The 144,179-nt window shown below is 34.2% G+C and overlaps 4 protein-coding genes and 1 pseudogene across 6 annotated transcripts; 1 reads left to right on the top strand and 4 right to left on the bottom strand.

Moving 5' to 3' along the window:
* Nucleotides 1–52,575: 52,575 nt before the first annotated feature.
* Nucleotides 52,576–60,977, bottom strand: MNS3 (alpha-mannosidase 3). Of its 3 annotated transcripts, XR_005480817.2 has the most exons (8): nucleotides 60,562–60,973; nucleotides 58,574–59,532; nucleotides 57,376–57,637; nucleotides 55,617–55,814; nucleotides 55,358–55,506; nucleotides 54,967–55,250; nucleotides 54,456–54,555; nucleotides 52,576–52,843 (listed from the first exon to the last, which is right to left on the bottom strand). XR_005480817.2 is itself a non-coding variant. In XM_039026680.2 (7 exons), exons 1-6 carry the CDS (start codon nucleotides 60,637–60,639, stop codon nucleotides 54,992–54,994), a joined length of 1,905 nt encoding a protein of 634 aa, XP_038882608.1. In that variant the 5' UTR covers nucleotides 60,640–60,977; the 3' UTR covers nucleotides 54,243–54,555; nucleotides 54,967–54,991. The 3 variants fall into 3 exon arrangements, 2 of the variants coding, with proteins under 2 accessions (XP_038882608.1, XP_038882609.1); XM_039026680.2 differs by lacking the exon at nucleotides 52,576–52,843 and having other exon boundaries at nucleotides 54,243–54,555; nucleotides 60,562–60,977; XM_039026681.2 differs by lacking the exon at nucleotides 52,576–52,843 and having other exon boundaries at nucleotides 54,243–54,555; nucleotides 59,945–60,943.
* A 5,062-nt stretch (nucleotides 60,978–66,039) lies between these two features.
* Nucleotides 66,040–66,937, bottom strand: LOC120073921 (uncharacterized). Its single transcript, XM_039026840.2, has one exon. It carries the CDS (start codon nucleotides 66,786–66,788, stop codon nucleotides 66,345–66,347), a length of 444 nt encoding a protein of 147 aa, XP_038882768.1. The 5' UTR covers nucleotides 66,789–66,937; the 3' UTR covers nucleotides 66,040–66,344.
* Nucleotides 66,938–70,719: 3,782 nt separating this feature from the next.
* On the top strand, nucleotides 70,720–71,779 carry LOC150036976 (uncharacterized; annotated as a pseudogene).
* A 7,140-nt stretch (nucleotides 71,780–78,919) lies between these two features.
* LOC120072816 (transmembrane protein (DUF616)) lies at nucleotides 78,920–83,800 on the bottom strand. Its single transcript, XM_039025328.2, has 4 exons — nucleotides 83,436–83,800; nucleotides 83,151–83,363; nucleotides 82,508–83,071; nucleotides 78,920–79,577 (listed from the first exon to the last, which is right to left on the bottom strand). The coding sequence occupies exons 1-4, from the start codon at nucleotides 83,683–83,685 to the stop codon at nucleotides 79,210–79,212; spliced, it is 1,395 nt and encodes a 464-aa protein (XP_038881256.1). The 5' UTR covers nucleotides 83,686–83,800; the 3' UTR covers nucleotides 78,920–79,209.
* A 22,026-nt stretch (nucleotides 83,801–105,826) lies between these two features.
* Nucleotides 105,827–108,383, bottom strand: LOC120074072 (uncharacterized). The gene is made up of 4 exons (XM_039027057.2): nucleotides 107,926–108,383; nucleotides 107,505–107,651; nucleotides 106,918–106,995; nucleotides 105,827–106,272 (listed from the first exon to the last, which is right to left on the bottom strand). The coding sequence occupies exons 1-4, from the start codon at nucleotides 108,289–108,291 to the stop codon at nucleotides 106,072–106,074; spliced, it is 792 nt and encodes a 263-aa protein (XP_038882985.1). The 5' UTR covers nucleotides 108,292–108,383; the 3' UTR covers nucleotides 105,827–106,071.
* Between the last annotated feature and the right edge of the window lie 35,796 nt (nucleotides 108,384–144,179).

Genomic DNA, 144,179 nt, shown 5'->3' with positions numbered 1-144,179 from the left:
ATCTCCGTTCCATTCTTGAAAATAAACACTTTATTCTCATAAAAGGAAACGGTATAGCCTTGTTTAATGAGACAAGAAACTGAGATTAAGTTCCTCTTAATATGAGGAACTACAAAAACATTATCCAGTAACAGATAACGTTTCTTGTCAACAAATAACTTCAGCCTGCCTATAGCAACAGCTGAAACAACCTCACTAGTGCTGACTCGTAGAGTCATCTCTCCCTTTGACAATGTTTGCCAGGAACTGAATCCTTGGTAAAAGGAACTGACATGATTGGTAGCACCTGAATCAAGGATCCAGACAGAATCATCATTCTCTACCAAACACGTCTTTAAGTCCAATAAATCAGATTTACTGTCTTGTCCTCTTCTTTTGGAGAGTAGTGGGATCAGTGTTAGAACAACTGACACTACTGGTTTTGTCATCGATCCCTTTATGCTCGAAAAGTAAGAACTGACGTTCAAACAAATCTTGCAACGAGTCCATGATCTCGAGTGCAATGACCATATGCTAAACCCTTTTGGCCAAAACATCAGATATGTTAGCTAAAATGTGAAGTCTAGCTAACGAATTAGTCTTTATCCACACCTCATATGCATTGTGAACACTTCGCAGTGCGTCAAGGGTCGAGACTTGAGGACACTCCTCAACCATGACAAATACGAGGTCATTTGTCACGAAATACGTTTCACACGATTCTTTCCACTGTATGTAGTCGATCATTTTAAAAGCACTAAACGAAAAGACTAACGAATTGTTGAAAAGAAAAACACATTGACCTACATTAGGTTTTAAGCAAATACTCATTTTAAAACAAAACAACATCCAATAAGGTTTTAGCAAAATTAATATGAACCCCGTGTGACATCTAGTTTCGCAATGACGCTTCAAAGGTTTAGGACAAAAGCCATCGAAGGGAGGTCAATTATCCCTCCTCTGAATTGAGAAGTTCTCAATCATTCATTAATACCAGAATAACTCTTGCTCCTAGAACAACTAGCCATCATTGATTTGGCCAAGAGATCATTAATTTACTTAGCAATCTTCCGTAAGTGTGACTCGCCATTTTAGGCCCTAAAGATCCACTCCAAAAAGCCAATCCGAAGGGAAAAATCTGATTTGGGCAAAACCTAAAGCGACCTTATCCATTTCTGGAGTTCACGTTGATCTTGACCAACTGCAAAAAACCCATCCGAAGGGGGACGCTTACAGGGCGCTATAAGGGAGTACAGAATGATCTCACGGTGTGAACCAATGACAGAGACCATAGGACATGTTGACATACACCCTTCACCCACTTATTATAAACACTCTCTCCATCCATCTTGATATTGACTCATGCTAACACCATCCAAAGGGGGATGCTCTCAGGGCACCACGGGGCCAAACATGAATCTCATGGTGTAAACATACAGGGAGAAACGTGAGTGGAATCATAGATATATCAGATACATCTCTTCTTCCTACTATGTATTTTATAACCTAGGGTTTATTTTACATAGAAAAACACGGCTAAGGATTTTAACTAAGTGACTTTTAGGTTTTCCCAAGAGTAACATTTACCTTGGATAGTTAAACAGCTTTTGACCATCATCCTTTTAACTCTTTAACGGAATCTTTGACCAAATTGTTGCATGCTTGTTGAAAATCTATCTAATTCACCTTTCCAGGTAGATTCCCAGGTAGGGGTGTTACGTTTTCGTCAACTTAAGAACCTCAGCCTAACCAGAACCCGCCTTAGAGAAAAGGTTCTTTATAGATAGATTTAAAACAAATTTAGTCTTTTATACCAACCAATTTAATCCTATTAAACCAATTTTAAAAGATTAATCAAGGTTACTAAACTCTTTAGAACCAATTGAACTTAGGTCTATTTCAATCTAATTTTAAAACCCTTTCAGAAAACTTGAGTTCACCCTAAGTCCGCATGCAACTCTTTCTTATTGATTTTAGGTCTAATTTCCTTTATAACACTTATAAACAGAAACCATCACCACAATGCAAAGTTAACACATGCAAGGCATTCATAACGATTATAAATAGCCTAAGTATGATGCTCAATGGATTGTCCATTCATTGCTACTTCTTTTATATAACACTTATACAAAATAGCAATGAAACAAGCACAACATGCTTCCATTCACCCTTAGCCTACTTATAATAAAAGGATGATGCATGATAATGCTCATTGCATGCAAAATATAACTCTTATATTTCATGATGCATGCACATGCTTTCAAGTAATTTCTTCATATTAGATTATAACAATTATAATACATGATGCATGAATAATTGCACAACCTAAGGTGGGTTTTAAACTATATGCCAAACACTTTGGCATATAAGCACTATACATCACATGTATAATAAATAAATATTGATGAATTGGGTAAAATTGCCTTAAAAACAAAAAATTAAAGCTAACTATTACAAAAACAAGGAGTTTCTAGTTCAAACAGGTGAACCGGGTCTTGAATCGCTCGGGCAAAGCATCGCGTCTCCAACCATCATGTGCTAAACTCCCCGCAATCGTCTAGACAATAAAACAAACGCTTTGCTCTATCGCTTACCAACGCTCCCAGAGATAAACGATCATTTAGCAAATACTACACGATCGTGTACCTTTTACTAAGTGATAAAGCCTGAGGTACGCGATCTCTTAGTGCGCTCCGCATAACACACACCTTCCGCGATTGTCTAAATGGCTACGATGCGACAAAGCACCATCGCCTAAGAGATCGTTTAGCTAGATCGTATACGCGCGATTGTGTAGGTAGTAACTAAGCAATGAGGCTTGCTAAGTACATGATCGTCTAGCGCATGCCTTTTACTAAACGATGAGCATCACATGCTCCCACTACGGTCGTCTACCTCCAACGCCTACGCGATCGGACAACCAACGCTACGCGATAGAGTAAACGATTTACCTCATCGCTTAGCATTAGTTAAATGATCGTTTAGTAAATACTATACAATCGTATAGAAAAATATACACGATCGCTTAGATAAATCCCAATGATCGTTTACCTTAGGCTACACGATACGACCAATTCTTGGTTTTCTTCCTCGTTGAGAACCGCATCTCCATGCTTTGAAACTTCATCACGAATGACTTGACTAACTCAAACTCTTTGAATTACAGACTCGATTGCAAGTTAATTACGCCCAAAAAATACAGGGGCCCTTACAAATTAACACTTTGTAATTGAAGAAAGCTTTAGAAAAAGGAAATTAAACCTGAAACATTCATCAACACCATCCACAAATACACTTAACAATTAAGCACAAATGCAGAAACCCACCAAGACTGTAAAATGAAGTTCAAAATAGACTTTTAATTTGGAATATCAGAATAACCTGGCTCTGATACCAATTGAAGGAAATCGTGCATGAGGATTTCCATGAGCAGCAGAAAGAAACATTCGGTTGTGCATTCATTACGAAAATTACAGCATGAAAATACAAATAATCAAGGAGAACGCTACACATATTTGTAGACTCATTGCCAAGCTCCTTGATCACGAACCCTCGAACACAGCATCCTCAAACGCTCGTCCAACATGACCGCTACACTGCACGAACACCATTCACTCGAACTCAGTGATCGCCTCGATCATGAACACCCCAACAGCACAAACGACCTCCACAGAACCTCGATGGTGTCGATTTGTATATTACACACCAAGAAGGCTACCTTAGTATTCTTGATGTGAGAATCCAGAGGGTTGGCTCTTTGTGGACTTGGTTTGAGACAGAAGACGGAGGAAACAACAATCGTGTAAATGATTAAACAAGTGGGAGATGGCTGAACCTATCATATAGGTCGATGCCCAATCGTTTAGCAAAAGCTAAGCAATCGTTTAACTCATTACTTAGCTGCATGTCTGTCGCCTACAAACACTACACGATCGTTTAGCTCGCTCCAAGTTTTCGCTTAGTAAATGGATTTACATAACAAATTCCGTGAGATTATTTTCTGAGAGAGAAAATCTCAAAACACAATTTTTCAACATTGACATTACTAAAGTTAGGAAAATAATTTTTCTTTTATCTCACTGTTACCATGAAACCACCAATAACCTCCCACTCAATTGGTTATTAGAGAAAAAGATTTAATTATCCAATAATTAATATTATTATAAATATAAATGATAACCAACTTATCATACTATATTTAAAACCTATAGTTTTAATATATCATCTTATGAAAAATATAAACCATAGTTCTTTTTCTATTCCATGGTACTTAATGTAAATCTCATTCACATTAATCCTCCACTAGATGCATCTCATACATCATACCGATCGTATCATATATAATCGAATTAACTCTTGTCAATTTGAACATTTCAAATCAACACCAAGAACTGATCCTCAACTGAATCCATTGAGCTACCAATGGGACCTTATGGACCTGTAACTCGAAGCTCCAATGGTACGTGAATAATTGACTAAACTTTTTAGTCACGGGATTCACCATCCGTTAACTGCCAGGCACTTCACTAAAGATCGACAGCTGAACTATCCTTACTACAGATATCCCTGGTTGTCTTGATGTAACTTAAGCATGTATGTAGTGACATACAAATGGATCATGTCTTAAGTGACAACCAAAATGGTATGTAGTATATGGATATAGGAGGGAAACCTTATCCTGGTAACACTACGAACGCGACCCGTTTTTTGGAATTGTTACAAGTGTTGTGACTTGTCATAAATGGTCTGATCTTGATCATTCGTGTAGAGGACATGCGAGCAGGGGTTTCCTATACAAAGAGTTTGTATAAGACCTGACCTCAAAGTTTTAACGTCTCATCATATAACTTCGTTCATGACTGAGACTTCACTTCACTAAAATGACCATAGGTAACATGACCTCAATCCTGAGTGAGTTGGAAACTCCTGCCATTGAGGGTGGTTTTTTGACTTACATGGATGCGAGTGGCCAGAGCGCTGACTCAAACCTAGCACTTTGGGGATTCGTCTGATTTGGGAGCTGGGAACTCAGCTTCACAAGATGGAGTTCACTTCTTCCCGGAAGCAGAGGTAAGTAGATAGATTGCTCTCTTAAAGGTTGATCCCAAGGCTTAAACGATGTGGTGCCATACACCTTCTCATGGCTCGAGAGATGTTCACACGTAATAGAACTATGTTGTATTGTTCATTAGAGGGATCAGTGGTACTTAAGAAGTAAGATGTAACTGCAAGGAAAAATGGTAAATTAGCCTGCTGTAATTACGAGCATTTGTGGAGGGTCATCGTACCGATGATTAGTTATATCCAATGGACATAGAGATGTTTAAATATTCCGTAACTCAATCTAAATGCCATTGAGTTTCTCCAAAAGAAAATGCCTAACTTTGGCACTTCGGCTAGGCACATCAATCTCAATAGGATTGAGAGATTGGTGAAGAATGGCCTTATAAGCGAGTTATAAGAAAATTCTTTACCAATGTGCAAATCTTGCCTTGAGGGTAAGAAGACTAAAAGACATTTTATTGGAAAAGGTTATCGAGCCAAAGAGCCTCTAGAATTAGTACACTCTGACCTTTGCGGTCCTATGAATGTGCGAGCTCGAGGAGGCTATGAGTACTTTATTAGTTTTACTGATGATTACTTGAGATATGGGTATGTCTATCTGATGCAACGAAAGTCTGAATCTTTTGAAAAGCTCAAATTATTTAAGGCTGAAGTTGAGAATGCTTTGGATAGACAAATTAAAACACTTCGATCAGATCGAGGTGCAGAGTTTTTGAATTATGAGTTTCAGGACTATTTATTAGCATATGGAATCGTTTCCCAACTCTTGGCACCGGGTACACCTCAGGAAAATGGTGTAGCGGAAAGGAGAAACAGAACCTTATTGGACATGGTTCGTTCGATGATGAGTTACACTTCCTTACCAGACTCATTTTGGGGTTTCGTAGTGGAGAATACGGTATATATTCTCAACTGTGTTCCTTCTAAGAGTGTTGCGAGAATACCTATGAAGTTGCAGAACGAGCGTAAAGCTAGTTTACGTCACTTCCGCATATGGGGTTGTCCAGCACATGTGCTTGAGGAAAATCCCAAGAAGTTGGAATTACGATCGAGGTTGTGCCTCTTTGTAGGCTACCCCATGAGGGGGTTACTTTTATGATCCGTCCAAAAACAAGGTGTTTGTTTCCATGAACACTACTTTCCTGGAGGAGGATCATATCAAGGAGCATAGTCCACGTAGTAAAGTCGTGTTAAGTGAACTTTCCAAAGAAACTACTAAAACTTCAAGAAGAGTTGTTGAAGAACATGCTTCATTAACCAAAGTTGTTGATGATAGTTCATCTGGTAGGTCGGTTTCACCTCGAGAGTTGAGGGAACCCCGACACAGTGGGGGGTTATGAACCCATCTGATCGCTATCTGGGTTTCACGATAATTCTAGCTATGGTGGCAGATGGCGACGTTGAGGATCCGTTGTCCTATCAAAAGGCAATGGAGAATGTTGACCGAGATGAATGGGTCAAAACCATGATTATCGAGATGAAGTCAATGTACTTCAACTCGGTATGGGATCTTGTAGATCAGCCTGATGGGGTAAGACCTATAGGTTTAAATGGATCTACAAGCGCAAACGGGGTGCTGATGGGAAGGTGCAAACCTTCAAGGCTCGACTTGTGTCAAAGGGTTATACCCAGGTGGATGAGTTGACTACGAGGAGACTTTCTCACCTGTTGCCATGTTAAAGTCGATCCGCATCCTTCTGTCCATTGCCACTTATTATAATTATGAGATCTGGCAAATGGACGTCAAAACAACTTTTCTGAATGACAATCTTGAGGAGACCATTTACATGGTGCAACTCGAAGGATTCATTGCCCAAGGTCAAGAGCAAAAAGTTTGCAAACTGAATCGGTCCATTTATGGGTTGTAGCAGGCATCTCGATCTTGGAATATTTGGTTTGATGCTGCGATCAAATTGTATGGTTTTGACCAAAACGTTGATGAACCTTGTGTTTACAAGAAGATAGTCAACAGTTCAATAGCTTTCTTACTGTTGTATGTAGACGATATATTTCTCATTGGGAATGATGTAGATCTACTGACTGCAATTAAGAACTGGCTAGCGACCCAATTCTAGATGAAATATTTGGGCGAGGCTCTGTTTGTTCTGGGTATACAGATCTTTTGAGATCGTAAGAACAAAGTGCTAGTGCTGTCTCAGGAATTGTATATTGACAAAATCTTGTTTAAGTACTTGATGCAGAACTCCAAAAGTGGCCTATTACAATTCAGGCATGAAGTCACTTTGTCTAAGGACATGTGTCCTAAGACGCCTCAAGAGGTTGAGGACATGAGATGGGTCCCATATGCATCTATCGTTGGCAGTTTAATAGATGCGATGCTCTGCACTAGGCCAGACATTTGCTATTCTGTGAATAGTCAGTAGGTATCAGTCTAACCCAGACCAGGGTCACTGGACCGCAGTTAAAAATATCCTCAAGTATCTTTAGAGAACGAGGGACTACATGCTTGTATTTTCATAATGGATGAGTAATAGGACGACGTCTCTTCTATTTTCATAATGGATGAGTAAGTTGAAAGATCACTTTGAGACGCTTAAATAGCTCACGGTGTGTTAAGCATGGGATGTGCGAATATTGTGTTGAAGAGTGTCATCGCTTAGAAAATCTGTGCCTATACGATAGTGCCTAAATGATTGCTTACCTATATGATAATGCTGAACGATCGCTTAACGATTACATCCGCACGCGCTATTTACTAAACGATCGTTTATCTTTCCTAAACGATTGTTTAATGTCCAATATTTACTAAACGATCGTTTACCTTTTCCTAAGCGATCGTTTAGCACCCGATATTTACTAAGCGATTGTATAGACGATCATTTAGTTTTTCCTATATGATCGTTTAGACGATTGCTTACCTTTTTTCTACACGATACTGTACTTCATCTAAACGATCAAGCATTTTGTCTATATGATAGATGAGCCTATCTCCCACTTTCTTGATCGTTGTATACGATCTCCCTTCCTCCTTCCCTCTACCAAATCCGAACAAAGCCCACTTTTTGGATTCTTACTCCAAGAATACTGATGGCTCTGAGTGGTGATGTCATCCCCGTTTTCTTCTATTCGTGTGGAGACTGCTTTAGGTAGAGGATTGGGTTTTGCTGAGCAATAGCTTACCGTTTCAGCAAAAGCGAGATTTGCTGTGAAGAATAAGTCTTCAACTGGTATGATCTCTCGATCTCTTATTTATTGTTCTTTTGAGCATGTCAATAATTTAGCATTATGAATGCATTTTAGTTTATTTGAATATATATGTGGAAATTCTGTCACAAAGAATTGGAAAGATCCGCTTTTGCTCGTAGGTACTCTTGAATAAGAGTTCCTTCAAATTCTATTTTACCGTTAACTAATTCATAAGCGAGTATTCTAGAAGAATTCGACATGCTGAAAATTTCAAACAAATTTTAATTAGCAAATTGCAACTAAATCCAAAATCAAATTTTAGCAAAACAAGTAATAATGTACCCATAACCATTATTTATTTGCAACGATACCATAGTGAGTCAGAATACGTGCTACCAAGGGGCAATCAAATACTCATTCCCTAAAACAAACAATTTTGACTAAACACTATCTCCAGAATAACTCTTATTCCTATAGGCGTTTAGTTACCGTTTTCGGGCTGATATTATAGTAATTCTATAAGTGTAACCCTCCATATTTAGACATCAGAGGTCAGCCCCAACTATTCTACCGAAATGGAGAGACAAGGTTGGGAATGGACCTAAGAAATCCTATCCATTTTTGGAGTTTTAGTTGTTCTGAATCCTATGTTACAACCCTCCGAGGGGATAGCTGTCGTTAAGCGACTAGCAAGGGCCGCCTAAAGCAAACCAGCAAGCGCAAAATAGGAATCTCACGGTCCAAACTGATGGAAGAGACTGCGCCCACTTACTATGAACTACTTCTCCCATTCACTTTGCTCTTGAGCCATACAAACACTTTCCAAATGGAACAGTCGAGGTATAATCGACACGAAGCACTATATGGATCTCACGGTGTGAATTTTTAGCGAACGTGAAAGTTTGAAATCAAATTTATTGTATACTTTATTCTTATATTTGTACGACTTCCCCTTATTCACCGGAATCCAGATTTATGCAAATACTTTCCGAATAGAGCAGTCAAAGTATAATCGACATGAAGTACCGCTTAAATCTTGATTGTGAACTCTTAGGGATGTAAGAGCTAAAAATAACATATCGTATATGTTATTAATCTCCCACTGAAGTGTTCTAATAACTTTATCATATAAGTTATTAAACTCCCACAGAAGTGTTCTACTATTTGGGTAAAATTATACTTAGGTTCTTTTCAGCTAGTTGTAACAACCTTAAGTCTAAGTAGTTTATCAAAATATAACGCTTATAATTGGATTTAAACCAACAATGTCTAGGTGATAAACCATTTTATTACCTTACACCACTCACGTACGCTTATAAAACCGGTTAATAACACTCAATCATTCGATCATAATCCCCAGGTAAGAGGTGTTTCGTAGACCATCAACTTAAGTATCCCCAGCCTTAGACAGGATTATATACCGGTTGTGTTTGTAACCGTGATTTATAAGATAGCGACCTATTTTAACTATTAAAGTAAGTGCTTAACCTATGTGAGTTTGTAACTTATCTTCATTATGGATTTTAATGTCTAATTCAATTTTATAACAACTTATAAAAATTAGACATGCTTATACATCCACAACACGATCAAAGGCATTCAATTTAATATAACAATTATATTAAAAGCAGAAACCCTAAACATGCATTCTATACATTATAACAATTTATAACATATACTCAATGCATGTAACATGCTTCCTATGGTGGAATTTTATATCTAAATGGCATACTATATGCACAAACATGTTTAAATTTATATACAACAAACATCACATGCATAATTATTTAAATAAACAATGATATAGTTCAACTTACTAAATTATTACAAAGAGGTCCAAGACAACTTCAATTTGGTGTAGAACGCCCTGAACCGGCCCAAACTGCTTGAATCGGACCTCCAAAGCATCAAAATGTGTTGAACCAGTCCAAATAGGGTTGAACCGAATCAGATTTCGTCGAACAGGAAAAACCCCGCACGAATCGGCTCGAGCGCGCTTCTTGAATCTGGGCTGGGGTGAGCAGTGTTGCAACACTCTCACCCTAGTGTTGTGAAGCTGTGGGAAGAATACCACAAATCTGGGCTAGCGCGAAGAATAGCGTTGCAACGCTCAAGGGCAGCGTTGCAACACTACCTGAACAGAAGTTGAAATCCAAATTTTTCTCCTCGACCTTGCTTGCTTCAATCTCCAAATTACAACCTAGTTTGGACTCTAATGACTCCAAATAAATTACAGACTCTAGAGCACACATATAAGCTCATCAAACAAGAGCCAATTACAAATTTAACTTGGAAACCAAAGAGAAATCTAATGCCAAAACTGAAAAACATCCATATCAGTCCATAAACATGCAAACTTAGAAATTCACCCACCAAACTCAAATTAACGCTAATTTAGTGCTTAAATCACGCTCTGATACCAATTGAAGGGATACACAAGCATGCAACGGAAGCAAACAGAATCAATAAGCACTCTAATTACATTTAATTTGAGTTCTAAAATATGCTAAAACATATTTTCAGAAGTGGGTTTCAAGATAAATACCTTTTGATGAATCCTTCCGATTCCAAGCTGCTCTTCACTCCAATTCAGCTCCAAATAAACCTTGAATCACCAAGAGATCTTCTCTACTATTCTCAGCCTTTAATTTGAGTGGTGGAACTCAGATTTGAGTGAATTTGTTGAGGGAGTTTTATGGGTTTCAAGAGGAAGAAGAAGAAGACAACTGAAACCAGTTTTCTAAAACTATATCTATCTCAATTCATAAAATCCGGGAGTTTTATTCACTTCCATCATGCAAGCACTGGTGAATTTCATTCATGTCAGCTCCAAGTTGCAAATTCAAGTGGCTAGGTGGATTAAATTTGAAGGAAACACTTCCTACTTGGCAAAATTAATAAAACCAATTTGATTAATTCTCAAATAATCAAATTCAACATTTCAAAATTCAATTTCTCAAATTGAATTTAAAATTGAAAATTAATTTGATTTTTAATTAATTAAATAATTTAATATCAAATATTAAATTAATCTTACACCTAATTTTAAACATGAATCTTATTCATGTAATTAATATTTAAATCAACATTTAAATATTATTAACTCTCCAATTTCGTTTAATTTTAACAAATTAAATATTAATTATATCGAATATAGTTAAGCAAACCCTAATTTGATTTTGAACTAATTCAAACTCAAAACCCTAATTTCAAATTTGAACAATTTAAATTGTTATCATTCCAAATTCACTCAATTTAATAATTCAAGGTGTTCATATTTTACGAGCTAGTAAAGAGACCTTATGGACCTATAGATCTTAAGCTCCAACGACTAAGATTCATTGGCTAAACTCTTTAGACCGAATTAATCAGTATTCATTAACTATGGAGTCACACCACTATAGCTTGATAGTTGCATTTTCCTCACTGTAGATATATTTCTGCCCACATGATTTAATCATGACCAGTAAGTCGACCATTCAAAGGTTGTTTGTAATTCCAACTGGGTCAATGTGCTGTTTTACCCTCAATATTATGTCTTGTTCCTTACTTTCCAACTGATCCTCTAATGAACAATTGGTTTATGATCCAATCACTAAACTGTATCTCTCTCAAGCCAGGGAGAGGGTGGGGACCCTTGTTCAAGACCTGGATTCAGTACCTAAGAGAACAACTTTTTTTCTATCCCTAAATCGGGTAGGCGTGAATTCCGTCTTGCACCATATGTTCCCAGCTATCTACTCGGTCTTACCCCTGAAATGGGAGGCTTATTGAGCCAGCGCTGTTGAGTCAACCCTCACCTATGCAAATCTAAGAATAATCCCGAATAAACAGGAGTTCATAGTTAGCTCAGGATTAAGATCGAGTTACCTAGGTCATCTAAGTGAAAGTAAACAATGTTAAAAAGTAAGAGTGACTTATTTCTTGATCCAATCTTATGCAAACTCATTCCATAGGACGCTTTCATTCCTCGTGTCAATACATGAACGAATCTGGATCACTTTATTTATAGTATATTTACAACAACTTGTAACAGCTACAGAGTAGGCCGCATCAAATAGTGTTACCAGAATAAGGTACCCAACCTTAATCATGTACTATAAACCTTCTTGGCTATTTACTTGAACCTAATCCATCTTTATGTCTATACATAAAGTTCAAGTATTCATGTGGTAGCCATGAATCTTAGTTTATTGGATTTAGACTCTATGAATGCAATTAATAGATTCAATACCTTTATTGAAGATGAAATGTTGAATAAAATCTTTTACTAATAATCGAATATGTTTAATTTTACAAACAGCGAGTTTTAGGACATAAAATCCAACAGTCTCTACTTTAACTATCTAGATTTTAAAGTATTCAAAAGTTTGTCTTTAGATCTTAGAGCATAAGTCCATACCTTCCTAGAGAAGTCATCTATTAAGGATAGGAAATATTTGGAACCTCCACATGATGGAATTCTTGTTGGTCTCCAAAGATTTCCATGTATTAGTCAAGAATAGCTCTTGAGGAGTGTCCTCCTTTAGAGAACTTTACCCGTTTTGACTTGTCATAAATGCAATGTTCACAGAAGCCGAGCCTTTTTACTCCTTTAGCTTGAATCAACTTGCTTTTGCTGCTCATTTAGACCTTTCACTGATATGTGAGGGCCTTCAATGCCATAATTCCAACTCATTATCTTTCTCAGATTCAGAAATTAGGGCATACTTTGGTCTATTCACCTTTCTTACAATATAGAACCTTTTTTTTTTCTTTCCAGTGAGAATAACTCTATCTTGTTTCATTATTTCCAAGCACCCATTCTCAGCATAAATAGAAGAACCTATGTCATCAAGCATACCTAAAGAAATAAGATTTCTTTTTAGTTTAGGAACATGTCTAACTCCCTTAAGGAGTACCTCCCTATTGTTTGGAAGCTTCAACAACACTGGGCCTACACCAATAATCTCACACTATTTGATTATTACCCATGTAAACTAAGTCTCCCTCTTCTGATTTGTATTTAACAAACCAGTCTTTCTTAGAGGTCATGAGATAGGTAGACCTTAAGTGTAGGACCCATTCTTCTTCCCCAATTTCAATTTCCATTGCATTTTGGTTGGTTGTTGCTAAAACCTCAGTGTATTCAAAGGTTCATCACCAACATGCCCATTGTTTCTACCATGGTCCCTTCCTTTTCTATAATCAACTCTTCTGAAGTCTTTGTTTTGATTGGTGTCTTTTTTGCCATAGGGCCTATATCTTCTATTCTTATCTTTCCTAGAAGATTTGCCCCCCCAGGACAATTTCTTTTAAATGTCCTTGTGGCATATGAAGCATTTCAGCATTGGTTTATCTCTATTCATTCTTTGGCCTTTATTATTGTCATTCCTCTTAAAGTGATTTTTACCTTTAGAGAAAAGAGATTCTGCCACACTTGTAGTTTTGTTTGTTAGCATAATTACTTAAAATCTATATTGAATAGATTAACCCTAGGATCATTCATGCCAAATTGTCAAGAATAAATAACATACTGGATTCTATTGACATTGATGATAGCTTCAAGATGACGCGATGGCTTTAAGATGACTATAGTCTTCAACTCCGAATGCCCTTAGTGGGATCTCTCTTTAGATGGGATTCAAGCAAGATGGAGTGCTTATTGTTTTGGTATATTGGGGACCATAGCCCTAAGGTCTCTTTATATACTAGTTCAATTAGGGTTCCCATTAAACCCTAATTAACTAGGAATGGGTAGAATGAGCTTCTACCCATTAAGTCTATACTCAATTAGGAATCCAGGGCTCACATGATAAGACCCGATCTAATAAAATAACTCAATGTGATAAAATATTAATTCACATACATCCAGGCAGTGTGATTTGGGGATCTTTTGTTTGCTCCGCAAGGTAGCCAGAGCCTGCCAGTTTTTCACTAAATAGGCATAAGAGTACTTTATAATAGCGGAAAAGTAGTGCGGAGAACTAGTCAGAATTGGGCCAGCCATCCAATTCGTGACGTGGATGATCCGCCGAATCCATTGCTGACTTCACCACGATCGATTAGGTGAAATGGTAGCCCATACTTTAAATATACGTATTATTATTTAAAATACGTCTAACAATCTCCCACTTGGACTATGTCCGTGTATCTGATGTATTTAAAACACATCAACTTTAAGCACGCATAAACATGTTATTTCAATAATAGAATTCTCGTTTAGTTCCATCTGGTCCATCTCCTGTATTAGCAAGGAATCAAGGTAGCTTTTGTCACTACCCTTGTAACTAAACTCTCCTTGATCACTAATTTCAGTACATTCAATGACATAGATCAAGTATGGATGGATAACATGGAAACTACATGCAAAGTGATCTAGATCATGCCTGTTTCCAATTGGTCCAAGTTTCTTAGTGAGATCATTCTTAAAAACTTTTGCATACATGATAAACAAGTTCAGATAATAAAACATAAGCCATTAACTTTACTCTATATAGGAAATTAATTAAGTTCAAAGAATATCCTCAAAACATGGAATTAGAAAAATGACTAACACCCATGTGAGCAACATGCTCATGAAAAACTTGAGGAGGTAAAACTTTGGTCAATGGATCTGCCACGGTAGAGTTTGTTCCTATGTGTTCTATCAAAATTTGATTATTCTGAACTCTTTCTTTAACAACTAGAAACTTCACGTCTACATACTTTGACTTCGTATTATTTCTTCGTTGTTGGAATATATCACTGCCAACTTATTGTCACAAAATAATTTTAGTGGTCTTTCTATGCCAACCACTATCTGCAGCCTAGTGAAAAAATTTTGCAATCATATTCCATGATTGGACGCCTTATAACATGCTATAAACTCCGCAGCCATGGTAGAAGAAGTCATCAGTGTTTGTTTAAAACTTTTCCAAGATATGACTCCTCCAGCCAACATAAAGATATAGCCTGAAGTGGATCACAAAGTATCTTGGCATCCAGCATAATTGGAATCAGAATATCCAATGATCCCCAAAAATTCTAATATTCGATAAGTGAGCATATAATCTATTATTCTCGATAAATACCTTACGATCCATTTGGCTACTTTCCATTAGAGTTGTTCAAATATCTGCTTAACATTCCAACTATGAACGCAATATTTGGATGCACACATACTTGAGCGTACGTTAGACTTTCAGTAGTCGATGCATAGGGAACCTTTTGCATCTCCTTAGTCTCGAGTGTGGTCTAGGGACATTGACCTACACCTTTAGCGACTGAGTTATCTGTTGGTGCACAATCTTTCATGTCAAATCAACTCAAAATCTTTTCAATATAGTTTTTTTGTGACAATATCAAAATACCTTGAGAATGATCTCGTAGCATTTCAATTCCTAATACAAAAGAAGCATCACTAAGATCCTTCATATCAAAATTCTTTTTGAGAAACCTCTAAGTGTCATGCAATAAACCTACATCATTACTTGTTATGAATATGTCATCGACATACAATACCAGAAATATTGATTTACTCCCACTGAACTTGTGATGTACACAATTTTCCACTATATTCACCTCAAAACCAAATGAGGTTATCACTTCATGGAATTTTTTATACCATTGACGAGAAGCTTGCTTGAAACTATAGATGAATTTCTTCAATTTGCACACCATAGACTTTGAATTGCCAGACAAAAATTTTTCTGGTTGCACCATATAGATCATCTGATCAATGTTTTCATTGAGAAATGCAATTTTTACATCCATCTGGTATAGCTCTAAATCAAAGTGAGCTATTGGTGTCATGATTGTCCTAATAGCGTCTTTCAATGAAACTGAAGAGAAAGTCTCTTTGTAATTAATGCCTTACTTTTGAGTAAAGGCCTTTGCAATGAGACGAGCCTTATATCTTTCAATATTATCATGCTAATCCATTTTGGTTTTAAATATCTATTTACAACCTATAGTTTCACTCCTGATGGTAATTCGACAAGTTCCCAAATGTCATTGTCTTTTATGGATTTTATTTCCTCTTCCGTAACATTTATCCATTTTTTAGAGTTAGAACTTTATAAAGCTTGTTGGAACTTGATTGGATCATCTTCCATTACGCTCACATCATCTTGATGTTCTTGAAGAAATAAAATATAATCATCTGGAATTGCACTTCTTTTTTCCCTAGTGGATCTCTTTAGTGGCACTTCTTGAAGTTGTTGAGTTTAAACTTCAGGTTCAACAATGGGGACTTCAATGTTGTCTTGTTCTATAACTAATTCAATAGTGCAGTCAGGAATTAGAGCCTAAACATCATTTATAACCACATTAGGAAAAGAAACTAATTCCACTTCAAAGATAACCTTATATTATCTTCCCCCCCAAACTTAACATCTTCAAGAAATCCAGCATTCCCCGTCTTAAACAATGATCTAGAAATGGGGTCATAAAACTTGAAGCCCCGAGAGCACTTAGAATACCCAACAAAATAATAGCTAATAGTTTATGAATCCAATTTTCTTTCGTTAGGCCTATAATGCCTAGCATCAGCTAGACAACCCCAGATGTGAAGATGCCTAGTACTAGGCTTCTTTCTTGTCCACATCTCATAAGGAATTTTAGCTACTACTTTACTACATACCCTATTAAGGATATATGCTGTAGTCTTTAGTACCTCACCCCAGAGGGATTTTGGTAAAAATGAATGACTAATCATACTTCTTATCATATCCTTAAGTGTTCTATTTTGTCTTTTCGTTACACCATTCATGCTGAGTTTGCCCGATATAGTGTATTGTGGGACGATTCCACATTCCTCTAGGTATTTGGTAAAGGGCTCTGGACGTTGTTCACCTGATCCATCATATCTACCATAGTATTCACCATCACGGTCTGATTTGACAAACTTATTTTTCATTTCAAGTGGAAGTTTAACTTCAGTTTTGAAAGACTTGAAAACGTCCAAAGATTGAGACTTCTCATGAATTAAATATAGGCACCCATAACTTGAATAGTTGTCTATGAACGTAATAAAAAATTGTTGTTCATTCCAAGAAGCCGTAGGGAATGGACCACAAATGTTTGTATGTATTAGTTCTAAGACGTCTGAGTATCTGTTGGCACCTAATTTTCTTATGTTTGTTTGTTTTCCATTAATACATTCCACATAAACGTTAAAATTACGTAAATCAAGGGAATCAAGAATTCCATCTGATACAAGTCTTTGAATTCTCTGTTTAGAGATGTGACCAAGATGCTTATACCATAACATAGCAGAATTCTCATTTAATTTATGCTTTTGTTTTACATGAATTAGAATATAAGATCTTGTTAAAAGAAGCAAAAGAATGAAGCATATATAGATTATCAATTAAAGAACCAGTACCAATAAGATTGAAATCTTGAAAAAAACTAACTTTAATATTTCCAAAAGAATATGAAAAACTAAATTTGTCCAAACTGAAAATAGAAACTAAATTTCATCTAAATGACGGTACAATAAAAGTCTCATTCAGATCCAAATAACAACCCGTTTTTAAATGTAATATAAAATTCTCAATAGCTTGAACTAGAACTACTTTGCCATCGCCCATATAGATAAATCTTTCAGATCACTTGGTGACCGACTTCACAGGTAACCCTACATTGATATACTTATGTGAGTAGTAGCACTAGAATCTACCCACCAAGTATCTGTAGGTACAGAAGCTAAATTAACTTCAGAACAAATCAAAGTAAGAAGTTTACCCCTTTTTTACACGTCATGTTGCATATTTGGGACAATCTTTCTTGAAGTGACATTCTTTCTTGCAGAATAAATAAGGATTTTCAATAACCTGTTTCTTTCTTTTATTCTACTGACATGTTTCTTTTGTTCTGCAACACTCGTAGATTTCCTTTTCTTCTTATCACGAGGGTCAGTTGCCAAATGAGCACTTTCTGTCATTTCTCTCTTAATCATATCTTCTTCTTGCACACATTATGAGATAAGCTCATTAATACTCCATTTATTCTTCTGAGTATTATAACTTATCTTAAACTAAGTAAATTGTACAGGAAGAGAGATAAGTACCAGTTGCACAAGTAAATTTTCATTTATCTCGATATCAAGTGCCTTTAATTTACCTTCGAGATTCGACAAGTTCCCAAATGTCATTATCTTTTATGGATTGTAATTTACCTTCGGAACGTTACATGTGTTTAACAGAAACTCAAATCATCATTCCTAATGATGGCATTGAGGATCCATTGACCTTTAAAAGGGTAATGAATGATGTGGACAGAGACCAATGGATCAAAGCCATAGACCTCGAAATGGAGTCTATGTGCTTCATTTCGATCTGAAAACTTGTAGATCAGCCAGATGGGGTAAAACCTATTGGTTGTTAATGGATCTACAAGAGAAAATGAGACCAAGTCGATGAGGTACAAACCTTTAAGGCTCGACTAGTGGCAAAAAGTTATACCCAAAGAAAGGAGGTCGACTATGAAAAGACCTTCTCTCTTGTCGCCATGATAAAGTCATTTAGAGTACTCTTCTCCATAGTCGCTTTTTATGACTATGATATTTTGCAAATGAATGTCAAGACAACCTTTCTGAATGACAATATTGAAGTGAGTATCTATATGAATTAGCCATGAGGGTTCATTGAACAGGGTCAAGAGCAAAAGGTTTGCAAGCTAAAACAATCTATTTATGGGTTGGAAAAAGCATCTAGATCCTGGAATATAAGGTTTGACATTGCGATCAAATCTTATGGCTTTGAACAGAATGTTGATGAACCTTGTGTCTATAAGAAAATTGTCAACAAAACTGTAGCATTCTTGGTGTTGTAATTGTTGGGGTTGATGTCGTAAACTCTCATTGGGTCCTATAGTTTGTAAACTTCTGTATTGAACATCACTATTGTCTATGAAACATGAGATGTTTTATTTTCTTTACCACAAATCAATAAACTAAGATCCCTGATTGTCATTGTAACTTAAGCATGTATGTGAAGACATACAAGTGGATCATGCCTTAAGTGATAACCAAAATGGTCTGTAGTATATGGATATAGGAGGGAAACCTTATCCTGGTGACATAACGGATGCGACCCGCTTTGTAGATAGTTACAAGTGTTGTGACATACTACAAATGGTCTGATCTTGATCATTCATGTGGAGACATGCGAGTGGGGGTGTCCTATATAAAGGAGTTTGTATAAGATTGGACCACGAAATGTTTAGTCTCGTTATATAACGTTGTTCATGACATAGACTTCACTTCACTAGGATAACCATAGGTAACATGACCTTAATCCTGAGTGAGTTGGAAACTCCTGCCTTTGAGGGTGATCCTTTGATTTGCATGGGTGCGAGTGGCCAGATTGCCGACTTAAACCTACCAATTTGGGGATTCATCTGATTTGGGAGCTGAAAACTCAGATACACAAGATGGAATTCACTCCTTCCCCGAAGCAGGGGTAAGTCGATGGATTGCTCCCTTAAAGACTGATTCTGAGGCTTGAACGATGTGGCACCACACACCTTCTCATGGCCCAAGAGGTGTCCACTCATAGTAGGACTATGAGATGTTGTTCATTAGAGGGATCAGCGGTACTTAAGGAATTAAATGTAACTACAATGGCAAAACAGTAAATTGGCCCAACTGTACTTACGAGCATCTGTGAAGGGTTATCATATTGTTGGCTGGTTATATCCAATGGATACAAAAATATATCTATGGTGAGAGGAGTGCAGTTGTTGGTCTTTAATGGAGTGCCCAACAGTTAATGGATGGTGGATCTCGTGGCTAAAGAGTTTAGTCAGCTATTCACATACCGTTAGAGCTTCAAGCTATAGGTTCATAAGGTCCCCTTAGTAGCTCAATGGATTCAAGTTGAGAATCAGTTTTTGGGTAAGTTTGAAGTGTTCAAATTGACAAAAGGGAGTTTAATTATATATGATATTATTAAATTTGTTCAATTATATATGATATAGTTGACATGATGTATGAGATACATTAATTAGAGGAAATTGATATAAATATGATTTATATCAAATAAAGGAGAAAAGAACTATGGTTTAAATGTTGCATATGATGTGGTATTAAAACTATAGGTTATAAATATAATATGATAAGTTAGTTATAATATTTATTTATAATTAATAACAATTATAAGATAATTGTTGGTGGTTTTCCCCATAACCATGCGTGAAAGTGGGAGGTTGCATTCAGTTTTCATAATTGAAAGGATAAAACGAAAAATGTTTTCATTTGGGAAACAAATTGTAGTATCGCTTCATTGGTTGTACACTGTCTATCGTTTAGTTCACGAGAGGCATTTTATGCAAAGGATGTTTGCATGAAATCAGACCTCGAAATAGTCACTTTTCTTTATAATGACCCTTTACTGTTAAAACTGAATATTTCAAATTTGATGACCTAGGGTTACTCGATCTTAATCCTGAGCTAACTATGAACTCCTGTTTATTCAGAATTATCCTTTGATCTACATAGTGAGAGTAGTCCAACAACACTGTTCAATAAACCTCCCATTTTGGAGATTAGACCAGATAGATAGTTCGGGACATGATCCTGCAAGATGATATTCATCCTACCCAAATTAGGGTTAGCAGATAGGTTGTTCTCTTGAGTACCGATTTCTAATCTTGAAGGGCCCTCTCATGATTGAGAGAGTCATGGTTTATTAGTTGAACTATAAACCAATGGTTCAATATTGGTTCAGTGGGAGCTTAAGGAGCAAGATGTGTTTAAAATGGTGTAAAACAGTAATTTTAACCTAGCTGTAAATACGAACAACCTGTGAAGGATCAATTTACTGGTTATGGTTAAAGTGGACATAAATATATCTATAGTGAAGAGAGTGTAACTATCGAGCTATAATAATGTGCCTTGGTAGTTAATGAATATTGATTAATTCAGGTTTAAAGAGTTTAACTAATTAATCTTAAATCGTTGGAGCTCATGATCTGTAGGTCCATAAGGTCCCTCTATTAGCTCATAAAATTACTCCTTGGATTAGTGAATTAAGCGGATTTGAAATATTCAAAACTGAAATTAGGGTTTTGAATTTGAAGAGTTTAAATTCAATTCAGGGTTTGGTTAATTATATTTGATATAATTAAACGTTTAAATTTATCGAAATTAAATGTAAATTAGAGAGTTTACAATATTTAAATATTGATTTATATGAATATGATTCATATATAAATTAGGTGTTTAATTAATTTAACATTTGATATTAAATTATTAATTAATTAATTAATTAAAATTAACCAATTAATTCCATTTGAATTTCAATTTCAAAATTGAAATTATATATATTTGATTTAATTTTGAATTCAATCAAATTTAGAAAAGAAAATCCAAATGTTAGTGGATTTTTCCAATCTTTTGGAAAATTGGGTGGATTAGTCCCAAATTGGAGACATATCACACTTAACTATTGCTCTTTGAAGTGTCAAACATCAAAATTGAGTATTGCATGATACAATCTGATAAATACTCCAACTTCTTAGATTGGAGGGGATCATGCAATTGATTTTTTGTAAAATTAAAACTCTCTCAATACCCTATTCCAATTCTATGATTTTTTGCCTCAATTCAGTGTTTCCACCACACAATCTGAGTTAGAGGATAGTAGAGAAGATCTTCTTGGTGTTCTACTGTGTTTTGAAGGTCAATTTCATGCAGAAGAGCAAAAATTTTAATAGTTGTTTCAAAGGTAATATCATTTTGAAACCCTACTTTGTATATCAGTTTATTACATGTTTTAGAACTCAAATTAAGTGTAATTATAGTGTTTATTGATTCCGATTTCTTCATTGCATGCTTCTTTACTCTATCACCCATTTGACCTCAAAATGTGCACAAGGGCCTGTTTCTAGCTCTTCACTCCTGCTATCGCTCCTTGTCTTGATCCTCATAAGACACAACCACACTTTTTTGTTCAATTTTTCTTTTTATTTGTTCATAATCTTCTTCTCGTTTTCTCGCTCCCACTCCTCGCTCCCTGCTCCCTGCTCTCACTCCTTTCCCCTTCGTTTTGTTCTTCATCAGACACACCTGCAACTTTTTTCTTTGTGAAAAAATTGCAGAACAAAGAATAGAGAGAGAAAAATGAAAAAAGAAATGGCGATATAAACAGAAATCGTCGGAGAAGAAAAAGGGAAATCGCCCAGAGGGTGGCATAAACGAAAGAAATCGTCGAAAACAAAAGGAGTGAAAAAAAGAGGAAAAGCATGAAAAAGAAAAAAATGTTGCAAAAGAAATTAGGAATGAAGAAGAAGAAAGAAGGGTTAAAGTGGTAAATTCACGATGTGACGACATCAACAAAATGCCAAATTTCATTTGTTTGTAAAAGTGTGACAAAATTTCGTGTGGACCTCTAAATAGGGGTCATTTGTACAATTTTTTCACTACTGTTTTTGCTTTATAATATTTATTAATTTTTTAAGAAAATAGTTCTTTATATGTTTTCTTTCACCAATTTTTGTGTGTACAGATTCTTTCTTTGCTGACTTCTTTCTATGCATTAAAGTAACCAAGGGGACATCTTTTGCACACTTTCTTGTAGAAGCATTAAGAAAAGAATAGACTTCTTTCTTCTCTTTAACCCACTTTGTCTCACTGGCTTTCACATCATCATGCCTACTTTTTTTTTTTTCACGGTTTGGTAATTTAAAATATTACTAAAAGTATTTTTCATTTAAAATTTGATATTTGAGATATGTTAAAATTGATTTATGAAAAATTTTAGGCTAAATTATAAAAAAAAAATGCTTTACATTTGGTGTCAAAAATGCCTTTTAAGTTTCAAAAGTTTGAAAAATACCCCTAAATTTTCTAGATGAGTTCAAAAATACCCCTAAACTTTCTAGATGAGTTCAAAAATACCCTTGTTGTTAGTTTTGGGTAGAAACCCTTAAAGTTTTGTTCAAAAAATATCTCTGGACTTTCAGAAGTTTCAAAAATACCCTTAAAGTTAAGAAAAATTAAAAAAAAATACTCTTCCCGTTATATGAATAGAAACCGTTAATACCGTCTTACCTCTCTATTTGCCATCTTTTTCTCCCCTCCCTTCTTCAATACATTCTTAGTCCCCTTTTTGTTAACTATTTGACATTTGTTTATCTAAAATAAATAATAAAAAAAAATTGCACATTTTAATTAAGGTATATGAACTATAATAAAAAGAAAGATACTAAATAAAGCACCAAATGATTTTAAGACTTGCATATTTTAACATAATTATACGATAGATAGTAGTTGTGTGTGTTAATAGCCAAATACTTTTTTTATTTGACTATTTATTATTTTTTTGTATATTTTAAGAGAATACTTTATTTTGAAATTTTGTGAAATTTTGTGGGATTTTGTGTTTTAACTTAAAAGTTTGGATTTAATTTTGGTTGTTGAGAAAATTGGTGTAAGCTAAGAATTGGAAAATTAAAAGAAATATGAGAGTATCTATATGACAAAATGAGGATATCTATTTAATTTATTTTAAAATTGGTTCTTTTTTAACTTGAGAGATCTTCAAATAAATTGATCACTACATTAATGGTAGGAGCATTTGGATCATTTTTTTTTTACTTTTTGTTTAAAATTTTAAAGTTATTTTCTCACGAGAAATTAACGGTTTCTGTTCAAATACTAATGGTTGAGGTATTTTTTTAACTTTTATTAAGTTAAAAGATGTTTTTAAAATTTTTGAAATTTCAAAAGTATTTTTGAAACAAAACTTTAACGGTTTGCATCCAAAACTAACGACAATGGTATTTTTTAACTATTTTTTTAAGTTTAAGAGTATTTTGAAACTTTTGAAATTTCAGGGATATTTTTTACACAAAGTATAAAGTTCAGGGGCATTTTTTATAATTTAACCAAAATTTTAAATAACTTAGATATGAATTTTTCAATCGTGTACTTTTACTACAGTATCCCCACAGCATTGGTAAAATTTCTCACTTATATATTGATCGTTTTTTAAAATTAAAAATGTCATTTCTTTTAGTAGTTTGGTAATGCCTAAAATCACTTCTGAATATATAAAATTTACTTTAGAAAATTTGGAACTAAATATTAATAAGGTTGTACGAAACCAATTATACCAAAAAAAAAAAAAATTAAATCGCTACTCCAACCATAACTCTTACCCACGGGGCTTAGTTACTAATAACTCTATAACCAAATACATAATCTCACTAAATTTTCTCTACATACACATTTTTCCATCTTAAAAGCATATGAATTAGCTTTGTAATATTTATATGTAAACAATAATTTTTTTTAACATTTTTATAGAAAAAAAAAAAAAAACCAACTTTTACGTGAGTAGAGATCCAAATCGTTGACCTATAAAAGGGTCACGTATCATCATCATTAAGTGTGTTTAAGATAAGGATAAAACACTTAATTATTATATAATTTTCATTAAATTACTTAGGTTATATTACAATTTTCTTCCATAATTTTTTTATGGTTGTATCTAATAGATCATCATTTAAATTTAAAAATATCGTCAAAGTTTAAAGTTAGAGACTAAACTTGTAATTTAACCCATTATTTATTATTAAAAATACTTATAAAAATAAAAGTGATCCCAATAATCTTGAACTCTAAGGTACTAATGTCAATTTAAGAGATAATAATGTTTAAAATAAAAATTAAAAAAATTAAAGAATATTAAAAATGAAAAAACAAAGAAAAAAAAAAAAGAAAAAGAAACAAGTCCCTTGAATTCGATGTTGTTTCTGTTTAGGTCAGCTTGTTGGACATTAAAGGCTTGAAAGGTAGGTGATCCATCCATATCTAATTTTATAATTTTAGCTCTATATTCAAATTTAGTATACAAATACATATATCTAATTTGAAATTAACTATTATATATATACAAATATAAATATTTATATCTCATATATTTAATATTCATATTCATATCAATATCTACCAACCAACTGAATGGATAGGTACAAAATTAAAAAGGTTCATGTGTTCTTATAAATTTCAGCAGGATTAAACAAAAATTGCAATTTAAATTTTAAAAAAAATAGGGAAAACAAACACTTGTGAAAAATTATACTAAAAAAAAACACTTCTTTTATCCTCATTAAAATAAGTGCACGCTGAAAGAATTATCTGTCAAACCGGAAAGAGTGAAGTGTGATATAATGTTGCGTGAAAGCGAGTTTGCTCTCAAGGTTATTACATTTCTTCACTTAACTAATGTCTTACCTCTACATCTTGGTTTGTTTATGAGAAATTTAAAGTGAATATGAATCTTTCTGAAGTTCTCTGCATTTTTTCTCAATCTTTTCATGTCTATGTGTTATTTGTGTCGTTTCTTCGATTCTCTTAGGCACCAATAAATTGATGATACGGGGCGATATCAATTAAAGTATGTTTCGGACCACATATTTTCTTGCTTATCAAAGCAAGTGAAATTTCTTTGGTTATTTGCCTCCAATTATTCAGAAGGGAATTGTTGTTGTTAAATGTATAACTATTTAGACTTAGTCTTCGGGGTTAGGAAGGTTAAAGACTTTAGGGTGTTGGTTGATGTCTATTCTAAGCCCCAGAAGTTGTATTTATACTCAGCATACTTCTTTGCTTGTGAAATATATTTCCAATATGGTATCAGAGTAAAATTAGGTATTTTCTATCATCTTTAGCCCTTTGTTCACAAGTTCAATCCTCTGTTCACAATAGGCTTCTGTTTCTAAGTCTACCAGACCCTTGTCTCCAGATACCTCACAAGTAGCCTTCGCCTCACATTAACCTTCGCTTCTGCTTCCAGATCCCAGACCCTTCGCCTCACATCCACAACGTATTGCAACGTCTCACACCCAAATCCATTGGATGAACCGCCTCAAACCTAGATACATCAGACACGTCTCGCAACTACCTCACATCTAGATACATCGGGCACATCTCCATCGTGTTCGCCCGCCCTCCGTTCGCCAACGTCAGAGTAACTGTGCCGACGTCAGAGGGCTAACGTCACACACGCAGTTCTGTTCGCCATCGTCAGCTCCCAAACCGTCAACAACGAGCCAGATCCATTCAGTCGTTCTCGTAGAGCCAAGTTGTAAACAAGCTGAGCCAACAAGGCATTTTCCAATGGAACTGAGCCATCGAGCCATTTTTCATGGAGTCAAGCTGCTGAGTCGAGTCATCAATTGATTGAGCTGAGCCAAGCCATAAGCCTTTTTTTTTCCCATCATAATTGACCCAAATCAAGTCACATGGAGAAGGATCATGTGTTTTGCCCTATTAATACTATCCTTGATGGAAAAAATTATCTTACCTGGGTCCATCAAATGAAGAATATTTTCTTATAGAATGTAAGTTATGACGCATTGTCATCGGGGATATTCCTAAATTAGTCAAGATACCCACTGAGGATGATGCTAAATTTATTGAACAGTTAAAGCATTGGGATAGCAAAAACCATCAGATCCACTTGGCTCGGTAACGTCTATACCTGCCATCCATGTTCAGTTTGATACATTTGCTGATGCCAAGAGTTTATGGGATTTCCTGTCTACACATTTTCAGTGTGTTGGATTAACTCATTTTTATCAACTGCACAACACTCTTGTTGGTCTCAATCAAGAGACTGGTCAATCCATTAACGAATATCTAGCCACGTTTTAGCCAATTTGGACACAATTAGATCAAGCTAAAATCAACATTGATCATCTTCGTCTTATTAAGGTTCTTATGAGGCTTCATCCAGAATATGAATCTATTCATGCGGATTTTCTGCATCGCAATCCTCTTCCGTCACTGGACACAGCAATTCAGGAAATCCTGACTGAGGAAAAGCGTCTTGGCATTGCTTCTTCCAAACAATCTGAGGTATTGCTTGCAAGCAATCATTTGCCTCGTGCCTCTAGAGTTCTCTTTTATAAAAACTGTAAGCTTACTGGGCATAAATTTTCTGACTGTCCAAAAGTCGAGTGTAGATATTGTCACAAACATGGGCACATCCTGGACAATTGTCCCACACAACCACCTCAACCTCCAGAACATTCTTTGAAGACAAGACATATTAGTAAGCCTAGTTCTGCCTCTACTACTGTTGTCGCCTCCTCTACTGATTCTGAACCTTCTCAGTCTAATTTTCAGCTGAGTGATTTGCAAGACTTGCATAAATAGGTGATTTCGTCCAATTCCTCCGCCCTTGCGATTTCTCCAGGTAATCGATGGCTTTTTATTTCGCATGTTGCAATCATATGACTTATCATTTTTCCCTTCTGACTATACCCACTCCTGCCAAATGCCTTCTTCCCATCTATGCTGCTGACAGTAATTCTATGACCATATCCCATGTTGGATCCATTGACACTCCCACACTCAAACTTTTCTATGTTTATTGTGTTCCAAACCTAACCTTTAATCTTGTCTCAGTCAGACAGTTGTGTGATCTTGGCCTAACAATCTCCTTTTCTTCTACTGGGTGTTAAGTTCAAGATCCACGGACGAAACAGACAGTTAATGTTGGTCGCAAAGTGGGAAGATTGTTTGAACTTACATCACTTTAGCTACCTGCTTGTTTTCTTTCTGCTCCTGTCACTGACTCTACTATATATCAATGGTATATTCGTCTTGGTCATGCTTCTCCTAACAAATTTCATCATTTTATTTCTAGTAAAAATTTGAATAATATTTCCAAGTTTGTTCTCTTTGATTTTGTGAATTACAAACTTTCTAAACAGCCTGCATTATCATTTTCTTAATCCAATTCTATATGCAATCAACCTTTTGACTTAATTCACCCTGACATTTGGGGTCCTGCTCCTACTTCTACTACTACTGGATATCGCTATTTTGTCCTATTTATTGATGATTACTCTCGATTCACCTGGATATATTTTCTTAAACATCATTCTGCCTTGCCTCAAATATATATTGATTTTTCAAATATGGTTCACACTCAGTTCTCTCATACAATCAGAGCTCTTCGGATAGATAACGCCTTGAAGTATAAGAACTCCAGACTTCTTTCCTTTCTCACCCAGCAAGGCACTCTTGTCTCACGCTCTTGTCCTAATATCTCTCAATAGAATGGGTAAGCAAAATGTAAACATCGCCACATTCTAGATTATGTTTGAGCTCATCTCTTGTCTGCATCCTATCCTACAATATTTTAGGGAGAGGCTTCCCTTACTTCTATCTACACAATCAATCGTCCCCCTTTATCTGTCCTTCACAATGTTTCTCCGTTTGAGCATTTATTCGGTACTCCTCTTGATTACTATATCCTCAAAGTCTTTGATTGTGTGTGTTTTGTCCTTCTCTATCCCCATGAACATACCAATTTAGAACTACGTGCACATCTTTGTTGCTATCTTGGCTATAGAACCGAGCACAAAGGTTTCCGCTGTTGGGATCCTCTTTCAAATAAACTGCATATCTCTCGTCATGTCACTTTCTGGGAGCATACAATATTTTCTAGTCTCTCGACCTTCATGCTTCTCTTTCAGGTCCTCCTCTCTTTCTTCCTGATATTTCTATTAATCTTTTTCCTTCATCTGCACCTTCTTGTGATGCCGAGCTTGAGCAATCTAAACCCGTCTCTGTTGATCCTGATCCATCATCTGTCTCACCTGTGGAGTCTGAACCTGCTCCTCCTGTTCAACACTCCACCCAGGTAAGGGCACCTCCCACTCACCTTCGTGATTTTCATTGTTTTTCTACTATCAGTTCTTTGATTGAACCTACCTCTTTTCATGAGGCGAATACACCCCCTCTGGTAGCAAACTATGGGTGATGAACTCCAGGCCTTCGACAAGATGCACACATGGGACTATGTTGACTTACCTCATGGTAAGAAGCCTATTGGTTGCAAGTGGGTTTAGAAGATCAAGACTCGCTCGATGATTTTATTGAACGATATAAAGCTCGGCTAGTGGCAAAAGGATACTCTCAAGAATATGGAATCGATTATGAAGAAACATTTGCACCTGTGGCCCAGATGACATCTGTTCAGAGTCTCTTAGCCGTTGTTGGGTTTTATCTAAGGAAGTCTATATGCAACCACCCCCAGGTATCTTTCTACCATCTCAGAAGGTGTACCTTTTTTGTCGAGCGTTGTATGGGTTGAAAGAAGCCTCGCAACCCTGGTTTGCAACTTTCAATTCCACCATTGTTCAGCTTGGGTTTATGTCGAGTCCTCATGACACGATACTTTTTACACATCAGATGGACCATGGTATTATTCTCCTTCTTCTATATGTTGATGAAATGATTATTACTATAAATGATCCTCAGGCTATTTCTAATTTGCAACACTACCTTGGCGAACAGTTTGAGATAAAGGATTTGGGGTCCCTTAGTTACTTTCTTGGTCTTGAGGTGTTAATGAGCTCTATTGGCTATTCATTGTCTCAAGCGAAGTATGCTTCGTACTTATTGGTGCGTTTCGGTATCATTGACTCTACTACAGCCCCAAAACCACTCGATCCTAATGTTTTCCTGACTTCGTTTGATGGCGTTCCTCTCGAAGATGCCACTCTCTATTGTCAACTTATTGGTAGCCTGATTTACCTAACAGTGACTCATCCCGACATTGCATATGTTGTTCACATTGTAAGTCAGTTCATGGTTGCCCCCTCAAACCATTCATTTTACTGTTGTTCTCTATATTCTTCACTATGTCAAGGGGACTTGGGACATGGCCTTCAGTTTTCATCCCAGTCATCCCTGGTTTTATCTAGCTACTCTGACGCTGATTGGGCTGATGATCCTACTGATCGGCATTCTACTTCAGGTTATTGTTTCTACCTTGGCGATTCTCTTATTTCTTGGCGGTGTAAGAAACTTAATGTAGTCTTTCGCTTGAGTATGGAATTTGAATATCGCGCCTTAGCTGATTCTACATCAGAGTTATTGTGGCTCCACTGGCTTCTTGCTGATATGGGAGTTTTTCAGCTGTTTGTCTGTTGGGTTGTATGTCCTAAAACTCGCAGTTTGTAAAGTTAAACATTTTCTATTATCAATGAAGATGTTATTCATCATTCCTAGTTGTTATTGAATTTTGTAAATTGCACTTGTAAAGACTAAATCCAATAAACTAAGATCCATAGCTATTATATGAATACTTGAACTTTATGTAGAGACATAAAGATAGGGTCGGTAAAATTCCCCGCGGGGTCGGGTCCTCGAGGGGTCACGCCCAAAATCCCCGATTTTACTGGGGATGGGATCAAACCAGGGATATTTTTTGGGGCCCCATCTGGGGACGGGGACGGTATCCCCGCCCGCCTCCGACCCTGACCCCGATCCTGATTAATCCTCGACCCCGATTTGATATATTTATATTCTTAATATTTTATAAATATATATTTACATATATAAAATAACTTGTTTATATGTATGTTTATAATGTATAGACTTATAATTTCGTGGAACCCAATATTAAATATCTAAACTCTAAATCTAAGCCCAAAAGTCAAGCCCATATTTTAATAAAATTTTAACTAAAAAAATGGGGAATCCCCTACCAATTCCCCGTGGGGACCCCGTGTTCCCAACGGAGAACCCCCGCCCCCATCTCGGCCTTCAAATGGCGGGGATGGGGGAGGATTTTCCCCACGGGGCCGGGGATAGGGGACGCCCCCCGCCCTGCCCCGGTCCCGTTGCCAACCCTATATAAAGATGGATCAAGTTCGAGTAAATAGCAAAAACGATCTATAGTATATGAATAAGGTTGGGTGTCTTATTTTGATAACACTATCAGATGCAACCCACTTTATAGTTGTTACGATTTGTTGTAAAGTGCTATAAATAAAGTGATCCTGATTTGTTCATGTACTGACATGAGGAGTAGGGGCGTCCTATGCAATGAGTTTGCATAAGATCGAACCAAGAAATAAATCACTCTTACTTTTTAAAGTTGTTTACTGTTTAAGACTGACTATTTCGCTTAGATGACCTAGGTAACTCGATTTTAATCCTTCGCTTACTATGAAATCCTGTTTATTCGGGATTATCCTCAAATTTGCATAAGTGAGGGTTGGCTCAACAGCGCTGGCTCAATAAGTTTCCCTATTTCAGGGGTAAGACCGAGTAGATAGTGTTGGGGTTGATGCCCTAAAGTCTCGTGTCCTGTAGTTTGTAAACAGTATGTACGAACACTTGTATTGTTGATATATGATATTTACTTCACATCTTGTATTTTACTCAGTTAATTGTTTTATTTGCTTTACCACAAACCAATAAACATAAAATCCCTGGTTATCTATATGTGACTCAAGCATGTATGTGGCGACATACAAGTGGATCATGTCTTGAGCAATAACCAAAATGGTCTATAGTAAATGGATAAATGAGGGAAACCTTATCCTGGTAACGCTACGAACGCGACCTGCTTTGTGGAATGGTCACAAGTGTTGTGACTTGTCACAGATGGTCTGATACTGATCATTCGTGTTAGGGACATGCGAGCGGAGGCGTCCTATACAAAGAGTTTGTATAAGACCTGACCACAAAGTGTTAACGTCTCGTTATATAACACCGTTCATGACAGAGACTTCACATCACTAGGTTGACCATAGGTAACACGACCTCAATCCTGAGTGAGTTGGGAACTCCTGCCATTGAGGGCGGTCCTTTGATTTGTATGGGTACGAGTGGCTAGGTCGCCGATTCAAACCTACCATTTTAGGGATTCGTCTAATTTGGGAGTTGGAAACCCAACTACACAAGATAGAATTCACTCCTTCCCCGAGGCAGGGGTAAGTAGATAGATGACTCCCTTAAGGGCTGATTCTAGAGCTTGAACGATGTGGCGCCACACACCTTCTCTTAGCCCGAGAGATGTTCACACATAGTTGGACTATGTTGTATTGTTCATTAAATGAATCAGTGGTACTTAAGAAGTGTGATGTAACTACGAGGGTAAAACCGTAAATTGGCCCAGCTATACTTACGAGCATCTGTGAAGGGTCATCGTACTCATGATTGGTTATATCCGATGGACATAGAAATATATATGTGGAAAGAAGAGTTCAGCTGTTGGTCTTTAGTGGAATCACTGACAGTTAACGGATGGTGGATCTCGTGGCTAAAGAGTTTAGTCAGCTATTCACGTACCGTTGGAGCTTTGAGCCACAGGTCCATTAGGTCCCCTGGGTAGCTTGGATAAATTCGAGAACCAATATTTGGGTTAATTTGAAATGTTCAAATTGACAAAAGGAAGTTCAATTATATATGATTTAATTGGACTGGTTAATTATATGATATAATTGGCTAAATGTATGAGATACATTAATTTGGAAGAAATTAGATATAAATATGATTTATATCAAGTAGAGGAGAAAATACTATAGTAGATATGTGATATCAAACTATAGGATATAAATATAATATGATTATATTTATTAATTGATTGATTGATTGATTAATTATATGATAATTTACCAATTCTTCCACGTTCAGACGTGGGTAGTGGGCTGTATTGGTTATGGTAACTGCAGGTTAAAAATGAAAATCGTTTTCATTTTTCATATCGTGCATTCATTATTTTCGAGCACCCAAAAGAATTCATGAAAACGATCGCGAGAGCCTATACGATAGAAGCTCTTCCGTCTAAATGATCGTCTACCTCACGACTTCTCTAAACGATCGTATACGTTTTTCGTAAACGATTGTTCAGCCTTTCCTACACGATCGTGTAACTCTTCTATATAATAAGCACTTCCGTTATACGATAGCACTGTATTATCTCCAACTTGCTTATCGTCTACACGAATCGTTATCCTCCGTCCTCTACCAAACTCACCAAACCCACTCTTTGGGTTGTCACTCCGAGGATACCCGGGTTTCACTAGTGGTGGTGTCGTCCCCGCTATAGTGTTCGTGTTCGTTCTGATCGTGCTGTTGCAGTCGACATACTCGTCGGGTGTTAGTAGATCTGTTGGAGGGTTTCTACTGCATTGGGTTTAGACGTTCGAAGAGAGTCTTCAACTGGTATGAAGCCTTTCCCTATTATTTAATATGTTTAGAGCATGCCGATAATTAGGTTTATATGTATAACTGTTAGTGTTGAATGTATATCTTTTGTGTTTCGGTCACTGCGAAATCGGAGCGATCTGAACACGCTCATGGAAATTTCGGTATGAGATCCTTCAATAGGTATCAGAGCCAGCTTTTTGATACTCCGATTTCATCTGTTGCAACGAAATGAAATATACATTCATGGTGGGTGCATTTCTACACTATTTTATTTGTGAAATCTGTTGTGGATGTGCCGGATTAATGGATGTTTTCGGGATGAATTACCTCAGTTTGTTTAAATCCTTTTACATTTGCGGTTGTTTGTAAAGGCCCCTGTGTTTTTGGACATTAATAATCGTTATCGAGTCTGTATTCAAAGTTTGTTTGAAGTCTTGAGTCGTTCGTCAAAGTTCTAGGCAAAGGTTGCAGTTCTTCGAGGAAGAAGACGATCTAACGTTGATCGCATCATGCAGAAGAAGTTCTACACGATCGCTGTCCATCACATCGTAAAGATGAAAGAGTACGCGATCATGGTTGAACGCATCGGTTAAACGATGGGGTATGCGATCAAGAATTGGTTTGGGTTGACGATCGGGCATGCGATCGCTAAGTACGTTTAATGCGCGCGCGTTAGACAATCGTTTAGGTCAGCAAGCTTCATCGCTTAGTAACTGACTAAATGATCGGTTAGCATCGCAAGGTAAATCGTTTACCAAGTTGCACGCATCGGTTAGACGATGAGATGCTCGCGTATCATTTTAAAGCGCGCTAGACGATCGTTTAGGTCAGCAAGCTTCATCGCTTAGTAACTGACTAAACGATCGCTTAGTAACTAAAGGTAAATCGTTTACCTATCGTCGCGCTACACGATCGCATGGACGATCAGGCTTCGCAGCCGCGTCGTCGTCTATGCGATCGTTTTCTTATGTTCCTATCGTCTAGTGCACGATGAACGATCGTCTACCTGCTGGAGCTCCTGGCGGTTCAAGACCGGGTTTGCCTGTGAATCAGTTTGCTCGATGAAAAATGTAATAGATAGGTTTTTTCATTCCGGTTTTTGTGTTAAAGCTCATCCCAGTCCATTAATCCTTTGTAGATTACATGCGATGTATGATTTCTATGTACTATGGTATGCACATATAGTAAATCCCACCTTAGGTTATGCAATGATCATGCATCATCTCTTTATTGTAATTGTTATAATTTAGAGAAGCATGATTTTAATTATGTAAGAGCATGCTCATGCATCATATAATATAAGAGTTATATTTATGCATGCATAAAAAGCATAGACATGCATCATCTTTATATTATAAATGTTATAGTATAAGGGTGAATGATAGCATGTTTGCTTGGTTGTTACGCGTTATATAAAAGTTATATAGTAATGACCATACATTGCATAAAGTATGACACATAGGTTACTTTATAAATGTTATAAACGCCTCGTTATGCGCAATGGTTTTAGTTATTTCTTTTTAAAAGTTAAAGAGAAATTAGAACTAAAAGAAATAAAAAAGACATGCATGCTCACTTAGGTTTAATTCATGGTTTTAAAATGTTTAAAACTTGGATCACATAGACCTAAGATCACGGTTCTAATATGATTAGCAACCCTAAGGCTTTAATCTTTAAATCAGTTTAATAGGATTAAATTCGCTAATAAAAGGTTAAAGTATAGCAAATCTATCTATAATGGACCTTTTGTCTAAGGCGGGTTCTGTCTAGGCTGGAGTATTTAAGTTGACGGAAAGGTAACACCCCTACCTGGGAACTTACTTGGAAAGGTGAATTAGATAGATTTGATGCATGCATGCAAGTTAAGGACAATCCATTAAAGTGTTTAAATGTGACTACTTGAACTTGTTTATATTTCATAAACAAATATTATTTATGAACAGGCTTTAAAAAGAACACTTAGACTAAAATCAATAGTCAGATTGTCTAGGTTAATGAATCCCTAGGTAGAACATTCAGTGGGAGGTACTTAGGGCATGAGATGCTTCACTTAAACCTTTCACTTTTCTCCTAAATAATCCACACCGCGAGATCTATCCTCGACCTCGGGGCACCTTTGGCGTGTCCCCCCAACGGATGGTGTTTGGGTAGTCAATATCAAAGTGGATGGAGAGAATGTTCATAGTAAGTGCGAGCGGAAAATGCAACAGCATATCCCTTGGTCTCCCTCATTAGGTTGAATAAAGTTACTGCGCATCGCCTCGAGGCACCCTGGGAGTGTCCCCCTAAACGATGGCAGTTTTGCGCGTTTCTTTATTTGATCTCCATTAAGAGGATAAGGTAACTTAGTCTTTTGTCCTAATTTGTCTTTTCCCTACGGTAAGCGCATTAGGGCGGGACTCTGGCACCGAAAATGAGAGGTTACACTTACACAAAATAGTTAAAGGTTAACCATTCCGGACCGAAAAATGGTGGCTATTAGGTTCAATTCCAAGAGTTGCTTCTGCCTAATGGTTGAGAATGTCTTATCCAGCGAAGGGACAACTGATCACCCTACCGGTGGCGTTTATCCTGACTCACTAGGGCATCATTGCAAAATAGAAGTCTATAACTTAGGGTACTTGAAACTGTTTTGTAAAATTGATTGGTTTAAAAGTAGTTTAGCAAAATCTAATAAAGTTTTGTTCGTATTTTCAACAATTTTTTCAAATGGCAACAGCCATCTTATCATTGTTAAGCGCCAAAAAACTAACTGACGATAATTTTTCAACATGGAAATACATGATCACGACGATCCTAATCATCAAGGATCTCATTTTCGCTCTCACGAAGGCTTGTCCTCCAATTCCAGCTCCAAATGCCACTCGAAATGTTCAGAAGTTATACGAGCGATGGACAAGGGCGAATGAGAAGGCCTGAGCCTACATCTTGGCAAGTATTTTTGACGTCTTGGCCAAGAAACATGAGCCTATGGTCTCAGCGCGTGAGATCATAGAGTCCCTGCGAGTAATGTTTGGACAACCGTCTGAACAGCTTATGAATGAGGCTCTTAAATACATATTCAACTCCAAAATGCAAGAAGGCGCCTCTGTTCGTGAACATGTACTAAACATGATGGTCTACTTCAATGTGACAGAGTTGAATGGGTCTACCATCGATGAGGGCAGCCAGGTTAGCATAATCTTGCATTCTTTTCTGAAGAGCTTCCTGCATTTTGTTAGCAATGTGATTTTTAACAAAGTGAAGTATAACCTTACAACTCTCCACAACGAGTTACAGACATACCAATCTTTACTGAAAAGTAAGTAGAGACAGAAGGGTGAGGTAAATGTTGCTTCATCCTCTAGGACGTTCTATAGAGGTTCAATCTCAGGAACGAAGTCTACACCTTCCTCTTCTAACTCTGCAAAGGGGAAGAAGAAGAAAAGTGGTAAGGGAAAAGGGAAGGCACCTGCTAACCCACCGTCTATCGCCCCAAGGAGGCGTCCACAAGTTGCTAAAGGAAAGTGTTTCCATTACAACCAAGATGGACAGTGGAAGAGGAACTATCCTCGGCATCTGAAGGAGAAGAAAGCAGCCAAGGCTAAAACCAAGCGGATAAAGGTAAATGTGATTTACTTGTGCTTGAAACTTGTTTAGTGGAGAATGATGATTCTTCTTGGATAATTGATTCAGGCGCTACTGACCATGTTTGTTCTTCTTTTCAGGGGATTAGATTTTGGCGACAGCTGGAGGCTGGCGAGATGACGATGAAGGTAGGCACCGGGCACGTCGTCTAAGCTGTGGCAGTGGGAGGACTCCAGTTAGCTTTACAGAATAGGTTTCTTATTTTCAATGATGTATATATTGTTCCTAAACTAAAAAGGAACCTTATTTCTGTAAAGTGTTTATTGCAATGTAAATACACTGTTTCTTTTGATTTGAATAAAGCGTTTATTCATAAAGATGGTGTTTTTATTTGCACAGCAAATCTGGAATCGAATTTATATGTGCTAAGGTCGTTAGCCATTAATTCTCTCCATAATACTAAAATGTTCAGAACTGCCGTAACTCAATCAAAACATCGACGTATTTCTCCAAAAGAAAATGTCCAACTTTGGCATCTACGTTTAGGGCACATCAATCTCAATAGGATTGAGAGATTGGTGAAGAATGGACTTCTAAGTGAGTTAGAAGAAAATTCTTTACCAGTTTGTGAATCTTGCCTTGAGGGTAAGATGACTAAACGACCTTTTACTAGAAAATGTTCTAGAGCCAAGAAGCCTCTTGAGTTAGTACATTCTGACATTTGTGGTCCTATGAATGTGCGAGCCCGAGGTGGCTATGAGTATTTTATCAATTTTACTGATGATTACTCCTGGTACGGGTATGTTTATCTTATGCAACGAAAGTCTAAATCCTTTGAAAAGTTCAAAGAGTTCAAGGCTGAAGTTGAAAACACATTAGATAGACAAATTAAAACACTTCGATCGGATCGAGGTGAAGAGTTTTTGGACTCGGCATTCCAGGACTATTTGATAGAACATGGAATCGTTTCCCAACTCTCAGCGTCGGGTACACCTTAGCAGAATGGTGTAGCGGAGAGGAGAAATAGGACCTTGTTAGACATGGTTCGCTCGATGATGAGTTACGCTTCTTTACCGAACTCATTTTAGGGTTTCCCAATGGAGACTGCGGTGTACATACTCAACTGTATTCCCTCCAAGAGTGTTGCAAGAACACCTCTGGAGTTATGGAACGAGCGTAAAGCTAGTTTACATCACTTCCGCATTTGGGGTTTCCCTACACATGTGCTTGAGGCTAATCCCAAGAAGTGGAACCACGGTCGAGGTTGTGCCTCTTTGTAGGCTACCCCAAAGGTACACGAGATGGAAAATAGGATGTTTATTTCAAAAAACGCTACTTTCTTGGAGGAAGATCATATAAGGGAGCACAGTCAACGAAGTAAAGTCGTGTTGCGTGAGCTTTCCAATGAAACTACTGAAACTTCAACAAGAGTTGTTGAAGAGCCTGCTATATCAACAAAAGTTGTTAATGGGAGCTCATCCAGTAGGTCGGTTTCACCTCAAGAGTTGAAGGAACCTCGACGTAGTGGAAGGGTTGCGAACCCACCCGTTCGCTATCTAGGTTTCACGAAAATCCTTGCTATGGTAGCAGATGGCGACGTAGAGGATCCGTTGTCTTATAAGAAGGAAATGGAGGATGTTGACCGGGATGAATGGGTCAAGGCCATGGATCTCGAGATGGAGTCGATGTACTTCAACTCAGTATGGGATCTTGTTGATCAACCTGATGGGGTTCACCCTATAAGTTGTAAATGGATCTACAAGCACAAACGGGGTGCTGATGGGAAGGTACAGACTTTCAAGGCTCGACTTGTGGCAAAGGGTTATACCCAGATAGAGGGAGTCGACTATGAGGAAACTTTCTATCCTGTTTCCATGTTAAAGTCGATTCATATCCTCCTGGCAAATGGACGTCAAAACGGCCTTTCTGAATGGAAATCTTGAGGAGACCATTTATATGGTGCAGCTCGAGGAATTCATAGCCCAAGGTCAAAAGCAAAAGGTTTGCAAACATAATCGATCCATTTATGGACTAAAACAGGCGTCTCGATCTTGGAACATACGGTTTGATGATGCGATCAAGTCGTATGGCTTTGACCAAAACGTTGATGAAACTTGTATCTATAAGAAAATCATCAACGTTTCAGTAGTCTTCTTAGTGTTATATGTAGACGATATCATACTCATTGGGAATGATGTATGTCTACTGAATGCAGTTAAGAACTGGCTAGCGACCCAATTCCAAATGAAAGATTTGAGAGAGGCTCAGTTTATTCTAGGTATACAGATCTTTCAAGATCGTAAGAACAAAGTGTTAGCACTGTCTCAGGCATCATACATTGATAAGATGTTGCTCAAGTACTCGATGCAGGACTCCAAGAGGGGCCTACTGCCGTTCCGGTATGGAGTCACTTTGTCTAAGGACATGTGTCCTAAGACGCCTTAAGAGGTTGAGGAAATGAGACGGGTCTCATACGCATCTGCCGTTGGCAGTTTAATGTACACGATGCTCTGTACTCGTTCAGACATCTGCTACGCTGTGGGCATAGTCAGTAGGTATCAGTCTAACCTAGGCCAGGGTCACTAGACCGCAGTGAAGAACATCCTCAAGTATCTTCGGAGAACGAGAGACTACATGCTCGTGTATGGTTTGAGGAATTTGATTCTTATAAGATACACGGATTCTGACTTTCATACTGATAAGGACTCTCGCAAGTTCACATCAGGGTCAATATTTACTCTTAACGGAGGAGCTATAGTGTGGCGAAGCACTAAGCAGGGGTGCATCGCCGACTCCACGATGGAGGCGGAGTACATTGCGGCTTGCAAAGCTGCTAAGGAGGTCGTCTGGCTCAGAAAGTTCTTGATAGACCTAGAAGATGTTCTAGATATGTGTAGACCTATTACCCTTTATTGTGATAATATTGGGGCAGTGGCGAACTCCAAGAAGCCAAGGAGTCATCGGTGCGGAAAACACATAAAGCGAAAGTATCATCTGATCCGCGAGATAGTGCAGCGAGGGGACATGATCGTCACGCAAATCGCTTCAGAGAACAATGTTGTTGATCCGTTTACAAAAGCTCTCACGGCTACAGTATTTGAGGGTCACCTACAGAGCATGGGTTTACAGGATCGTCCGCGGTTAGACTAGGGCAAGTGGGAGATTTTCTTGTACTGGGCTTTTATGCCCTAGTTTATTGTTTTGTACTAAGTTTTTTATACACCACACTTCGCTTTAGGACAATGGGAGATTGCTGGGGTTTATGCCCTAAAGTCTCGTGTTCTGTAGTTTGTAAACAGTATGTATGAACACTTGTGTTGTTAATATATGATATTTACTTCACATCTTGTATTTTGCTCAGTTAATTGTTTTATTTGCTTTACCACAAACCAATAAACATAAAATCCTTGGTTATCTGTATGTGACTCAAGCATGTATGTGGAGACATACAAATGGATCATGTCTTGAGTGATAACCAAAATGGTCTGTAGTAAATGGATAAATGAGGGAAACCTTATCCTAGTAACGCTATGGACGCGGCCCGCTTTGTGGGATGATCACAAGTGTTGTGACTTGTCACAGATGGTCTAATCCTGATCATTCAAGTTGGGGACATGCGAGCAGGGGCGTCATATACAAAAATTTTGTATAAGACCTGACCAGTGTTAAAGTCTCGTTATATAACACCGGTCATGACAGAGACTTCACTTCACTAGGATGACCATAGGTAACATGACCTCAATCCTGAATGAGTTGGGAACTCCTGCCATTAAGGGTGGTCCTTTGATTTGTATGGGTGTGAGTGGCCAGGTCGCCGATTCAAACCTACCATTTTGAGGATTTGTCTGTTTTATGAGTTGGGAACTCAGCTACACAAGATGAAATTCACTCCTTCCTCAAGACAGGGGTAAGTAGATAGATGGTTTCCTTAAGGGTTGATTCTGGGGCTTGAACGATGTGGCACCACACACCTTCTCTTTGCTCGAAAGGTGTTCACACATAGTTGGACTATGTTGTATTATTCATTAGAGGAATGAGTGGTACTTAAGGAGTGAGATGTAACTACAGGTGAAAAACAGTAAATTGGCTCAGTTGTACTTACGAGCATCTGTGAAGGATCATCGTACTCATGGTTTGTTATATCCGATGGACACAGAAATATATCTGTGGTAAGAAGAGTTCAACTATTGGTCTTTTGTGGAATCACTGACAGTTAACAGATGGTGGATCTCGTGGCTAAAGAGTTTAGTCAGCTATTTACGTACCGTTGGAGCTTCGAGCCACAGGTCCATTAGGTCCCTTGGGTAGCTTGGATAAAGTCGAGAACCAATGTTTGGGTTAATTTGAAATGTTCAAATTGACAAGAGGAAGTTCAATTATATATGCTATAATTTGACTGGTTAATTATATATGATATAATTGGCTAAATGTATGAGATACATTAATTTGGAAGAAATTAGATATAAATATGATTTATATCAAGTAGATGAGAAAATACTATAGTAGATATGTGATATCAAACTATAGGATATAAATATAATATGATTATATTTATTAATTGATTGATGATTAATAATATGATAAATAACCAATTCTTCCACGTGCGGATGTGGGTAGTGGACTGCGTTGGTTATGGTAACCAGCGGGTTAAAAATGAAAATCGTTTTCATTTTTCATATTGTGCATTCATTATTTTCGAGCACCCAAAAGAATTTGTGAAAACGATCATGAGAGCCTATACGATAGAAGCTCTTCCGTCTAAACGATCGTCTACCTCATGACTTCTCTAAACAATCATATACATTTTTCCTAAATGATCGTTCAGCCTTTCCTACACGATCATGTAACTCTTCTATACGATAAGCACTTATGCTATACGATAGCATTGTATTATCTCCCACTTGCTTATCATCTACATGAATCGTTATCCTCCATCCTCTACCAAAATCACCAAAGCCCACTCTTTGGGTTGTCACTCCGAGGATACCCAGGCTTCACTAGTGGTGGTGTCATCCCCACTGTAGTGTTCGTGTTCATTCTGATCGTGCTGTTGCAGTCGACATACCCGTCAGGTGTTGGTAGTTCTGTTTGAGGGTTTCTGCTACATTGGGTTCAGATGTTTGAAGAGAGACTTCAACTAGTATGAACCCTTTCCCTATTATTTATTGTGTTCAGAGCATGTCGATAACTAGGTTTATATGCATAACTGTTAGTGTTGAATGTATATCTTTTATGTTTCGATCACTGTGAAATCGAAGCGATCTGAACACGCTAATGGAACTCTCGGTATGAGATCCTTCAAATAGTTGGGGACATAGGGTGCAAGATGGAATTCACGCTTACCCGAGGGATAGTAGGAAGGTTGTTCTCTAAAGTGATGAATCTAGGTCTTGAACAAGGGGTCCTAGCTTCTCATTAGTCTGAGAGGGATCCGATTTAGTAATTGGATCACAAACCAGCTGTTCATTAGAAGATCAGTGGAACATAAAAAGCAAGATGTAATTTATAGGGATAACAACATATTGACTCAACCGTTATTATGAACAACTTGTGAAGGGTTGACTTACTGATTATAGTTAAATCAAGTGGACACAAATATGTCTACAGTGAGGATAGTGCAACTATTGAGCTATAGTGGTGTAACTCAGTAGTTAACAAATATTGATTAATTCAGTCTAAAGAGTTTTAGCCAATTAATCTCAAATCGTTGGAGCTCATGATTTGTAGGTTCATTACTAACTCGTAAAACATGAACACCTTGAATAGTAAATTGAGTAAATTTGAAATGTTCAAATTATAAATTAGGGTTTTAATTTCAATTGTTCAATTTCGAATTAGGGTTTCTATAATTATATTCAATATAAATATTGATTTAAGTATTGATTACATTAATTGGATTCATGTTTAGAATTAGGTGTTTGATTAATTTAATATTTGATATTAAATTATTATTTAATTAGTTAAATATGTTTAATTAACTAAAATCAAATTTATTTTCAGTTTCAAATTCAATTTGAGAAAATGAATTTTATATATTGATTAATTTTGAATTAAAATCAAATTTTGATTTAATGGAAAAACCCACTTTCTATAGTGAGAAATTCCATGATTTGGTGGATTAGGTCTCCTTTAACAGCTAGCTAGCAAAATTAAATGCTCTTGGATGAGTCAAAGAGCTGAGTCTCCAAGTGAATTGCATGTATGAGAAATATAAAACATTCAATTTTCTCAAATTGGAGACAGAGCTGCTAGAAATAAGATTTTCGGCAGAATTTTTCTTCCTCTTTCAGATCCACACCAATTCCCTTCACAATTCACTTCAATTTTTAGTTCCACCACTCAAATTAATGGCTGAGAATAGTAGAGAAGATCTTTTGGTGGTTCACTGAAAATTTTGAAGCTGGGAATTTATGAGGAGCAACTTGGAATTGGAGGAATTTTTCAAATGTATGTGTTTCATGAAACCCTCTTATGAAAAATATGTTTTGCATGTTTTTAGAACTCAAAGTAAATGTAATTAGAGTGCTTATTGATTCTAATTGCTTCCATTGCATGATTCTACATCCTATCAATACCACTATCCTTCACTATGACAATCGTAGTGTCATCCAGATTGCTCACAATGATATTTTTAATGAGTGCACTAAGCATATTGAAAATGACTGTCATTTTTTTACATCATCTAAAACTCTTCTTTTACGAGCTATTTCTACTACTGAGCAACCCGCTTGATATTTTCACCAAAGCTTTGTCCTCTAGGCGCTTTCTTCCGCTGCTTAACAAACTCAAGTTGATTCCTACGTTACCACCTTAAGTTTGAGGGGTGTTAAATGTATGACTATTTAGACTTATCTTTGTGGTTAGGAAGGTTAGAAACTTAGTATTTGTTGTTAGGAAGGTTAGAGACTTTAGGGGGGATGGTTGATGTCTATTCTTAGCCCCTGAAGTTGTATTTATATCAAACATACTTCTTTGTTCAGAATATACTTATGAAATACATTTCCAATAGTTGTCCTCTTCAAGTTTGAGACCGATTTTTATTCTTGCATTATTTTTTGGCGTAATATAGGAGTTGGATTTGCTGAAGATGATGCAACTATTTAAAAATTAGTTGGTCCTATTATTGTGAAGCAAGATCTTGCAGAGCCAAATAGAAATGTTCAGAAGAGAATTGTTCATCTCAAAGATGAATTGCATGTTTTTATCTCAATTCTTTTCCATATGTCGTTGATTTATATAATGCTAACTTTCCTCAGCTATGAAGTTGCTTGGTTCCCTTATTAACTTTGACCTAATGCGAAGATTGATTAACCTAATACGACCAAAACCTACTTTGTGTCTATCTGAAGGATTTTATACACTGTTTAGCACAAGTAATGTACAAGAGAACAATTGCATATTTGTAACAAAGCATCCCCTAGGATTGTTCGGGTGAAAGACCATTTTGAGTTTGGTTAAGAGGAGGGAGTGGCGTTGGTTCAAATTATATAGTCAATAGTGTTTTTTTTTAAAACAATATCAATACAAGAGATTGTTGATATCCGATATCTAAATCGAACAAGAAAAATTATCATGGAGGGCATCATCATCATATAATTAGGAAAACAATAGTTTTTAACTTCTTTCTCTACATTGTGTTGCATTCTTTTGCTTTTATTATATTGTATGATGTAATGCAATGGTTGTTCATTTTTTTTAGGTTGTACTTCTTTGTTTAATTTTCTATTAGGTGTAATAAGAATTTGAATTCAACTGTTGTCCAAGCTAATGTGTGACATTCTTTTGATGCCTTTTGTTTGAGTCATTGTTAAATGCGTGTATACACATGTTTATTTGAAATCTGAATTAAGGGTGTACACGGGCGAATTCAGCTGGTTTAGGGACTTTTTATAGAAACTAAAAATTTTAGATTGGCTTTAACTCAATATTTTGAAGGGTCAATCCAACCCATACCCAATCCAAAATTTTCAAGTTGGGTCAGGTTAAGTCATCGGTTTTTTTTTTTTTATTACACAAGCTACCATAAACTCTAGTCATATCCATTTTGAGATTGAAAAGCAAAATCTAAGAGCTAAAAACAACACAAAAGTAGAGAACAAAGCAACTAAATCATCCCTAATATGAACTAGAACAACAAAAAAAAAAAAGAAGCAAAAAAAACAGCTCGACAATGAAAAAATCAACACAGTTCATCCATCGACTGATGATAGAAGAAATAAACAAAAACATGCACTAATCACCAGAAAGCAAGGAAAAAGTCAAGGGAGACAATGAGGCGAGTATAGGAGATAGATAGCCGAAATGAGGGAGACGACAAGGAGGATTGAGATTGAATCGAGTCTAAGAGAGATGGCAACGGCGAGGCATCTGAGATCATGCAAACTGAAGTTGAAGGTCGAGAGAGAGAGTCGAGAGACAGAGCGAGGCTCGAGCGGCAAAAAGAAAAGAAAATCTAAAAGGTAAAATTTGAAATTAGGTTATATATATATATATGTGTATGTATGTATGTATGTATGTATGTATGTATATATCAAGCCGATCTGGACAGTGAATTTATGGACCCGAGACTTCATTAGAGAGAAAGTCCAGCTGGAAGGAGTCAACAAGTCCAACTCTGCCAACTCACACATTAAGGTGCCAGGTTGTCAAAAGTGCCATATATGATAATTTTCCCAATTATGCTTTCTATTATAGGTTGTTATTCTGATTTATTTTCCCTTCATCTCATTCGGTCATCTGTACATTTTGTTATACCCTTATTCCTTCATTTATTATTATTTTATTGTCCCTAAATTAGGACAAAGGTTTGTATAAAAAGGGCCACAGTGCCTCTATAAAATTGTGTGCAATATATAGAAAGATTTGCGAATTACTCTATTTCTACAATCTCTTTTTTGGTATCAGAGTGCCATGGCAAACACCGTATCTGGGGGGTCTGAATCTGCAAAGTTTAACAACCCTCCGTTGAACCAACTTTTGATTCAGATAATGAGTATCAAGCTCGATCAAGGAAATTTTTTACTATGCAAAAATCTTGCTCTCCCCATTCTTCGAAGTTACAAGCTCAAAGGTCACCTTTCTAGTAAGAATCCTTGCCCTTCCATATTTCTCCCAACCCCTGGTGACAACTCGAGACTAGATGCATAAAGCATCAGTGATGCTTCAAGTTCTCAAATGGTACATGAAGATTCTGTAAGTACCACTACTGAGAGAAGCCTGAATCCACAATATGAGGCCTGAATAACAATGGATCAGCTTCTCCTTAGTTAGCTCTACAATTCAATGATGCCCATGGTCGCTATGCAGCTGATTGGTTTTGACAATGCAAAAGAATGCTGATTGGTTTTGACAATGCAAAAAAACTTTATAAAGCCATTCAGAATTATTTAGCATTTAGTCCAGAGCTGAGGAGAACTACTTACGCCATATTTTTCAACAAACTCGCAAAGGTAACACTAAGATGAGTGAATATTTACGTTTGATGAAATCATACTGTGATAACCTAGCCCAGGCTGGAAGTGCAATTACTACTCGAGCGTTGATTTCTCAAGTTCTTCTGGGGTTAGATGAAGAATATAATCTGATAGTCATTGGCATTCAAGGAAAACCAGGCATATCATGGCTCGATATGCAGTCGGAACTTCTATCATATGAGAAATGCCTTGAATATCAAAAAGCTATGAAGTCTAATACCTCCTTCAATCATAAAATTATTGCCAATGCAGTGTTTAATCAACCTCCGAATGGGTCACGACCTCCAGGCAGTCAGAATTTTAATCGCCACCAGTTCAATGGTAAGAATGGCAATGGTAATAACGTTCTGAACAACTACTTCTCCCACAATAACAATGGAGGCAATAGGGGACGCAGCAACAGTCATGGTAACAATCGACCAATGTGTCAAGTATGTGGTAAGTTCGGCCACACAGACCTGGTATGATATCATTGACTCGAAAAGGACTTCTCCCCATCTTTCAATCAAGGACGGAGTAGTGGAAATATGTCTAGTTCTATCAACAATCCTACCAATCCAGCAGTCTTTGTCACTACACAGAATATTAATCCATTTCTTGCAACTTCTGAAACAATGGCTAAGCTCAACTGGTATGCTGACAATGGAGCTACCAACCATGTCACTGTTAATTCCTCAAACATAGATCATCTCACTGAATATGGAGGTAATGAACTAGTTACTGTTGGAAATGGTGAGAAACTAGATATTACATATACGAGAAACTCTTGCTTATCTTATGGGAAATCAATTTTCAACTAACAAATATTTTGTGTGTACCAGATATAGCTAAAAACGTGCTCGGTGTTTCCAAACTTGATAATGATAATGTCATTTTTGTTGAATTTTATGTTGATCGTTGTCTTATAAAGGACAAGCTTACGGGACGCACGTTACTGAGAGGGGAGCTTAGTGATGGTCTCTATCGTCTGGATGGAGTTCAGATCATGCACAATGGAAAAGTTGGCCAAGAATAGTCCCTGCACAAAAATAAGAAGTCTGCAGCCTTTGTTTTATCGGGAATTTGAGTAAATGTTGTAGAATCTCGTACTGTCTAGTATAGGCGTCTGAGTCATCCAGTGTCTAAAACGTTAAATTGCTTACTTAGACATTATAATGTTTCCACTAAAATGAATGAAGACTTGTTCTTCTATGAATCTTGCCGATTGGGAAAGTCTCATGCCTTACCCTTTCCTCTGTCCATCTCCCGTGCTACAAATGCTTTGATCTCATACACACAGATGTCTGGGGGCCCGCTCCCATAACCTCAATAAATGGATATAGATATTATGTTTAATTTTTAGATGATCACAGTTGATATCTTTGGATTTATCCTCTCAAACAAAAAAGTGACACTCCCACAGCCTTCCAACATTTTACTCAATTTGTCCAAACACAATTCAATACACAAATCAAAGCACTACAGTCTGATAATGGTGGTGAGTAACATCGTGTCCATCAAGCCTGTACTTCAATGGGAACTGCAGTTAGATTGTCATGCCCATATATCTCAACCCAAAATGCGAGGGCTGAGTAGAAGCACAAACACTTGGTAGAAACTGGTTTAACACTTCTTACACAGGCTTCTATGCCCATTTCGTTTTGGTGAGATGCCTTCTCCATGGCAGTATACCTGATAAACGGCCTACCCACTCCCATGCTTCATTGGATGGCTTCTATTGAGCTGATGTTTAAAACGAAACTAGATTTGACAACTCTACGAATCTTTGGTTGTGCCTATTTTCCCTGTCTTCGGCTCTACCAGACAAACAAATTTCAGTATCATTTTGAAAAATGTGTTTATCTTGGGCCAAGCCCATCACACAAGGGATACAAATGCCTTAGTAAGTCTGGTCAGTTGTATATCTCTCGACATTTAATATTCAATGGACAAGATTTTCCCTATGCCTCTGAGTTTCAATCTCAAAAGCCTTAAAAAATCACATTGGCTATTCAACCTAACTTTCAACCCATTCTAAAAAATGTTCCCCACCCAACTCAGGCCCAATTCTCAGACTCATCAAAATTATTGCAATCACAACCTCCTCAGCCCATATTATCCATCCATTTTCCCACCAGCCTACTGGCCCATCAGCTGCCCCAATATCTACACCAGATCGTCTCTCTAGTGATATTGTAGCCCAACCTTCCATTGGCTCTGCCTCTGCCTTACATTTAGCTTCTTCACACCCAATGTTCACCTGTCCAGCTCCAGACTCATTGTCCTCACCATATCATCCCAGTTCCACCTCGTCTGAAGCTAGTCTTTAGTCCATTCCTCTCGACCTATGAATCCTATTAATCTCCCTACTCACCCGATGATTACAAAAGGCAAAGCTGGTATTTTCAAACCAAAGGTGTGGCTATCTAAGGGTCCTACAGATAGGACGTGCACTGAACTAACCAGAGTATGTGATACTATTGCAACTCCACAGTGGAAGAGTGCCATGGACAATGAATACAATGCTCTTATTCAAAACAATACATGGCAGCTTGTTCCTTCCTCATCAACGTTTAATATAGTTGGTAACAAATGGGTCTTTCACCTAAAACGCAATGCCAATGGGTCGATACAGAGATACAAGGTTCGCCTTATTGCTAAGGGATTTCACCAACATCCAGGTATTGATTTCTTCGAAACTTTTAGCCCTGTAGTAAAAACCTCAACAATGTGTTGTCTTTAGCGTTGCAGTATCAAGAGGGTAGGAGCTTAGGTAGCTTGACTTCAACAATGCCTTTCTAATGGTCAATTATCTGAAAATGTGTATAGGTCACAGCCACCAGGATATGTCGACTCACGATATCCTCACTATGTGTGCAAGCTAAAAAAGGCCATATATGGATTAAAACAAGCTCCAATAGCCTGGAATAATGCACTAAAAGCAGACTTACTCCAATGGGGTTTCATTCACTCACTGGTTAATTCCTCCCTTTTCATATATAGAACAACGATTACTATCATTTTTCTCCTAGTCTACGTCAATGATGTTATATTAACTGGGAATGACGGGTGCCTAATTACTCAGCTGATACAAGCCTTGGATAATACATTTGCATTAAAAGATCTTGAGCGCCTTAGTTACTTTTTGGGTATCCAAGTTACCTGTCTCGAATCTGGATTTTTACTTCATCAAGCTAAATACGTTGATGAATTACTTCATAAGTTGGAGCTCTCTGACCTCAAACCTACCCCCTCTCCATGTATTCAAGGCAAACACCTCTCAAGTAGTGATGGAAATCCTCTTACTAATCCCTTTATATATAGAAGTGCAGTCGGCGCACTTCAATATCTTACAACTACTCGACTTGATATTTCTTATGCAGTGAATCATCTCAGTCAACTTATGCAAAAGCTAACTGACATCCACTGGCAGGCAGTAAAAAGGGTGTTACGATACATTAGTGGTACCAAGCACTATGGTACTATCTTCCAACCTAGTCCTAACTTGCACATCTCTGCCTTTTCTGATGCAGACTGGGCCTTTAACATGAACGACCGAAAGTTTGTGGCTGCTTATTGTGTCTTCCTTGGTCATAATCTTGTCTCTTGGTCATCAAAGAAGTAAACAACAGTTGTACGTTCTAGCACTGAATCAGAATACAGGGCTTTGGCTCAAGCCTCCTCTAAAATTGTATGGTTGCAGCAACTTCTGGGTGAACTCGATATGAAATCCTTCGTCAAACCAATCTTGTGGTGTGATAACCTCAGTGCAAATGCTCTTACTTCAAATCCTATTTTTCATGTTAGAACCAAACATATTGAGATTGACGTTCATTATGTGCGAGATCAAGTTCTAAAAGGGACTTTGGAAATCAGATATGTTCCCACCACCAATCAGCTTGCAGATTGTCTTACAAAAAACGCTTACTTATTCATAGTTCTTTACTTTGTGCAACAAACTTGGGATAGTTGAAGTACCCCTAAGTTTGAAGGGGGGATGTTAGAGAGAAAGTCCAGCTGAAAGAAGTTAACAAGTCCAACTCTGCCAACTCACACATTAAGATGTCAGGTTATCAAGAATGCCACATATGATCATTTTCCCAATCATGCTTTCTATTATAGGTTGTTATTCTGATTCATTTTTCCTTCATCTCATTCGGCCATCTGTACATTTTCTTATACCCTTATTTCTTCATTTATTATTATTTTATTGCCCCTAAATTAGGGCAAAGGTTTGTATAAAAAGGATCGTGGTGCCTCTCTAAAATTGTGTGCAATATATAGAAAGATTTGCAAATTACACTGTTTCTGCAATCTTTATTTGACTTGACCTGAAAAATCATTTGGTTATTTGTAATAAATAGAACAATAAGAGAAAAAATCTAAAAATATTTTCTTTCCTTCTTTTTCTCCAGTTTTTTTCTTTTTTTTTTCTCCTTTTTTATTTTATTTTCTTTCTCTGTTTTTTTTTTTATTTTCTTTTATTTTTCCAATTTTGTTAATTTTTTAAATTTTCCCTTTCCCCATTTTTAAATTTTTTTAATTTATTTTCCTTTCTCCAGTTTTTGCTTCCATCTCATCAAACATTTCTCTCCCTCATCTTCCCATTTCCCACTTGAATCATTTAAAAAAAGAATTATAAAACTGAGTTTCAAACTCAAGACTTAACACCGACAAGTCAATCATCAAATTTGATTATTATAACGAAACAATAAATATAATTAACAAATGAAAATGGATTTGAAAGAATAGTCCTCATTGCACCATTTTTAGAAATATTTATTAAAAGTTTGAAATAAGAAATGAAATAGCTATTAAACAAGTTTATTTCTCAAAAATAAGAAATGAAAACGTTATGAAATAGGCCAATAATGTTTTTTTTCTTTTTATAGGACTTTAAGAATATGAAATCTATCAATAATATCACAGTGATACTATGAATGCTATCAATGAAAACTTTTATACACAGTCAAACAATCTCGATGAGTCATTTCCTCTTAAATATTACATTACATAATACATAAATACTATCGGTGATATCTATTACATTGATAGCAATATAAAATATCATTGACAGTAGCTATCAATGTTATCTTTTATGACTATCAATGTTGAAAGATATCATTTTATACTTATATGCATCAATAACGACATACAAACACACTACATGTGTCAACAAATTAATCAAAAGACCCTGATTATTTACAAACAACTATAACATGATATCAAATTCAAACAACAAAAAAAATCAAAATAATACTATTGATAGAAACATATTGGCAATACTATTTGGCTATCATTGATAAAAACATATCAGTCAACTAATAACTCATTTCTCAAATTGGAAGTTATAACTAATAGCAACATCACTTATAACAACTATCAACGATAGTAACTAATAACACGTTTCTCGAATTGAAAGCTATCATTGATAGCAGCTATCAGTTGTTATCACTAGTAACAACATTATTGATATTCACCGATAGCAGTATTACTGATAGCAACTGATAGTACATTTCTTAAATTAAAAGTTATCGCTGATAGTAGTAAGGATTGTAGCTATCAACGATCGTATCTAATAGCACACTTCTCAAATTGAAAGTTATCACGGATTACAGGTATCAGCGATCGCAACTAATAGCACACTTCTCAAATTGAAAGCTATCACTAATAGCAACTATCGGTGATAGCAACTGATAATACACTTCTCAAATCAAAAAGCTACCACTGATGGCAGCTATCGGTGATAGCTATTGATGATAGCTACTTATAACACACTTCTCAAATTAAAAGCTTCACTGATAGTAGCTATCAATGATAACTTTCAATTTGAGAAAATTGGGAAACAACGCGCAAAATGGTGGTTGGGCATGGATTTTTTGGTCCTTTACTATTTTTTGTTCTATATATGCAATTGTTTTATCTTTGTACTACATATTCTATTATTTTGGGTTTGAATTCCATTTATGCAACTAGCCCAAATCATTTTAATTTTTTTTTCAACCCAACTCAACCCAAAATAAAATCTAACTCAACCCAATCCTTACCGTTGAGGTTGGGTAGTCCGGGTTGGTCGAATTACCAAGTTTTTTGAACACTCCTAATCTGAATCCCTATCTCTGGGAGTTAGTATAAGAGCAAGTATAATATAAAATATAACATCCTCTAATTCGAACAATGTTGTCTATAGTAGTGACGATGAGTACTAATAATTCCCATTACCAATTTGTTTTGGTTGCGGTAATATTTTAACATTCTCTTGCATTGCTGGAAACATTTTCAAAATATAGTAAAATATCACTGTCTATTAGTTATAGACATTGAAACTATCAGTGACAGTGATAGACATTGATAGATATCTATCAGTGTCTATCACTGATTGATCTATTAATGTTTATCATGGATACACAGTGAAATTTTGTTATATTCGAAAAAAAAAAAATCAACAATTTTCTATATTAAAAAAAACTCATTTATTCTTATCAATCTAACAGTTCTCTTACTTTTGGGAATTTTGCTTACATTCGTACATTTGGTTCTAACCTACCTATCTTGAGAATTTAGTGTTCTTAAAATGTTCTTCATTTCTACGTTAGTAGATTTCTTCATTGTGCGAATTTTGCTTATCAATCTACGTTAGTAGATTTCTTCATCTCTGACCACAATAATTCCAATTCATTACAGGAAGCGCGTTGATGCATAAGATCTGGAAGAGAAGCAAATGAGCAAAAGAGAGAAGGTTAGTATTTGCTTTATCATATGTATTTGGACATAACAGTAATTTATGCCTTCAGATTGAGTATTTATCTTTTTAATTGGTATATGACTATTTGATCCGAGTTTTATGGATTGGTGATGAAATTATATGAACTCACTTTCTTTCATTAGAGGCTCAAGTATTGATGCACTTTATTTTATTTAAAAAAAAGGGGGAAAATATGCTTTTATTCTGGACAGTTGAGTCGAGTTTCTATTTGGCCTCAAATTTTCAAAATATCACACTTTTTATCCCTTAAATTTTGAGTTTTATTTTTCTTGGATTCCTAGATTTTCAGGATGATATATTTTTATCCTTGAATTTTGATTTAGTTTTCATTTGGTCCTTGAGTTTTAAGATTTTTCACTTACATTGAACTTTTACCAATGATCTCTTTCATATTTGACATTAATTGGACTTAAAGTGAGTATTTAGTAAAAAAATCAAGGTTAAGTATAAATCTCAAAGTCCTAAGGACCAAATTGAAATAGAACTCAATATTCAAAGGGAAAAATGTAACATTTTTAAATTGTGAAGTCCTAGGGACCAAATTTTATGAACTCAATTGATTAAAATCAAAATGGCAGAACTCAATATACAAACTAGACTCAAAACCTCAACCATTAAAAAAATATTTTTTTTCCAAAGAAAAAAAAAATAATCTATGGTTTATCATGCATACATATTGTATTAGTCACACCTTTTTCTATATAATACGGTCTTTTTATTATTATCATTATTCTGACAAAAGACGGTATAGAATTTGAATGAGACATAAAAATGTTTTTACTTTTTAATAATTTCACGATGAGTCTGGCAGATTTCCAAGGTAGAAGGAAGGATTCAATCTCTCCGGCTTGGGGAGATATAGTCTTCGTTTTCACTATTTTCATATGAGGTATCAGATTTCAGAATTCTTTGTTCGAAAAAAACGTGCCATCTATAGTCACTTCTTAATAGCAAATAATAGGACCTAGGATTTAGTAAAGAAAAAGGAAACACTAAAAAATAGGGAAGGGTATATACTTGTTTCATAAATAAACCGAAAGTTTCGTTTTTGCAATTTTGATTTTAATCAATTGCAGATATAACTGAAAATAGTCTACTGGTGTTTGAACTTTTAAAATTTCATGGTTTGCTCATATTTCAATCAAGAAAAGATTTCCATTCTATAAATACTGACGCTCTATACTAAAACCATTTATTAGAGGTAGTATTGATGTCAGAATTATTATAGTATTGTTCCTTCATAAAATATAAATTCAATTTATTCTCTGGTTATCAGATAGGACCACCGATGAATACAGACATTGAAGCTGTTCAGTGTAACCAAATGGAAACAATCATCTACCGCAGTACAAGTTCCAACTCATATTCAACTTAGTATTTCAAAGCAATTAATTATATGAGAAAACTGGAAAAATGGCTACATGTGCACAAATTTAATGATGGTCCAAAATGTTTGTTTAAGCTATACTATGATGCAGAGACTAGAAAAACAAAAACCTGTATTTGAAAAAAAAAATTATAATTCAACTAAAAGGCTAAATTATCGAGAAACCTGTTAATGCTTCTCATGTGAATTGGCAAGTTAAACCTTCTCTTCCATTTTACCATGACAGGCTTCCGTGAGCTACGATGTTGTACGATTAGTTGGCAACCTAATTTAGATAAAATACTATAAAATTATAATTTAAACAGCGGTTATAAATATTGTAAATATTAATCGATATAATTGATATCAAGGTGTAAAATATCAATGGCTCACAACATATTAATCTATTACGTTTATTTTGGTCTTGTATTTTTAAAAAAGTGACCATTTTATCCTTATTAGCATAATTTCATTCCCAATGAAAAGTCATTAATACAAATTTATGGTCATACTGAATGGAGTATAATGGTAAAATTTTGATAGATCAAAATGAGTTAAAAATGAAGGGACCAAAATGGTCGATTTTTTTAAAATACAGAGATCAATGATGTTGAAAGTAGTATATGAACAAACATTGGTCAGAGTACCAGGGAAATCAATCAATTTGCAAATATGTAAAAGAATACAGGAAATTTACCTTTCCGCCGAACACAATTTTGGTATCATTTAATCTGAATATTGCCTTCAATTGGTAGCGGATGTGCTTCTGTATTGAACACATATTTATCCAACGGAATCGTGGAACTGTCCCCAAATAGCAAGTACAAATACTTGAGTGTCTCCCCCAGAAAGAATGTCTCCATTTTGTCCCTTCTCCGGGGAGGAACTGTAGTAACATCATCTAGTGATGTATATCCACCACTACTAACCTTTGTGTGCCTCTCGAATGCTTCAAAAATCTCCCACCCCCATGCTCGGTACCTGCATTACATTCATATAAACATCCTTTGTTTTTCTCAACCGATGCAGCTATACGAAATGCAGTTAATGAACAATTACAAGAAGCATGGTTAATGTAGAGGCCATACTTTGGATTGCCTGTGATACGATACAGGACGAACAATGACTCGACTGTTTCGGGCCGCATCAGATTATGACGATCCAGTGGCTTGATTATTATGTCGCCGATGTATTTCGAATTTTTATTTCCACCATCAAGGCCTTGTTCAGAATATTCCTGGACAAATGATGTGCCTAGTGTCTTTAGATTAATGGACAGCATGAAGAAATGGGGAAAGAAAGAAATAACGAACAAATTTACAATAGATGATGGGAAATAGAACCGACCTCAGTATGAAAATAAACTATTTCTGGGGCAAGACCGGTAGAGGTTACTTCATACATCTCATAGCAAGTTTTTGCAAGATCCTCTGCTAGATTCAGATTTTCCAGATCATCAAAGCTCAATAAGCTTTTACTCATTGCTTCTTCCTTGGTGATGCCCTTGGTTGCACCAAGAGCAAGGGTACCTGATAAGAAACATACCTAAAACAGGCACAAGTTTATTAGTCGAGTAAGAAACAAGGGCTAATATGATGCTTTCATAGGTCACATTGCTTTACTCAGATTACCAATGATCTGAAGAATCAAAATATTAATTTGAAGTCTTGATCTAGAACCCATTACAATGGCGTACTATTCTCTTGGAATGAAAATATGCAACCTTAGTTAACTCATTGAGCTGGTGAATTAAATGAAGTCTTGAAATAAAATCACATCAGAATAACATAGGTATTCCTTGGAAGGAAAATATGCAGGCTTAGTAAACTCATCAATTAACTACTAGAATTGTGACCAAGTCCAAATGAACATATATATATACACAACAAAGATGAGGTAGAAGTAGAACCAGCCACCATTCCAAAAGGACCTCTAACTAGTGAATAAGGCAGAAAGACTACGGGGGGACACATTTACACTACTAAAGAGCCTTAAAACGTTAAAGTATGAACATGCGGGATGCCAGCTGAGCTAACGGTTACTTTTACTTTTCTTTTATATATATATATATATATATATATATATATAATAATTAAAATTATAAATAAATAAATAAATAAAAAAAAACCCACTATTTGTATGTTTTCTTTTTTCTTTTGCCCTGCATCATCTAATCCCATAACCAAACTTTCTCCCTAAGCTAAATTATGAAGTGGGCTTTGCTTAATACTTACCAATATCCAGCCCCTTCATAAGTAAACTTAACAATCTCCCTCCCACATATGATGTTTTCAGTTGGATCTCATCTAGGGATAGAGTTTTGTGCCAAATGGGGGTTCTTCCCCCAAAAGCTAACTTAAGAGGTGAAAATTTCCTCAATACTTGAAGAACGACCCCCATCCTTTTTCACAACTGATGTAGGATAAGTGATAACCCAAGATTTACTCCCTATCTCTTTATATTTATTAAAGAGAACAAGAAGACACGTGTTGTCAATGGCATTTACATTCATCTTTTTTCTTTCCAGTAACATGACACTTTGGCTCAATCAAATAACTAGTAGCTATTAAATGCTATGAATGCAGTAATGTTTCTCACTGCATAGAAAAGGATGAAATGGGCAATGACAGAGCAGTGGAAAAAGAAGTTTGTATAATGTACTTAAGGAGGCGAAAGTGTACTCTATACAATTTCTAACACCCTAAATCTGTAACACAAACACAAGGACTGCACATGAAGAAATACATAACAGGCTTCAAGATAATGGTACTGTTTCCACTGTTATACTAATACCGATCTTGAGGGTGAATGAAAGATATATATATAGCCTTATATTATGACAATCAACGAGCATATATAGCATCTTTTTCATATGTCACATTATTTTTCAAAGTTTAAATCATATTTCTATACATCCAGAGACATTTCAAATTTTGAATATCTTAGACAGATATATGCAGAAAAATCAAACTCCCAAATTTGGGGAATAATCTTCCAAATTATTTCAGTTTGAGCCAATGTTCCTTGATAATATATAGCCTTGACTATACCATAAGCTGGTCTACCAGAAAATTGAATATTAGATACAAGAAGAAATAATGCATACCAGGTGGTCCATTTTCGGACTAATAGAAGAATCTGATCCATATGGCAATTCTCCAACAAAAACCAACCCATTTGGGACGGACTTTCGAACAAGAAGATGTTTAACACCTTTCATGGCTTCTTCATACATATCATGTAGATAAGTGAAATTATTATTTTCTCTCCTTCGCTTCTGAAGCCACACTTTGAGTAGATACTCATAGTAGCTATCACCACGAGATCCCAGTCTTATGGTTTCTCCGCTAAACTGGCCAGTTTGAGGGCTGCAATTGAGAAGAAAATGATGTTAAAATAAGTCAATTTAGTCATCACCATATCCTCTAAGTTAAAGGAACCTTTCAATAACCAAAAAGCACGAGGAGATTCAGAATGGCAGAAGGAACCATATTATGCCAAAACTCAAAAAAAAAAAAAAAAAAAAAAAAAATTGATACAAGCACAACTATTTACTTTTTATTCTTGGCTTCAGAAGAATAACCTCTCTTGATTGGAAAGAGAATTTTGCCAACATGACAAAAGGTTCAATTGAAGCCATATCTCAGACACTGCGAAGCATGGACTCACTACTGACAAGATATCAACTTTTAAAATGACTACCAATATAGCATATTGTGAATATGTGATGAAAGTAGATATTTTTTTAAAAAAAGAGAGAGAAAAGAATCAATTTTAGACATATATGAATACTAGAAAAAAAGGGGGAAAAAACCAGGAGAGCTAAGCCCTAAGTTCCAAACCAAGGAAGATCACAAGAAAGCTTTCCAGTTGGCCGAAAGAACATCAAGATTATAATTGACAAAGATAATATTTGTTACAATACATTTTACAATTCAAATAATAGTGTTTTCATTTATCCACAATGAGAAGACGGATAAATATATATTAATACAAGAAAATAGAAGGTTCAACATATTATATACCAGTAATATCCATTGAATTGGTTACATACACACATTAGTATGTAATTCATGAACACTGAAATATAGGGATACTGAAAAACTGTGGGGAGATGAGGCTATTAACCCAGATGGAAACTAGAGTTTACAAAAGAATTCACAATTTTCATCTAATATCTTTTTTCTGATGCGTCCATAGATCATAACAAAAAAGGCTTAAAAAGTTTGACATATATGTTAGACATAGCCATATTGTCTAAAATAAAGAAAACGTGCTTATACTAGATAAAAAAAGCTCCATACCTAATATAGATGGGAACCAAACCTTCCACTTTCGGAAGGCTCTTCATGTGTTCCAAGACCTTCATAGCAGCAATTGAATACTTTGGGTCACCTGAAACAGTACTGAGATAATTAAATTCCAGCTGTAAAGTAGATACTTCGGATGTGCTACTTGATCCACCAGGAGCTGCATGAGCCGAGGAATCTTTTAAAACAACATCACAGAGAGGAATAGCAGTTGGACTGGAGGTAAAAGCACTTAGCAAACGATCAGCCAAGTTCTTTGCAATTTCTAGATAAACAGCTGGCTTAGGTCCTTCATTTTCAAACCTCTTCCCATATTCTCCAGCTCTCAAGTGATATGCACTTAAGAGACCACCTAAAACACGTATGGTAGTCTCAAATAAATTGACTTGACCTTTTTCCTTAATTCTATCCAAAAGATGTTTTTCAACCCATGAGCCTGCCTCAGAGACAATATCACTAGCGCCCATTATCATGGCAGTGTCAAGGGCATCCACAACCGTAGCACCTAAACCTCCTAAACCATCAGTTCCATGCTGACTCAGTGGCATAAGTTCGTCATACCCCATTGCATACCTTTTATAGCCGGACCATGCATGGATAAAAGCATCCTTAACTTTCTGTTGCCTTGAAATCCATAACGACTCAGAGATTAATGTGTTTGGATCGAAATGGTAGCTAGTATTGCTACCTTTTTCATCTGGTGGTAATCGAGGAGGAAGCCTAGGAGCTCTTCTCCATAAGTTCCTGAAGTTAATGCCACCATTATTCTTAAACTCTCCTTTCTCATTATTCTCACCAACTTTGGCCACTCGATTGGGACCATGGACGGGAGTAGTACTAGTCAACAAAAGATATGCCAAGCCGAAGATCAAAAGTAATACAAGAAACTTCCCTGTGCTACAACTTAGATAATCACGTTTTCTGCTACCAGTGAGTAAATTCTGAGTCATCACCTGAGAAAGCGAGATGAGAACTTTGAGTCATAACTCAGAACAATCAATGTCAACCCATATCAAATAACTATAGGTTCATCCCAAAAATGAAGGACTCTGATAAGTGCAATCTGTAACCAATAAGGATTGGTTCAGATAATAAATTTTCTTTTTGGATAAGATCTAATATTTGTACCACCAAAATAAAATCTTTATGTTACTGGGATATGACATGATAAATAAATAAATACAAAATTATTAGGTCACTATATTCAGTGTTAAGAAAATTGAAACTGCACACAAGTCCCAGGGTTATCAATAACAATGATCTCACAACAACAAGAGACGAGTATTTTAGAGATAAGTTGCATGTCTCACGTCCTAGATGGTTCAACATGTAAGGAGAATTTTGGAGGGGGAAATTTCTACTCACAAAATTCTTCTGTAAACCTATTCTTCCTTGAAAATTTATCTTCTCTGTATTTTCCATATTGTTTGGGCAGTCATCCAAAAGTATTGGCAAGTCTGAAATTTACAGCAGAAGATAACCACCAATTGCAGATTGTACGTTTATGAACAACGTTGTATAATTTCACATCAATCACAAAGGACCTAACAACATAGCTCCCGATTATTTCGCAAAACACAAATATCCTCAATCTTTCTTTTCTATAATAATTTTCACTAATTAAACACGCATTTCCGACGAAAATGACTATTCAAACAAATCCAGGCGATCGATTCCATCGAGTTTCTACCCCTCCCCCACGCCAGCTCCATTCCAGAACCAACTTCACAGTCCTAAATAAAGTAAATGGAATTCGTAACTCAATTACACCGAGAGAATCTAAAGTTGTTCCAGGCACAATCAAAGTTCAAGGAATGAATGAGAATTAAGAAATACTCGTCGCTAGAATGTAAGTAGAAAGCTACCAATTCATCCAAACATTAACCGGAAACAAAATCACACGCACGGAGTGCCTGAGGATAAGCAAGCAGATTTCATGAAATGGAAATGGCGCAATAAGTCAAGATCTAGCATAGAAAGACCTTGAAGTAGGATCTCTGTCGAAACTTAGCATTGTCGTAATGAACATCTTTGACAGAGTAGGGTAGAGAACTCGACATATTCAATTGGATCGCGGTCTAGGGCTTTTTTACGGTTGGCCTCCTCTCCGCTCCGCTCGGAGGCCTGAGTTGCAGAGAGAGAGACGCGGAGATTTAAAAATGGCAACGGATTCCTAGTGCTCTTCTTACATCTCCGATCGACGATTACCGGTGGAGATGATCGGAAAATTTGAGCGGGAAATTGATTGGCGGCAATTGTATGTATGGATTGATACGCAACAAGAAATGAAGGTCCACGGGTCGTAGACGGAGAGAGAAGAGGAGAGGAAGAAGGTGAACGAAATTTGAACCGAATAATTAGTATTCCGCGAAGAGCACTGAGATTTTTTTCTTTAATTGAAAAATTAATTTATACCGTTCAATAATTATATAAATTAAAATCTTAAATTTTAATAATTAAATCAGTTTAAATCAAATTTTTTTTTAACAAATTTTGTTTTAAATTTTGTTAATGTATACTTTTCACATGAGGTTAAATCAAATTACGTAATATTAGAGAAACGCACTGTATAATTAAATAAATAGTATCCATTTTTTTTTAAATATGAGTAGTTAATTTTTCTTCCTTTTGTTTTCGTATATTTTTCTTTATGTGTTTAGGAAAAAAAATATATGATATATTTGGATAGAAAACTTCGGAAAGAGAATAATTTCATTCAGGTATTTTTTAGTTGATTTTAATTGAAATCAAGTGAAAATATCTATAAATTAGTAAAGATCGTAACAAATGATTCACTCATAAAAGTTTTGGATTTAAATTGATACAATGGTTCATTTAGAGCTTTAATTGATACAACAACAATGTTTAAGATAATTAATATTTTGTTTGTAAACATGGATTTTTTTTCAAAATGAGTGTGGTAGGTTTCAGGTTTTGGAGTTAGTTCACCCTCGCGGATAACGACCCTTTGTCCCGACCATTGTAGCACGTGTTGTTCAGGGCATAAGGGGCATATTTTTAAATTTTGGAGGTGAGATAATGTTAGCATGTCAAGGGATTCATAGAATGTCTACTCATTGGAGTTCATAGAATCGGTTGCATTGTTGGACGACATCAATATGACCATTAAAAAATGACCAAGTCTTGACTTAATCCTTTTTCCTAAAACTAATTCATTGATTCATTGGAAACTTAATTTTGGAAGAAGGTGAACATTTTGACAATAAAATTCAACGTCTTGTTGATGAAATTGGAGAGGCTATAGTAAAAAAAAAGGTCTAATGGATGAGTTTCTTTCTAACTCAAGAGCTAGTTTGTGGCTTCTACTCCTATTCTTTAGCCTTTTTTCCCCTTTTTACGTGCCCAAATTATTTTTTAAAAAAAATATATAAAAAGATGATTTTTCTTGAAGAGGCTTTATCTTCTCTCATTCTAACGTAACTATCTCACATCAACTAAAACTAATTATTAGAGGAGGCTACCACAATGTGACTGACAGTTTTACATTGTTAGATAATATGAGTTAAGATTTATAAAAATACCTTAAATTTATATTATGTACCTGCAGATTCTTGAATTTACATCCAATCATCCAGTTGTTAAGTATAAAGTATAGCGAACGGCCTTATAATAGAATAAATTTTCTATTGATTTATACACTCAAAAAATATATTCTATTTGACTTTTGGAATATAATTGACCATTTTTTCCCCTTAGATAACGTGATTGACCCATGAAATATGGACCAAATTACAGCATTAAAATCATTTTCTCATACATCAAATAACATAAATAAATAAATAAACAACTATACACACATTATTATTATCCAAATCCACACCTCCCTCAAATAATATTTCCCCTTTCTCTCTCTCTCTCACTCTCTCTCTCTTTATGAAAATTTTGGCTCTCATGGATTGCACAAAAGAACACAAATGAAACAAGTGTACCCATTTTCACTATAACATTCAACCCTTTTCTCTCTTTCTCAAAAGTGAAAATGGGTTTCAAGATTCCTTCCTCAATCTCTCCTTCATCACCAAATTACCTTTACTTCTTCCAAATCTCTCTGTCTCTCATTCTCTTCTTTCTCCTAATTTCCACCTCTTCCTCTAAACCCCTTCCCCACAAACCAAACGAACCCCGCCGTCACCGAACCACCATCTTTCACGGCGGCGCACCCACCACCCCACGGCGAGAAGTAGATCATGATCGACATCAGTACTACACAACCAACAAATTACAAATGGAGATCAAAATTAACAAGATCAGCAAGAAGAAATTAAAGAAGGTCCCGGCTGGGTTTAAAAGCAATTATAATAAAAAGGGAAGTGCTTTCTCTGTGATGCTTCCAAAGGGATTTGTTCCTCCTTCTGGTTCTTCTCCTTGCCATAATGAAAATCCTCAATCTTCATCTCTTGCCTTCTATTGCCATCTTGATCGGCCTTGATTAATCCTTGATCATTCATTTGGGCATTATCAATTCTTCAAGTGGGTTTCAGCTAATTTCTGGCTTTTTTTTCCCTTTTTTCTTGCTATTTTAAAAATTTTCCCCTTCTTGAAAATGTGACAAATTAAAGAGTATAACATATGGTCTCCATATATATATATATATATAGAAGAAAAAAGAAAAACCATTATTTCTCTTCTTCTTTCTTGTTTCTTGTATATTATTTAGAATGTAATCCTCTCTTATTTGTGTCTAATATAGAAATTTAAGAATATGAAAAGTTATTTTCTTTAATTTTAATTTAAGAAGTGATTTTAGACAAAAGTTTAATGTTTGTGGGAGCATATTTTGTTTGATTTAATGAGGAGGAAATTAATAAAGAATGTGTGAATAATTAAATCTAGTAATTTTGAAGGAGGAAACTAGCTAGGAAAGAAGGCATGTGAAGTTGCTTGGGTTATTGGAATTTGATTTTCGTAGCGTGCACTTCATGCATGAAATGGGAATTGGCTTTTTTCGAGATGTACGTTCGTATAGATGCACACATCCAACACATTTTACACTTCAAATCATGTTTTCTTATTCTTCGATATTAATTTTTAAGGGGGCAAGAATCATTTTTTACCTATATATAATCGTGTTGGGAGATATATTAAACTTTTAATTTTATCATATTGTACCTTGAATATTTTTTATTTATCTTATACTTCAAATGTGTTGCAATTTTTATCTTATAAGAGACGTTTATTTGAAAAATAATATACGAATATATACTATTTGTGCCCTTACTGACTTACCACATATGTATGATCTGAACAAGAGTTGAATAGATTTGTGTTCACATTCGTGGGTTTTGAATGATATTTTTTCTTTAATTTTTTTAATTGGTAGACAAGTTTACCAAAAAAATTTAAAAAAACCGATAAAAATGGTATATTTATTTAAATCTAAGGTTCAAATGGATATAGAATTGAATGATTGGAGTATGAATTGCTACATCATGCTTATAAATTATTTATCTTTCTATTTTAGTATTTGACGAGTTTAAATAGTATTTTGATTTATGAACTACCACTACAACAAAAACGAGTTTTTATGACTTTAAAAAATTGTCATAAATACATTTCTTAACTTTTTTCTAATCTTTAAATCTGCTATAAAAAATATATAGATGACACACGAAAAATCAATTTTTTTTTTTTTTTGTTTCATGATTTTTCAATTCAGTCAGCAATAAATATTTGTTGACATTTATTACCTATCATAGTAACAATTTTTATGGCAGTTTATTTCATCTTAAATCTGTTTTGATATCCTATTTTTTACCTCATCAGACTTTTGTAAGAACATTCAAATGATTTTTCTGTTAAACTTTTTCTATTGTCTTGATATTGAATGAAAATCTAATGGGTGGCAGATAGAACAAAGAATCATAGCACTTTATTACTAAAAAAAAAACATAGCAAATAACCTCATTAAATATAATATAATTATTCAAACCTATGTTTTTTATTCCAATTGACTTACTTTTTCTTTTGGCAAAGTTAGGTTGCGTAAATGGTCCTAAATTTTAAAGAGCAAATATCCTCAATTTTCGGTTGTATCAAGTTAAATTCTAAATTAATAATTATATCAATGGATATTTCGGTTGTATAAAGTTAAATTCTAAATTAATAATTGTATCAATTAAAACTCTAAATTTTCTTAAGTGTATCAATTTAAACCTCAAACTAATAATTATATCAATTTAGACCCTCCACTTCTACATGTGTATCAATTTAAATCCTTCATCATGTTTTATTTAGATACATTTATGAAATATTAAGTTTTAGGGTTTAAATTTATATACTTATGAAAGTTCATGATTTAAATTGATATACTTATAAAAGTTTAAATCGATACAATTATTAGTTTAGGACAAAAATCGATACAACTATAGAGTTTAAATTGATATAATTATATATTAGTTTATGGTTTAAATTGATACAACTCCAAAGTTAAGAGATATAAATTGATATTTGCCCAATTTTAAATTTGTAACTTCAATCGTTTACTTTTTTTCCCCTCAAACACTTAAATACCTACTAAATACAATTTATAAATTGCAATAATGATAAAAGCAATAAATACTTTTGAAAGTTGGAGAATAAAGACATTTTTTTTAGAATCAAATATCTAATCTTGAAATCAATAGTATACAAGTAGGTTTGACTTACCTACCCATTTTAAAATAGTTGAAAGGTCCCCGAAATTGATTTTTATTTTTCTTATAGTTAAATAAAAGGGCCGAACCAAAAGAACTTAAACTCCATTCTAATCAATCGAACTAAAATTGGAGTTAAGTGCTTTATTTAGCCCAACTTTTTTTACCACAAAGGATTAGAAATACCAAATACGATTAATTAACACAGAAACTATTTCTATGCAAACAAGTTCATCCTGCTAGCCCTTCATTACTCCATCTACCAATAATATTCACACAAAGAAAATCAATCATCATGAACAAGAAGACACTCCATATTATAAGCATAGCAATTTACTTAGAAATCAGCTTTTGGCATAATCATATCATAAACTATAACATTATCTTCAGTTTAGGCTTCAAATTCTCAATATACTATATGGGTTGCTATCATTGAATATTGATTATCCCAATTTCCCACCACATAAGAACAAAACAAGATTTCAGTAAGAATTTTCCTAGTATGCTTCATTCTTTTTCAGGAAAATGAAAGATGCACATGGCTTATCACATACCACTTTTTTCACAGATAGGAGAGGAATTTCACCCTCTTAGTTTAAAGTTTTTGTGGTCCTCACTTTCTGGTTTTCAAGTTTTTCATTTGAATTACAGCAATTGAAGATAATCTGCTAAAACAGCTGGAAGATTTCGACACTAGTTAGTGTTCATCATTCAACAAGATCATTACTGAATTATGGAATTTCCATTTCTACCAAATCCAGGAGATGAAAGTCACCAGCACGATGATCAATTTGATGATCGGTTCGATTAGGTAAATAGGATTAGCAATGGTATATTTCTCAACAAAGTACATGGATTCTACAATTGAAATTTAATTCAGACTCAGAGAGTAATTCCTACTTCTGTAACGAAAACATCTGTAATTTCATTTTCCTCGAACCGAATTAAGATTATTTGAACTAAATTAAGCAGGAGATTTATGCCCTAGTTTTAAGTCAGTTTATTCCGTATCCATCATATATTATCAAATTATTCATGTTGAATGTATCCATACCCGAATTGACTCAGAGTTTTGAAATTCACCGATCCTTTAGTTCAATCCCTAAGAATCTTCACTTCTTCCGATCAGTTTCTTCTTCAATCAGAAACGCAGAGACCGGAAAGGACTTGGCAATTCCAGTCAGAGTACCGAAGGTGATCCTGCTCGTGTTCTGTTCATCAATATAAATATCGGAAACGGTAATCCAAAGAAAGAACTCCTTGCTCTTAACTCCGGTGAGACGGCGGAGACGACGCTCCTCGATGAAGGCGGTGACCTCGATATCGTACAAGACAGTGCGTCCGATGGCGGCGAACCGGTGCTCCTTTTTCTTCTGCTGCTTGAACCAAATGAAACCAGAGGTCTTATTGTAGCCGACCTCAAGGATTTCGTTTAAGGGGAGAAGGCCGCGAGGAAGAAAGAATTGATCGAGAAGTTCTTGAGATTTTTGCTTGCAGAGAGCGTCGCCGTTGTAGATCTCGGCGTCTGCTCTGTGAGTAGCAAGTTGCGTCGTCATTTTTCTGGTGTATCTTGACTTGGTAATTCTCCTTTGTCCAATCAAGGGTTTGTATTTATAGTCCGCTTTGGGTAGTTTGTGAGGTAGAAATTATTTGTACTTCATCTCTTAAAATTGAAAACTCACTATAGTTTTTCTCGATTCATCTCGTTCAAGATCGACCATCGATATTTATATCAGAATTTAACATCGAGAAAACAAAATACGTATGAATCCAGTAGTATCGTTACTAGTCTTTTTTGCAGCTTGAACTCTTTCACGTCCCACAGAAAATTCTCGTTTAGGCCGTCGAGATAGGAACTCCTATCTGTAGGACGGACTTTCAAGATAGAGATATACTAACGAAAAAAGTTAGTTCTATTTTGATCTTGATCTAACTACCAACCTATCAAAACTTATAATATTGTTCGAGATTTCATGAAAAGGTCTAAAACAATCGATGAGTTAGAAATGTTAATATTTTAACTAAATCTCGATGCTCGATTGTCCAAGATAGAATAAAAAAACTAATTTAATGAATTTTAAAAAACCATAGAATAAAAAAACTAATTTAATGAATTTTAAAAAACCATGCTAGTTTTAAAAAGTAAAAACTTGATAATGTTATTCTCGATAATTTTTTCTAATGATACTACGTTTTCTTTCAGCAGAATTAATACATAAATTTCAATTTAACGGTGACTAAAATGCGAAAATGTCAAATCAAATTTTCAACTTTTCAATCTCATCAAATTACCCCTCTTATGTTTTTTTTTTTTTTTTTTTTTTTTTTTTTTTTTTTTTGTGAAAGGATCAAATTACCCCTTAAACTTCATTTTCATCAAATCACTGTGATCTTAAATAGACTTCACTACTGTTGCAATATTTAGTTTGGATAAGTTTTCATTCAGAAAATTATGAATTGTAAAAATATATGTATGGTACATAATTAGTAAGATAAGAAAAATAATATTAAAAATATTTGTTAAAATTCGTTAATTAATTAGGTTGTCTGTCAAACTCATTTTACACGCAATTTATTTTTATTAGAATTAGTGAATTTACCTTTTATTGAATGGGTGAATTAGAGAAAGTTTAATATAAAATAAAAATTGCAGTATATTTCTACGTCTATGGTTTAACTTAGTCCAATAATAAAAAAAAAAAGTTCGCAGTGAAAGATCATTTGATTTGAAAATTTTAGAGATAAGAACTGTTTCTTCCCAAAAGAAAAATTAGGACACAATACCACTCTTCGAAAAGTAAAAATCTCTTGATTTTAAAAGAGTATATAAATATGTGTATGTTCACACCAGTCTTTTGGGAGATTAGATATCTAAATCTCTACTAATTGATCATCTAATTCTCTCAATTGAATGTGTACGCTTCATTTGAGGTAAGGAATGTTCGATTTCAAGAGTTATGGAATCTTCTGATTATTGATCTAATTCTCTATACACACTTTGGAGTTTAAAATTGGGGAATTGGAGTATATGGTGGAATTTGAGGTTTCATTCTGAAAAATGACAAAATCGCCCATGAATTGACTACATGATCTCGATTTTCTAAATCCCTGAATTGCCCTTGCCTTGTTCGTAGATGTTATTGTTGATGAAACTACAAATACCAGGTAATTTCAAAATAGAAAACAGGGTCGAGGTATATATACAGGGTTTGTTGATATTTATCAATGACAACTGCCCTCCTATCCTAATTTTGTTATGTAGTTAACATAATCTCTATATTGTAATTATATTATTGTTTTAGATTCTATTTAACTACTTTATGAATTTATCACACCTTAATAAAATATACAGATTTTTCGGACCTTTAATATTAATATTGTTGTTTTCAAAACTTATTAGAGAAATATTGTTGTTTTGAAACTTATTAGAGAAATATTGTTGTTTTGGGATTTCGAGGCTAGAAGTCGAGGGTTGAGGATTCGACTAATGTAGAGGTTGAACGTTGAGAACTCGACAAACAGAGACAAACATAGAATTAGGGTTGTCGAGGGTTGAAGTTTCTTCATACATAAGTAGAAACTTCAACCCTCGACAAGGAAAGAGAAATCTCGCTAATTTTGTGATGAGGATCTCACTCTAGAAGGGAATCTCGCTAATTTTGTATATTAGGTTGTCGAAGGTTGAAGTTCTGGCATACATAAGTCAAAACCTCAACCCTTGACAAGGAAGATAAGTGGGTGAAGCAGATTGTAAGAGAGAGCGAGATTGTAGGAGAGAGCGAGATCGAGAGAGCGAGATTGTGGGAGAGAGCGAGATTGAAAGCGAGACTGTAGGAGAGAGCGAGATTGAGAGAGCGAGATTGTAGGAGAGAGCGAGATTGAGAGAGCGAGATTGTGAGCGAGAGCGAGATTGAGTCTGCCACATGGATTAAACGGCCAACCAGTCAGCTGACGTGGTCTGCCACATGGAAATCGTCTTCACTTTATTTACTTTCCATAAGTCTGAAAAAGTGCATATATATCACCAAGCTGCCCCTGCTTCGATTCCATGCATTCATTGACGCATTCATGCCCTTCTGCCATAGCCTTAATGCCTTTTCAACCACCTTAAACCCGTGGGTCGAGTGTTTAACACTCGACCTACATCCTTTTAAACCACCATCTTCTTCATTTTTCCTCAATCACTCCCTCGATAATTTTTGAAGACTCACTGCCCTTGATTTTGCTCACTCCTCTCCCCTTGATTTGTTCACTGCCCCTTCATAGCTCACTGCCTCCTCACTGCCTTCGAAAATAAGCCTTCAAAATCATCTTCCTCTCCTCCCATTTCCATTTCCATTTCTCTTCTTGTATTTCGTTTAATACAAATTATTCTCACACAACTATACTGGTTCGTTACTCTACTAAATTTTTATTTTTTAAGAATAATTATAAAATTTATTTTTGTTCTTATATTATTATTTTTTTTTATAGATTCTAGTTTTTTTTTTTTAATTTTTTTGTAATTGTTGTCAGATAACAAATAACAGGAAAAAAGGGCGAACGGTGTCACTTTGAAGGAAAAAAGAGAACTACCGTCGAATCTGTGAGTTGAACTTATGATATTTGAAAAGTTTAGTTTATTCTTATGATATTTGATTTATTTAGTATTAACTTTGATGTTTATAGTGTTAAAATGTTTAGTTTATTGTTATGTTTAAGAAGTTGATATTTATAGTTTAATACAAAATTATTGTGATAGTTAACAAGTTTAGTATAGTTTCAAAATTTTAGTTTATTCATATGATATTTGATTTATTTAGTATTAACTTTGATGTTTATAGTGTTAAAATGTTTAGTTTATTGTTATGTTTAAGAAGTTGATATTTATAGTTTAATACAAAATTATTGTGATAGTTAATAAGTTTAGTACAGTTTCAAAAGTTTAATAATTTTAGTTTATTCATATGAAAATTATTGTTGTTATGTTTATTGTGATAAGTTGATATTTTCTAGTATTAACTTTGAAAATATAAAAATATAGTTTAAAATAGTTTGAAAAAGTTTAATTAAATTTAATTTTTTATTTTGTATTAAATTTGAAAGAATAGTTTAAAAAAGTTTACCTCATTTTAATTTGAAAAGTTTAGTTTGTTGTTATTTTTAAAATAGTTATAAAAAGTTTAATTTATTGCTATGTTTAAAAATAGTTATAAAAAGTTTAATTTATTGTTATGTTTAAAATGTTGATGTTCATAAAATTTTAAAAGTTTAATTTATTGTTATGTTTATAAACTAAAAAATTTAATATTTTTTAATATACTTTTTATAAAAAGTATAATACAAAAAATTGATCTTTGTCTTTTTTTTTTTAAATGCTTGAAATTTTTGTTGTTTACAAATGGTAATATGATTGATGGTATTGATGGAGTTGAGTATGACCAACCGCCAAGTGGAAGTTTTACCATAAATGTGAACAGTGAAATTGTATTTAAACAATTCATTCAAATGATTGGGATGTTACTTAGTGTAGATATGGGAGCAAATCGGATAGAAATAATATATAGACATCCCAATCTAGAACCATCAGGATCAATAAGATATATGTCATTCCCTATTTCGAATGCACAAGCTATAAACTTGATGTTCTCAATGGCAATGCCAGTGCCAAATGTAGTGCATTTGTATGTAAATGTAAATATGATAGGGGTGAATACTGATACATCATTTAACCAGTTTGAAGATCCAACTCAATGTATCGATCCTGATCTGGAGTCAGTTGCATCGCCATGTGATAATGAAGATATGGCGGATAACAACCTGTACAGAGACTTCAGAACAGAAACGGATGACGAATTTGAAGAGTTAGATTTCGATGGTCGTGAACATGAGATGCTTTTAGATACATTCAATGATTTGGATATGAATGTATTGGATAACATTCGGGAACATGACCCAATTGTAGCTCCTGTGGACGTTGACAATATGCAATTGTATAAAAGAATGATTTGTTAAGACAAGGAAATGCTACAACACGTGGTCAAATGTTTTGCTATAAAGTGTCATGCACCATACGAGGTTGTTGAATCTACACCGATGATTTGGACAATTCGGTGTAAGAAGTGAGAGAAAGGTTGCAAGTGGAGACTTCGTGCAATAAAGAAAAAATCGCATGGCTTGTTCGAGATCACTAAATATGATGAGCAGCATACATGTTTTTATTCAGAACTAAGTCAAAGTCACGTGCAATTGGATTCATCAATTATTGCACTAGAGTTCTGTGATGCCGTAAGAGAAAAACCATCTATCAGTGTGGCACAACTGCAATCCGACATTAAATCAAAGTTTGGATATCATGTTCCTTACCATAGGGTATGGGAGGGAAAAAGAAAAGCATTGGCTAAAGTATTTGGTGATTGGGATGAGTCTTACAAATTGTTGCCTAGGTGGTTATATATGGTTAAGCAGACCAATCCCGGAACACGAGTAGAGTGGCGAGTTAAAGAAACGCTTACTGAAGGCCATGTTATCCTAACTTCTGTATTTTGGGCATTTGGTCCTTGTATAGAAGCTTTTAATAAATTTTGGCCGATCATTCAGATAGATGGTACACACTTGTCCGACAAATATAGAGGAAAACTGTTGATTGCTACATCAATTGACTCGAACGGTCATCTACTTCCACTTGCGTTTGCCGTTGCTGATGAAGAATCCGTAGACTCATGGGGATGGTTTCTGAAACATCTGAGAGAAATTGTAACACACGAAGAGGTGTGTTTAATTTCAGATCGACATGCTGGTATAATTGCAGCAGTGAACAACCCAGCAATTGGTTGGACGGGACCGAAATGTCACCATCGTTTCTACTTACGACATATCGTCAGCAACTTCAATAAAAAGTATAAATTTAATTCATTGAAAAATTATGTTTATCGTGTTGAGTGTCAGTTTCAAATTCGAAAGTTCAACAAAGCAGTTGAAGATATCAAATGAATAAATCGGAGCTGTCTGAGTTTTTTTGACAACATTAGTTTAGAGCAATGGACTCAAGCACATGATGGAGGATTCAGATATGGGTGGATGACGACAAATCTATCAGAGTGCATAAATTGAGTCCTCAAAGGAGCTCGAATGTTGCCTATAAATGCTCTTGCTCAGATAACATTCTTCAAATGCGTGAACTATTTCGAGAAAATAAGAGAAGAAATAAGGGATGCATTGGAGCATCAAGATAAATACACCCGGTAATATTATATATATATATATATATATATATATATATATATATTAATAATAATTTATTTCAAACATATTTTATAATACTAAGTGGAGTAAAAATCCAGGTATGCACACGACAAAATAAATAAATGGGCTGCACGATCTAGTAAACATGAAGTACAATCATACGATCGGTATGAAGGTGTGTTTCATGTGAAGACCGGACGTCATAGTCTCAATGCCAAAGGAGGAAACGTTCAAATATTGAGGCTAAACAGGTCTGAGCGGTACTGTTCATGTAACAAGTGGCAAGCATTCGACATTCCATGCTCGCATTTTATGGCCGTTTGCTCACATTTTAACATGAACTACGAAGATTTTATTGAGGACTACTACAAATTGTCAACGTATGCTGAATGTTACTCTCCTCAATTTCAACCTGTACCGCATGAAGATTACTGGATCACGCACCCTAATATGCCCGTCTTACATCCTGATCCATCGTTGTTGAGAAAACCTGGTAGACCGAAAAGTTCACGTTATCACAACGAGATGGATTGGACAGAACCAGCCACTCGACAACGATGTGGATTTTGTAACCAGTTAGGACATAATCGAAGGAAGTGTCCTTCGTTACTAAGACGGGCTCCAGATAGTTAGGGATTGAAAAATAAATAATTTTGTTATTATATATTCATTTTAGTGTATATTCAATTTTTTAATTATAATTTATTGTATATTCAATTTTTTTATAATAATCTATTGTATATTCATTTTTTTTTTTATTGTAATCAATAAAGTTTTACATTATTCTTTACTCTCACACTTTTCTCTACTATTCAATTATAGTCAATTTTAATATATATATATTTTTCAGATCATGGCTTTAAACCCAGGACCTGTTGATCCCGATGTTTTGTACGACCAGTCCATTCATCGATCATATGTTGTATGGCGAGATCGTACTACTGGAGAAATATCTTGTAGACGTCGAGAGGCAGTTCTCCAGCGCACTATCCCGCTCCACCCTCGAATACTACCGCTACTGCGCACATCTGGATTCTATGGGGTTGCCAGATTAGGATTTATTCAGTTGACTGGCATCTGATCACAGCCTTGGTCGAGAGATGGAGGCCCGAGACGCATACATTCCATATGTCTGTTGGAGAGTGCACTATCACTCTACAAGACATAGAAGTGTTGTTGGGGTTACCTGTTGACGGTGAGCCGGTCACCGGAGTGATGTACGATGACTGGTTAGAAGTTTGTCAACTGTACCTCGGTGCGACCCCACTGCCGACAAGATTAAAGGATCGAGGTTAAGTTTAATATGGTTAGGAACACAATTTCGTGAGCTCACAGATGATGCAGACGAGGAAACCGTCATAAGATATGCGCGAGCATATATACTACAAATGATGGGTGGAAGTCTGTTTTCAGATAAATCAAGTCATTTTGTTCACTTGATGTTCCTGCCACTGTTAGCTAACCTCCATGATGCGGGGCGGTATTCGTGGGGTGGAGCATGCTTGGCATGGTTGTATAGACAACTATGTAAAGCAACAAGACCTGAGGTTCGAGAGATAGCTGGGCCTCTCATACTTTTGCAACTATGGGCTTGGGAGCGATTTCCAACAATGGCTCCACAGCTACATCATGTTAATGACGCTCAGTTAGTTGGACGAGCCTACGGTTCTCGGTATGTTGTTTTAATTCAATTTAATTTTTATATCACTGATCTAGTTAATTTAAATTCTAAATTATCAATTTAAAAATTTAGGTAGAGAGACAAATTTTGTGTGACTAGGACAGCCACACATGTAGTCAACCAGTATAGATACATGTTTGATCTGCTTCAACCTGAACAGGTACATTACACTAAATCTAATTGATTATTTTATTCACATTTTTATTGTATTTGTCTTTAATATTCTCTAATATAATATTTTGTGTTTCAGGTTATTTGAGAACCGTACAAAATTATTGTGCATACTTTACCTAATTTTTGTACGAATGGTCAAAACATATGGCGGACGATGAGTCCTCTCATATGTTTTCACATTGGTGAGTGGCATATTCCTGACAGGGTGATGAGACAATTCGGTTTTCAGCAGGATATCCCATCGCCTTGTAATACTGAACCCGTACTGCATGATATTGACCTAAGGACTGAAGATTGGTCCGAAAAAGTTGCACATTTGGTAGTGCGATGGCACTATCGTGCAAGGTTTATTTCAGTGGGGGTTTTTCTTGAACAGTTTGACACAGATGTCACTCCAGAATATATTCATTAGTATAATAATATCACAAGGCGTACGTCACTCGTCCGGGAGCAGCTGTGAGTCATTTGGTAAATGAATGAATATTATCTAATTTTTTTTAATTTAAATTTATTTTAAATATTGTCTAATTATTTTATAATTCACAGAGATTGAACAACAGTAGACTCTGTGAGGTTACGAATGATCCGAACCAGGTTCTTGCTATATGTAGTGACAACCAAAGCTATATGGAGGAAATTCATTATATGTACGATATACCTATTGTTCCTCCACCAACTCCTAGACGTAGAGGACCTGTTCGGGAAGAGGATGAGTTTGATGAGGTTGCACATAATGTGGAAGAGTTGCCCCCTATGACGCAGACGCAGAGTCAAACTGATTATGTTAGTCCGATGATGATGATGCCAGCATTTGGTTCAGGACATTATGACTCAGAGACTGGTCCTTCGTCTTCATACGTGCATGGACATGGTCGGGGTCGTGGAGAGCATAATGAATATTTATATTATGAAGTGCCTGCAGAGGTACCAGAGCAACATCAAGAAAAACCCGAGCAACCTCAAGTTCGAAGTCGACGACGACAACCAGCTAGAAATCGACGACATCCGCCTTGTGGGACACATTGATTTTTGTAATTATTTTTATATAAATGAGATATTTAATTTACATTTTTTTATTTTTATGAGTTATTATTATTTTCAATTTATTCTTTTTAGAGTTTAAATAAAATAATAAATTTTTTTAGTTTTTTTTTTATAAAATGGAAAATTAAAAAAAAAAAGAAAAAAGAAGAAAGGATTAGAAAGAAGGTGGAATGTGTAATAATTAAAAAGGAAAAAAAGAGGAAAATTTGTACAGTATTCTCGCTCTCTATCAAAATCTTGCTCACGATCTCTCTCAAACTCTCGCTGTCTCTCATAATCTCACTCTCGAATTTGATTAGCTCGTTAGCTCGTTAGCGACAAAAAGAAGGAGACTCATTAACTCGTTATTTAGTCAGACTTGCTGAGATGACAGAATCCGTTTGAAAACAACAATATTTTTCTAAAAAAAAAAAAAAGAAGGTCGAGGGTTCAAAATTCGACCTATCTAGGTCAAATTTTCAACCCTCGACTTATTTAAAACAACAATATTTTTACAAATAGTTTGAAAACAACAATAGTTTCCTAAATAGTTTCTAAAAGTACAATATCCTTTTAATTTTCCCCAGATTTTTCTACCAAATTTATATTTGAAATATTCATATATGATTAAAACTTATTTTATCCATATATTTTATTCAAATTTATATATCGTTTTCATAATTGTATACATACATTTTTAATGAATTAGCGGTATATTTCTCATATTTTTAATAAATTAGTTGTATATGTTATTTTTTATATTATTTTAACATTTTGAGAAAAAAAATATCACTTTCTAAAAACATGATCATGCGTTGATTGCACAAGAATATTGTTGCTCTATACATTGCCATAACTTTTGTTACTTACCCAAAGGTTTCATCGATTTAAGTTTTTTTGTGGTTTCTTTAACAAACTGCTGTTTTTGTTATGACTTTACAATTAGGATTTGATTTAAAATAAACCAATCTTTTCTCCATTTTTTCCTCTTTTGAAATTTAAATTTATTTTTAATATAAAAATTAGAGTTTGATTACTACTCCACGAATTGATTTAAAATAAACCAATATCTTTCTCATTTTTCTCTATTGATTTAAATTAGCTATTTGTTTTGATTTAACCACTTTTTAAAAATATTCCGAATTAATCAATATTTAATTTGTTTTATCACCATTTGGATTTTAATTTATAATACATCTTTTTTTAGATTTTATATATTTTATTCATTTTTTATTATGCTAAATTCATATTAAATTTTTTTAATTTTAATTAGGGTTTTACAAAATATTTTATACACATTATCATCTAATAAACTGTTACATTGATCATTTTTTGTATTTTTTAATTACCTTTTATTCATTATCATCTTATTATATTATTACATCATTAATTTGTTTTTTTTTGACAAACAAATAAGTATTCACTTTTCTAATCTTTCTGTTTTTGCTCTTATAAAAATGAAATTATGAATAATAAACGAACCCCTTCCTGATTTTTCTCCCCGAATTATATTTGAATTTATATTTTATTATCAAATTAGATTTTATTTAGCTACTAATCATTTTTTTTAATCAGAATAAACAAAAACTTACTGTTTTTTCTCTCCAATTTATATTTGAATTTATTTTTTATTATCAAATTTGATTTTATCCAACTAACTTTTTATTTGTTTATATGTTTGTTACAAATTCAATTGTATCTAAATATTTTTTTATTATTGTTATCAAATTAATTTGATTTTTTTCTTTATATTTTTTATGTTTTCAACTTTTCATATACAAACATGTAAAAATGGCTTATTGAACCTAAAAAAACAAATAAATGGGAATATTAATATTATTATTATTATTATCATCATCATCATAATTATTATTATTTATTAAAAGAAGATAACAAAAAACACTAAATCTCATCTTCTTCACTTAGCCGTCCCAAAATCTCATTTTTTCCTATGCAATCTCATGTCTTTGATCGTTGGTTTAGCAACTCTTTCTTGAATTCCATCATCTTGGCTAGCTTTTAACGACCACTCTCACCAGGTTACCGACCTTTTATGCCTTGCTTCTACTTTGAACATCATTTTCAACAATAATGTTCTGGGATTAATAGTGTTTAAAGTTGACATTCAAGTTCCAATGAGCAAAATGGTTACGATGAGACTCCCTAAAACTTGTTTGGTGTCAAAAGCAATCATACTTCCAATGGTCACATCGTCATGAAGTTGCAATTCCTTCGCATATTCATTTGCCAACAACAACTTTATTGGTAAAATCAACTTTGCTCTTTCTCACTTTGGAGGAAGTCCATTGTTGTATAGATCCATAAGTTTTCAATGACCCCCATGGACTACTCGTCATCTTCCCTTACATAAAGGACCATATTGGGTGATTTTTAATTTTTCTTCTAGAATGTTTAGTTACTATGTATTTGTGGTTCTAGAATGTCTAAGTAGACTGTACTTGTGGTATTCGTGTTGTTTTTGAAGGAGTGTATCTCTACATTTTTATTTGTATTTAATTTTGTTGTTTTAGGATAGTTTTATCATTTACTAATTAGTATTTTTTTTATTATATAAATTCGTTTTGCTATTTTTATAATTTTGGAAATTTTTTTGTCATTGTTCCAAATGAAACTTTAAAATTTGTTATTTCTCTTGTCGGCCCTTTAAAATTTCTGACCCTTCAAATGAAAGAGAATTCTTCTATTTATAGTGTCATCGAGTGAACTTTGTTGGTACATGAACTTGGTCATTGGACCCAACTAATTGGATTTGGGCTTTAATTGCCATTTAGGTCAAATTGAGCCTATTTTTTTTTTTAGCTCAATTGGACTTTGACCCAGATTTTAATATTTAATTGAACCAAAATAATTACTTTGATCCAACAAACAAGACGAGAACACAATGACATTATTAGGATTGGCTAGTTCTTGTCTTCAATTTCAATTTGAGACACATGTCAAACATTAATTTGATAAATGATGTGATAATTTGTGATTGGGTCTAAGATTTTTCATTCAACAAAAAAAATCCATCTAAATGTGTAGTTTATAGTATTGTCTTTTACAAATGTTTCAAAACTATCAATTGAGTATGAATCGATCTAATAGAATATTGGGCAAAAATTTAGACCAAATATTGCCACATGGGCTCCATGCCCTAATTTTCTTTCAAAGTTTAACGGATGTTTACTTCAATTGTAATTTTGAAAAAATTGTGATGCAACTTTGGGGAGAAAACGAGTATTTAAAAAAATAAATAAAATAAAGGCAAAGTTAAAGTTTTTTCTTTTTTTAATTTTAATTTAGCGCTATTTTTTTGAGTTCATCGATACGGAATCTCTCTCAGTTGATAGAAGAAAACAAATCTTTACACGATTATCAGTCATAAGATCACAATTAAGACTACAATCAGATAAGTTATTATCTATATTGATAAAATATCTATATTTTTGCCGTAACAAACATGACTCGATTGACAAATATATGTGTTAGCAACTAAAAAGTTGTAATCTAAATCTCTTATTTTTTTGGTACTAAAAAAAATTCGTAGATTGATAAGAAAGTAAAATTAATGAGTCAATGAAATAAGAACAATCCATGATCATTTCTCTCATAACCAACATGAATTACTACTCTCAGGTAATAGTCCCTTAAATCAAACACTCGATAAATAATTTAAATATGTACAACTGAAAAAATAATTTTAATATAAAAGCGACTAGTTCATAGCTCCCAAACGGCGTCGTATGAATAGTAATAGAAGAAAGGAAATGAGAAAGATGTGGAACGGTTGACCCGTCAAACTTTTCCTAATGACCTTTCTGCGCTCTGGGGAAAAGAACACGTGGCAGATGGCAAAGGACAAAAAGGTGAAATCAAGAAACATCACCTTCACCCCACATCTGGAGAAGATAATTTTGGCACTTGCTGCAACAGCTACCATTGACGTACGACAAATCAGGGCCGGCCCTTTTAGTTCGTTTGGGCTTGGAAATGTGGGGGCCCAATTCAGGCCCACCATATCGTTTATTTTTGAGATTGTGCCTATATTCCAAAGCAACTTGTTCGAAAACTTCTCCTTCAAACATGTTGATTTTGATGGGTGGGGTCAAATGATCTCTCACAAATGCAAAAGCCAACTGGTCTCTTGGGTTGAAAGCTTCCAATTCGTTGAACAAAAGGCATGAGAATAGGTTGCTTCCCCTTCCATGTCTCCTCAAGATCAAAGCACTATCGGGTACATCTGTATAATTCCTCTCCCAAAATTAAATATATGAAAAATATACGTCGCTCGATAACCATTCAATTTTTAGTTTTTTAAAATTAAACATTCTAACACTCTTTTCATCTCTAAATCTCTTGCTTTGTTATCTAGTTTCTACTTATGTTTTTTAAAACTAAGTCAAGTTTTGAAAAAAAAATGTTTTTAAAAGCTTGGTTAGCGTTATTAGAATTTGGTTAAGAAGCGATTATTTTATTTGAGAAATATGAAAATCATGTTAAGAAAATGAGATAAAATATACTTAATTTTCAAAACTAAATGATTACCAAACGGACACAAATAATTTATTAGCAAAATATTTTATATCATGTGATATTAATATACTGTATATAGCAACTAATGAGAGAGAGAGAAACTAGAAATCTTGTGTTTTGAATACATAAAGCATTGAAAGATGGAGCTTCGAGAATCTCTAAAGTGATATTGAAAGAGTAGATTGTCCACTAATAGCAGAGTTGAACAAAACAAAAAAGAATAATAATAATAATAATAATAATAATAATAATAATAATAATAATAATAAAAGAGTTAAGTAGACTTCAAATAAAAAAACAAAGAGAAATAGAGTAGGTCTTCAGAATTCCATGTGGCTCACAGGGAGACCAATATTCTTATCATGGAGAAATTATCTGCTCCCATTCCATGCTCCCAATAACTCTCTCCCTTTTGTTTTTGTTCTTCTACCAAACCCACAATTTTGTTTATTTTTTTTTTTAAAAATCAATCTACATTCTTTATAATTATTTTTGAGCTCAAGAGAGCTGGATTAAAATTTTAGTCGAAAAAATATATATTAATTATTAATTGTTAAACTTAAGTTAACTATAATTAATGGGTATACAAAGGTGAGCCTAGTACTTAAGAGATTTTTAATTCGAAGTTTCCTAACTCTATTGTATTAATATGTATAAAAGAAAAAACTACAGCTAATGTGTCCTTACCTAAGTACAAACTCCTACTTTTTTCTTCTCTCTTTTTTAAAGTACAATAAGACAAATTCATCTAATAAACTTATTAAATCAACGATAATAAGAACATAATTCAAAATTATTATAACTTCTTAAAATTTATGGACTAAATAGAAACATGTTCAAAATACATGAACTTTATGATTAAAAGTTATTCTAACGTTATAACGCATTAAAAAAACAAAATTGTAGTTCTTATTTGCTATTATGTACCCATTGTTTCTTACTTTAGGAGTTTTGAATGGCAGATTACATTTATGAATTTGATAACATATAGTTTTGATAGATATGATTATTAGGTTAAAAAAAATCTTGGATTGAAAGCAAGAAAGCCGTGAGAAAGGGCATGATATGCATGAGACGTAATTCACAAGGCATAATTACAAACATACAAAAGGCAAAGACAAAAGTATGGGCATTGAAATAATATCTTAGAGGCTTCTTTTGGCTTAATTAATCCAATTCATTTCACAGCAAAATGCAAGCGGACAAATTTACGAAAGAGAGTTTCGATTGGAATCTTTCTATGCTTTTTTTAGGTTCATTGCCAGCTAAAAATAAAAATAAATCCAGGGTTGGATGCTTTGTTTGTTTGAACAAAAGAACAGAATTTGGTTGACTTAAATTAAACCATCAAATGCTATATTTGAATATTAGATTTACACAAAGTAAAGAAAAATAAAATCAAAACTTTACTTTTGTTACTATAACCTAACCTCTTTAAATTTCCAATGGGACGTTTATTAAAGTATGAAGTATTTTGAAATCAAAACAAACTTTCTAACCCACTAAATATTAATTTGATATTTTTTATAATAATTTTTAAAAACATATATATCTCTTTTGCTTAAAACACATCCAAGTCTATACTTGATAAATAAAAATCACCCTCTGCGTAAAAAAGGAAGAGAAAAATAACTCCTCCAGTTTCAAATTAACTAATTTTTTTTTTTTTTTAAAAAAAGTTCCATGAACCACTTGCACCCCTCCAAGTTTCATTAAGGAGATTTTAGAAATAAAAAAGATAAAAGAAAAATTATTTACAAATATTCTTTGATGGAGATTGATAGACTATTAGTGTTTTTTTTTTTTTTGCTATTTCTTTAAATAGTTTGACATTTTTTCTATTTGTGAAAATTTTTCTTTTATAAATTTAGGCATGTTTGAGATTTATTGTTTCTAGTTATCTAAAACCAATTTTGATGATATGAAAATTGCATTTAAAAGTAAAAAAAAAATGAAATATTAAATAATTTTTTAGCTATTGGAATTATGCTTCAAAATAATTATATACATGATATGATAAAAGTTATTTTAACAAAGTCAAAACCACTTCCAAACATGTACTTAGGTCCTTAGGTCGTTTGGATTTATGAGGATTATGGCTAGAGAACTATATGGTTTTTTTTTTTTTTTTTTTTTTTTTTTTTTTTTTTTAATATGTAGCTTTTGTAGTACAACCAATACAAAGATGAAAATTAAACCTATGGTTAGTACATGTCAATTATCATTAAGTTTATCTGGTAATATATAATTGAATATGATAATATTTGGATGCATCCAAGATGCACCTATCTCTATGCTTCTCTCTCCTATCACTCACACCAAAAAAAATAATTACAATATTTTTAAATAATAAATAAGAATAATTTACCACATATCAAATTATAATTCGACAATTTGGTGAGAAGCATACAAATAGGTGTTCCTAGGATGCACAAGTATTTTTCAATTGGATATTACAGAGCTAATTAAAAAAAAAAAAAAATTGTGTAAGTTATGCTTAGTTTGTGAGTTAAAGATTGATAGGTATGTTTGACCTTTAAATTCCAATATAGACAATATTTGTAGGGAGCAAAATAAGCATAAAAAATATTGTATTATGAGAGAAAATGTAAGCTAGAAGTTAAAATGAGAAATTACCTGTGGTATAGGGAAGCTTATTAGGACTCCATGGTTGCAAGCCATTTTCACAATAAGTTTCCATTTGCTTCTTCAAAGAATCAACATCCCACCATTTCTTCCACCTTGCAGTTGCCATAGCCTCTTCCATAGTATGAATATAATATGGATGTTTAGAAATAGCCATATCTGCATTCTCAGTGATAATCAACGAATGAATCAACAACAATGGATCCACCATTAACTGAAGCTTCGCATCCACCCATATACTGAATTTAGAATTTGGAAATAGTCTATGAACTAAATATTTAGGTATTACGCCATTCATTGCCGGATTTTCGTACAGATTCTTGCTAGAAACTCTCACAATTCTCCAAGCCCCAATTATATCAGACGACGAGTTTTTTCCAGAAATTATCTTGTGATTTTCCAATCCTTTCACTGTTGTTTCATCAACAAACATGAAAAAACATACGCTACCCAAAGTTTTCGATCCAAGACCTCTCGGTTGCCGAATTTTATCATGATCGTTGAAAATCGCCGAAACTACAACCACACCGTTACAACTCTCCATAGCAATCCGGTCTGAAGGAGGGAAAAAAATCGGTTAAAACGATTCAAAAACACACGAACGTCAAAAAATCGCATCAGAAATTCGTAATACCAGAATCACTGACAGGAAATTTCTTGAGGAATCCACAAGGAACCGGTACGTTAGTGGTATCATAATCTCGATAATCGAAGAAAGAAAATCTCCTCTCGGCAGTGAAATTGCCGCCGAAAGTGTCGGAATTAGCGAGGAGATACCTCAAATTGGAGGATTGCGACGAAGAACTCGACTGCATTTCATGGATCTCATTGAAAACCATCCAATAATCTGAAACAGGGAGGGAAAAGAAATGAGAGAAGAAAAAAGGGAATGAGAATGGAGAAAGTTCGAGAGTATTACCTGAGAAGAAAACAGGGGAGGAGCAAGAGGAGCGGAGAGTGGGAATGGCGTACTTGTGTTCGCCATAGGAGGAGGGATAAGAGAAGAGAGGGAACTGAATGGGATCGAAGGGAGAAGAACGGAAGAGGCATTTGGAAGAAGAGAAAGAAGTGTAGAGAGCGAGGAAGATGGAGGAAAAAAGGTAAAGCAGAGAGAAACAGAGGAGTTTTGATTGGAAAAGCAGAGGAGACGACCATCCTGGCTTTCCCATAGCCTCTGGATTTCGATTTTTCACATCAATTTTCTTTTTTCTTTTTTCCCTTTATATATATATATTTTTTCTTTCTTCGTCGTTTATTGCCTCACTTCACTCCCTCACCTTCTCTTCAGTGCGACAAAAACTATAACCGTTTCTGTTTTTATGAAATTCACAACTTTATTAGTATTAAATTAAGTTTGTTTTCACGTATACAAAAATGAATCAAAATATTTATAAATATAGTAAAAATTTATTATTTACGATAAACTACGATCTATGTCTACGTCAGATAGTAATCTATCACAAATGAATTGTGACATTTTATTATTATTTGTAAATATTTTCAGTAATTTTATCCTTTAAAATAATTTTTTACTAAATTACAAATTTACTACCTAGATTTTTTTAACAGAATAGGAAGATTTTTCTTTAATTGAGTTATGTTCATTTTAGCAGTTGATTATCTAGTTTTACATTTAATTTAAAAATGTATACAAGTATTCCGATGAATTCAAAATTAATAAAAAATATTAATTGGTTTTATTAGATATAAATTTAAATTTTATGTTAAACTTTAAATTTTGTGTTTGATAGGTTCATTAAATTCTAAAAAAAATAAAAATATAATGACTAAATTTATAATTTCCAATGCTGATGACTAACTTTTATTACTCATTTAAATTGATATATGGATTTTATTTTCTCTATAATATTTCTAAATTTAATCAACTAGTTAGCAATCATATTTTCAGAAAGTAATAGATAGTAAAATTTAAAAAGTATTCAATACAGTTAAGGAAAAGTTAAATATCATTTTGGTCTGGATATTTTGGGATATGTTTAGTTTTATTCTATCGAAAATATCATAAAAGGTTTAAATTGACACCATTATTAATTTGAAATTTAAATTTATATCCTCATGAAAGTTGAAAGTTTATATTAATATAATTATTAGTTTGAGTTTTAAATTGATACAAGCCAGAGATTAAGGGTATAGTGCTTTACTGTAGGTACTTTATAATGTCTAATTTTAGTTTGTGTACAAGTATACAATAAATCGTAAATTTATTTCTTAGGTTAATTTATTGTTGATCTTTTCTATAACATTTTATTATCTATTTTTATTTTTAATATAAATTTGGAAAACATATTCATATATTGGTTTTTTTAATGGTTAACTTCGAATAACGAAATTTAAGATTTATTGAAAATTTAGGGATTAAAAGTTAGACATTTAAAAATATTGTGATAAAATTGAACAAACTCCAAAGTATAGAAACTAAAATAATATTTTAATCCAATACTTATTTTTTAAAACATCCTAGATTATTTTTTGGGTTGTTTTTAAACATAGTAAAATGAACTAAAATATATATAAATATAATAAAATGTCACTGTCTATCAGTGATAGACATTGATAGACTACTATCATCTGTCTATCACTGGTTGTGACGTCCCAACTATCTAGACATACCGTACGGATGTTACCTCATGCATGCGTATTACAAAAAATAAGAATTTGCAACTTAAATAAGAGAAACCATTTTTATTAAGTGATGCACCGAAAGAATAAAGAACATAAAATTCATTGTCTCGACCTAACTCTATCTGACAAAATTTCTTAACAAGGTAAGCATCGCCTTGTTGTGCATCAATAATCCTCTGTCTCAAGGTCGGTTGTATTGTCAATTGTGCCAATTGTGAAGTAACTTCTCCTACTGCTACTGTAATTTCAGCTCGTTCAAAATCATTACATAGTTGAGTCTGTTTAGTAATTAAGGTTGCTGACTGAGCTACCTTTTGATCGAGAGCATCTGTTATCACATTTGTCTTGCCTGGATGATATACAATCTCACAATCATAATCTTTCACTAACTCGAGCCACCTGCTTTGTCTCATATTTAACTCTTTCTTAGTGAAGAAGTATTTTTAGACTTTTATGATCTGTAAAAATCTGTATCTTTTCTCCACACAAATAGTGTCTCTAGATCTTCAAAGCAAAAACTACTACTATTAATTCTAAGTCATGAGTAAGATAGTTTTGTTCCTGGTTCTTCAACTGCAGGAGGCATAAGCAACTACTTTACTGTGTTGTATAAGCAACCACTTTACCGTGTTGTATAAGCACACATGTCAGTCATTTCTTAGAAGCATCACCGTAAATCATAAAACTTCCTAAACTATTTGGTACTATAAGAACCAATGCAGTAACAAGCTTCTGTTTGAGATTATGAAAACTGTCTTCACAAGCTTTGCTCCAAATAAAAGAAGCTCCATTTTTTGTCAACTGAGACAAAGAAGTGGCTATGCAAGAGAAATCCTTTACAAGCTGACAATAATAACCAGCTAACTCTAGAAAACTGCGTATTTCACTAACTGTTGTGAGACGAGGTCAACTGGTAACTACCTCAATCCTTGCTGGGTCCACAGAAGCTCCATCCTTTGACACCACATGCCCAAGGAAAGGACACTTAACATAACCATTTCACACTTGGAGAACTTAGCATACAACTTATTCTCCCCCAGAGTTTTTAAAACCTTTCAAAGATGCTCCTCATAATCAGCCTCTATCTTGAACACTTTGTTCATCAAGTCCACACACCGCTGAATGCATGCTTCTAGCTTGATGCAATGATTTTCTATGATTTGAACATCAGATGGATTGTTGATAGTGTTTTTATTGGACTGTGTACATTGCATGTTTTTTAATTTTCGAGTTCATATTTTATGTTTATGTTTCGGCTGTTAAATTGAAATTTCAAGGTGTTTAAGGTCGACCCAACAAGATTTGAAGTGTTTGTAAGTATTAAGGTTTTGAATCCATTCTATATCGTCAGTAATTGCTAAAATTTAGGGATTCTGATTCTTACCTTTATTATTGGTTTAATTTCAATTTAGGAGGTTGGAGTTGAGATCTTGAGGTGTTTACAATCGTTGTCCAATAGTTTTAAAGAGTGTTTTCTTTATGAATTTTGGTTGGGTTTTAGATGGAAAAATCGAGGTGGTTTTGACAAACCACTATTAGCTAAGTCGTGTTAGTAATTTTGGAATGATTGAATGTTTAGATTGGGTTTAAAGGTTAAAATTATTTTTGCTTCGTGTTCCAAGATCTAATTCAAAGTTTTTGGAAAGCTAGAAAGGAATTCATTTGCTTTAATTAATTTTGGGCTTAATTTGAGATAAGTGATTTACTACCAATTTGCCTTTGAACCCAAAGTTGATGTTAAGACTGTGAATACACTGAATTTGTATTGTGATGGAATGTTCCGCCATGATTGACTAATGGATGATTGTTGAGACTGTTTTGGAAACTCATGAGTAATGTTACTATGATTATTATATTATGTTGTGGCTTGGTATAAATTTGGATGTTGTATGTTACAGGATAGATTGATGGTGACTATTGCACTCATATGGGACTGTGTACATCCTTTGTGCAAGTTTCGGCATCCTTATGGGATCATCATCTATGTTTATGATTTTGTGACTCTTCGGAGTCACTTCCTATGAACGCGTGCCTTTGGGTTCATCCTTACGACTATGCCTATGTTCGGAATGTACAACTTTTCTTGATAGGAAGGCTAACATGTACACCTAGTAGGCCCAGTAGTGGGTCACTTACTGAGTATTTTTATACTAATTCTTTTATCTATGTTTGTTTTTCAGGTAAAGGAAAGGATAGAACGACAAATGACAAGAAGATTCCGTGATTGAGCCTTTGGGACTTGTCAAACGCTTCCGCTTATGTTTTATTTTTCTCATGTTTCATTTTTTAATTTAAAAGTTAAGCATTTAAATTCTTGATCGATTTATTTGGATATTTATTTAATTTGTTTTCCAATTGGATTTAGGAATACTCCGAACGGCAAAATTATATTCTTTGAGTTTTTTTATTATAAATTTTTTAATGAAATTTTATTGATTTTAGTCCGATTTTGTGAAAGGTTGTTTTAAGTTTTATGTATGCATGTAATAACGGTTCTTTGCCCATCCCATTTAGAAAGTCGGGTCATTACATTGATAGACACTGATAGACTTTGACATTTTGCTATATTTGAAAAAAAAATCAACAATTTTTCCATTTAAAACCATTTCCCTTATTTTATTTTTTCCCTAAAATTTGTTTTTGAAGAGAAAATTTTCACCATATCATAAATAAAGTATAAAAGGAATAATCTGGAGGAATATGAGTATTTTGGAATTATCGAATAGTTAACATCATTATGAATTTTTCCTTTAAATTAATTTAAGAAATTCAAAAGTAAATATTTTTTCTTTTGTTTATCTAAGATATACTACGAAATTAAAATATACAATTATATTTAAAAATTAATTAGAAAAAACGTTTACTTTATAGTTAAATTAAAATTAAATATTGAAGGACAAAAATGAGAGAGAAAAACATTGTAAAATTTCCCAACTTAAGTCATCTAAAGTTGTCACAGCGAACATAACTCAATTGACATACAGATGTGCTAGGTATGTAATTCGAATCTCTTTACCCAATTATATTTAAAAAAGTTATCTAACATTTGGAGTGCGAAAATTATATTTTTTAAAATTATATTGTTTTAAGAATACTAAAAAATATAATTTGCCTTACTCTAACTTTGTTGAGAAAAATGAATTCGTTGAAATGATTTAAGAAAGTGAAATAGTAAGGCTTCATTTGAGATTGTTGTAGTTTTTAAAATAATTTTTGGTAGTTCTGTTTTTAGAAAAATTAGATGTGAAGAGAAGTAAAATAATGTTTGGTAAATTTTAGCTTAAACTTGAAAAAGAAAGTTAGAGTATTTGGTAAATAAATACAAAAACATCTTATTTTAGATATAACAAATTTATGTAATTGTTTATTATGAAAAATTTTGTTTTTTTATAGAAAATTTTTTAAATATTAAGGGAAGTAGCTTTATTTTTTTTTTTTTTTAAAAAAAATCAATATAATATACTTTTTTTAAAAAAAATAAAAATTGATATATTTTACCTCATCAAAGATATAAAATAAATTTGATTATTTGCGAAATAGATAAATATATAAAATAATTCTTCTTTTTTAAGTGTAAAATTTTAAACGAAATATAATTAAAAATTATACATTTTTAAGATTGATTTTAACAGATTTAATTTAAATATGTTTGTTCGCACGAGATTTCAAGAGAAATTTATTTTGAGGAACTTGAACTTTGTATTTGTATTAATTTTGTGGAAAGTGGGTATAATCTCTAATATATAATATTTTGATGTTTTCAAAATAAATTATAGTCTTTTAAGTTGGTTGATCTTTTTGAATGATCGGCCTTTGGGCTTGTTGATCTTCTTGGATGATCGGCTTTGGGCTTGTTGAACTTCTTGAATGATCAATATTTAGACTTGATAATCTTCTTGGACGATCGGTCTTTGGGCTTGTTGATCTTCTTGGACGATCGGCCTTTGGACTTGTTGATTTTCTGGGATGATCGGCCTTTGGGCTTGATGATTTCTTGGACGATTGGCCTTTGTACTTGTTGATCTTCTTAGATGATCGAACTTTGGGCTTGATGATCTTCTCGGAAGATTAGTGTTCGCACGAGACTTCCGGAGAAACTTGTTTCGTGGAGTTGAACTTGAGTTGGTGTTGATGTTGATTTGATACGATATGGTTCGATCTCTAGTATTCAATCCCCCGATTCTCTTTCAGTCGAATGCATACACTTGATTTGAGGAAGCAAAGCACATGATGATCTTGGAGTTGAAGTCTTGGAAGAATGCTTGTATCTCTGAAGGGACTTCAGTCTTCAGGTGTGGTGAGACTTCGGTCTTTAGATGTGGTCAGCTTTAGGAGTCAGGGTGTCCTATGGTTGTTGGGAGAATTCTTCTAGGCTCTCTGGAATGTAGAATTCCTAACCTCTCCAAATGATGAAAGCCTCTATATTTATAGAGTTCACAGATGGGCTTGGGCTTGGCCCTAAAATGTAGAATTCTTATCCTCCCCAAATGATGAGAGCTTCTCTATTTATAGAGTTCACAGGTGGGCTTGGGCTTAGCCCTTGGGTTTGAGGAGATTGAATCTTCAGCTTGTAGGTTGTGAAGATACGGTCAGTTTGTTGAAATCTTCTAATCTTCAAAGCTTCAAATAGTTCAGATATTCAGTTCTTCAGAATTTGAGAACTTTGTCTCCAAAACTTGAAAAGCTTCAGTCTTCAGCACTTGAGAGCCTGAGTCTTGGATCTTGGGAGCTTAAATCTTTAGAGCTTTAATATGTCTTCTGATTTTTAGATAGTATCTTCTGATCTTTAGAGCTTTGATATGTCTTTTGATCTTCAGAGCTTTATTATCTTCTGATCTTCAGAGCTTTGATATGTCTTCTGATTTTCAGAGCTTTAGTGATTTCTGATCTTCAAAGCTTTGGAGGAGTTACGTTCTCAGACTTTAGATCTTCAGAAAGCTTTTGCCTTCAATTCTTCCAACCTCCCCCCAAATGAAGAGATAACACCTCTATTTATAGAGGTTTCTCATGGGCTTTACAGGGGCTTGTGCCTAATTACTTTACTAGGCCAAAATTAGGTTTGGGTCTATTTTGGCATTTTAGGCCCAAATTAAGCTCATATTTGGGCGTAACTGGACCAACGCTCAAATTATAACGTTAAATTGGGCAAAATTAATTTTACTCAACCCAACATTCGTGATGGGAACACGTGACGTCATCAGAATTCATCTTCAATTTCAATTTGGGATACATGTCGACTCTTAACTAGTCCCAAATTTGATAATTTTTGCATTTCTTCATTAATTTAATAAATAACGTGGCGATCCGTGATTGGTCCGAAATTTCTCCTCCAACAAATGCCTCTTTTTGAGATTTGTGTACAGATATGGGTGGATGAATCTTGAAAAAGATAAAGCCGACATCGAGATGCAAGTAATTTGGTCTTGACTTCGATGCTCCCAATTTAATTAAACCGTGAATTTAGTGCACAAGTTTAACTAAAATTTGTAATAGAGGACAACCAAAATTTAAGAAAAATCTCAATCTTTATCTCAGACTTAAATGATTTGGAGAGATAAAACGTAGGAATTCTCAAATTTCTTTTCTCTTTTTTTTTTTTCAAAAAATAAAAATTCAGGTTTCATCCCAAATTAATTTGATTTAGAGATAAAAATTATAAATTTTGAATTTAAAATGAAAATTCAAACATAATTTAATTTGATTTGGAGAATAAAACTTAAGAATTTGGTTTTAAGAAAGAAATTTGGGATATGGCCAAATTTACAAAAACAAACTTCGAGCTTTGGTCTCCAATTTAATTTGATTTTAGGGATAAAAAATTTTGGATTAAAAATGAAGATTCAAGTTCCATCCCCAATGTAACTTGATTTGGAGGTAGAACTCAACAATTTTGAATTTAGGATGAAAATTCAAGTTTCACCAACAATTTAGTTAGATTTGGAGATAAAACTTAATTAATTTGAATTTAAAACAAAAATTCAAGTTTCATCCCAAATTTAATTTGATTTGGAGATAAAACTTAGAAATTTTGAATTTAGAATGGGTGGTAAAACTTAATTAATGAAAAAGGGTTAGTATGTGACCAATAGTTTTTGAAAAAGGAGGGGTAGAAAAAAAAACACAAAAAATAAGGGGTTGAAATAAAATTTTAAATCAAACAGAATCTTACCAAATCTTAGATTTCCTGATTTCATTATGGATTCATTGAAGTCCTCAAGGCCTTTGCATTCGAGAAAAAAAAACTTCTCCCCCTTTTTTCTTTTTCTTTTTTCTTTTTACTCCCGAGCTGTCGAGCTGCCACTAGGAGCCATCGAGCATTGAAACGGATCAAGTCATGACGTAGTTCAAATATTTTTTTTTGTTGGATTAAACTTGAAGTTTCTTTCAAGTTGCTTACGTATCCTTTACAATGACATAGACCAAGTCATAATGTAGTTCAATGAAGAGATTTTTTTTGGGTCATTCACCTTTTAAGCTCATACGGGTCAGGAGCACCATGCAGTTTAGGTTCTTGCGATAAGGAGCTTCTACATTTAAATTTCAGAAGCTCTTATTTTATCATGGATTTGATCATCCTCTTTATTTGTAGGATTCGTCAATATGATAAGTCTTGACTTCACTATCAACGAACCTTCTGTATTTATATCAACAGACAATTTCCTCTTCTTGCGTGAAGAAACACGACTGTGAATATTTTCGTCGTTATTTTCTTCATGAAATGATGTTGCCTTCAAAATTTTTATCATTCCTTTATGTTGATTGCTTGTTGTCTTGAGACGATCAAAAGAAGATGTTGAAGGTTAATCTTTCTTTGATGTGAAAATACTCAACCTCTAGAAAGCTGAAGTTCGAGTTGCAATAGACATTGGATATTGGTTTCCTTCTTCTATCGTGGTCATACTCAATCTTTGGAAGATTGGAGATCGAGTAGTTGAAGGCTTAATACGATGGAAGATAGAAGCTCTTTGCTCGGTTTCTTTTGAATCATTGACTTTTTTAATAGTTATATGGTTGTTGTCAACTTCCCTATGCTGATAGCATGACATCTAATAACTTTTGATACTTCCTCTGAATGATTATTTAGAAAGCTTTTTGGGAGAAATTCTGCCAAAGTTACCGGCCGTCGAAGTTGAAGAAAGTCTTTGTCTTCTTCCTTAGCAGGCTTAGGCTTCCATGCCTCATTTTCCCCTGTCTTTTTATGGGTCTTGTTCCTTTTTCTATAGCTTCGATAGGAGCGCAACTCTTTTTGGGTGGAATTTGGTTGTCTTCTTTTTTGACGAGTCACAACTATCTACCCTTCATTGTCATCGTCAATAAGATCATCTTTGTTTCGAAAATCTGTTGTTAGAATCTCTTGTTGGAACCGAACGACTATAGGCTCAAAAGTCCCAACTGGATGAAGCTTTTTATTTGACAAGAGATGCAGACGGTGTTGGGACACTTGAAGTCATCGCTACTGCCACGTGATTTGTTCGAGCTATTTCATCAAGCTTCAACTCAATCTTCTTTTCACAAGCTAACTTTAGAATCGACTTCTTCAGCACGAAGCACTTTCAATCAGGTGACTAACGACTCGATGATACTTACAGTAGTTAGGATCATCTACTTTTCTTGCTTGTTCTGGTCGCTTGCATTCTAGTAGTTGAATAAGTTATTTCTCTAATAATTGCTCCAACATGTCGACAACATCAGAGTCTGGGAACGGATAAACCTTCTCAGTCTTTCTTTGAGAGTGGGCGACCCTTCTGGCTACCATGATACTTTCTTTCAGACTTTGTTTCTTTTCCTTTGAAGGAAAGTTTCAGCGGGGTTATCTGAACGACCATAGATTCTCTTGTGGCACTATCCACGATATTTTCAATGCCCTTAGTTTCATTATTGTATTTTCTCCTTTCAGGGACTAGGAAATCTTTAGTTCCTCTGTTGGCGATGCTCAGCTTCATATCATGAGCGTGTGTCGTCAACTCCTTAAATGTATGGGGCTTTATCCCTTGTAAAATGTAAAGAAGTTCCCTGTACATGCCTTGGGTGTACATTTCCACTATAGATAATCAGTGAGTCTATCTTTGCAATCCAAAATTAGAGCTCTCCATCGGTTGATGTAGTTGATGATTGGCTCTTCTTTCCGCTGTTTTGTATTCGTCAGCTTCATCATGCTAACGGTGTGCCTTGTGTTATAGAAGCGGTTGAGGAACTTTCTTTCCAACTGTTTCTAGCTATCAATCGCTTCGGGCTCTAGATCAGTATACCAATCATAAACATTTCCTTTCAAGGTACAGATGAACTACTTGACTAGCTGTAGGGGTGTTCGAAAAACCCGGTAACCTGACCAACCCATACTACCCAACCCAAACTGTAAGGGTGAGGTTGGGTTAGATTTTATTTTGGGTTGGGTTGGGTTAAAAATGTTAAATTCGGGTTGGGTCTGGGGTTACCCCATTTCAGGGTCGGGTCAACCCGACCCGACCCGAATATATATAAGTTAAAAAAAAATAGTCAAATTAAAAAAAAAGAACCGGTGACCCAACCCGACCCAACCCAGAATTTTTGGGTTGGGTTGACCCTCCAAAAAAGAACTAATAGGGTTCATTATTAGCCAACCCGAATTTTTGGGTTGGTCCACAAAAATCTTCCAACCCGGCCCAACCCGGACTATGTACACTCCTAGTTGGTCTCCTCTGGTTCCTGCATTTTCGTAGGTTTCAATGAAGTAAGCAACATGTTGTTTTGGATTGCCCTTTCCATCGAACTGTTGGAACTTTGAAGGTTGATACCTAGTTGGCATTCTCAAGTTGCCGATTCTCTTGTACTGCTTGGAGTACATAAAGGAAGATTGCGATGGTCTTCCATACTGAGCCCTTATGAAGTTTGTAATCATATCTTGCAGCTGTTGAACTGACAGGGTGGCGATAGAGGTAGATTATTGCGGCTGGTCTTCCTGCAAGACAGTTTTTCCTTTGTCATTGACTTTTATAGCTGAAGATTGGCTCGACTCAACAGTATCTCAAGTCTATATCTGATCTCTTAAAGTAGCGATCATGATCTTGCTCCTCTACAGCCTTCAGAGATTTATCTTACTTTCCATTTCTACCATGGTTGACTCAGTCGTTACATTAGCCATCATGACAGACACTACGTCAATGTATGATTCTTCTTTTGATTGGTCAGAAGCAGAGGTAGAGTTGTCAAATAAGGGATTTTCTCTTATGATGATTTCGCCTTTAGAAGATTCCATCAGCTGCTCCCAAATTTTCTCTGCGAAGATAAAACCTTGTTCTTGCTTTTGTATACTCTCCTTTGAATGGTTGCATGTGACAAGTTCTGTGTAGGTGTTGCTTGCAGCAGTTGCTTTGGATGCATCTTTCTTTGGTGTCATTAATTTACTTGAATGTTGAGAGAGGGATGAGAGGTAGAGAGGTCTCACTGGGCGTGTCAATTTGTTTGCACGAGATTTCAAGAGAAATTTATTTCATGGAATTGAACTTTGTATTTGTATTAATTTTGTGGAAAGTGAGTACAATCTCTAATACATAATGTTTTGATGTTTTCAAAATAAAGTATAATCTTTAAGCTAGTTGATCTTTTTGAATGATCGGCTTTTGGGCTTGTTGATCTTCTTGGATGATCGGCCTTTGGGTTTTTGATCTTCTTGGATGATTGCCCTATGGCCTTTGATATGTCTTTTGATCTTTAGAGCTTTTAGTGACTTTTGGTCTTCAAAGTTTTGGAGGAGGAGTTATGTTCTTCCGATCCTTGGAGTTTTAGACTTCAGATCTTCAGAGAGCTTTTGCCTTCAATTCTTCCAACCTCCCCCAAATGAAGAGATAACGTCTCTATTTATAGAGGTTTCTCATGGGTCTTACATGACCTTGGGCCTAATTACTTTACTAGGCCAAAATTGGATTTGGGCCTATTTTGGCATTTAAACCCAAATTAAGTCCATATTTGGGCGTAAGTGAACCAATGCCCAAATTATAATGTCAAATTGGGTGAAATTAATTTCTCAACCCAACATTCATGACGGGAACACGTGACGTCATCTGAATTCGTCTTCAATTTCAATTTGAGACACATGTCGACTCTTAACTGGTCCCAAATTTGATGATTTTTGCATTTTGTCGTTAATTTAATAAATGACGTGGCGATTCATTATTGGTCTGAAATTTCTCCTCCAACAATGTTTTACCAAACGTAAAGAATGAAAACGATTAAGATTTTTTTTCAAATGAGATAACTAAGGCAATGCAAGAGATAGCCTATATCTATAAAGATAAAATTATAGTCTTAAAAAATCGATATTTTAATTTTCCAAAACATAAAAAATAAAATAGAAAACCAAAAAATAAATAGTATATTGAAAATATAAAAAATTATCTTCTACAACACCATTTTAATATGTATATTTACTAAAAGTGAAAAATTCTAAAAAAATAAAACACAATATTAAATTTATTCCTATAACTCTAGTGACTTATATAGTATAGATAGACTGCTTTAATTTTTCTTTTTTAAATGTGACATTTAAAAGTATTTTAAAAAATTGTGACATTTAAAACTATTTTCTTAGGGGTTAATATTTATCCATTAATTTATGTTTAGATTAGCAAGTTGCAACAATGTTTAAGTTTATCCAAAATTTTATATATAAACTACTTTTTAGTTCAATCCTGAGTGATTAAATAATTGACTTTAGAACGTAAATAAGCATCTAATCAATATAATATTTTGTCTACCCTTTTTCAGGAAAAAAAAAAAATTTGAAATCTACTATGTGTGGTAAAATATAGAATAATCTATATTGTTTGAATAATTTCACCCTTTAATTTTAACATTTTCTAATTTAGTTCCTAATTTTTTTTAGTTTATCATTTTGTGGAGACTTTATAATGTTAAAATTGAATGACAATAAATTTAGATGATATTTTACTAGTAAATTGACAAATTTTGGGAAAGAAACATTTCTAATTGGTAGAAACTTCAAGTTTTCTTCCTTTTCAAATAATCGTTTTTTCTCCTCAAATTTACTAAGTATCTTGTGATAGTCAACATTTTTCATTGAAAAATGTATAAGACATTCCTAATTAATTTAAAGAAAAATATCAATTTACATCCATAAATTTTTAGGTTGCATAAATTTAAATATTGAAGTAATAATTTGCATCAATTTTAACTGCAAAATTTTATAAGTATTTCAATTTATACCCTTCATTACTTTTTGTCTGGATAAACATCGTGTGAAACTCATAATTTTATTGATTAAACTCCTAAACTTTCATAGATGAATCAATTGAGACTCTTAATTAAGATATCTTTCGAAATTGTTCGTGTGGTATCAATTTTAATCTCCGTTTTTTAATAATCAAATATTTGAAAAAGTCTACTCACATGTAAAAATTGAATGCATAGACATTTTTCAAATGTAATCTAAATAAACTGTCTAAATTAATTCACTTATAACAAGTTTAATTTGAAACAATTATATGTTTGTCCATACTATATTTTTCGAACTAATCATGAAAAAATGTGTTAATCTATACATTTGCGAATATTCAGAATTTAAATTTATACAATTATTACCCTAAAACTTTGAGGTGTAAATTGAAAATCTTCCTTTAATTTAGGGTGTGTTCAAAATATATTTTTAAGTGTTAAATTTAAAAAATAAATCATTTTAGAAGAAATTAGAGTGTTTGATAAACACTCAAAATAGGTTTCGAGTGTATTTTAATATGTTTTTATCGAAAGTGTTTAAATAAAAATGAGTTTTTCAAAAAATACTTTTTTTCTCAAGTCAATCCAAACGGGTCCTTAAACTTTAAAAAATAGGAAAAATATCAATTTATAACTTTGGGATTTGTTAAGGAAAACACGTTGAAATTAACTTTACAAGTTTATTATAACTACTTTGTAAAGTCCTATATAAATACATCTTAGCTAGTTCATAAATGTATGGAGAAAAACAAAGATTTTCCTTGCTACTTATATGTAATTTTCAAGATCTCTACAAGATTGAATGATAAAATCAACTCCTCCATTGATGTAGGCCATCATGTAGCCAAACCACGTTAAAAACTTATGTTCTCCTTCTTCCTCTTCTCTTTTCTCTTCATGCATAACCTTTCATTCACCATCTTCATCAAATTTCTCTAGAAATTTTGACAGCATCTCTCCATTGTACTTTTTTCTCTCTCGAGCTCACATAATCAGAAAGAAACAAAGAAAAAAGTATACACACTTAAGGCAAACCAAAATTCTAATAGTGCTTGGTGTAATTTTGGCCATCAACGTGTAAGGCCAGATCAAGCCTTCACACGATTGTGCTTTCAGCACACCATTTCAAGACAAGGTTTTCCTTCAGCTTTTTGTTTTTAGATGAATTGTTTTTCCAAGATTGGGCCTTGGTGGGACATTGACAAAGCCCACCAAATATATCAGTAAAGCCCAACAGGATGAGAGTAGTATCAATTTAAATCCTAAACTAATAATTGTAACAATTTAACCCCTAAACTTTTAAAGTTGGATCAATTTAAATTCCAAACAAATAATTGTATCAATTTAGACCCTAAACTTTTATTAATGTATCAATTTAAACCTTGAATTGTCATTATTGTATCAATTTAAACTCTTCATTATGTTTTATTTGGAAAAATTTATGAAAGTTCAGGGTTTAAATTGATATATTTATGAAAGTTTAAGGTTTAAATGTAAGATATATTTAAATAATAATATGCTTAATTAAAGTATGAGTTATGTATGTGGATTAATAATTTATCCCATTGGGTTATTTATTAGATTGAACCATATTATGTGTTCTAATTAATTAAGACTCTAGATTCTTAATTGAGCATGGACAATGGGAAGAAGCTCATTCCTAGTTAATTAGGGTTTAGTGGGAATTCTAGTTGAACTAGTATATAAAGAGACCTTAGGGCTATGATCCCCAATATACCAAAACAATAAGCACTCAGTCTTTTTTGAATCCCATCTAGAGAGATTTCACAAAGACATTTTTTGGTTGAGGAAGACTATAGTCATCTTAAAGTCATTGTCATCCCAACGCTATCATCAATCACAATGGAATCTGGTATGTTATTTATTCTTGACAATTTAACATGAATGATTCTAGGGTTAAATCTATTTGATATAGATTTAAAGTAATTATGCTATCAAGTGGTATCAGAGCATAAATTTCATGTTGGATTGTTGGTTTATTTTTGTCTTTCATTGGGCATGAGATTAAATCTTTAATCTAAGTAAAGTTGATTGAAGATTTAAAGAAAATATTTAAAAAAAAAATCCAAAAGGAAAAGCAATGGAGAAGATAAATCTAATTGCACATTAGTTTCTTCATCATCTCCTTTGGCTACTACAACAACAATAATTGAAAGAGAACCAAATTCTTCAAGCAGCTTTGTTTAGATAATTTTTTTTCCTTTTTGCAAGTTCGCTGTTGATTTTGAAATAATGTTAGATTGATATTGAATAAGATATCATTGTGCACAAATAATCAGTTTATGAAATTTAAGTTAAGAAAATCTCAATGATTCAAAAACGGTTAATTGCCAATTGAGGGCCCGCTGACACTTCTTGATCGATTTTGCTGGCGTTTCTTGTTCTTATTTGGGTTGATAACGTGCTGATAACGGGCAAAAATGCACGTTATTACAGTACTAAGTTATTAAACCATGCAGGTTTGCGTTGATAAAATATATAAGATTGCGTCCAAAAAGCATTAAGTTCATGACATTGCGGCCGCATGTGTTCATCGCATAAAAACAGTTAACTTTTGTATTTTTGTGCAGCATATGTGTTGACGCAAAGCGTAAAATGTGATCACAAGAAAGCAATGGTCGAGTGCAGCGTTACCGCAAGGCTTTGCGATGATTTGTGCTCGCAAACATCTGCTCAAGAAGGATTGCCGCATAGAGTCGCCGCAACTTGGTGGGCGCATGTAGGTGAAAGGCATAATAAATCACGATGGGACAGAAAGCTGATGATGGTCGAGTCCGAATTAAGTTAACAAGCCGCTAACGAACTACTATAGCAATTACACTCAACTTTTCGGTGACAAATATTTGGCACATCAGACAGAGAATTAATGCCATCCCATCAGTGCAATCATAAGAGAGAAGACACCTTTCACCCCGAAGCTCTATAAATACTGAGGGCAACCTTCAGAAAAGGAGTTCGGACAGTTAGAGAATTTCCCCTTAGATAGAATAACCTTGTTCATAGTTTTCCTTTTTATTTAGAAGGCGAAGCGAGAGAAGGGAAGAGACGTCGGACGATCGCTCAGGGCAACTCGAGAAAGAACCCAGAGGGGTGGAAAGCAGAGAGAGGGTCGACTCTCGCAAGAGCGAGACTATCTTTTGAACATAGTAGAAAAGACAGTGTAAAAGCCTTGGGAAGCAAGAGATTGCTACCAGGCTCTTTATTCTCATTTTGCATTGTTATTTTGTATTTCAACTCTATATCTATACAATGGAACTTCTTTATCTACATCTGTTCACTCTCTTAAAAGCACGCATGAGTAGCTAAATTTATCGAATGGGTTGAGAAGAACTAAGCTAACATGAGTTAGGATCTTCATCGCATGCGATTATCTTATTTTATGTTATGCTCAACATTCTTTTAAAGCTACTTGAGAGAGAGTCTAAAGAAAGAACCTAAGGCTTGAGAGAGCTAGGTTAGAATCTAGACTCGAGAGAGCAAGATTAGATATGCATAAGCGAGAGATAGGGACTTAAAGATAAGCTCTGTTTGCCAACATGCATCGCATGCACCCGAGAGATAGATTATGATATTATGTGGTCGCCTTATTTATGTGTGTGTCATTTGTCATCGTATAAATAAGAACAGAGGCTTATGTGTAGGTCCTATAGACTCATCGCATATATCGCATGCGTTCTAGTACTAGAAGCCGTAGCATTTGCGTTGAGAGATGATTTGCTATTTATGTGTGTTGCATGATCGCATAACATGAACGCATCCTAGGAAGTGTTAGCTGAACCCCTTCTCAACCCGTTCCTTGCATATTCATCGCATCTTCTGTATTATCAATTCTTTTCGTAACTCTGCCACGTACATTAATTTTATACTGCAAACAACAACCCAACATAACTATTTGAATTACTGGTTACCGCAAAGTTTTCTCGAAAATTATCACCGCATACCGTTTTTCCTAGTCCCTGAGTTCGACTCTGGACTTACCAGGAAACTTAGTGGAATTTATACTTGGATTCTGCTGAGAAAACTTGTTGCTCAACGCATTCCCATCACCGCATTTCATTCTATAATTTCACCTCATAAAATAATGCATCATGTGTGCATCTAAGTTCTATTTTATTAATCATATTGTGAATTTAGTTTTAAATTTGATCAATCATGTTGTGGATTCAAGATTAATTGATCATATTGTGAATTCAAATTTTAATTGATATTATGGTAAATTTAAATTTAAATTTGATTTATTTTTTTAGTAAATTTAAATTTAAAATTGATTGATGATATTTGACGATATTCACATGTTTATGTTGCTTTAATTGTATTATTTGTATGTAATTATTAAGTAAATATTGGTAAAAGACTATTTAGTGTTCTTTCTCTTTTATTTTTGTACAATAATATTATTATATTATTGTGTTTTATACTTTAGATTGATTTGGTCAAAAATAATATGTTACCAAAGTAGCCTCTATTATCTAGATCAGTTTAACTAAAAAAATATAAGATGTGCATATTTATGAATTTACGCGGATAATTATCGGTGGAAGATAATTATTTGGCCAAATTGTGAGTATGCATGTGGTAATGAGTACGTGGCAATTATAAGAATTTCTCGTGAAAAAAAGTCTGTCCAAAGAAAGGTTATTTTTTGAGAGAGTTAATTGTCAGTACTTTGATTATTATATTGAGATTACCATTTATAGTTGGTGTTTTTTGCCCAAAAGGCTAGACATCAATATTGTGCTAGGTATCTTGTTAAAGGGGCCCACCACATATGTGAAATTTTTTGTTATATTTTAATTGTAAGTATATGTTTTGTTATTTATTGTTTTAGTTGGTTTTGCTCAAATATCCGGAAATCTGAGTTCAATCCCTAAGTTGAATGGATCGAACTTCAAGATTTGGAAGGAAAGCCTAGAGATACTTCTCGGGTGTATGGATTTGGACCTTGCATTAAGGATCGATAAACCTACTTTTACTGAGGAACAACCAAATATGACTAATATAGAGAAGTGAGAATGGTCAAATCACATGTGTTTGATGATCATTAGGCACTCCATTCCGGAGTCTTTTCGAGGCTCTATCACGGAAAGTGAAAATGCCAATAAGTTTCTTGCTCAAATTGAGAAATATTTTGCTAAAAATGAAAAAAGGGGAAGCAAGTAGTCTTTTGACTTCTTTAACTTCTATGAGTATAAGGGCAATGGAAACATAAGGGAGTACATTATAGAAATGTCCAATCTCGCAAGTAAATTAAAAGCACTTGATATCGAGATAAATGAAAATTTACTCGTACATTGGTACTTATCTCTCTTCCCGTACAATTCACTCAGTTTAAGATAAGCTATACTACTCAGAAGGATAAATAGAGTATTAATGAGCTTATCTCACAATTTGTGCAAGAAGAAGATAGGATTATGAGAGAAAGGACAAAAAGTGCTCATTTGGCAACATGCTCTCGTGATAAGAAGAAAATGAAATTTGTGGATGCTGCAGAGGGAACATCTCAGCAGAATAAAAACAAGAAACAAGATACTGAAAATCTTTGTTTTTTCTGCAAAATAAAAGGTCACTTCAAAAAAGATTATCCCAAGTACGCCAAATGGCGTGTAAAGAAGGGTAAACTTCTTACTTTGGTTTGTTCTAAAGTTAATTTAGCTTCTGTACCTACAGATACTTGGTGGGTAGATTCTGATGCTACTACTTATATAAGTATATCAATGCAGGGTTGCCTGTGGAGTTGGCCGCCAAGTGATGCTGAAAGATTCATCTATGTGGGCGATGACAAAGCAGTTCTAGTTGAAGCTATTGGAAATTTTAGATTACTTTTAAAAACTGGTTGTTATTTGAATCTGAATGAGACTTTTGTTGTACCGTCATTTAGACGAAATTTAGTTTCTATTTCCAGTTTGGACAAATTTGGGTTTTTTTGTTCTTTTTGGAAATAATAATGTTAGCTTTTATTCAAGATTCTAAGCTTATTGGTACAGGTTCTTTAATTGATAGTCTGTATATGCTTGTTTCTTTTACTTCATTTAACAAGATCCTGCTGTCTAATTCATGTGGTACAAAGTGTAAATTAAATGAGAATTCTGCTATGTTATGGCACAAGTGTTGAGGTCACATCTTTAAACAAAGAATTTAGAGACTTGTGTCAGATGGAATTCTTGATTCCACTGATTTAAGTAACGTCAACATTTATGTGGAATGTATTAAGGGAAAATAAACAAACATAAGAAAATTAGTTGCCAAAAGATGCTCAGACATCTTAGAACTAATACATACAGATATTTGTGGTCCATTCCCTACGACTTCTTGGAATGAAAACAATATTTTATTACGTTCATATACGACTATTCAAGTTGTGGGTACCTATATTTAATTCATGAGAAGTTTCAATCCTTGGACGTTTTTAAGTCTTTCAAAGCTGAAGTTGAACTTCAACTTGGAAAGAAAATTAAGGCTATAAAATCTAATTGTGGTGGTGAATATTACGGTAGATATGATGGATCAGGTGAACAACGTCCAGGGTCCTTTGCCAATTACCTAGAGGAATGTGGAATCGTCCCGTAATACACTATGTCGGGCAAACCCAGTATGAATGGTGTTGCGGAAAAGCGAAATAGAACACTGATATGATAAGAAATATGATTAGTCATTCTTCTCTACCAGAATCCCTCTAGGTTGAGGCATTAAAGAATGCAACATATATCCTTAATAAGGTACCTAGTAAAGTAGTAGCTAAAACTCTTTATGAGCTGTGGATAGAAAAACCCCCTAGTATTAGGCATCTTCACATTTGGAGTTGTCCAACTGAGGCTAGGCCTTATAGGCCTAATGAAAGAAAATTAGTTGCTATTTTGTTGGGTATTTTGAGCACTCTCGGAGTTTCAAGTTTTATGATCTCACTTCTAGATCATTGTTTGAGATAGGAAATGCTAGATTCCTCGAGGATGTTGAGTTTGGGAGGGAATATAACATAAAGAAAGTTGTCTTTGAAGAGGAATTAGTTTTTTTTCCTCATATGGTTATAAATGATGTTCAGGCTCCAATTCCTGACTTCACTATTGAACCAATTATAGAACAAGACAACATTGAAGTCCCCATTATTGAACTTGAAGTTCAAACTCAACAACCTCAAGAAGTGCCATTAAGATGATCTACTAGAGAGAGAAGAAGTGCAATTCCAGATGATTATATTGTGTTTCTTCAAGAACATCAGGATAATGTGGGCATAATGGAAGATGATCCAATCAACTTCCAACAAGCTTTATAAAGTTCTAACTCTTAAAAGTGGATAAGTGCTATGGGAAAGGAAATAAAATCCATGAAAGATAATGACGTGTGGGAACTTGTCAAACTACCATAAGGAGTGAAACCCATAAGTTGTAAATGGATATTTAAAACCAAAAGGATTCACATGACAATATCGAAAGATATAAGGCTCCTTGTTGCAAATGATTTTACTCAAAAGGAAGACATTGATTACAAAGAGACTTTCTCTCCGGTTTCATCAAAATGTTCTTTTAGGGTAATCATGGAAGTGGTAGCTCACTTTGATTTAGAGCTACACCAAATGGATGTAAAAACTGCGTTTCTCAATGGGAACATTGATGAGACGATTTATATGGTACAACTAGAAAACTTTGTGTCTGGTAATTCAAAGTTTATGGTGTGCAAATTGAAGAAATCCATCTACGGTCTCAAGTAAGCTTCTTGTCAATGGTATCACAAATTCCATAAAGTAATAACCTCCTTTGGTTTTGAGGTGAATATAGTGGAAGATTGTGTATATCATAAGTTCAGTGGGAGTAAATCAATCTTTCTGGTGTTATATGTCAATGACATACTCATAGCGAGTAATGATGCAAGTTTATTGCATGACACTAAGAGATTTCTCAAAAAGAATTTTGAGATGAAGGATCTTGGTGATGCTTCTTTTGTATTAGGAACTGAAATACTGCGAGATCGTTCTCAAGGTATTTTAAGATTGTTACAAAAGAACTACATTGAAAAGATCTTGAGTAGATTTGACATGAAAGATTGTGCATAGGGAGATACCTCGATCGCTAAAGGTGATAAATTTCATTTACGTCAATGCCCCAAAACCACACTCGAGACCAAGAAGATGCAAAAGGTTCCCTATGCATCGGTTGCTGGAAGTCTAATGTATGCTCAAGTATGCACGCGTCTAGATATTGCATTCATAGTTGAAGTGTTAGGCAGATGTTTGAGTAACATGAAGATGAATTATTGGAAAGCAGCCAAACGGGTTATGAGGTATTTATAGAGAACAAAAGATTATATGCTCACTTATCGGAGATCAGAAGTTTTGGAGATCATTGGATATTCTGATTCTAATTATGCTGGATGTCAAGACACTTTGTGATCCACTTCAGGCTATATCTTCATGTTGGTTGGAGGAGCTGTATCTTGGAAAGGTGTTAAACAAATACTTATTACTTCTTCTGCCATGATTGCGAAGTTTATAACATGTTATAAGGCATCCAATTATGGAATATGGTTACAAAATTTTGTCGCCGGGCTGTGGATAGTGGTTGGCATAGAAAGACCACTGAAATTATTTTGTGACAATAAGTCGGCAGTGATGTATTCCAACAACAATAGAAGCAATACGAAGTCAAAATATGTAGACGTGAAGTTTTTGGTTATTAAAGAAAGAGTTCAGAATGGTCAAATTTCGATAGAACACATTAGAACAAACATTATGGTAGCAGATTCATTGACTAAAGGTTTACCACCTAAAGTTTTTCATGAGCATGTTTCACAGTCAGTCACTTTTCTGATTCCATGGCTTAGTGGAAGTTTGTTATTAATGATGTTCTTTGACCTTATTTTGTTTATTTTCTATATAGAATAAAGTTGATGGTTTATGTTTTATTATTTGAACTCGTTTATCATGCATGTAGTTTAACATAAAGTTTTTAAGAATGATCTCACTAAGGAATTTGAATCAGTTAGAAACATGCACGATTTAGATCACTTTGCATGTAGTTTCCATGTTATCCATCCATACTTGATCTATATCATTGAATGTATTAGAATTTGTGATCAAGGAAGGTTTAGTTACAAGGGAAGTGACGAAAGTCGCCTTGATTCTGTACTAATACAGGAGATGGACCAGATTTAAAGTCATTGTCATCCCGACGCTATCATCAATCACAATGGAATGCGGTATGTTATTTATTCTTGACAATTTAGCGAATGATCCTAGGGTTAAATCTATTTGATATAGATTTAAAATAATTATGCTATCATTAAATTGATATATTTATGAAAGTTCGGGGTTTAAATTGATACAATTATTAATTTGGAGTTTCAATTGATACAATTCTAAAAGTTTAGGGTTTAAATTGACATAATTATTAATTTAGAGTTTAAATTTATACAACTTCAAAAGTCAAGGGATATAAATTGATATTTGTCCTACCGAATAAAATCATATTACATTTGAGAAAAATAAAATACACATACATATTTAATTAAAGAAAACATATATTTAGCCTACAACACATTATTCTCCATTTTATTTTTGTTATTAGGGAGTTGTTCAATTATTCATATTCTACGCATAGCACACGTAATTACTGTAAAATGTATTTCCAAGAAAGAAAATAGTTATAATTAGAGGGCTTGTTTGGATGCCCATTTTCCTTTTTCCCCTATTATTTTGCTTTCTGCTTCTCAAAAATGTCTTTTTTGAGCACGTTGACGACTTGTTTAAAGCTCTGGAAATCGGCCAAGAGAGTGTGAAACTGAGAGTCTTTAACGTCAGGTGGTAAGAGGAAGTGGCTTCTCATATTCTTAAACTCTTCCCATTCTTCTTCTGCTTTCTGGGTATTATTCAGCAGCAGTTGAATTATAGCCTGCAAAGTGTTTGAATAAATGCCACTGAGAAAAGTTTCAATGTATTTGCTTTTAAACTTGCTATCAACTTGTAAGTTGTTGAAATATAAGGTATTTAAGCTATTAGGGTGAATGAATGAGCATGATTTATGTATACTAATCCTTCCTTGTAATAGGATTGGACTTGGGTAAAGTATAAAAAAAATTCTCTATAACTTTGTCATTCGTCTTAAAAGTATTTATATTTCTTCAAAAATTACAATATTACCGTTAATCTTTTATAAATATTTCAAAACTACTATTGATTTTCTTTAGTTGTCTTGTAGGGGAAGCTTTTAATTGCTACAAATCATTATTGGGTTTGAGCCAAATTATGGTGGCCTGTCTGAACTCAACATAAAATGGCAACCCATCTACTTTTCACCTGGTCAATTGACCTTCCTTTGATCAACCCACTCAATTTATTACTTAATCATTCTCAGTATGTCATATGGGAAAAGTGTTTTTTTTTTTTAACAATATGTAGGGTGGGGTGGGAGATCAAACATATAACCTCGAGATCAATAGTACATACATGATGTGAGTTAAATTATACACTCATTTTGACATTTAGAAAAATGTTAGTTATATAGTTTTAACCAAGAAGTTTATGAGAAATAATATACCTTATATAATGAGCGTCGAACATCTGAAGCGTCATTGTTATTTAAGCATGGAACTTTTTCTGCCGCGGCAAAGTTTCCCTAGAAATGCAGAAAAAAATTGAGTAGGAGGCTTGATTGATTCACAATTTTTGTTCCATGAAGTTGAAGAGTATGCTTTGTAAATTAATCCACAGGTATATATTTGCAGCATCCTTTTGTTATTACATATAATGTATAAATAACATCATATTGTAGGTTTAATTAGTTTCACATAAGGTTAATTGGTTAATATTCTAGTTTAATTCCTTTTTTTTACCCCCACTTGTAATAAAACTTTATAAATAGGAGTCTTCTCCTCTTATATGAAACAATTATTATCATTTTAATAAAAGATACATAATTTTGATTCGGGGAGAATTATTCCTTGAAGCTACTTATGCAACATCATATATGCTCATATTTGTGCTTCATATTTGCAGACAATTGTTATATTTCTTTGAGAAATTTGTTCATGCTCCTACAAGTAGCCCTGCATTTTGGCCTACGTTTTATGCATACAAACACATAAGATTTGAACAAATAGTTAACAAGTTTGTAATGAGAAACACCTTGTAAATGAGTGCTTCCACGAGAAGCATCTGATATTCATATTCATGGTATGGACGTGAATTCTCCCTAGCTTCTCTTGCTGCTCTTTTTAATATTTCAATAGCTTTATCTTCTTGTCCTATCATTTCCAGCTTTGCCAAAATGCTCTGTTGCACATTAAAGAAATCAAATAAGCATTCACACTAATTCATTTGATGCATGAATGAATTGGTTGATTGGGAGCAATCTGCGGTGCTGTTTTCAGCAGTAAAAAATATGGGGTGATTTTAAAATTGTTCAAATCACTTCTATTCGGTTGAAAATTATTTTTCAAAATGTATTTTTAATCATGATTAAAAGACATTTGAGATTCTGACAAAAAGTGATTTCAACAATTTCAAAATCCACTCTCAAACATGACATAAGAGTTCAATCCTTAACCTGGAGCTTGGGGAAATTAGGACGGTCTGTGTCTGTGTTGATCAGTTTCTCAAACTTCTCCAGATATGTATTTTTCTTTTTTGGGGTTGCTCTCATTTTGTGGTATTGAAGCAATCTTTTCATGGCTAGTTTGCCATCATGTAGAGCTCCCATGGATATTGACCTTATAAAAACACGCTGATCATTTTTCTCCTTTATAATCTGAGTAAAGACATAAATCAACACGAGACCAATGCCCGAGATGATGAAACCTGATGCTGCGGCACCTGCTTGTGTTCCATATTTGGTTTGGACCTTAAAATTGTGGAAGAAATTGCTCATTGTCAGAAAAAAGTCTCTTGCAAAGTCTAATGAGGAATGTGACATTCTGGATTGTGTCAACGGGAATAAAAACTTCAATGGACGTTCCAAGAACAGCGATGTCGAGACCGTGGTGCCGAAAGAGGGCAAATAGCAATAATTTTTAAATATAATTTGTATCTAGAAAGAATGAAGAAACTATTGTAGAGGAAAGAATCATTCTTTGCTTTTGTCCTGCCTTTTTTCTTTTTTTTCTTTTTTTTTTTTGAATAATAGTACATAGTCGGTTAAGTAGCTAGAATGTTGGGAAAATTTTATTAGAATCTACCATCTGTTTGATAGAAATGGTAAAATATTAGGCTTTGATCTAATTCAAGTTTCCTACTTTCCATTGAAAATTGAAATATTGATCAGTTGCAGTGAAGTATCTGAAAAGCTTTGAAGCCACTTCTTGGGATATAAAAGATATCTTAAAAAACATGAGATTCCCAACAGCAAAATAGGTTCAAGACTCAAGAGCCTTTGGCATCATTTTCTTTGCTTTTCCAATTCTATTGAACAAATTATGTCCATATAATTGTTTTTATTTATAGGGATTAAACTTTTTTTTTAGTAGATTCATAGGGATTAAACCTGCAATCACGTAAATGTTTTTATTTTTTTTTATTTTTCTGGAGGTGTATTGTGTATTTATTCCTTAAAGAAATGTCAAACATATTGCTCTCGAGCTTTTTTTTTTTTTTAAATTATTTATTAATTTTTTTTTTTAGGAAACATAAAATTCCATTGATCAAATGTACTTACAAAAAATAAATTCTATAAAAGAAAAAGTCTTGCAAAATTACAAAACCACCCCTAAACTAGGTTGGTAATTATAACTATACCTTCAAACTTTCAATTGTAAAAACCGAATCCTCAAATTTATACAAGACCTTCAAACTTACATAATTGGAGAAATTATAATCATTGTACAAGTTTGAGGGATCAATTCTTTTTCATTTGGGGGTTTAATTTGTACAACGATTGTAAGTTTGAAAATTCAATTTTAACACTTATAGAAGCTTGAGACCCCAATAATTACAATTGAAGTTTAAGGGTGTAATTGTCACTACTACGGTATTTCGAGAGTCATTTTTGTAATTTGTGCAAGATTCTTGTAATGGACTATGAGTGAGCTTCTATGAAGCACAAATACTTTATGTAAGGCAAAGAATCCGTATCAGATACTGATACTTTCAGATACTTTCTAGATACGTATCTGACACGCGATTTGACGTATCTATTTTTACGCCTATATTTTTTAAAGAAAAAAGATAAGCAACTCGCTTAATCTTTCTCAATCTAAAACTAGGAAGCCTAATCCAAAATTAAAAGAAAAATAAAATAAAAAACCAAACTCTAGAATCATCTAATCTTCATCTTCACTCACAAAGTCTACCAAAATATAACCCACTTGAATATCTACAACAATTCAACGAAGAAGTTCTTCGTTTATCTTTATACTTCTCCATCTAATCTTCTTCTTATTCTCTGATCAATACGAATCACTTTTTTATTGTATTTTATTGACTATTTTACTTCAACATCTTATATGTTGCTTTTTGTATTGTATTTCAATGTTTTATATTGTACTTTGTACTATTATCATTAATTCGTATTCTAAATTCATCTATATCCTAGATTTTCTTAAGAGAAAGAAAACGTATCTTCAATGTATTAGTATCCTAATTTTTAAAAAATTGACGTATCGTCGTATCCTATTTTTTCCATATCTCGTATCTGTATTGAAATAAAAGTGTCAATTGGAATTCTTTCTAGCTAAAGGGACCAAATCTTTGCAAACCATAGGTCATTAAAAGTACAAAATTAAAGTTGGTGGGGATACTTCTTTCATTCCAAGGGAGAGTGCCAAACCAGATTTAGAATATATTTTTCCCTTGACAAGAAAAGAATTTTTTGGTGAGGAAAAATATTTTTCATAATTAAAAATATTTATTTTCATATTCTCATATAGTGTGTTTGAGAGTCTTTCAAAAGAGAAAATTAGTGTGTTTTTAGACATTTTCTAATGGAAAAAAAACTTTTTAAATAACATCACTTGTTTTAAAAAATTAATAATTTAAAGTGGTTTTTTTCTTCAAATCTTAATAAATAAACAACATTTTAATTTTAAAATATGATTTATTTAATAAAAATTCTTTTTGAAGTAACACTTTTAGACTGAATTATTATCTAAAAAGTGAATTTAAAGGAATGGGCAATAGATTATTGTAATTAATAGAATGACTTTTAAATGGAATGCAACTAAACACTTTTTTTTTTCAATTTAAAATTCATTAATGTTAGATATTAAAATATACTTTTTTCGTAGGAATATTTTGCTTTGAAGTGTCCGGGATAGAATAAAGTGGCGGTTGAAAATATAGCATTTATGTCCAAATTATTAGCAGAGATAACAAAATGTAAAATAATTTACAGATATAACAAAATTTAGATCTAACTCTGGAAGTTTATCCATGATAGACTATATCATTAATAGTCGTACATCATTAATAAATTTTGTCATACTTATAATTCTTTAAAAGTATTGCTATATGTTTAATTATTAGTTCAATAGTGCTACCCATTATAATATAATAAAGCTAAAAATCAGACCTTGGGTCCAATCAAGCCAAGAGACACCGTACAAGATAGGCTTAAAAGAACCAGGCCATGGATCCAATCAAGCCAGACAGGCCCAAGTGGCCTAGAAGCCTTGGAACATGCCCAACCCAGGAATTCTAAACCTCATATAAACAGAAACGGAAGATTCACAAACAAGGTATGTTATTTAACTCTATACAAAATTCTTTTAAGTTAAGGCAAACCCTAATCTAATTTAGGCATTACAATGCAGCAAGTACTACATCGTGTGTACTTTAATGGTTTGTATTAAAATGCCTTAAATTTGTTTGTTGACGCTTCGAAAAATCCTGGTGGGGATTCAGGGGCAACACCCTTGAAACCTATTCAAATTTCGAGCATATTTATTTATAGTTATTTACGATTATGATTTTAGAGTTTAGAATAGTGTACTATATAAACTCTTTAACCTTAGATGTGTCGTTTATATATTCAGAAAAGATTCTCTCTAATAATATTATTCTCCCTTTGTCTCGGGGACGTAGCTAACACACTGTTAGTGAACCACGTATATCCATGTGTCGATTCTTTTACGTTATTTTATATTCTTTAATTGTCATTTTCGTAACAAACTAGTATCAAAACTATGCTCTGTCAGTAAAAATTCTCAGTGGTCGAACAAGATGTAGTCATATTCAAAGTATCCGTTCGTGATTGAGCCTTTAGAAGGGAAGAGTGCTCAAGAGTGCTCAAGTGTAATTTGAATGGATGATTACTTCGTAGTTGAGTTAGCAAGGAGATCAAATGACTATTTGAAGGAACACTTGGTGGTCCTTTGTTCGAGAGGTGGATTGTTGGGTGGGAATGTGATCAAAGTCCCACATCGGTTAAATAAAGGGATGATCATGGGTTTATAAGGAAGGATAATTATCTCCAATGATATGAGGTCTTTTGGAGTGGTTCCAAAAGCAAAGCCATGAGACTTATACCCAAAGTGGACAATTATAAGGTATTCTAAATATGATTAAGCTCAATTTGATAATCATTTGGTTTTAGAAAATAAGTTTATAAACACTACTACTTATACCTATGGATTTCTTTATTTTGTTATATAAGTAATAACAATATTCCAAAAAACTAAACAAATTTTGAAAACTAAAAATAAATAAATTTTTAAAACTTGTTTGTCTTTAAAATTTAACTAAGAATTTAAAATATGTAGTTTGGAATGATGAAGACAATAGATAAACAAGTTGTAAGATAATAAGTACAAATTTTAAAAACAAATAAATGAAATAGATATAAAACGGGACATTAATGAAACAAAAAGAAATGTTAAAACAAGAAGCATATTTTTCATCTTTTATAAAGAAGAAGTGTCATTTTAACGACTACCGAACAAGGACTCATTCTCAAAATTGTGAACAACCCTAGCCTGCAAGCTGAATAATTCTTTAAACATTTCATTTAAAAGATAATAAATAAAATTGTCATTTTAGTTCGTATGGTGTGTGCTTCGTTTCATTTACGTGATCATAATTTTAAAAGTTTAGTTCAAGTTTTATAGTTTAAATAAATCTTCCAAAATCTCTAGTACCACAAAAAATTGAATGTGTCATTGTCATGTGACACATATGTTCAAAGAAATTGTGTTGGGCAAAGAAAACTATTGTCAATATTTTGTGAATTTGTGGACAGGTTTCAGAGATCCAACTAGATTATAAAAATCAAATTGAAACATCAAAATTATTAACCCACAATTGGGCTTATTAGAAGAAAAGTACTATCTAATTTTAAATAACAAAAATTAGGTAGAACAAACTCGTTGGAAACTATTTACGAAAAATAAGGTATTTGAAATTTTTGGATAAAAATTAGAATATTTATTTTATAACTTTAGATACGAATCTAAATAATTATAAAATTTTTAGCATAGCAATTTGCATGAGTCCACACATAACCAACCATAAGGTATTAGAGTTGTGTTTTTTTTTTTTTTTTTTTTTTTTTTTTTTTTTTTTTTTTTTTTAATTTTTAGAAAATTCTAGATAAGGTATTTAAAGTATTAATACTTAATTAAATTTTAATTTTTTAGGAATATTGTAAAAAAAATTGCAAATATAATATAATAATTTACAAAAAAAACTATCACTTTATAAGAAAGAAATTGGAAAAAAAAAATGTTAATTGATGCAACAAACCAGAAAAACATGTCTATATAAAAGATAAAAGCACAAGCTACCACGAGATAAATAATGGTTTTTTTTAATACGTCTCTTCAAGAGACACGTTTAATAAAGATAAACATATGCTACGACAGAGATAAACAATGTTTTTTTAATACGTCTCTTCAAGAGACATGTTCAATCAAGATAAAAACATGCTAGGAATGACTCACAACTACTAAGGTCTATGACCCATAGCAAGTTCACACTAGAGAGACACGCGTGTGAGGGGAAGAGCTTTAACTTGTATCCAGTTTACCATCGTGCCTATGGATGATTTCAAAATCGTACTTGGTCTAGCTTTCTTTTGGAAAGTCAATTGCCTTCTTGGCACTGTCTCTAAACACTCTTTTAGTGCTCGAGGATCACCACATCTGTGTGATTCCCTTGAAAAGCATGGAGAAGGTTGAGACACAGGTGACATCCGCCATGCAAGTGATGAAGGAATAGCTGACAAGGAAGAGGCACCACAAGACAAGAAACGCAACAAGGACGTTGCGAAATCTAGTTTGGGGGGGGGGGGGGGTCACTTCCCACAAAAATGATCTTTCAAATCGCATTAATAAATGACCTAATACTGCTTTAGCACAGCCAAGGAGGAGTCAAGACCCATTGGATGCCATCCCCAAGTCGTTATGCATGGCTGACCCGGGTGCCCATATCCTTGGCACACACCTATCACGGGTAGCCAAGACACCCACATGCTCATGAACAAGCATGGGAGGCTTGCCAAGGCATGTACAGGCCTAGGAGGACACCCACGTAGGCGCCCCATCGAGTGCCCATGCTTGTGGCCCTATGCGCAGATAGGCACGAGCCCAGGCACGCAACCAAGCCAGCATGCACACCCCAAAGGCATACGACTATTGTTGGGATTGATGTCCTAAATCTAGTGTATCTCATGGTCTGTAGTTTTGTTAACACAAATTATTTGTTTAATAAAATCACTGGTATTTTATTTGATATTTAGACAACATTAGTTCAATCTAATAAACTAAAATCCAAGGTTATATGATGTCACTTGAACAATATGTGGTTGACATATAGGTGGTTCATGTTCAAGTAATAACCTAAAAGGCTTTAGTAAATGGATGAAGGTTAGGTGTCTTTTCCTGGTAACACTATGAATATGGCCCGCTTTGTAATTGTTACATGAGATGTAAATGTTACAAGCAACATGAACCATATTGTTCATGTAAAGACATGTGAATGGGGGTATCTTGTATAAAGGAGTCTTTAAATAGACCGGGCCACTAAATAATTAGTTTTTCTTTATAACACTGTAACTTGAAGAAACTAATATTTTACTAGGATAACCATAGGAGACTTGACCTTAATCCTGAGTGAGTTGTGAACTCATGTTTATGACGACAGTCCTTTGATCTGTATGGGTAAAAGTGGCCATGATAGCCGACTTTAGGAAGCTGGAAACACAACTACACAAGATGGACTTCACTCATTCTCATTCCTTGAGAAAATAGATAAACTGTTTGTTCATTAGAGAAATTAGTGGTATTTAAGAAGTTAGATGTAACTGCAGGGCTAAAACGATATTTTTGACGTAGTCGTAGTTATGAGCATTTGTGAAAGGTCATCGCTCTGTTGATTGGTTATATCCATGGACATAGAAATATATCTATAGTGTGAAGAGTGCAGTTATCGATCTTTAGTGGAGTGATTGGTAGTTAATGAATAATGATTAATTGGATTAAAGAAGTTTAATCAATTAACATAACATTGGAGCTTCTAATCTGTAGATCCATAAGGTCCCCTTGTTAGCTCACTAAAGAATAGTAATGAGGAATGATTTAAATTGTTCAAATCAAATAAGGAAATTTTATGTAAATGAGATTAATATATAATGATTAATTATAAATATGATCTATAATCCGAATTATGTAAGAGAGATATATTTGAATAAGATTCAAATATTAGATTTATATGAATTGGATTCATAAAGAGATGTATACATATAAATATGTGATATTTATATGTTAATTAACTCCATATTAATATGATTTAATATAGTTATTTAATTGATTTAGAAATAATGAAGATTGAAGGTTAGTATAAATATGTGATATTTATGATAATTAATTAAATGTATATGAAATATGATTTAATATATGGTTCTTTAATTAATGTGTCAATTAATTAAATAAGGGTTATTTAATTAATTAGCACTAAGGGTATAAAGGGAAATACTTCGAGAATGAGTTAACCCTTCTTCATATAAATATATCCTTATAGCCCATTTAGGGTAGATTTTCATTACACAAAAACCTAGCCTTCAAGTCTCCACCTTCTATCTAACTTATTTCTAAAAATTCTCTACCATTTGTCTCCTCAAAAGTTCTTGGAGACCACTCTTCCATGTTCTTTGGAGTTCTAGAGAATAGCAAGGTAACTTTGTTGGTGACGTCCTTCTTCATTGGAGAAGTTCGAGATTGTTGATAACGGTAGAAGAGGAAAGCTAGAAGAATCAACAAAGATGAGTTTTGATTTCTTCTCTTCTTTTTCTTTTCTAACATGCTTATAGTTTTGTTTGAATGTTTACCCTACAAATACATGTTTTATTTTACTGTTTTTATTTCCATAAAATTGAATGTCTAAATGCAAGGCGTTCACATACTTCCCCGAGAATTTGATTCCTTTAATTGGTATCAAAGCCAATTATTTCAATTTTGATTTTCAATTTTTAGAAACAAGAATAAAGAACATGGTGGGTGCTTTTATATACTATTTTCATGAGATGAGTACTGAAAATTTCATTTGGAATTTTTTTGGCTTAATAGATGTTTTTGGTATTTAGCACATAGATTCGTCTTACTTGATTTGATTATGTAAGAACCCACTATTTTTGGGTTTTTTTTTTTTTTTTTTTTTTTTTTTTTTTTATGTAAATCGAGTCTGTAAGTCCGCGTCATTCGTAGCAAAAAGTTGTTGTGAAAAGAATCCGGGAAAACAAAGGCGAAATAAGAGAAAACGGAGAGAAACAAAGCAGTTCGGTTTTCAAGGGCAACTTTCATTAAGTTATCGATTTTTAGAGTTCTAACCGTTGGATTGTGCTGAAATTTGATCACTATGTTCAGACACCTAAGGTCTTGTTTTGTACGGTTGGATCATCATTTTGAGATCTGTAGTATCCGACATCACCGTCGAACAAAAGCATTTTTTTTTCTGTTTTCTTTTAGAAATTTTCAAATTCTAGGGTGCCAAATATCTGTCTATTAACACCTTTTATATAATTAAATATGCATGAGATATATGTTTAAATTATATGTTTTCATAATATGCATAATGTATGTCATATAGTTTTAAAATCACACTTTAGGATAAACATGATCATGCATTATATAAATGTTATATGGTTACATGATTAACATAAGCATACTCATGCAATAATATAATTGTTATATTATTTGAATGTATGTTTTAAGTAAGCATATTCATGCATCATATATGTTATAATGTATGATGTAGAAAAATGAATATGTATGTTTATTTTTCATGTATGATAATTATATGAACTTTGTATTGAGCATGACATTACTTAGATTAATATAAACGTTATATTGAATCAAAGTCGTCATAATGCAAATGAAAAAGGATTTTGACAAATTCATTGTTTTATAAAGGTTATAAGTTCAATGAATTAGATTAAAATCGATAATCAAAAGTTGCATGTAAACATAAGTTTAATTTTTTTTTAAATAGTTTAAAATTGATTCACCTTGACTTATGTTAAATGTATTTCTAATGAGATTAAAAATAGATTAATTTTTTAATTCATTTTAACAGGATTAAAATGAACTTCGTTAAAAGATTACATTTATAAAATAATTGCCCATAAGGGACCTTTGTCTAAGGAACGTTCTGTCTAGACTGAGGTTTTTAAGCTGACAGAAATGGAACACCTCTACTTGGGAATGGACTTGGAAGGTGAATTAAGCAAATATTTTATAAGCATGCAATAAGTGATTAATTTCATTAAAAGAGTTTAATTAACAAAAACACATATTGTTAAACTATTCAATATAAGCGTTATATTGAGCAAATTTAACAAAGACTTAGTTAAAATAATTTAACCTTTTTTTCTAAGTTAATAAACCCAAAAGGTAAAACACTTAATGGGAGGAAAAATATATATATGATATTTCGTTTTTCCACCCACCTTTTCCTAAAGAGTTCACAGGGTGAGATTCATGCTCGGCCTTATGTGCCCTGGGCGCACCTTTCCTTAGGAAGGTATTTGCATGGTTCAATATCAAGGTGAATAGAGAAAGTGTTTATAGTAAGTGGGAGAAGGACATGTGATAACATATCCTGCGGTCTCCTTCGTTATTTGTAGTGTTTCTTTTATGCTCAGCCTCGTGGTGCCTTAGGCGCACCCTCCCTTAGGAAGGTATTTGCATGGGGGAAGGACATTACAAACTTCAGAAATAGATAAGATCACTATAACCAATTACATCAATTATGTTTTTCTCTGAGGCAGACTGATTGGCATAGGGTTATATAGTTGAAAATGAAGGATTATACTTATGGTAAAGCATTAAGGCCGTTAATGATTTATTGATCAAATGAATGCTAATTAAATATTATATAAATAACGAGTTATTCTGGGATAATATTTGATTGAGAGTGTCTTACTTCAATGATAGGAATAACTGTACACCCTAAGGCGACGTTTATTCTAAATCATTGAAAGTATTATTGCAAAGTTCAATGATGTTGGACTTTATTAATTTTTTGCAAAATTGATTGGATTAAAATGAAAAATGAATTTTTGCACAAGTGCCTAATATAAGTAATTTGTTTTTGTATAAGCATTTCTAGCTCAATCGCTAATTTGCTTGGCACCGAAAAATTAATTGGAGAAAATTATACAACTTGAGAAAAATACAATGAATACAATTTTGGTAGTGGATGACTTCAAATTCGTCTTTCCAACTTCAAGAGCATAATGATTCCGATCTTTGAGGTCTGAAAATGGAGGGTCACACTTACGAGAATTACCAAGTGTTAGCAAATTCTTGACAAAAGTAGCGATAACTAAGTTACTATAGGAATAAGAGTTATTCTGGTGATAGTATCTAGTCAAGATAGTCTTGGTTCAACGGAGGAATAGTCGATCACCCCTCAGTGAAGGTTATTCTAAACTGTTGAAATATCGTTGCAAATATAATAATGATGGGTACATTATTTTTTGCTAAACTTGATTGGATTTAAAGATTAATATTTTTTACTAAAAAGGATATGTTTTTCTTTTCAGCATGACTAGCTCTTTAGTTCAACTATTAGCTTATGAAAAACTTAACGACAATAACTACTCAACATGGAAAACAAATCTGAATACAATACTAGTAATAGATGACCTGATTTGTCTTAACTGAGGAATGTCCTCAGGCCCCTGCCTCGAATGCTAGCCGAACCAGTCGGGATGCTCACGATCGATGGGTTAAGGCTAATGATAAAGCCTGTGTCTATATTCTTGCAAGCATGACTAATGTATTGGCGAAAAAATACGAATCCTTGGGCATAGCTAAGGCTATCATGGATTCGTTGAAAGAGATGTTCGGGCAACCGTCATCAATTCTAAGACACGAGGCAATTAAGTACATTTACAATAAGCGTATGAAGGAAGGGACCTCTATAAGAGAATATGTCCTAGACATGATGGTCCACTTCAATATTGCTGAAGTAAATGGTGGTGCCATCGACGAGGCAAATCAGGTTAGCTTTATTATGGAGTCTCTTCCGAAGAGCTTCATACCTTTTCAAACGAATGCTTCTCTGAATAAGATAGAGTTTAATCTGACAACCCTTCTTAACGAGCTCCGGCGTTTTCAAACTCTTACAAAGTCTAAGGGAAAAGAAGTGGGGGCAAATGCTGTCACCACAAAAAAAGTTTTAAAAGGATCATCCTCTAAAAATAAAGTTGGACCATCAAAGAACAAAAATATTCAAAAGAAAAAGATTGTTAAGGGGAAGACTCCCATGACAAACAAGGGAAAGAAAGTTGCAGAAAAAGGAAAATGTTTCCACTGCAACCAAAACGGGCACTGGAAGAGGAACTGCCCGAAATACCTTGCTGAGAAAAAAGCAGAAAATAAGCATAAGGTAAATATGATTTACTAGTAGTTGAAACATGTTTAGTGGAGTATGATACCTCAACCTAGATATTGGATTCAGGAATCACTAATCATATTTGCTTCTCTTTTTAGGTAACTAGTTCCTGGAAAAAGCTTGAAGAGGGCAAGATCACCCTTAAGGTTGGAACAGGAGAGGTTGTCTCGGTTGAAGCAGTGGGAGACTTGAAGTTATTTTTCAACGATAGATATATCATAGTTAAAAATGTTTTGTATGCTCCTAAAATGAAACAGAATTTAATATCCATCACATGTATATTAGAACAAATGTATAAAATATCTTTTGAAATTAATGAAGTGTTCATTTTCAGAAAAGGTATTCAAATTTGTTCTGCCATACTTGAAAACAACTTATATAAGTTAAGACCAACTAAAGAAAAATTTGTCTTAAATACTGAGATGTTTAGAATAGCCAAAAGTCAGAATAAAACACAAAAAGTTTCTTCTAATACCTATATATGCCACTTAAGACTTGGCCACATAAATCTCAAAAAGATTGAGAGATTGGTTAAAAATGGACTCCTAAATCAGTTATAAGACAATTTTTTACCTCCATGTGAATCTTGTCTTGAGGGAAAAATGACTAAGAAATCTTTTACTGGAAAAGGTCTTAGAGCCACAATACCCTTAGAGCTCGTACATTTGGACCTCTGTAGACCGATGAATGTCAAAGCTCGAGGTGGGTATGAATATTTCATCAGTTTTATTGATGACTATTCAAGGCATGGTCATATTTACCTAATGTGTCACAAGTCTGATTCTTTTGAAAATTTCAAAGAATATAAGGTTGAGGTTGAGAACCAGTTAGGTAAAACAATTAAGACACTACGATCAAATCGAGGTGGGGAGTATATGAACTTAAGATTCTAGGACTATATGATAGAACACAGAATCAAGTCACAACTCTCTGCACCTAATATGCTTTAGCAGAATGGTGTATCTGAAAGAAGAAACTGAACCTTGTTAGACATGGTTCGCTCAATGATGAGATTTGCTAAGTTACCTTGTCACACCCCGCCCCAGACCACCCTCTTAGCCTGGGAAAGGGCATGATTGTAGCAGTTATCAACTCTTTGGTTGACACTTACTGCCTAATAACTCTTGCAGAAATAACTCTGATACCAAGATATAACTTATATACAGCGGAATGCCTTTTAGGCTCATTTTATTTTATATAATGTAACATTTATACAACTTCCAAGACTTAACAACAAAGTTACAACAACCACTGTAAAACCCTCCGGAAGTGTAACTGTGGCTTGTGGCAGACTTTGACCTTAGCAGTACCTTGGAACTCCTCACCTTTTCCTACCTGAGAAGAAAAAGAAAAACATTTGGAAAGCATGTGCTATAAAGCCCAGTGAGTGACTAGAAAACTGATTTTTATCAAAAGAACTACCCCACAGTTGGGTACTTTTGCTCAGATACCTTCTCAACTGTGTCCTTCAATATCGAGCTACTCAGATACCTTCTCAAATGTCCTTCGGTATTGAGTTTCAAGTAAAACTAGTCATACAATGACTTTCTTTAATAAAACTTAGAAAACATGTCTTTATCTGAAAGATCTTTCTTTAGCACATGATTTCTCAAAACATTTTAAATATTTTAGTCACTCATCTTGATCGTTTAGGAACCTTTCTCTATAGAAGTTCCTTTTAAATCCTAAAATCTAGATTCAATTTAAAGCTCAGATTACTCATAGTTATAAGCTTTATCTAGAGATAGTTCCTTCTACACATATGCTCTAAAATGTCTCAGGAATCTTACCCTAAAATCTTAACTAAGAAATCTTCGTGGTTTGGCCGAAATCATCAAAACATCAAGACTGGCCCAGCTTATTCGACAGCTCGACCCTTCTGTGTTTTTCTCATTCTCCAGCCCGATTCCTTGGAGCTTCTTCTCTGGAAGCCCCACCATGAAAACTAGACTCTCATAGATTTCAGATGGCTTTGAAATAACTCCAAATGCATGAGTAAATTGGGAGAACTTCTCGTCCCAAGTTGATACTGCTTTCCAGGCTTCACTGTCCAATGTGATCTCTTTGAAATTCTATGATCAACGCATGGATTTTGGCCTCAACGCAAGGTTTGCCCAAATCTCCCACTCTTTTTACTGTATTTTAGAATTTTTGATATGAAAATGAAATCTTTTGGCCTTATTTGTAGGCATCCAAACCTTCTTCAAAGTCGACACCTCCTACTTGGCTGCATATCCAAGTGTTTCCTCCTCACACAAACAACGCAATTCTTTGATCAACGTAATCTAAGCTTCCTTCTCCTATGTAGCCAATGCATGAGCTTCCAATCTGATGCAACCACCTCAAATTATTAAGGCTTAAGGTTTTGTCCCAAGAAGACACATGGTTTGATGACGTTTTCTAGGTGATCTCATCCTTTATATGCGTCCAACTCTTGGATGTTCAACGCATAGTCTATACTCAATACATAGCCTATAATCATCGCATAGCAAGCTAGTTCACTACCATCGCAAGAGCTAGCCATCACCAACGCATAGGATAGCCGCTCATCCTCGACGCATGACTCACTAGGTATTACCGTAAGGCTCATTGGCATGAATGCATGGTGCTTGGCATAGGCGCTGGTGACTGACGCATGAGCGTGCTGCATAGGCACTAGCCATCACTTGCAAGCTTGCTCGGCCGCATGGGTAGGGGTGCTTGGCTTGCCACTCAATGCATTGGGCAAGGGCGCTTAGCTTCGACCGCTTGACGCATGGGCTGCCTTCCAACGCATGCTTTGCCTACCCTTGTGCCTTCTAATGCGTCACCTTCATCTTTCTTCCTTCAGCCACATGCCATCATCAACAACCTTTCCAATGCATCAACACAATCTTTTCAACACATTGGTCCCTTCCAACGCATCCATCATCCAACGCATCCAATGCATCCATCATCCAACACATGCAACACTTATAACGCATATAATGCATCCATCATCAAACGCATCCAATGAATCCAACGCATCCAACGCAAAATTTTATACTTAGCCAAAATTTTTCAAGTTTTTTCCCCAAAAGTCAAGCTTCCAAATTCCCTTTTTTCTTCTCCCTTTGCCCAAGTAATCTCTCCAAGATCTTATGGCCAATGCATGGCACCACATCAATGCATAGTCTAACACTTAGCCATTTTTCTCCTTGGCTTCCAATGTATGACAACTCTTGGCAATGCCTCTTGCCATTACTTCGGCCAATCATGCGTCCAACCTTACAAATGCATGGTTGCCTTTTCAACTTATGCGTTAATGTCTCCTAATACTTCACGCATGGGTTCTTTTGACCTTACACTTAGCCAAATTTCATCAATTAAAGCTTAACTCAAAATTATTCAAGGAAAACCTATTCAACACCTAGAAATTTCCTTCACTTTAACATAGGATTTAACTTATGGAAATCCGGGTTTCACATACCTGATTCCTTTTGAGGACATGCATTAGAAACTGTTGTCTATATTTTGAATAACGTTCCTTCTAAAAGTGTTTCAGAAATACCTTATGAGCTATGGAAAGAGCGTAAAGGCAGTTTACGTCACTTTAGGATTTGGGGATGCTTGACACACGTGTTGGTGCAAAATCCTAAAAAATTGGAACGTCGTTCAAAACTATGCCTATTTGTAGGTTATCCAAAAGAAACAAAAGGTGTTTTATTTTACGATCCTCAAGAGAATAAAGTATTTGTAATGATAAATGTCACATTTTTAGAGGAAGACCACATAAGAAGTCATCAACCTCGCAGTAGACTAGTATTGAATGAAATTTCCAAAGATGCTACAGATAGAGCTAGTTCATCTACTAAAGTAGTAGATAAAACGAGTACATCTGGTCAGTCACATCCTTCTCAAGAGTTGAGAATACCTCGATGGAGTGGGAGGGTTGTTCATCAACTTGACCGTTACTTGGGTTTAACAGAAACACAAGTCGTCATACCTGATGACGACATAGAGGATCTATCGACCTATAAACAGGCGATGAAAGATGTGGACCGTGATAAGTGGGTCAAAGCTATGGACCTCGAAATGGAGTCTATGTAATTCAATGCTATATGAGAACTTGTAGATCAACCAAATGATGTAAAACCAATTGGTTGTAAGTAGATCTACAAGAGAAAACGAGACCAAGCCGGTAAAGTACAGACTTTTAAGGCTCGACTTGTGGCAAAGGGTTATACCCAGAGAGAGGGAGTGGACTATGAAGAAAATTTCTCTCCCGTTGCCATGCTAAAGTCGATTAGAATACTCTTATCCATTGCCACCTTTTATTACTATGAAATTTAGCAGATGGATGTCAAGACAACCTTTCTAAATGACAATCTTGAGGAGAGTATCTATATGGCTCAACCAGAAGGGTTTATTGCACAAGGTCAAGAACAAAAGGTTTGTAAGCATCAAAAATTCATTTATGGATTGAAACGAGCTTCTAGATCTTGGAATATAAGATTTGATACTGCGATCAAATCTTATGGCTTTGAACAGAATGTTTACGAGCCTTGCGTTTACAAGAAGATCGTCAATTCTACTATAGCGTTCTTAGTTTTATATGTTGACGATATTCTACTCATTGGGAATGAAGTAGGTTACCTAACTGACATCAAGAAATGGCTAGCAATGCAGTTCCAAATGAAAGATTTGGGAAATGCACAGTATGTTCTCGAGATTCAGATTATTCTGAATCGCAAGAACAGAACACTAGCCATGTCTCAAGCAACTTATATTGACAAAATGTTGTCTAGGTATAAGATGCAGAATTCCAAAAGAGGTCTATTACCTTACAAATATAGAATTCATTTGTCAAAGGATCAATGTCCTGAGACACCTCAAGAGGTTGAGGATATGAGACGCATTCCCTATGCTTCCGCAGTAGGGAGACTGATGTATGCAATGTTATGTATTAGACCTGACATATGCGATGCAATAGGGATAGTCAGTAAGTATCAGTCCAATCCTAGATATGATCATTGGACTGCCGTTAAAAATATCCTCAAGTATCTTAGGAGAACGAGGAACTACATGCTCGTGTATGGTACTAAGGATTTGATCCTTACTGGATATACTAACTTTGATTTTCAAACCAATAAAGATGCAAGAAAATCTACATCGGGATCGGTGTTCATTCTGAATGGAGGAGCAGTAGTGTGGAGAAGTGTGAAGAAAAACTATATTGCAGACTCTACAATGGAAGCTGAATAAGTAGCTGCATGTGAAGCAGCAAAGGAAACAGTATGGTTGAGGAAATTCTTGACAGTTCCAAATATGCATCTGCCTGTCACCCTATATTATGATAATAGTGGTGCAGTTGCAAATTAAAAAGAACCAAGAAGCCATAAGTGCGGCAAGCATATTGAGCACAAATACGATCTTATCCGGGAGATTGTACATCGTGGAGACGTTGTAGTGACCCAGATATTTTCTGAGCAAAACATTGCTGATCCTTTTACAAAGGCCCTCACGGCTAAAGTGTTTGAAGGTCATCTACAGAGTCTAGGTCTACGAAGTTTGTAAATTAGGACAAGTGGGAGAAGTTTTGGGTATATGCCCTAGTTTATTGTATTCATATATTTATTGTACTCATATGTTTTCTTTTCCTCATTGTGATATTCCTTTAGGAGTTTTAGTCCAAGTGGGAGTTTGTTGGAATTTATGTCCTAAAATCGTAGTTTGTAAAATAATAAACATAATTTGTTTTGTTTTTGTCAATAAAGTTGTTATTGAAATTGTAATCTTGAATCCAATAAACTAAGGTCCCGAGGCTATTTAATGTAGAATTGAAATTTATGTGATGACATAAAACATGGATCAAGTTCGAGTATATAGCCTAAAATGATCTATAGTATAGGGATAAGGTTGGGCGCCTTGTTCTGGGGACACTATGGATGCGGCCTACTTTGTAGTTGGCACAAACGATGTGATCCTGAATCGTTCATATAGAGATATGTGAGTGGGGGCATCCTATGCAATGAGTTTATATAAGACTGGACCATGACTTAGTCACTTTTGCTTTATAACCCCGTTTACTGTATAAAATTGACTAATTCAAAATGGATGACCTAGGTAACTCAATCTCAATCCTGAGCTAACTATGAACTCCTGTTTATTCGGGATTATCCTTAGATCTTCATGGGAGAGAGCAGCTCAACAGCGCTGGATCAATAAGCCTTCCATTTCAGGGGTAAGACCGGGTAAATAGCTAGGGACATAGGATGCAAGACAGACTTCACTCCTACCCGTCTCTAGTGGTAGTAGATAGGTTGTTCCCTTTGTTGGGGTTAATGCCCTAAAGTCTCGTGTCCTGTAGTTTGTAAACAGTTTGTACGAACACTTGTGTTGTTAATATATGATATTTACTTCACATCTTATATTTTGCTCGATTAATTGTTTTATTTTCTTTACCACAAACCAATAAACATAAAATCTTTGGTTATCTGTATGTGACTCAAGTATGTATGTGGTGACATACAAGTGGATCATGTCTTGAGTGATAACCAAAATGGTCTGTAGTATATGGATAAAGGAGGTAAACTTTATCCTCGTAATGCTACAGACGCGACCTGCTTTATGGAATGGTCATAAGTGTTGTGACTTGTCACAGATGGTCTGATCCTGATTATTCGTGTTGGGGACATGCGAGCGGGGGCGTCCTATACAAAGAGTTTATATAAGACCTGACCACGAAGTGTTAAGTCTTGTTATATAACACCATTCATGACAGAGACTTCACTTCACTAGGATGACCATAGGTAACATTACCTCAATCCTGAGTGAGTTAGGAACTCCTGCCATTGATGGCAGTCCTTTGATTTGTATGGGTACGAGTGGCCAGGTCGCCGATTCAAACCTACCATTTTGGGGATTCGTCTGATTTGGGAGCTGGGAACTCGGCTGCATAAGATGGAATTCACTTCTTCCTCGATGTAGGGGTAAGTAGATAGATGGCTCCCTTAAGGGCTGATTCTGGAGCTTGAACGATGTGGCGCCACACACCTTCTCTTGGCCCGAGAGGTGTGCACACATAGTTGGACTATGTTATATTGTTCATTAGAGGAATCAGTGGTACTTAAGGAGTGAGATGTAACTACAGGGGCATAACGGTAATTTGGCCCAACTGTACTTACGAGCTTCTGTGAAGGGTCATCGTACTCATGATTGGTTATATCCGATGGACACAGAAATATCTCTATGGTAAGAAGTGTTCAGCTGTTAGTCTTTAGTGGAATCACTGACAGTTAATAGATGGTGGATTTTGTGGCTAAAGAGTTTAGTCAGCTATTCACGTACCGTTGGAGCTTCAAGCCATAGGTCCATTAGATCCCCTGGGTAGCTTGGATAATAGTCGAGAACCATTATTTTGGTTAATTTAAAATGTTCAAATTGACAAGAGGAAGTTCGATTATATATGATATAATTAGATTGGTTAATTATATATGATGTAATTAGCAAATGAATGAGATACATTATTTTGGAGAAAATTAGATATAAATATGATTTATATGAAGTAGAGGAGAAAATACTATAGTAGATATTTGATATCAAACTATAGGATATAAATATAATATGATTATATTTATTAATTAATTGATTAATTATATGATAATTATCATTTTTCCACGTTTGGACGTGGGTAGTGGCAGCGTTGGTTATGGTAACCGATGGGTTAAAAATGAAATTTTTTTTCATTTTGAATCGTGTAATTGGTAGTCGTTCAGTCGCCCAAAAGAATTCGTGAAGCGCGCGTTGGTGATTCAAAACGATCGCTTGAGAGCCTATGCGATAGCATTCTCCATCTAAATGATCATATACCTTGCGCCTAAACGATCACACACTGTCGCCTAGATGATTGGATAGCTTCTCTAAACGATCATATAGTGTGCCGATTTAGCTAAACGATCGTATACCTTTTCCTAAACAATCATTCAGAAAATCCTACACGATCGTGTAACTCCTCTATGCGATAAGCACTTATGCTATACGGTAGCATCATTTTCTCTCCCACTTGCTTATTGCCTACACGACTCGTTGTTCCTCTGTCCTCTACCAAATTCACCAAAGCCCATCCTTTGGGTTTTCATTTTGAGAATACCCGGGCCTCATTAGTGGTGGTGTCGTCCCCATTACGGCTTTCGTATTCGCGTTGATCGCGCTGTTGCAGTTGACATATCCGTCGGGTGTTGTTAGATCTGTTGAAGGGTTTCCGCTGCATTGGGTTCAGAAGTGCGAAGAGAATCTTCAACTGGTATGAACCCATTTCTTTGTATTTTATCGTACTCTGATCATGCTGTTGATAATTTTATTATGCATAACTGTTAGTATAAAATGTATATCGTTTATATTCCGATCACTGTGAAATCGGAGCGATCTAAGCTCGCTCATGGAACTCTCATTTTGAGATCCTTCACCCTTAACTATTGACTTCAGAACTAGAACAAGAGGCCCCACCCTCTCACTAGGCTGAGAGGGACTATATTTGTTGGTTGAACCACAAATCAATTGTTTTTTAGAGGTTCAGTTGGACTGAACAAACAAAAAGTGTTCTCGGGGGTAAAATGGTATTTTGACCCAGCCATATGAGACCCAGATTTCCATTTTCCTGCCTTATGCAAGTGGTTAAGGAATTAACTAAGAGTTAAATTCTAGCACAAGAGTAGGAAGATCCCTAAGTGACGAAAATAATTTAAGTACTTTGGAAATAAACCATAACTAGTGAAGATGTGGTTAAGTATAACCATGCTTTGAAAATAACTAAGTGTGGGACTAGGCATTGCCATGCATTGGCCATTAGACTTTGAGAAGTTATTTGGGAGACTAGTAGTGCATGCAGCAACCAAGGTCTTGAAGAGGTTAGAAAACGTATGCGGATGCCTTAAGTTGCACATCTAAGGGCGCTGGACATTGGACGCGATGGATGTGATAGATGCATTGGATGCGATGGATAGAGGCATGCGGTGATGGAGGCAGGCACGATAGATGTATTAGACACGATGGTATACGTCTATACGGCTGGAGATTAGATCAACACATAGGGTGCGATGGCTGTGATTGATGCGTTGGACACGATGGTGTGATGGCATGCAGCGGAAGGAAATGCGTTGGTAGGTTACGGTGGTGCGATGGCATGCAGTGATGAGGGTATGCGTCGATGGTATACGGTAGCATTATTTGTTGGTGTCACATGGTTATACTATGTGTCGATGCTATGCGGCAACGCTATGCATTGATGACATGCGGTGATGCGGCCTATGGCATGCGACCGAAGGAATGCAATAATTAATATTATTATAAATATAAATGATAACCAACTTATAACACTATATTTAACCTATAATTTTAATATTTCATCTCATGAAACATACATACCGTAGCTCTTTTTCTATTTCATGGCACTTAATGTAAATCTCATTTACATTAATCCTCCACTTGATGTATCTCGTATACCATACCGATTATATCATATATAATCGAATTACCTCTTGTAAATTTGAACATTTCAAATCAACACCAAGAACTAATCCTCAACTTAAATCTATTAAGCTACCAAGGGGACTTTATGGACCTGTAGCTCGAAGCTCCAATGGTACGTGAATAACTAACTAAACACTTTAGTCACAGGATCCATCATCTGTTAACTACTAGGTACTCCACTAAGGATCGAAAACTGAACTCTCCTTACCACAGATATATTATGTGTCCATCTTCACCAATAAATAGTGCGACAACCCTTCATAGATCGCTCGTAAGTACAGCTCGGCCAATAACCGTTATGCCCTTGTAGTTACATCTAACTCCTTAACTACCACTGAATTCTCTAATGAGCATAAGTCATAGTAGATGTTCAAGCCCCGGAATCAGCCCTTAAGGGAGCAATCTCTCTACTTACCCTTGCTTCGAGGAATGAGTTAATTTCATCTTGTATATAGAGTTCCCGGCTCCCAAATCAGACAAGTCCCCAAAAAGGTAGGCAAGTTGAGTTGGTACTTTGGCCACTCTCACCCATACTAATCAAAGGACCGCCCTCAAAGGCTCGTTCCCAAAATACTTAGGATTGAGGTCGTGTCACCTATGGTCGTTTAGGTGAGATGTAAGTATCTAGTATCAACTGCGTTTTATACAGAGTCTAGTCATCTCGTGGTCTGGTCTTATACAAACTCTTTGTATAAGACACCTTCGCTCGCACGTCTCCACATGTGGTCAGGATCTACCATCTGTAGTAGTATACAACACTTGTAAACCTCTACAAAGCGGGTCGTATCTATAGTGTCACCAAGATCAGGTATCCCACCTTAATCCTTATATTACAAACCTATTTAGGTTATCACTTTATGCATAATCTACTCTTTTAGACTGTAAATGTTTGTGTTCTTTCTCAATGTAATTTGGAATGATTCGCTTTCGCTCACTGGATCTCGATTTAGAGTTCTTTCACATGAGATCATGATCATTGAACACCAGATCATGGAATCATTGCATGATATGTTTGGAAAACGTTCCTCACAAACCATGCATGATGCTTTTAAGTTCATCTTTAGTGTGCAGATGGCTGAAGGATCGTCGGTTAGAGAACATGTCTTTAACATGATGAACCATTTCAAAACCACTGAGATGAATGGAAGTCTCATAAATGAGCCCAGTCAAGTGAGCTTTACGATGCAATTGCTGTTGGACAGGTTTCTGCAATTTCGTAGGAATTGTATTATAAACAAAATTGACTACAATTTCACCACCCTCTTTAACGAGCTATAGATTTTTTAGTCTTTAATGAAAGCCAAAAGAAATAATGGGGAGGCAAATGTTTCCTTCTCCAACAAGAAAAAGTTCATAAGATATTCACCTTTGGAACTAAATCTATGCCTCCCTTTTCATCTGGTGTGAAGAAGTGAAAAAATAAGAAGGATGGAAAGGGGAATAAAGCCACCACTGTTGGTGCTGCCCAAAAGGGCAAGAAGGTCAAAGTTACAAAAGGAACTTATTACCATTGTAACTAAGAAGAACATTATTAAAAGGAATTGCCCAAAATATTTGACCGAGAAAAAGAAGGAAAAATAAGATAAATATGATTTACTGGTTCTGGAAACGTGTTTGGTGAAAAATGATAACCATCCCTGGATACTTGGTTCAAGAGCCATTAACCACATTTGTACTTCTTTACAGAAAACTAGTTCTTGGAAATAGTTGGCAGCGAGAGAGATGACTCTACGAGTTGGAACAGGAGAGGTCGTCTCGGTGGTTGCAATTGGGACTTTGAAATTGTGTTTTGAATCAAAGTTTATGTTGTTAGACAATGTTTACTATGTTTCTAATTTTGAAAGGAACTTGATTTCAGTTTCATGTTTGTTAGAACACTCTTTTAATATATCTTTTATTCGGGATAAAGTGTTTGTCTCCAAAAATGGTATTGATATTTGTTCTACAACAAACGAAAAAAACTGATGTGTATTAAGGTCGTTAACATCTAAAATGCTCCAATATATTGAAATGTTTAACATTGTACCCACTAAAACTAAGAAAATAAAATTTTCTCTTAAAGTTAATGCTCATTTTTGACATTTAAGACTAGGTCTTAACGCTCTCCGCGCTGTCTCCTTCTGGTAATGCATGAGAGGCTGTCTTCCTTCCAACCTCTATATTCTGATCATTGATAGGTTTACCGGGACGAACCATCAAGAGACCAGCAGCATAAGGCATATGAACGTTATCAACCAGCAGAGTTTCGGTATAATCCATTCAATCTTGTTCTTTTTTTTCTCTTTTTCTGAATTTTCTTCTCTGGTTAAGAATGAACTTCTAAATGAGTTAGAAGAAAATTATTTACCTGTATGTGAATCTTATCTAGAAGGAAAAATGACAAACGACCTTTTACTGGAAAAAGTTATAGAGCCAAAGAACCATGAAGTTTATACATTCAAACTTTTGTGGTCAGATGAGTACAAGCTAGAGAAGGGTTTGAATATTTTGTCATTTTTACGGATGATTATTCAAGATATGGGCATATTTACCTAATGCAACATAAGTCTGACACACTTTAAAAGTTCAAGGAGTATAAGGTTGAAGTTAAAATTTTGTTAGGTAAAAAGATTAAAACACTTCGATCGGATCGAGGTGGAAAGTGCATGGATATTGAATTCCAGAACTATATGATAGAATACATCTCAAATCTCATCACCTGATACACCTAAATAAAAAGATGTATCAGAAAGGAGAAATAAAACCCTATTGGATATGGTTCGCTCTATGATGAGCTACGCTTCTCTACATATCTTATTCTAGGGTTATGTAGTGGAGATTGCAGATTACCTTTTAAACCAGGTTCCATTAAAGAGTGTTACCGGAACACCTTTTGAATCATAGAGAGGTCGTAAATGTAGTTTACGACATGTCAGGATTTGGGGATGTCCAACACATGTGCTTGTGGCAAATCCAAAGAAATTGGAACTACCTTTAATATTATGCCTATTTGTAGGTTATTCTAAAGGAACGAGAGGTGGTATTATCTTTGATCCAAAAGAAAACAAAGTATTTGTATCGACAAATGCTACTTTCTTAAAAGAAAACCACATTAGAGAATATAGGCCATTGAGCCAAATTGTATTAAATGAAATTTCCAGAGAAACTATTAAAACTTCAACAAGAGTAGTTGAAGAGGCGAGCACTTCAACAAGAGTTGTTGATATTGCTTCATCTAGTCAAACACATCCTTCTCAAGTGTTGAGAGAGCCTCAACGTAGTGGGAGGATTGTAACCCAACCTACTCGCTATTTATGTTTAACAGAAACTTCAACCGTCATATTAGATGATAAGGTTGAGGATCTATCCTGTTACAAGAAGACAATAGTTGATGTTGACAAAGATGAATGGGTCGAAGCCATGGATCAAGAAATGGAGTCTATGCACTCCAATTCTGTCTGAAAACTTGTAGATGAACCTAATGAAGTTAAACTCATATGTTGCAAATGGATCTATAAGAGGAAATTTGGTGTAGATGGAAAAGTGCAAACCTTTAAGGCTAGACTAGTAGTAAAGAGTTATACCCAGCTTTTGCCGGCCGGCTGTCAGCTAAGAAAAGCTCCTTGTGGATCATAGGCAATAGACGGAGTGAACTATGAAGAAACCTTCTCACATGTTGCTTGATTAAGTCGATTTGGATTCTCTTATCTATTGCCACATATTATGACTATGAGATATGGCAAATGGATGTCAAGACTGCCTTTCTGAATTGTAATCTTGACAAAACCATCTACATGACCTAACCAGAGGGATTATTGAACAATGTCAAGAGTAAAAGGTTTGCAAGCTTAATCGGTCCATTTATGAATTGAAACAAGCATCTCAATCTTAGAATATAAGGTTTGATGATGCAGTTAAATCTTATGACTTTGATCGAAATGTTGATGAGGCTTGTGTTTACAAGAAGATCATCAACAGTTAAGTAGCTTTTCTTGTGTTGTATGTGGATGATATTCTACTAATTGAGAATGATGTAGGTTACTTAACTACCATTAAATAATGGCTAACTGCTCAATTCCAAATGAAATATTTAGGTAAAGCAAAATTTATTCTAGGGATCCAAATTATAAGGAATCGAAAGAACAAATCACTAGCATTGTCTCAGGCATCCTATATTGAAGTGCTTGTCAGATATTCGATGCAAAATTCCAAGAAGGGTTTGTTACCTTTCAGGCATGGAATTATCTTATCTAAGGAACAGTGTCCTAAGACACTTTAAGAGGTAGAGAAGATGAGACTGATTGCCTATGCATCTGTAGTGGATAACCTCATGTCTGTCATGTTGTGTACTAGATCCAACATCTGCCATGCAGTAGGAGTAGTTAGTAGATTTCAATCCAATCCAGGATTCAATCACTAAACAACAGTTAAAGGTATTCTCATGTATCTTAGGAGAACGAGAAACTATATGCTTGTGTATGATGCTAAGGATTTGATCCTTACATGATACACTAACTCTGATTTTCAGACTGATAAGGATTCAAGGATATCCACATCAGGATTGGTATTCATTATGAATAAAGGAGCTATAATATGGTGCAACATTAAGCAAGGTTTCATTGTAGATTCCACCATGGAGGCCGAGTATATAACTGCGTGTGACGCTGCTAAAGAAGTCGTTTGATTCAAAAAATTTCTCAGAGATTTGGAAGATTTTCCAAGTATGTCCTTACTCATTACACTTTATTGTGATAACAGTGGTGTTGTGGCAAACTCCAAGGAGCCTCATAGCCATAAACAAGGAATGCATATAGAGGGCAACTATCTTCTTATTAGAGAGGTTGTGCAACAGAGAGATGTGATCATCACAAAGATTGCCTTAGCACACAAGATTGTTGATCTATTTACAAAGGCTCTCACGGCTAAAGTTTTTTAGGGCCATCTAGAGGGTTCGTGTCTACAAGATATGAGTCGTCTAAGTAAGGGTAAGTGGGAGATTTCATTGAGTATATTGTATGCCTTAGTTTATTTTATTGTATGTTGATACTTTACTTTACATTGTATATTGATACTTTACTTTTCCACTCATCATTTATTGTATTTTGATACATTCCAATAGCTTTAGACAAGTGGAAGATTGTTGGGATTGATATCCTAAATCTAGTGTATCTCATGGTTTGTAGTTTTGTTAACACAAATTATTTATCTAATAAAATTAGAGGTATTTTATTTGACATTTATAAAATATTAATTCAATCCAATGAACTAAGATCAAAGGTTATACGATGTCACTTGAATAGTATGTGGTTGACATACAGGTGGTTCATGTTTAAGTACTAACTTAAAAGGTCTGCAGGAAATGGATGAAGGTTGGGTGCCTTATCCTAGTAACTTTGCGGATAAAACCATTGATAACTTGTACAAATACAAGTTATTCTGCCTCTTTTATCTAAAACAATTAGGAAAAAGCTCTGAAAGTGCGACAACTTGATAAGGAATTCATGAAAATAATTACATCATACAATCACACACACACACACACACAAAACCTAATATGTCTACATAAGGTTAAAAAATCATACTTTGTTTAGGGCAGAAAATCTGCCGATGCAATCATATGAGTTCTCAACACCAATATATGATCGCATAGTTGGCTAAGTCGATGGTTTCAGGCGATGAGATATGACATAACATGTGGGCGGTGGAAGTCAAATCAAAGATCAAGTTGGTGGTTGATAAGAAAGCTTCATTGCAGATTCAATGAATTTCTGGCACGCAGCAGTGGTGCATCAGGATATGGAATTTAATGCATGTAATCAACACAATCATTAGTAAGAGAAGAAAAGTTGGATTTGAACACCTATAAATACACTATGAAATCATCATGCAAACACACGAGAAGAATAGGAAGAAAACTTTGCAAAAATCCATCCCTCTGTCCACCATTTGTAAAGCTTGAGGGAAAACTTAAGTCACGCCTGGAGGCAGAAGAGGAACTCCATTTTCAACAATCCTAGTGAAACAATCATTGATAAAGCCGAAGAAAGCAAGAAATTGTACACCACAGCTTGTTTCTCTATCTTTATTTCTTATCTTAGTGTATTCATATTGTATAAACGTTGAAAGACCTCTTTTCTCAATATGAATACATATCCAACTCATCTCTCATCCATCTTTTTTGTTTCCATTATGAGTAACTAAACCATTTATGGGTTAAGAAGCATTTAACTAACATGAACTAAGCATATTTAAACCATGTGTTCTACTTGTTTTATGCACACTTATTGAAACGCTTGAATAACTCAGGAGATTATTCTAAGTAGATTAAATCTAGGTTCGAAAGAACTAGAGACTTAGAGCTCAAAAAAAGAAGAGAGGTTCTTTAGAAATAAAGAAATATCTTTTGCAACATACACTCATCGCATGCATCCCTGAAATAGGATATTGTGGTTATATATGCTGAAAGGTGTAGGTTATAATTTCGAGTGCACTGCTTGAACGCATGATTTATATATTTGCTTAGGGAATGTTAGTGAATATTCTTCTCGACTCTACCATCTCTCATTTGAATTTCACATTCATCCCATACACTGTTTCACTTGAAGTATAAATCCTATCGCATCAATTACTAAAATTAATCTTAGCATTAGAATAGCATCAAAATCCATCACATGTTTAGTGTTCAAATTGTGTAAAGATCAGAACATTAGTTATTAACGCATTCATAACAAAGCAATCTTTGAGTTCGACCCTGGACGCACCAAGACTCTAGTTGAGCTTATACTTGGGTTTAATTAGATAAAATAGTGCGTTAGAATCCAACATTCAACATTCATTTCATCACATGGTATGAACGCAACAACCTACTTTGTAATTGTTACATGAGATGTAAGTGTTACAAACAATATGAACCATATTTTTCATGTAAAGACATATGAGTGGGAATATCTTGTATAAATGAGTTTATACTTAGACTGGACCATGAAATATTTAGTTTTTCTTTATAATACCGTTACATGAAGAAACTAATATTTCATTAGGATGACCATAGGGGACTTGACCTTAATCCTGAATGAGTTGTGAACTCATGTTTATGACTATAGTCCTTTGATCTGTATGGGTGAGAGTGACCATGATAGCTGACTCAATAAGCCTACCGTTTAGGGGATTTGTCTGATTAAGGAGTTGGGAACACAACTGCACAATATGGAATTCACTTATTCTCATTTGTTGGGAAAGTAGATAAATTGCTCCCTTAATAGCTGGTTTCGGATCTTGAACAATGAGGTCTCAATCTCTCACTAGCCTGAGAGGTGTTAGTTTATTGTTGGACTATAAACTGCTTGTTCATTAGAGAAATTAGTGGTACTTAAGGAGTTAGATGTAACTGAAGGGCTAAAACGGTGTTTTGATCTAGCTGTAGTTATGAGCATTTGTGAAAGGTCATCGCTCTGTTGATTGGTTATATCCATGGACACATATATATATCTATAGTGTGAAGAGTGCAACTATCGGTCTTTAGTGAAGTGATCGGTAGTTAATAAATAATGATTAATTGGATTAATGGAGTTTAATCAATTAATCTCATATCATTGGATCTTCTAATCTGAAGGTTCATAAGGTCTCCTTGTTAGTTCACTAAAGGATAGTAATGATGAATGATTTAAATTGTTCAAATCAAATGAGAAAATTTTATATTAATGAGATTAATATATAATGGCTAATTATAGATATGATATATAATCCGAATTATGTAAGAGATATATTTGAATAAGATTCAAATATTAGATTTATATGAATTGAATTCATAAAGAGATATATACATATAAATATGTAATATTTATATGTTAATTAACTCTGTATTAAATGTGATTTGATATAGTTATTTAAATTATTAATTATTGTTTCATTAATTGATTAAGAAATTAATTAAATGTATAAGTAATTAAATATATATTAAATAGGATTTAATATATGGTTATTTAATTAATGTGCCAATTAATTAAATAAGGATTATTTAATTAATTAGCACTAAGGGTATAAAGGGAAATACTTGGAGAAGGAGTTAACCCTTCTCCATATAAATATATCCTTATAGCCGATTTATGGTATGGGGTTTTCATTACACAAAAACCTAGCCTCCAAGCCCCCACCTTCTCTCTAATTTTTCTTTAAAAAGTCTCTACCTTTTTTCTCCTCAAAAGTTCTTGGGGACCACTCTTCTAAGTTCTTTGAAATCCTAGACAATAGCAAGGCAACTTTGTTGGTGGTGTCTTTCTTCATTGGAGAAGTTCAAGATCGTTGATAACGGTGGAAGAGGAAAGCTAGAAGAATCAACAAAGGTGAGTTTTGATTTCTTCTCTTTTTTCCTTTTTTCTAGCATGCTTATAGTTTTGTTTGAATGTTTACCCTACAAATGCATGTTTTATTTTATTGTTTTTGTTTCCTTTAAAATCGAATGTCTAAATGCAAGACATTCACATGCTTCCATGGGAATTCGATTCCTTCAGCTGCATGAGAGTACGAAGGCCTAGACATGTACGAGTCTAGATGCGCACGCCCAGGCACGTATATACATATGCACGCGTGACCCTCAGGCGAACGACCCTGCGTGCAAACATTAGTTGCATGTGCGTGTGCATGCCCCATAAAAGCAGATGTTGAGGCCTGCGCGCGATGCCGCACACACATGCCTCCGACGCGTGAGTCACTGTGCGCGCGCCCATGGTCTAGACCCCTCGGGAAGGTGCTACAAGATGTGTGACCAACCTAGACAACTTCGGAAGCTTTTGGAACACTCGAGACAAGGCCAGACTGCTCGCCCATGGCCTAGATAACCTCAGACGGTCCTAGAAGGCATTGGACAGTGTCAGCACCTTCGTGTGCACCCCAAATACGTCTGGAAGACTTCAGACAACCCCACACAGTGCTGGAAAGGGCTAAACAATCCCACACAGTGCTAGAATGGGCTAGACAACCCTACATGCATAGCCTCTAAAAGGCTCTAGACAGTGCCAGAACAACTTAGATGGTTCCAAAAGGCCCTAGACCGTGCTAGAAGGTCCTAACATCAGCCCACTTGTACATACTTTGTAAAGGTCTAGAATAGACTAGGAGTGTCTAGAAAGTTCTTGTATGTACTTAGAAGAGTGTGAAAGGGCCTAGCATGGCCTAAGAACATCTAAGAGGCATTGAGACGCCTCTAGAGAGAGGTATAACTGACCCTTTAAGGGTGTTTAGACCCTCATAGATGATGGGCATGGCTATAAATAGCCCATTACTCCTCATTTGTACACAAGTACAAAATGATTCCTCAATAAAGCCCACATACATTCTCCCAAATTCACTCACTTGCCCATCACTCTTAAACCTCTAATTTTCTAGTGCCTTTGATAGGCCAAAACACATCTTAAGACTTACTTTTTGCATCTTTTGATAATAAGAGCATCCAAGTGCTGCACATTTGGTTAGCCCAACAACTAACCACATGACACTAAGCTCAAAAAGGAAGGACAACGTTTGGGCAACTAAAACCAAATTCAAAATTTTTCCACTTTTGTTATATATTTTTTATTCTAATTAAATTGCTTACTTTAACAAACTAAAATAAAAGTTAAAAAGAGGTAAAAATTAGCATAAAAAAGATGGATAACAATCAAAATTAGATTAGAAAAATTAAGATATAAATCAATCTAAAAAAAAATAATCTAAATAAAGCTGAATAAAAATAGGGGGTTGCAGGTACTATGTGATAGATGCTGATAGAAGTTTTTTTTTTTTTTTTTTTTTTTTTTTTTAGTTCTATAAATAGTTTAACATTTTTTCTATTTGTAAAAATACTTTAAAGGAAAAAAATGGACGCAACAAATTAAAAAAAAAAAACTTATGTCCATATAAAAGATAAAACACACGCTACTACGAGATAAACAATGATTTTTTTTAATACATCTTTTCAAGAGACACTTTCATCAAAATAAAAATATGTTAGAAATGCCTCACAACTAACTAAGGTCCATGATCCATAACAAATTCACGATGGAGAAACACGCGTGTGGGGGAAGAGCTTGAACTACCACTTTTGTAACTCTCTTGGAAAGCTCTTATATTTATATATCATCCTCTCAATCCTTAAATATCCCGTATGGAACAAGGAATTCTCTCTTAAATGTGAACGTGCCATAGAATATGGACCTTGGTAGTTATGGGTCATTTCCAATAAAATCAAATTTTTTTTCTAAATTATTGTTTAAAAAATTATTTTACCTAATTGAGTGAAAGACAAACAATAATTTAACCTAAAAATGAAGTGTATGAAAGGAGTAGTTTGAATTGAACTGAGACTTTTTTAAGGAACAAAAAAAAAGCATCAGCATCATCGAAGTTTTGAGGATGGAATGATTGACGGTAATTGATGAAGTTGAAGATAACCCAATTTCGCTTTCATCAAAACTCAACATTAGTTAGCATTGCCCTTTGCCAACCTGTAAGCCAATAATATAACATTAATCTTTACGCTCTTAATTTTGACCAATTCCTTATACATACATATAAATACACATTATATATGTATATATACATTGTAAATATAAGAATATTGTTTTAAAAATTTCTACTATTAATTGATCATATAATCCAAAAACAAATATGCCAAATACATTTGATTGAGTAAATTTGAAAACCTAGCTAATATAAAATTCAAATTGCATACAAAATATGCAAGTATTATAAGAGTATGTATTTTATTTCTATAAATTATCTTTGCCACATCATAATATATGAAAGGCACGAACACTACAAGGGTATCCGTGTTTTGTTATACGCATGCTAATTATTTGACAAGAAAATTTCAATTTTCTATATATGCATGTTTTCTTAACCTAATAATGTCCCACATACCATTAAGAAAACACTTTGCATGTCAATTCATTATTATCATGTACTAAAAAAAAATGAATGTGACATGAAGAGGTAGGGGCAAATCAATTTCTTTAAGAGAGTTGCACGTCTAATTAAATAAATCGGTCACATTCTACATCATTGAGTTGATTTGATTTGCTAGTTTAGATGACCTATATCTTTTTTTTTTTTTTTTTTTTTTTATGGTCAAATGTAATTAGTTCAATTGTACACATCAAATTTTTGTACTCTTAATTTAAATTTTGAAAACCAAAGAAACCTTATTTTAGTATTTAGTTTTCATTGTTTATTTGTTCCTTCGAAATTTTTAATTAAATTCACAACGAGCGAAATAAATAGTAAAAGTAGAGAACATTGGTATAATATATTAGTATTATTATTATTATCCAGAAGTGTTTAATATTCGTTGTGTTTAATTATAGATTTTTATTTATTTATTTATTTTTTGGAGATACTCTTCACACAAAATGAAGAATCTCATCTTTTCATTAAGGCAAATTTCAAAGGCTAACCAAATCCCACTTTCTAATAAGTGGAGTGGGTGTTTCATTTTTTATTTATTTTATTTTTTTGTTTTAGAAAATTTGGTGTACAAAATTTTAAAAGAAATGTAGATGGATGGATATTTGGATAATGCGAGAATTATTGAATTATTATAGTACTATTTGTGCCCAATGAAATAAATCATATTAAGACCTATTATTTGATATTACTTTATTTCTCTTCAATCATGCTTTTCCCATCACGACAGTGGGTATTCCACTCTATCTATTTTTTCCATTTAATTTTCTTTTTCATTTTTTCAAAGAAAAAAGAAAAAAGAAAAAAAGAATCTAACTCAAGTTCTAATTTTATTTCCTTTTTTAAAAATAAATATAGGTGTCATCTTCATAACACATGAGTTTTCATCATCAAATGATACTTTCTGATTCACGCTTCTCTCAAAATGTTATTATAAAATCAACGGTATTATCCTTTTTTTTTAAGGCTAAAATCAATGTATTATCATCATTTTCTTATGTATAATTTTCTTTTCGTTAATTTCATCTTCGCAATTCATGTTTAATTGAACAAAAATAAATTTTTACAGATAAAAAAAATGTCAAACTATTTATAAAAATAAAAAAAATGATAGACAATGATAGACTTCTATCAATATCTATTGGTGATAAATTTGTATCAATTTTTATCATTGATAGTATCAATGATAGAATTCTATCTTTATTACTATTAGACTTCTATCAGCTTCTATAAAAAAGATTAAATTTGGCTAGTTTGTGTAATTAGTTTCCCTTATTTTTCTATTTTTGAAAATCCCCTTAAATAAACGTTTTGATTTTTTTTTAATTGAATAATATGTCTAGTTGATGGATATGCACGTGGTACGTGATACATGATACCCTTATGTAATTAAGCATAAATAACATTTTGCTATAACAATAAAAGTATAATTCAATTGGTATAGTATTTATATTATTAATTTTAAAGGTAGCGATTCGATTCTTCCTCTGCACGTATTGTGAAAAATATATATAAAAAAATAATTGGGTATTATGAGGTTAGTAAGTTTGCATCTCTAAGATTTTTATTCTGAAATTTAGATTGCAATTACCCATTCTTTCTCCCTTTTCATATTCCAATTTCTATCAAATCCAAGTATTTTGTTCTCTTTCGGTCATTCTTTGCCCCAAAATGAATCGAGAATAATTTAATATTGAACTCAAACCATAGTATTCTTATTTGAGGGTCCTCAATTATCGTACTTCAAAAAAAATATATTACAATAACTTGAGCCTTATTTAAATTTTGAATTATTATAATTAATTTTTAATGTAGCCCTTTTTTTTAAATATAAACTCTTAAAAACTATATTCTTTTAGTTCAATATAGATTCGAACATTTGATCACTAAGTTAAAGGATAAATAGTAATTTATTTATTTATCATTTATTTTGTGCCATTTTTTTTAAAAAATAGGATAGGGGATTCAAATCACATAACTCTTAATACATATTTGTTTGTCAATTTGCTTGCTTTGGCCATTTTGCACCTAATAGAATGTTCTTAATTTATGTTACTCGATTCTTTTTTTTTTTTAAATAACATGTTGCTCGATTCTTTTTTTATATAAATATAATTGAGAAAACGAGGATTTGAGCCACAAACCTCACCTCATAGTTTCTAATATGCTCATACGTCAACTGAGCTATGTTTGACTTGGCTGATGTTAGGGTTGGCAAAATTTCCCGTGAGGTCGAGTTCCCACGGAGCCCCATACTGATCGGGGCAGGCATTCCTGGTTTGACCGGAGATGTGGTCAAACTTGAGACATCTTTAGGGTCCCCGAATCGAGGACGGGGTGGAGATGGAGAGGGTATCCCCGCCCCGTCCCCATTCCCGGCCCCGTCCTGATTAGATTTTTAAATATATATATAGAAAAATTCTTATAAATAAAAAAATCCCAAAAACATTTACACTTTATAGCAAAAAGTTCCAAAAGTAGTGCTCGTACTTTTGGAACTTAAATGTAAATCTTTTTAAATCTTTTTTATATTTAAAAAGACCCCATAAATATGTTAGATATTTTAATTTTTTTACATTTAGTCTAATTTTTAATTTAGCTCAATCTAAGCTCAAACCAAAGAGAATTTTTAGAAAAAAAAAAAAAAAAAAAAGTCCCCAACAAAGAGGAAACGGGGAATGAGTCCCCGTGGAGACCCGTTTCCTCGACAAGGAATTCCTGTTTCTGTATCCGCCTTCAAATGGCGGAGATGGAGGTGGAGATAGGGTAAATTCCCCCATCGGGAATGGAGACGGAGAACCCCCTATCCGACCTCGTTGCCAACCTAGTTGATGCTTCATTCATTTTTCACATATTAAGATAGGGTTTTGCTTGATCCGTATGGGACCATCATTAATGCTGTCATGTTAATTCCTAAGCTTTGATGCTCTTAGGCGGGAATATATGATTTCGTAGTAACTTTAAATAGGGATATTTTATTCTTCAAAATAATAATAATAATAATAATAATAAAAATAAAAAAAAAACACTACTAAAATAAAATAGAATGTTTACCAATTACAGAATGTTTACCAATTGTAATTTGTATTTCTATATTCGAGTGTCTTGCAGATTACTGTATGCTTTAATTTACGATTTCAAATTCCCTTATATTCTATTCTTAAAATCCCGGAAATTTTTAATTAACTGGAAAAACATAATAATAAATCAAAAAATCATTCTGGTTAAATCTATTTAATTAAATATATATAAAAAAGTTTGTTTTTAAATATAACAAAATGAACTAAAATATTTACATGATATAGCAAAAATTTAACTGTGGGTCATATACCACGATAGACTACTATATGTATTATGATAGAAAGATAAAAGTTTATCACGTATTACAAATAGACTGTTATATTTTACTATATTTGTAAATATATTTTAATGATTTTTTCATTTAAAATAATTCAAAAAAACCCAATGTTAGTAGCTATTTCTTAAAAAGAGATATGCGAAAGATGCATTGTTTAAAAGGAGTAGAAAGTTTGAAAATTGTAAAAATAGCATAATCCAAATCGGTCCTTGAATTGGAATGTGATGTAAAATACCTAAGAGAAAAAGTTTCTTTATTTAATAAAATAAAAAGTTGTGCATTTTTTTTAGTTTGGATTAAAATACCATATTTTTAGTTCTTATGTTTGAAGTTTGTTTGATTTTTAGTTTCAATTTTTTTAATTGTCTCGTTTTAGTTTCTATATCTCTAATAAATCTTATAATTGATATCTCAAAATTAATTTTTATTGAAATTGATTAAATAATAATGAAAATTCTCATATAATGAAATATAACATGGAAATATGTTTTCAAAATTTATAGTGAAAATACATAACAAATTTTTTAAATCAACAAAAAACTAACGGTTTGGGACTAAATTTAAGATTTATTAAAAGTATATGGATTAAAACTGGACAATTGAAAATATAAGAACTAAAATTGAACAAATTTTAAAATATACGGACCAAAATAATATTTTAATCTAATTTGTATGTGATTTTAAAACTAAATTTTATATCATAGGAGTGAACTTTCTCTTTTCTATATATTTTGAAAATGCCCATTTAGTGATGATGCCAGTTTAGCAAATAATATCAATTTTCTACATGTTATCATTTTTTTCTATGATGGTGGAAGTATGAGTACTTCAATATTGTAAAGTAGTATGAATGAGAAGCTAGAATATAATTGTTCTGCAATTTTTTTTATGATGTAAAAATTATTACTATTTGGAGAATGAGAATAAAATCATTATACATGTAATCATTCAAATAAAATATAATTATTGAAACCTATTCATCCATTTTTTAAAATACTTCAATCCTATCACATTATTATAATCTTGAAAGAGAACATTTTTATCCTTATATTTAGTTTACTTCTAACTTGAATGCCTTGTTTTTATTTATTAAACTTTAAACATAAATAAACAAGGCTCCTCAAAAATAAAATAAAATAAAATAAAATAAAATAATACCCTCCTCGAAAGCTAAAATAGAAAATTAGTTATTCCATGAACCAATTAATAAACCATAC

The sequence above is a fragment of the Benincasa hispida genome, chromosome 3 (genome assembly GCF_027475165.1).
Source record: "Benincasa hispida cultivar pf3 chromosome 3, pf3_genome.v1.1, whole genome shotgun sequence".
NCBI lineage: Eukaryota > Viridiplantae > Streptophyta > Magnoliopsida > Cucurbitales > Cucurbitaceae > Benincasa > Benincasa hispida.
This window is presented reverse-complemented; position numbering and strand designations above follow the sequence as displayed.

Coding starts and splice junctions, on each gene's coding strand:
- MNS3 (XM_039026680.2), bottom strand. CDS start 60,639: ATGTCGAGTTCTCTACCCTACTCTGTCAAAGATGTTCATTACGACAAT. Junction 57,638..58,573: donor TTGGTTCCCATCTATATTAG/GTATGGAGCTTT, acceptor TCTCAATTGCAG/CCCTCAAACTGGCCAGTTTA. Junction 55,251..55,357: donor CGTATCACAGGCAATCCAAA/GTATGGCCTCTA, acceptor AATGTAATGCAG/GTACCGAGCATGGGGGTGGG.
- LOC120073921 (XM_039026840.2), bottom strand. CDS start 66,788: ATGACGACGCAACTTGCTACTCACAGAGCAGACGCCGAGATCTACAAC.
- LOC120072816 (XM_039025328.2), bottom strand. CDS start 83,685: ATGGGAAAGCCAGGATGGTCGTCTCCTCTGCTTTTCCAATCAAAACTC. Junction 83,364..83,435: donor CTCCCCTGTTTTCTTCTCAG/GTAATACTCTCG, acceptor TCCCTGTTTCAG/ATTATTGGATGGTTTTCAAT. Junction 79,578..82,507: donor TAAGCTTCCCTATACCACAG/GTAATTTCTCAT, acceptor GGAATTATACAG/ATGTACCCGATAGTGCTTTG.
- LOC120074072 (XM_039027057.2), bottom strand. CDS start 108,291: ATGTCACATTCCTCATTAGACTTTGCAAGAGACTTTTTTCTGACAATG. Junction 107,652..107,925: donor CTAATTTCCCCAAGCTCCAG/GTTAAGGATTGA, acceptor AATGTGCAACAG/AGCATTTTGGCAAAGCTGGA. Junction 106,273..106,917: donor TTCGACGCTCATTATATAAG/GTATATTATTTC, acceptor AACACTTTGCAG/GCTATAATTCAACTGCTGCT.